We start from the raw sequence: 142,435 nt of genomic DNA on the forward strand, positions 1-142,435 counted from the left end.
ATACTAATGGAAATCACCTACACCTACATACAAGCATCATGGCGTATTCCCCCACACTCCAAATGAATGAAAATACACAACACTGTAATAACCCTCAATACCTTTATGGTCACCAACCAATCCTTCAACTCGTGGATACCATCTTCTCCATCAGTAACTCTCCAACACAAAACATACAGGGAATTCTCAGTGATAAAACACTGATGTGCAGCAGAGTATTCCTCCTACAGTATAAACAATAAGTGTCAACTATACAGTTAACTGTGTACCTTACCTTGCCAGCAAAATCCCAAGCAAAAAATGTGATACCATCTGAAAATCTCCTTTCATCATCCATGTTCTTACAGTAACACCACAGGTCTTGATCAATACCAATTGTTGACTGAACCTTATCTGAAAAATTAACGCAATATATAAAATGAGTTACTTGGCCAATTGTATTTACCAGTGTAATTATCACTGTTTAATCTCTCTCTGAATGTGAGGGCCTTGGATTTGCGATACTTAAGATGATGTAGAAGTGTAGTCTTTCCTCGACAACTCAGTCCAACAAACATTAGCTTCAGTGAAGCAGATTGTTGACTACTACATGTCAAATACACAAACACATGTAATACTTATCTAATATCCTGTACATTTACCACAAGGTAGATACCTAGCATAGGTAATGGAGCCAACAAATTTATACACATTAACAATTGATCATTGATTTTAACTCGGCCATGGATATTTTCTTTTAAATTTTTATTATGTTACTGGAAAGTTGATATGCCCAGGAAAAAAGTTACAATTCAATCACTACTCTTCCTTAGAAGAGATGATTAACAAACATATGGTATACCATAATAATATGAACTGTAACTACACAAAAAATTACTTTTCTTGCATTAGAAATATCTGCTTGTCCTGTACAGAATTGAAGTTGTCCAGGTCCATGGTTACTGGGTCTGGTAATCCATCATAAATAAATGTTGACAGTTCCTCCAACTTGTACACTTCACGTGGAACTTTCATCTCATTGTTGCTGATGTCAAGATGGTATATTTTACTCATCCTGCCCAAATGTTCAGGAGCTTGTTTTAGGCCACATTTTTTAAGCATAAGCTTTCTCAATTTTGGGAAGAAAAGACCAGCAGTTAGGCTAGTACTAGAAGACACATTCTCAAAGTGTAAAACAAGTTTCTCCAGGGAATTGTTATCGGACAAGTTTAATGTCTTTAGTTTCAAAAGTTGTTTATGACGCATGTGAGCACATCTCAAGGAACAATCAATATCAGTGTTGTGGTGGCAACGTAGACTATCCGTATCGTCAGACTGGGAAAAGATTGCACCAGTACCTGACTGTAACTCATTGTGGCTTAGATCAAGTTCTTCTAGTAAAGCCGGTAGTTCATTAATGCTACAACATGATGTGATTTTGTTCCTTGACATGTTTAGAAGTTGCAGGTTCGGAAATAAACAAGCCAGATATGTTGGAAAACTGTGCAACTTACAAGCACTGACATTTAGTTCTTTGAGTAAAGAACCTTCAACAGTTGGACTATTAACTCGCAGACCACGTAGACCACGTGGTAAATTGCCTGAGGACAGAAGTGAAGATGTAGATGTGCCAAATGAACAAACGCTCCTTATAAAAGTTGATGAAATGTTGAACTTCACCAAACTGTCTGACATCCACCATAGCTCTGGTAGACGTGTTAGTGGGTTGTGGGAGATATCAAAGCTACTCAAATTCGGCAGACCAAATACTTCAATTGGGAGATTCTGCAAAGAGTTATTTGACAAATTTAAGTCACTCAACATAGCAGGTCTCAATTGTGACGACAGCTCAGCAAATGGAAGGTTAATAATTAGGTTGTTGCTGGCATTTAAACTGTAAACAGAGCTTAAGTGAAACAGCTCCTTGGGAAGACAGTAAGTCAGTGTAAAGGAGAGATCAATATGCTTCACGAGATTGCTTGATGACTGCAAATTGGCTAAGATGTCCTTGATTATGCCATAATGTGAAGGCTGGGATAAAATCAAAGACAAAGGAGTTTTAGTATCTTGTGTGGTATTAGTAGCTGTCAAGTTATTTGTTCCAATGTCTATAGGTCGATTGATCATGGTCCATCTTCTGTTTACAACAGTGTTAAGTGAAAGTCCACTGAAGATTAAGAGTACTTTCAACAATTCTGGATTCCCCACATTAGCAGCAACATGGATGAGGGTTTCCACACCTAAACCTTTGGCGGTTCCCATCAAGAACTGCATGGCAATACGGTCTTGTGGAGACATCAAAATTGGATGCTTTATTATAACATTTTGGTCTTGGTCAGCTAAGGCAGTGATGTTCATCCTCAGGATACAACCAACTATATCTGTGTATTCCCTCTCTACTGCCCTATACAATGGTATACATGTATTTAGACAGACTACAGAAACACTCACTATATGTGACTGGGCCTGCGAAAATAGGTCATGTGGGCACATGATTTTTGCCTACTTTTACAAACTTCCATCACTCATACTTTTTAATACCATTGTGCTATTCCAATGCAATTTTAAGCACTTAGGAAGCATTTAACTGGGTTTATGATGGAAATTACAGAATGCAAATATTCTATTTCAGTACTGAGATATGGCCCATAGTGGAAAGGAGTGTAGTTTGTGCCCACATGCCCTATTTGCACAGGCCCGGTCACATATATCACTTACCACTTAAGTAGCTGTTTGTGGGAGACTATATGGTCATTACCACCAGCTTTTCCATAAACGTGACTCTTTGTCCATATGCACTCGAACACTTCTACAAAATATACACATCATAATTTAGGACCCAATCTGTTGCTATATTACCCAACAATGCTGCTCCTAGTTTGAAGCCATTTTTAGTAGCTATATCCCTCGGGGTTTTATTCTTGGACTTCACAGTGGGATCAGCTCCATTTTCAAATAAATATCCCATAATATCCAGTAATTTATTAGTTGTCTTGACTGGCTCCATATCCTTAAAATATAAACACAAATTTTTTGGGTACTATAAAATGTAGGCCTCAAAACTATTTGAAACTATTGTGATCACTTAAAGAACAGCAAAAGTAGAGAGGAGATAGCTAATTAAGTGAAAAAATGATGATAACAGATATCAATGCTGTAAAATTGGAGCCATGTTCAGAAATACATTATGAGTTTTTGTGAAATGCATTATTTCTTGCTCTGGCCACAAACACACACACACACACACACACACACACACACACACACACACACACGCAATTCGATAACATGTCATACATACCATTTGTTTACTTCCTTCAGCAGCATGATGAAGTGGAGTCTGTAAAGACAGATAATGTAGTATATGTATCTATATACTATCACTATTACCTTTCCATCAGGATCAGCATGATTGACAAGATCTACCAGTATATAAAAAATAGCACATAGCTCATAACCTCACATCCTCTACATACATTACTATGAATACTGAATAATCCCAACAATGTTTTGTCCAATACAATATTGTCACGACATACACTGTAAGCTGACATGGACTAGATCATGTTTCCAACAATGAAGTGATAAGTTGTTAGAATAGAGGCTTCTTTCATCCCTGAACTGGCTCACAACTAGGTGTTACAAAGACTGTAGCAGCTATTCAGCTGAGTGACTGTGATGTTTGCTTAGCCAGTCACTCGATACGTAGCTATTACCAGTTACTCTAGCATCTATGTATGCAAATTTTGTGATGATGATATTAGCTATGCTATATGTAATGATCGCTACATGTCACCAAACTAGTTTGCATGGCCATCTCTCAATCGGTAAGGGGAATCCCTCTTTGTACCAATGATAAGGGGAAGCAGTCTGAGCATGCAAGACTAGTTGTGCATGCACACAGCAAAGTGGCATATCGCCTGTACAAGTAAGACAACATTTACACATGGTAACTACCCACATATATATATATATACCAGTATCTAGTATTGACCTTGTGGGGGTGCCTGCAAACCGACCTTACCATCACGGGGCACAATACACTTCACCACATCAACGCTGTGACAATAGGACGCTCGCCTCAGCAGACTCCCACATCGTTTGTGATAAATCTCCTTGTCGTTTCCTTCCTCAGAGAAACGGTCCAACCATTCAGAAACAAACGTGTAGTTATTGTGAAATGTTGCTACTTCAAGATCTTCGTCCTTTATCGCACTATTCCCAGCATGACCGTTGGGAATTTTATCGCTACTCATATTTGTATTCCAGCACGACTACTTAGTATTACACTACAGTAGCATAGCGATCATGCTACTCACGTCATTCCGATACAAAGTATCCAGCACGTGATCATTTGTACGTGTGTGTGGGCGGAGAAGTGGTGGATTTTAAAAATATTTTAGGCCACTTCAACTAAATCTTATGTTTCTCGGGCGAAATTCAGCCAAATAAAGGTCGGTAGGTCGGTAAAATAAAAATAAAAAATAAAAATAGGCTATTTTGCCAGCTGAAGAGTGTAATTGTAATTGTAATTGTAATTGTAATATTTAAACAGGGATTCCACTCAGTGAAAAAACACTGATTTTCAGTGGAGCCCTGCGAAACAAGCATACATACATACATACACAAATACATATATACATACATACATACATACATACATACATAAACATACAACACAAAAGGGTATACAAAGAACAGTACACAAAACTACACAGATACAATCAACTAAATTTATCATGATATAACCGTACAAATTTAGATAAGTTGGTTGCTTCAGTAACAGTTGATGGTAAACTGTTCCATATCATAGCTCCCCTGTAATAAAAACTTCTTTTCCCATAATTGTTGTTTACTCTAGGAACAAAGAGTCTATTAATGTTTCGACCAATATGACCTGTGATATCTCTGGAATAGTGAAATATATTGTGGAGATACGAAGGTAGCTTCTGGTGAATAGATTTAAAGATCTGTATAGCTGTATGAAACTTACGACGTTCCACCAAAGTAAAGGAAAACTTGCTCTGGTACAATGCTGGCAATTTTTTCATAAACTTAGAGTGAGTTCTTTCAATCAGTGCAGTAAACTTAGCGGTGGTGGGGCACCACACAACATCACAGTAATCAAACAATGGTAGGACAAAAGCTGAATAAAGCAAACATAGCACTGCAGGTGTCAAAGTTCCATACCGAAAGATTGATGAGAGTCTTGATCTAGCTCTAGAGGCTATATTAGTGATATGTAAGGACCACGATAATGTGGGATCAATTATAACACCCAAATATCGAACAGAGTCAAACGGTGGCTAAGCTACGCTGTATTACCATAGTAAGGCTATAGTATCTATGGTATTACTTGTGAGTAGGCAGCTATGTTGAGATATTTAGTGTTACTTACTTTTTGAGAGCTTAAAGATAAATTTGCAACTCCTTCGTGGCGTTATCACTCTTTGCAAGGTGATCACGTGATTAACATAATTATTTTATGCTGAAAAATATAGGGTCGGTCGGGCCCGAGAAACAAAAGATTTAGTTGAAGTGGCCTTATGTGCGGCCCATAAACTTTTGGGAATCGTTGATTAGTGTTGAATAGAGTTAGGATGACTGGGTGGGCTCGACAAGCGTCCAAGGGAACGAGCTCAATGATGTTGAGATCTGTCATGCTACAACCGGTCCCCCCAAAAATCGGTCCCCCCGGACAGGATCAGGCCCTAGATATCACCCTTCTTTACAGTTAGAGTGATTAACATTGGAATTCTTTACCCCAACCAGTGATTGACTGCAACTCCCCTAATCAATTTTAAGAATCTGCTGGACAGACACCATGTACAGGGGAAGATCCAGGAGCTGGCAAGGAGAGGGGCACAAACAGGCTAAGTTGGTAGGTGATTGGGGAGAGCAGACTCTCTTGTTAGTTGCTGCATTTTTGAAGCAGCAAATAGTCACCTCTTAGCAGTATCACCGTTGATTTTTGCCATTTTGGCCTTTGCAGATGGTTGTGAAGTCTTAAAAGCTGTTTAAAGGCTCTGAATGTCTTAAACAACAGCAACATGATAATTATTTTAGAGGCGCTTAGTATATGCCTGAAGCTTAGGGTCAGTGCTGGTTAAAAATTTCACGACTAGTGGTTTGCTTTGGTTTCAGGTGAATTTGCTAGTAAAAATATGCATATTTTCATGAGTTTCATAAACTGATCTTGGCCTTAGTATTTACTAGAACTCTAGAAGTATGACTGGCTCCTCCACAAGGTCACAAAGGGGAGGGAATTTGCCCCAAATGCCCCATCCTGGATCCACCATTGATGTATGATTTTAATGGGTATAGCTACTTTTTTGTGTGTATGATTTAGATGTACAGGGTATGCCTCTATCCAAAATTTACAAGTACAATATTATATAGACTATATTATCTAATCCAAAACAGCCAAGCTGTAAAAAAAGTGTGCAGCCCTCAAAAAGGCTATGGTGAAAAAAGATGTGAAATCCAAGGTGGTGGCCAAGAAATGGCTGTGATGGTAGGTTAATGGTAAAAATTTTAATAACGACAATTCAGGTGAATTTTTGTGCCGCTTGGTCTTGGCACAAAATACACCTGAATTGTCATTATTAAATTTTTTACCATTAACCTACCATCACAGCCATTTCTTGGCCGCCACCTTGGATTTCACATCATAGCCTTTTTGAGGGCCGCACACTTTTTTTACAGCTTGGCTGTTTTAGATTAGATTTCATTTCTTTTTGTATTTGTATACCCCAAAGCTGGCCTATGGCCGGCTTTGGGACTTTTTAAACCTATCTTTTTTCTTTACCACATGAAGAAGAAAAGATGAAGTAGATGTACTTTAAATATTTTATCAGTAAATGTACAAATTAAATATATAATACATATATTTATTACAGAAATCTCCACGGTAGTTTCTTTTTAACTGAACACTCTACAAGGTGACTTCTTCTAGATGCTCTCTCTACAGGGTGAATTGTTTGTAGCTGAACGATCTACAAGGTAACTTCTTCTAGCTGATCTCTCTACAGGGTGATTTGTTTGTAGCTGAATTCTGTACAGGTGATTTGTTTGCAGCTGAGCTCTTTACAGAATGGTTTCTTTGTAGCTGAACTCTCTAAAAGGTAACTTCTTCTAACTGATCTTCTACAGGGCAATTTGTTTGTGGCTGAATTTTCTACAGGGTGATTTCTTTGCAGCTAAACTCTCTACATGGTTGTTTCTTTGTAGCTGAACTCTCTACAAGGTAATTTCTTCTAGCTGATCTCTCTAGAGGGAGATTTGTTTGTAGCTGAACTATCTACAAGGTAACTTCTTCTAGCTGATCTCTCTACAGGGTGATTTGTTTGTAGCTGAATTTTGTACAGGTGATTTGTTTGCAGCTGAGCTCTTTACAAAATGGTTTCTTTGTAGCTGAACTCTCTACAAGGTAACTTCTTCTAACTTATCTTTCTACAGGGTGATTTGTTTGTAGCTGAACTATCTACTAGGTAATTTCTTCTAGCTGATCTCTCTACAGGGTGCAGGGGCGGATCCAGGAAGGGGGAGGGGGGGCTTTGGAAGCTGAAGCCCCCCCCCCTTCATATTTAGGCTTTACCATGATCAATATGCTGAGTATTATAATGAAATTTTGTCTTAGCATAACTATATGATCACTAATAATACAAATACTCATAAAACCACATTATAAACATCTTTCCAAGGTATTATCAGTGGATGTATGCTAAAGTTTATGCAACAAGGACCTGGATCAGCATTGGAGGTGTACAAGATCGAGATACTCTAATAGAGCAGTCAGCTAACTACTCTAATAGAACATTCACTGGAAACATGTAGTTGGTTCTGTTATGGATTTTTTCCAAATCTGCCTGCACCTATACATACAATGAAGTGCATTGGTCTGTTTAAAGGGCTTCATTCATCTACTTGTGTAGTTAATATGTATGGCAATACTTAATTCAGGTACACAATTTCCATTGAAAATGCTCTCAAATTCAATCTTGTATTATTCAAATTTCAAAATTTTCCACTTTCAACACTATTATTCTAACATGCACCTATTCTTGGTTGTCTGTGCCTACCCAAATTTTTCCATTAGCAAAATGCTTCAGAGAGCCATACCTATAATCTAAAGGCAGTATATAAAATATCTACAGGCAGAAAATATTAGTGATTTTATGTGGAAATGTCTCCAAATTGCAGTATTTTTAGCATCAATTTTCCAAAATTTTCCTGGGGTGGCATGCCCCCAGACCCCCCTAGTTCCAGCATGCTTTTGCACACCTCTATCCAAGAGATTAGTACCTTAACTTAGCCCCCCCCCCCCCCCCTTTTATAAATCCTAGATCCGCCCCTGAACCGTCATTCACTGATGTTTTACTGAGAGTTTAAAACTTAGTAAAACAATTATTTTCCATATACTTAAAGTTACTGACATTTTACTATCAGTACAACTACAGTAAAGCAGCTTAACAAATTAGTAAACTAAGAACCTTCAAGCAGTGCGGCCAAGAAATGGCTGTGATGGTAGGTTAATGGTAAAAATTTTAATTCAGGTGAATTTTGTGCCAAGACCAAACGGCACCAAATTCACCTGAATTGTCGTTATTACAATTTTTACCATTAACCTACCATCACAGCCATTTCTTGACCGCCACCTTGGATTTCACATCTTTTTCACCATAGCCTTTTTGAGGGCCGCACTCTTTTTTTACAGTTTGCATGGCTGTTTTGGATTAGATATAATTACGCATACACTACTTACAAATTGTTCTCACATATAGCTACAGATGTTCCTGTTCAGTACTGATCTGTATACCTGTAATTAACTTGATTGTGCACAAAAATTGTTTTTGTTTGTTTGAAAAATTACTAAAGCATATTTCCTCATTAACTATGTGGCTTACTGCCTTTATAGCTAATACTGTACTAAAACACAATGAACATCACGAACATGGTTTCTGAATCCTTTTTACTGTTGTAGGTATACCACTGCTATCAATAGATTGAGATACTCTAATAGACTGAGCAGTCGTGTAAAACAATTTTTTTTCTAGTGTAAAACATACTTGGAAACTTCCTATGCTTTAGCTAGCTAGTTGTTTGGTTTAAGAGATTTTTTGTAGATATACAAAAAGTACTTTACAACAAATAAAGCAAATGACGGTATGGTATGTATATACAAGTGAATGATTATCTCAAATACTTAATGCTAGCTATCTGGCTATATATATTAATCCCTCAAGTATCATGTAGGGTTTTGTCATGAACCATGCATGATGTGTTATATTATTAGGTTTACTGTATGCATGCGCAGTTGTTATATATAGTACTGGCATTTGTGGTATAGGGACAGTTACATATAGCTTACCAATAATTATATTGTACTCATATAATTGTGACGTGTTTGGAAAACATTTTGAAGGCATGCACAATGATGATGATGAGTAACCAAGTAGCTACTTCTGTTTACTAGCAAGTGGCTTCACAATAAAGGAATTGTAGGATAGTACAAGATATGCAATACTGCTAGGTGTGTGCGTGTGTGTGTATGTTAGCAACTGTATATCTCCAACTGAACTGAACACTATGTGGTGAATATTTGGTTACTCCTATAATTCTGTAGAATGATGCAAGTGTTTTGATATAAATTATTAGCATACTTTGTATTAGTATAGTTGTTAGGTTTCACAGCTATTATGTGGTGTGTATACAGTACACGATAATCATAATAGATTATAATCATATTATTTCCTGACTAATTGCTTGATTGTCTACAGATCTATCTGTAGTAATAAGTAAATGCACATAGTTATATTGTTCCTAGATCCTAGTGACTAATACTGTCAGGATAACACATTCCACATTTTAGGGTAGATAAACTTATTGACAATCTAGAAGTAGAGATACAAGTGCATATAAATAAAATACTACAATTATATAAATGCTATGAAAGAAAACTAAAAACATTGCAATTTTATATATATCCTGTGCCTATGGTGTGCTTGTTATGCATGTGTCAGACCTAAAAAGACGTCCACGTAGTGAAGTACACTAGTGGGTTATCAGTTTGAACAGTATACCCACTGGCCAACAATACAACACAAGGGAGGCCACTTGGAGGTCTCATAGTAACATTAACATAACTACTATCTTCTTCAGTGACCACTTGATCATCAATATGTTCCTCAGGATAACCACCAACACTGGATACAAACCCCTTGGTGCTCATCTCCCCTTGTAAACCAAACAGGTTTACTATCATGCTTGACTGGTACGGGTTAGGAAGGAGCTTACAGGAAAAATCATTCTGTGTGATGGCATCATTCAAGTTTAGTTGATACACTTTTCCTGACTTGTCCACAATATTCAGTATCCCCCCAAGTGGGAGTATTGTGGTCACTATATAGTAAAATAAAATTACAGGCACATTTTATTAATGTGGTTCATTACCTGGTGAGGTAAGATGGGATGGTTTTATCACAATAGTCAGAGTTGGTGAATCACCAACACTCCAACAAGAAATAACACCTCCACTACCATGTAAGGCAAATACCAGGTTGGCTCCATTGTCAGAAAGGTAATGACATTTTAGTTTTGTAATGTTGGAATTAGGTGAGATATCAGTAGAATTTTCATATGTATTTATTTCTGATTTTAACGTTGCCTTTGTAACACCGTCAGGAGGGGTGCATATCTCAAGAACACCTCCATCACACCCACACCACACCTCTACTTGGTTACCATTCCTCTTCCTGCAAGCTTCAATGGTGCACAGTCTAAATGATGAAACTTCCAGAGATGAAACCTTTATCTGTTCCTGCTGGGTAGAGACTTCATCAAGAATATCACGACCAAAACTCTGTAACTCAGCATTCTCATCTAATGAGAAGGTTAAGCAGGATGTGACAAAGACTAACAAGCCACTTTGGTATGCTAGAGCAAACAGCCCAGCATGATCATGGACAGTAATCATTCTTGCCAGATCCCTCTCATCAAATTCTGGTTTAGTTATTTCATGTCCAATGATATATTTAGCACTATGAACTGCTGCTAGTGCGCCACTCTCCAGGAGCATCCAAACACAGTCCTTAACTTGACACATGGCCTGCACTGGTTTCTTCACAATGATATCCTTGACAGGCTAATGTATTAGATAATAAACACTTATACATGATTAATGCTGAGAATTAATATTAGAGTTAATTGTTACTCTTGATCATAACTATGTAGGTGATTCAACTATATGGATATAGATGTCTGTAAGAGATACTGTACAAAAATTAAAGTTGGTGAAACAGATTTTATTTTGACAATATAGCATGCTGTTATCAAGACTTCAATACAGATGCATAGTGTAAAACTTAACAATATAACAATAGCCAATTTGTCAAGTTAATTCTTTTACGGTATAACCTAACTGAGACAGAAACTTTGCCAAAGCCCCTATCTCCTAGCTCCAATAAATATAAAAGCTGGAAGAGCAGTCTACATACTAATCATACAAAAACTACCTGTAAAAGTAATCTGCAGAGAAACAGTTAAGCAGTGGGTGCAGCCTTCAAAAGCCTGGTTGAAAATGTGAAATCAAAGGTACGTGATGTCAGGTTGATTAGATTCTGTAAAGATTTTGATGCCATTGCATTTGTACATATGAGTGAGGTCACGTATTACAGTTATACTCATGTCACTTCTACATCACATGTAAATGATGCAATTACGTTAGTGAGACCATGTACACAAGTATATAGGCTCCTACATACAACTGTACATCAACAACTCTCGTCAACTGTAGATGACCCAATATCTACACATGATACATACCATACAAATATCAGTTGATTCCTCAGGGTCAGTAAACTCATATATGGTCACTTTGTATTTGTAGTCAGTAGTATGAGCCAACCATAGTGACTGTTGATCCTCAACAGTTACAACCAGAGCAGCAGATACTACACTGTATGGTAGTTCAGTGTTGTAAGTGTTTGTCAGTTTGAGACAATCTGGTGATTGGAGTATGGAAACTATTTCCTGAGCAGTTGGCCTGGCAGCATACTCTTGAGCCCAACAGTTCACCACTAGTTCTTTTAGGATGATCGGGTACTTGGGACCCTAATGGTATTAAACAGAACGTATCACTTCATATAATTTATAATCATGTACATACACAAACATTGTGCTGGAACCTCACTTATCCAAACGTCAATCTCTCAGTTGACTGAAATGATTTCTCTATTATGGTACCAGAATGCTAGATAGTCCCCAGGGATTCAGATAACTGAGGTTGCTGGCTTAATAATATACATGTATGTCTATTCTTAAAACTGTAATTTTAAGATTTCATATAACAGCTTGCCTTCCAATGTAGACCGACATAAAAGATGTGTTTATACAGCAGCAAATGATACTACCAAAATCTTCGGAAGTCAACTTTGCATGATACAAAAATGGACTGCAAACAAGGAGTATGGTATTTCATCAGAAGTTTCAACATGCATAACCACACATAAGCAAGAGCAGCATCTTTCTGAAAGCAATTATTATGAGTTCAAGCCTACTAAGGCCACTGCAACTTGATTTCCTGTTTCCTGTCCTGGCCAAACAAACTTTGCTATACGGGCAGGGGGCAATTCCATTATTCCATTATGCTAACTACTACACATGATCACAGCTACACATCTTTTGTACATGTCTATTGCACAGCTATACGTACAAGGTGGACAATCCATGTTAACTACTACTTCAGCTGTGCCTGCAGCATACATCTGATGAACTATGGCCATTCAGTTCAACACGAGAATCACTCAACACGGATGAGAAATAAATCCTTGACTGTATCCTCATCATTAACTTGTAATACAATCCAACCAAGAGTTCTATCTATTATGAACTCTTGATCCAACTAAGAACAGTTTTCCTGCAGCATTTATTATAAGTAGTCAGCACACTCACTTGCACCATGTGTTCCCTCATGTCTAATTAAGAATCAGGACTTAAACAATCATGTGATACTTAGAATACATCAGTTTACGGAATAATGGAATCTTCTGGCTTAGAAAAAAACCATGTGGGCGGTGGACAGGAAACAGAAAATCAAGCCCAACTACAGCAACAACCAGTATTGCTAATATTTATGTGGTCTTTATCCAGTTATGTACGTATGCATATAGCAATGACCGTAGCATTTTATGTGAGTAGTATTCATATTAACTTTATTGACTGTCAACAGTAACAGTACTTTAACACATAAGTATATAACATAACATTCTGTCCAATACATTTGTGTAACCATTCATTACCTCCTCTAAAAAGTCTGGCCGCATGCCATCCTTAATGTCTGAATCAAAATCATCAACTGTATTTTTAGGAGGGAGTGTTTGCAGAGTCATCAACTCATACATTGTTATCCCCAGTGAAAATATGTCCACCTACAAGAAAGTAGCGATAATAAGTAAAGGAATTTCACTACAATCATATGATGAAAGAATGGCATGAGCTGGGAGGCTAGTACAGCGGAAGGATGGTAGGAAATGCAGTATAAGGGTTGTCTTTGTGGTTGTGCGATAAGTGCTGTGTGTACATATCTTTTTGTACATAGCTTAATACTTCAAGTAAGAGTGGTAGTTTTATACCCACATTTTGCTATGCCTTCATTAGGCTTGAGTACGTTATACTTTTTAAATTACCTATTATTCTTTCTGGAAATTCTTTTTTTATTCACCTATTATTCCCAAAATTATTCCTAAACATTCCTGAAGTATGTCCCGGAATTGTAAAAGTCAAATGGATATTCTTCTGCAGCTGAAAATATAACCACTTGCAAGCATAAAAACTACATCCAAAGATCGAGATACTCTAATAGAGCAATCACAACTAAATTTGTCTGACTGTTCTATTAGGGTAAGTGACTGCTCTATTAGAGTATCTCAATCTTTTTGCCCGATTTTGTGCTAGCAATGATTGTGGATGTTCCCTCGTGAATTTTTCTGCGATACTACACAAAAATGTGTGAATTCTAATTAAGTATTCCAGAAGATCACCCTATTATTCCAGAATTATTCCTGATTCTTTTTACCACCGATTATTCTAAAAATTATTCTGGCATAATGTATGCATTCCTAGCTTCCAATCGGAAATTCTGAACTAGTGAGGTCAGAATTAACTAACGCTGTTTGAAGATGTGTATTGACTATAGAAAAAAGGCCAAAAAACACTTAAAATAAATGATGATAATATAAAAATTTTAACTTCTACATGTACAATTAGTTATGTACATACACAAGATAGATGACAGATAGTCAGAAAATATGTACATGAGTGTCAAATACTTACCTTTTCTCCAAGTGCTTCTTTTCCTGCACACCTCAGAGCTTCAGGAGCAGTATGTCCTTTAGTACCTGGTCTCCTACGGAAGCCTGCTGGACCAACAAACGCTGATACTCCAAGATCAGCCAACTTGACTGTAACTTTGCTATCTTCAGTTTGACAAGCTGAGCACACCATATTATTAGTGTCATCAAAACAATCATGACCAGCTTGTGGGAAACTAAACACCAGTATATTATCAGGTTTGATGTCATAGTGGACAATCATCTCCTTAGTGTGAAGGTAGTCCAGTGCTAGTGATACCTGTAGGAAAGAGCCATCATAAACATTGTTGTGTAATACTGTTAAGATCTACACAGTCTACAATATTTAAAAAAAATTGTGAAACCACTTCTTCAAGGAAAGTATTAGTTTTTCATGAAACTGGACCAGTTTGAAAATGGAATGCTGGCAAGATGCAAAGCTGTCCTTCTGGGAGACAGAATACTCCATGGCAGTGGAGGCAATACACAACTAGGTAACAGCAGATTGAAAATACTAAACCACCAACTGAGTAAGACAACTGCAGGCATTTCCACTAGCCATAAAGTACAAAGCTATCAAATGTCAATCTTGGTGTCTGAAGCATACTCTTACCAAAGAAAAGAGCTTTTCCACAATAAAATGTAAAATGAACAAAACTACAGTAATTACCGTAATTTTAGCATAATTTTTATTATAGATTGTGTGCCTAACTTTTTCATAACTTTTCACAAGCAACTTTAAAAATCAATGTAAGAATAATTATTACCTTGCAACATGCAATCTAGAGTCTCACACCATGAGCATCCTTATTTTGTCACACACACGCGCACACACACACACACACACACACACACACACACACACACACTCCTGTGTGAATGCAGAGATGCAAGCACACAACACACATACATAACACATACATGGCCCACACATGCACATTTATGCTAGACATTTACTATTCTACTATGACACAGTACAATTACACTAAGAGGCTACATCCCATTACCTGCTTGAATGTATCCACCACAGAACTAGGACACACATGATATCCACTGCTACTGTAGGTCTTCATGATACTCTTCAAACTACCAAGAGGAGCTAACTCCAACACAAACGATAGTGTAGTGACACAGAACCCAAAGCACTTCACAATGTTGGGATGGTCTACTGATTCAATCTTGTTAAATTCTAGGCGCACATCGGCATATTTTTGAGCAAGGTCTTGAGGTGACATGTCTTTTGGTGAGTCTACAAAACGCTTCACAGCCACTTCTTGTGGAGGAGTATCTTGTTGGGAAATGTTTAGTGTCGAAGTCTGTTACACGAGGACAAAGTTTATATATGTATCAAGACACGTGGTAGTACATGAGCTGTACATGTGTGACTAAGAAAGCTGATGTATTACACAAGTGTGGAATCAGGAGAAATAAAAGTTTTAATAAACCAGATGTATGCCCTGGGTGCACACTTGGTTTACTGACATTGTTTTTGTATATTTAACTGTACATGTGCAATCATCATTTTTCAATTGATAACTCTGTATGCATTATTGCAAAACAAAAAAACCTTATAGTAAAATATCAGCATAGTATGTAATATTTATACATCGTTCATTAATTCCAGTTATAATTAGCTACATGGCATCTGGTTTTTGAAATTAACACAACATCAATTTGTTTCTTGTATCATGCAGTATAGCAGTACTGTATAGGGATCATGAAAATTTTTGGGCTTTTCTGGCCAAAAGTACGTATCATTCTAAAACCAGCTTCACAATACCTTCATGACACCTTGGCAGTATTGATTAGGTCTAACCAAGCTTAAAATTGCCTTGAGTATATACAATCTAATCCAAAACAGCCAAGCTGTAAAAAAAGTGTACAGCCCTCAAAAAGGCTATGGTGAAAAAGATGTGAAATCCAAGGTGGCAACCAAGAAATGGCTGTGATGGTAGGTTAATGGTAAAAATTTTAATAACGACAATTCAGGTGAATTTTGTGCCAAGATGGCCGCACACTTTTTTTACAGCTTGGCTGTTTTGTATTAGATTTCACTTCTTTTTGTATTTGTATACCCCAAAACCGGCCTATGGCCGGCTTTGGGGCTTTTTTAATCTATCTTTTTTCTTTACCACAGGAAGAAGAAAAGATGAAGCAGATGTTAAATACTTTAAATATTTCTGAATTTATCAGTAAATGTACAAATTATATATATAATACATATATTTACAATGGCAAATCCAGGATGGGGCATTTGGGACAAATGCCCCCCCCTTCACCTTGTGCCCCGGGAAGAGCAGCCAGCCATACTTGTGATTAAAATACTAAACTATATGTCAGACCAAGATCAATTTAGCTATACAACTCATGAAAATAATTATGTACATTTTACTAGCACTTGTTACAATTTCATCTGAAACCGAAGCAAACCAATGTTAAACTAGCTGTTAAATTGTTACACAGCACCTTCGTGCGTACTAAGCACCTCTAAAATTAATTATCATGTTGCTGTTGTTTAAGACTTTTGGAGCCTTTTAACAGCTTTTAAGACTTCACAACCATGTTCAAAGGCCAAAATGGCAAAAATCATCAGTGAGACACTACTAATTTGTTGCTTCAAAAAATGTTGCAACTAGCAAGAGAATCTGGATCTCCCCAACCACCTACAACTTAGCCTATTTGTGCCCCTCCCCTTGCTGGCTCCTGGATCCACCCCTGATTTATTACAGAACTCTCTGCATAGTGGTTTCTTTGTAACTTAACACTCTACAAGGTGACTTCTTCTAGCTGATCTCTCTACAGGGTGAATTGTTTGCAGCAGAACTATCTACAAGGTAACTCTTCTTCTAGCTGATCTCTCAACAGAGTGATTTGTTTGTAGCTGAACTATCTACAAGGTAACTTCTTCTAGCTGATCTCACTACAGGGTGATTTGTTTGTAGCTGAATTCTGTACAGGTGATTTCTTTGTAGCTGAACTCTCTACAAGGTGACTTTATCTAGCTGATCTCTCTACAGGGTGAATTGTTTGCAGCAGAACTATCTACAAGGTAACTCTTCTTCTAGCTGATCTCTCAACAGGGTGATTTGTTTGTAGCTGAACTATCTACAAGGTAACTTCTTCTAGCTGATCTCTCTACAGGGTAATTTGTTTGTACGAAGCAGAATTCTTTACAAGTGATTTGTTTGCAGCTGAGCTCTTTACAGAATGATTTCTTTCTAGCTGAACTCTCTACAAGATAACTTCTTCTAGTATTTTCCACAGGGTGACTTGTTTGCAGCTGAACTCTCTACATGGTGGTTTCTTTGTAGCTGAAATCTCTACAAGGTGAATTCTTCTAGCTGATCTTTCTACAGGGTGATTTGTTTGTAGCTGATCTCTCTACAAGTTGATTTGTGTGTAGCTGATCTCTCTGCAAGTTGATGTGTTTGTAGCCGATCTCTCTACAGGGTAATCTGTTTGTAGCTGAACTTTCTGTAAGGTGATTTGTTTGTAGCTGATCTCTCTGCGGGTTGATTTGTTTTAGCTGAACTCTCTACAGGGTGATTTACTTGTACCTGAACTTAGGACTCCTTACATTGTGTCTAGTTTCTGGCTGATGTCTCTACAGGGTGATTTTTTTGTAGCTGAACTCTCTACAGGGTGATTTGTTTCTAGCTTATCTCTCTACAGGTTGATTTGTGTGTAACTGATCTCTCTACAAGCTGATTTGTTTGTAGCTGATCTCTTTGCAGGTTGATTTGTTTCTAGCTGATCTCTCTACAAGTTGATTTGTTTGTTGCTGATCGCTCTAAAGGTTGATTTGTTTGTAGCTGAACTCTCTGCAAAGTGTTTTGTTTGTAGCTGATCTCTCTACAGGGTAATTTGTTTGTAGCTGAACTCTCTCCACAGTGACTTGTGTGTAGCTGAATTCTCTAGAGAGTGACTTAATTGTAGGTGAACTCTCTACAGGGTGCATGACTTGTTTATAACTGAACTCTCTTCAGTGTGACTTGTAATGTTCTGAATCTCTACAGTGATATATTTGTAGCTTAACTCTCCACAGGGTGACTTGCTTCTTGCTGAACTGTCTATAAGATTGAATGTTTGCAGCTGAACTCCCTACAGAATAACTTGTAATGAATAGGATTCTATAATGGAGTAAATAAATTAGCTGAATGCTCTATTAGGGTGACTGTTCTATTAGAGTATCTCGATCTCGCATTTGCTACACGGAGTTGGCTTTCGAATGATAACTCAGTGGTTTGTAATCCAATTCTTCTATACTACTGCAAGGACTTTCTATGAAGATTATTCCAGCTATACACCGATTTTCAGCTCATTGCTCTAAGCGGTTTGCCTAGTAGACGTAAACACTTATACTTTTTTATTCCTAAAAATCGATCGTGTAATTGTGACACAGGTTGGGTTTTGTGTCATATCTCCATGGTCTTTATCTCGATTCCTTTCAAACCACCAAAAGGCACTCCTACGATGGTTACTCCATCTACATAGCAATTTTCAACTCATTCCAAGACGCGGTTTACCCTGTAGGCGTGACAACAAATCGATCTTGTTTTATGCGAATAATCAGTCATAACTCCTGAACCATTCATAGGATTTGCACCAATTTTGATGCTAGGATTCGCCTTTGGACTCCCTTTCTGTGTGCCAAATTTCAAGGCGATCGGAATACGTGTTTGCATTTTATAGCAATTTTTGCAAGTGTGCAAAAAGACGAAGAAGAAAAAAAAACAAAGAAAAAAAACGAAACTTTGGCCGCTTGTATCTCGGAAATGGCTTGAGTGATTTCCTTCAAAGTTGGAATGTAGACTTCCCTAGCTGGCAGGCAACTTTGCAGCAAATTTGGTTTCAATTGGATAAGGTATCACCGAGATACAAAAGTGTGAAAATGACGTTTTCTTTCTTCCTGTTAATATACTCACGATGTGGCGTGCCGGCTTCTTGGACCGCACGACACACTACCGTGTGTCTTGATCTGAAACACTTCCAAAAAGTTACTATGAAATTAAAAACATATATTTAGTGGAATTTTCTACTGTCAATGCCTTCAGATATGCATAACTTGATAATGGCTAAGGATAGAGACTTGGTTTTTTCACTGTTTGACATTGCTTCAGCCCAACTAGCCATGGTGCCTTTTGGCATACCACAGTATGTACAATGCATGCTTTATGGAGATACCTGTGTCCCCCATTGTGTCCCAATTATCTTTGCTGACAATGCAAGCTGTCAATTTACAATAGTGCCGCTTGATGGCTTCCCTACATTTGACAGGAATTATCCAAGTTTTCCATCGTGACTGGGGATCAGAAAGCTATCTCTTCATCACAATGTATATTTTTAGCATGCGATTGTCCTGAATACAACACTTCATTATAGTTTAGTTAATGTTTGTGTGTTATATGCTAGGTGTACCCATGCAAAATGCGACTGATACTGAGACAATCAAACAGTACGGTAGTACTATTTAAGTAGGGTTTGCATCAAAAGTGACGCGCGCTGCCAAAAATACCACCCTTAAAAACCAGCTTAGAAACTTCTTACGCAACAAAAATCACCTTTACGGAATAATTAATATTAGTCCATCTAACATCAAATGTAGTGTTAAAAACAAGAAAACACTTACTGGCGACCAGATATAGAATTTTAAAAAAAATCATCCAAACTTGAAATTTCGTCTCACTCACTCACTCACTGACTACAGTCGCAAGCCTAGAGCCCAAGCGAAGCAACGCACGGTCACCATTTTATGCCACAACAACAAACTCACCGGTGGGATGTGCCTTTTGGGGTTCCAACGAGTGTGCGCCCTGTGTGCCTTGTCTTTTCTTTTATCTTCAATCAGGCTGCTTGTCTTCTTCATCCAATGAAACCATACTGAGGCGTTAATTTTCCATATCAACACTTTCTTTAAGCAGCATAATAGACGCCACAAAATTATTTAAGGCGCTTAGACTACGCTACTGTACGGCCCCCAACTGTACGGAGGTACCAGTACTCCATGATAGATAACAAGGTCACGTCCATTCTTTATTCTACGTATTATCGATCTATCGATCGTGACCATGATCGATCTATTGATCGTGACCATGATCGATCTATCGATCGTGACCATGATGACCACGCCCCTTTTATGCTAGCTGTATTTGTGACCACACACCCTCAAATTGGCTGATCCAAGATACTCTAGTCTAATAATTGATCGAAACCACGATGACCACACCCCTTTTTGGGGCAAGCACATCTTCACAGGCTGACTAGAGATACTCTAATACAGCAGTCACCCTAATAAAACAGTCAATGTTTATAGCTAGCTGTATGCTTTAACAAAAAATCTAAACAAACTAGTATATTAAAACTTATAAATTTAAAAATGAAGTAGGGTTTGAAGCTATAAAAAGTAGTGAAACAAGAGATGAACAATGGTAGCTATTACAGCATAGCTCAGTGGGAAATCCCTACTTTGGCATTGAACACAAAATAATTGTTATATCATGCCAAAGTAGGGATTTAACACTGAGCTATGCTGTAATAGCTACCATTGTTCATCTCTTGTTTCACTACTTTTTATAGCTTCAAACCCTACTTCATTTTTAAATTTATAATTTTTAATATACTAGTTATTATGTGCTATTGTGTGAATACATTTAAATTTGAAGATTACTAATGATCAAGTAGTAATCACATCATTACATACCAACAAAGTCATGATTACGCATAGCTACTGATGTGCACGCATAATTTCTTCAATTGTGTGTGGCACTAACATCTAGCTATAATGTTGGTGGCTTCATGAACAAAAAGTGACTGATGTCATAGATAGGTTGGCCTTGTGCACTGGAATTTCTGCACATCTGTGCAGTACTCATGCAGGTCCCATTACAACCATGCACATACTTAAAAAATTAGTTTTGAGCGGCAGACAAATACCACAATTGGGATGTACTCTACTTCATTTGGATGATGTTGCATAAAGTGTCTGAGTGTGGTACGAGGATCAGTTTACCAATAGCTGGTGCATCACCACAATGAGCTATATCCTGTATTTGTCACATATAGTGGTAAATATTATTTAGATAGATTGTGTAGTCAATTTGAACACTGAATTGGAGTTCTGTTTCTACATCCTAGTCAGGGTGTTGTTTACTTATTGCATAACACAGTGTGTATGCAGTATTGAGTATGGGTATTTAAGTTAATTGGTTGTACTGAGCAGGAAGGTCAACACCAGCATGTGTACTTGGATAGAGAAGAGTTGCATTTCAGAATTAAGGTATTACCATATCCCAGGCGAATCCTTCATATGAAGAGTGGTTGCTCAAATAGAGGCCGTGTGTGTTCTATTAGGGTAGATATCGAGATGTGTATTCTATTAGGGTAGTTAAACGGATATAAAGTAATAGAGCTTCTGGGAGTTTCAGCTGTCCCTGTAGAGTTACCAAGGAGTGAAAATGTGTCTTGTGTCTCCCTACACATTGAAGACTGCAATAGCAACTAAATGATCTTGTCCCCACAATTCGTTGCCTGGTAAGGTAGATGTATGTTCTATTAGAGTAGTTGAACGTAATTTTCTGTTCTTCCTCACTCACAAAGGTGTCATCCTGCAGAGTGTGTCATTGTAGGCAGTCTGGTTGGAGTGATCATTGCACGTTAACTTGCCATACCCACTACGAAACTATTCATTGTTGACTGTTTCCTTCTCCCTTGCAGTGATGTTGCTAGTAATCCTCCGTTTTAGGTCTGTCTGTAGTTCCTGACCTGCTTGTCTTCTTGTCGCAGTAGCTATACTTCATCTGGCGCACAGCGGGATAGGCCTTAGGACGTCTATCCTTGTAGTGGACAGTGCAGCAGGGTGCAGAGTGTGTATTCCCGGTGAGTCTTCCTTGTGTAGTCTCTGTCAAGTAGCCTGATAGAAATAATTATCGCTCGTAGATTTGCCACACCCACTATGTTTCCTTCTCCCTTGCAGTGGTGTGCTGATAATCCTCCGTTTTAGGCATCCCTGACCTGCTTGTCTTTGTGTCGCAGTAGCTATACTTTGTCTAGCACACAGCAGTGTAGGCCTCAGGACGTCTATCCTTGTAATCAGTGCAGCAGGGTGCAGAGTGTGTATTCCTGGTGAGTCTTTCTTGTGTAGTCTCTGTGAAGTAGTCATAGACTGGCCACACCCACTACAAAACTATCCTTTTATACTGGTGCCAGATAGTGTACACACCAGATCACATGATTAAATTTGCTGATGTGATTGGTTAAATCATGAAAAAGTGATTGATCCTATTTCATTGTAAGCTTTTATACATCATGATGTCATCTTATTTCTATTGGCAACACATGTATACCGGAACGCCGTATACGCGTATCATAAACTTATAATGGCCATTGACAATGATAAGTATCTCACAATCAAGGTTAGCACGTAATGATATACACGAAAACCACCTTATGACACATTGATTTGGACAGGTAGTTGGTCTAACGAGTTTGAAGTTAATTGGGGGAAAAACCAGGGAGGAGTTTTTGCTTAAATTTTTATGGCCTCGATCTTCCATTTCTCGTTCTGTCGTCCACAGGGGGAGAGAAACATCTAGAGTAAGCTGGGATGGAGAAGGCTGGTAACACAATAAAAGTCTCCAGAAAGTTTTGGACAGATTTGTGTCTTCTTTGGGTAGCTACAGTGGATTAAAGGGTATTTCCCGTAGTTTAATGAATCGCCACCAATCCTGGATCAAAGGATTTGCATCAAATTTTAGATTTGAATGGTGCTAATCCGATTGGAATCCAACAAAGAATGAAGGTGCAGTGCCAAAACACAGTTAGAGAATTATTATCTAATCCAAAACAGCCAAGCTGTAAAAAAAGAGTGCGGCCCCCAAAAAGGCCAAGGTGAAAAAAGATGTGAAATCCAAGGTGGCGGTCAAGAAATGGCTGTGACGGTAGGTTAATGGCAAAAATTTTAATTACGACAATTCAGGTGAATATGGTGCCGGCAACACAAATTCACCTGAATTGTCTAATTAAAATTTTTGCCATTAACTTACCATCACAGCTATTTCTTGGCCGCCACCTTGGATTTCACATCTTTTCTCACCTTGGCCTTTTTGGGGGCCGCACTCTTTTTTTACAGCTTGGCTGTTTTGGATTAGATTTCACTTCTTTTTGTATTTGTATACCCCAAAGCCGGCCTATGGCTGGCTTTAGGGCTTCCTTCTAACTTGTTTTTTTTTTTCTGCAGGAATTGTGGAACAACGGAAGAAATGTTGTGTACAGTTTTTCGTCTGATTAAAAATATTTGTATATTTAACAATAAAAGATAATCATACTGTAGGTAATAAGGTGACTTCTTACACATAACTGAACTGTAGCTGAAACTCCCATTGTTTGTAGCTGAACTCTTTTCAGAGTGACTTTTTTCCAGCTGAACTCTCTACAATGGTGATTTGTTTCCAACACGTATCTCTACAGGGTGATTTGGTTGTAGCTGAATTTCTACAGGATAGTTTCTTTGTAGCTGAACTCTCTGCAAGGTAATTTCTTCTAGCTGATCTCTCTACAATGTAACTTCTTGTAGCTGATCTCTCTACTGGGTGACTTGTGTCTAGTTGTACACTCTACAAGATGATTTGTTTGTAGCTGAATACTCTACAGGGTGATTTTTTGTAGCCAAACTGTCTGCAGGATGATTTGTTTGTAGCTGATCTCTCTACAGGATGGTTTCTTTGTAGCTGATGTCGCTCTAGGTGACTTCTTTCTAGCTGATCTCTCTACACGATGGTTTCTTTGTAGCTGAACTCTCTACAGGGTGATTTTTCTAGCTGAACTCTTTCTAGGGTGATCACTTCACAGCTGAACCTTCTACATGGTGGCTTCTTCTATCTGATCTCTCTACAGTGTGATTTGTTTGTAGCTGAACTCTCTACAAGGTGACATTTGCTAGCTGAGCTCTCTCTTATTTCTAGCTGATCTCTCTACAGAGTAACTTGTTAGTCTAGCTGAAGTATTTACATGGTAGATTTTGGTTGTTAAACTCCCTGCATGAAGACTTGTTTGTAGCAGAACTTCTACAGAGTGAATTGTTTGTAGCTGAACTCTCTATAGCATGCATGACTTGTTTATAGTTGAACTCTCTTCAGTGTGACTTGTAATGTTCTGAATCACTACAACAATATATTTGTAGCTGAACTCTCTATAGGGTGACTTGCTTCTTGTTGAACTATCTATAAGATTAACTATTTGAAGCTGAACTCCCTACAGAATAACTTGTAATGTAATAGAATTCTATAATGGAGTAAATTAGCTGAATGCTCCATTAGGGTGACTGTTCTATTAGAGTATCTTGATCTCGCATTTGCTACACGGAGTTGGCTTTTGAATCATAACTCAGTGGTTTGTATTCTGATTCTTCTGTACTACTGCAAGGACTTTCTATGAAGATTATTCCAGCTATACACCGATTTTCAGCTCATTGCTCTAAGCAGTTTGCCTAGTACACGTAAAAACTAATACTTTTTTTATTCATAAAAGTCGATCACGTAATTGTGACACAGGTTGGGTTTTGTGTCATATCTCCATGGTCTTTATCTCGATTCTTTTCAAACCACCAAAAGGCACTCCTACGATGGTTACCCCATCTATAGTACGTTCGCATTGAGCTGAACCCTCAAAAACGATTAATAAATTACGATTGCTACATCGCATGGGGCTCCTGTATAGCTCGATACGTAGCGCTTCTCGATCCGCTAAAAATATATTAAAAGCGCTTCATTCGAATGTAAGACACTCCCGTTATGGCACTGTAAAGTTTCGCCATACATTTTCAATGGGGAAGCCTCTAAAGCGCGGCCCTTTGATGGTCATGTTGACACATGTTTGTGGCGAAGCCAGACGTCACATACCCGCCCTCAACACGCATGATTTCACCATCCCTTATGTAAGAGGCTGTAATACACTTTTACAAGAAAATAAAACAGATTTTGTGTGTAAAACAGAGTTGCATAAGTAGAAGAGCTGGGGCCACTGTTGCACTGTATTTAGAAGATAAGTGGCCTGCTTATATTCAGGTAAAAACTTCTTCAGCCTCAAAAGAGAAAAAAACCATATAACAGCTCAAAATCCGTTATGTAGCATTGGTGTTCCTGCAAGTGAGCCAAACAACATGTATTTTACTTCACATTCACCACAGCTGACTATCGTCTTCTGTTCCCATTTAGTCAATTTGTCATTTTAATACTTTTCTCATCACTTCGCCACACATGTACACAGTTTTTCCAGCCAGCATTTTGTTTTTGAAGTTACATTCCCAAAAAACTCTAAAAGTTTCAACAAATGAAATAATACTGTTTGTATGAATTTGGGCTGATAGTACCTGTAGTGACTTCCAAACACTCCTGCACTGATTTAATATACAAGGGATGGTATGTTCAACTTCGGATAGCACAATAAAGCAATGATATTTTTTATTAAAGTGCACACACTTACACGTACTTCATCTGTATTTTTATGTACTTCACAGAGTTTAATCCCAGCTACCTGATGACTCCTGGGGAACAAAATCAAGTTATAACACCAATGCTGCAAATATCAAACAATCTTACATCAGATGAAGTAAGCCCAGAAGAAGACTTGGACCCGCTGCTGCTGGTGGACAATTCATTAATACCACCATCACCATCTTCACTATGACTGCCGATTTGGATGAGGAATTGCTCTAGAAGTTCTTCATTACCCAAGTCTCATCCAAATACACAACTGGTCTTCCTTCAGTTCTGTTGCACCTCGTTCGTCTTTAATATTTATGATACTGATGGACTATGCAGGGCTGCTCATAGCATACCCTGCATATAAGTGTAGTGAAATTAAAGCACAAACAGTTTCAATGCTAACCTCTTGTCATTAATCGTCTTGTACTTAAATCCCATATCACTCAACACTCTTTAAAGCTATGTTCTACCCCCAGAGAAAACACCATCATTCTTAAGTTTGGCCTAAGACGGAGTAAGTGACAAAGTTCCAGGTTTCAAAATTTAACTTACCAAAATCTTTGAGAGCGATAGATTTCCTCCCTTCGGTACAATGAATGGATCTTGTCTGATAGTATCTGGGTTAAAACTGTCTTTATCAACAAGGACTCGTGAACATTTGTACCTGACGATTACAGAATTGAGCGGGCTTGTGCAAAGTGCATTTTGTACCTTTTTCATGGCGTAAATAAATCGCCTTTCTTGCGGTGCTCCATTCTAATGGATGTCCTTGAAATCCCTGCGTGGCGTAATGTATGCCAAAACCCAGCAAAGAAGGCATGATACAATACCGGTGGCCTTCGAGATTCTCTCCGTGATGTTGATAGAAATTTTACATTTCTTCGCTTCTTGCTTAAAGTACTCCCATAGTTTCATAAGTAGATACTTCGTTTGGCTGTTTAACGTCTTCCCAAAAGGGTTTCGCTCTGCATTCACTGACGGTGCACTGGACGCCATATTCTCAACAATTAAGTGCGCGCTCGTAACATGGGCTTACGAATAAATGCGTCATAAACATTATGTTTAAAGCCTTTGATCTTGTATGGCTTCTTAATCAACAACTCAGGATCCAGCTCAACGCGAACGTACTATACATAGTAATGTTCAACTCAATCCATGAAGCGGTTTACCCTGTAGGCGTGACAACAAATTGATCTTGTTTTACGCGAATAATCGGTCATAACTCCTGCACCATTCATCGGATTTGCAAAAAAATTTGATGCTAGGATTCGCCTTTGGTCTCCCTTTCTGTGTGCCATATTTCAAGGCGATCGGAGCATGCGTTCGCATTTTATAGCAATTTTTGCAAGTGTGCAAAAACACAAAGAAGAAAAAAAAACGAAGAAAAAAAATCGAAACTTTGGCAGCTCATATCTCGGAAATGGCTGGAGCGATTTCCTTCAAAGTTGGTATGTAGACTTCCCTGGCTGGCGGGCAACTCTGTAACAAATTTGGTTCCAATCGGATAAGGGATCACCGAGATGCAAAAGTGTGAAAATGACGTTTTTTTCTTCTTGTCAATATACCCATGGTGTGGCGTGCCGGCTTCTTGGGCTACACGACACACTATCGTGTGTCTTGATATAGATGTTTTGGTTTATTTTTGTACTCTTCCTTGCCATATTTGTACTGGGCATTTTGCATGTATAGTCACATGAGTCTGAGGTATTTATAATTGTATGTTTTGAACATCTTAATGATGGTATTATCTGTCTACTGCAACAAAATAAAGCTTTCTGAACTCCTCTTGAGTAGGCATATACGGTGATACCCAGCTTTTTGCTGTTAGCCCCTACAAGCAAAGCATTTAAAAGTTTAAGAATTTTATATGCAAGTACATGTATTTCACCCATTGCATTCAATGCTTTATACTGTAAATTTAGGCTTGCACAATTGTGTCGGGTTTTCACAGATCCAGTCACAGTTATATAGATATTAAGGCCAAAATTGATTGTGAGGATTCTTTAGTATGCACGACTTGGATTTAGCCATGAAAACCACTCAGATGGGCTATCCTATGACTCTACACAAAATAACCATTCTACAAGCAAGCTTACCCATCTAGACCTTTAGTAAACTCTGTAATTATGCCATAAACAATTCAATAAAACATTAAACTCATGTAACCGAAATTCTCTTGTGATATCTTTAGGATTTGTCTGTTCATCATAGCCAAACATAGCCAGAAAGTACCAACTACTGACCCATAATTAAATCTTTCAGGATGTATATCATATATATCCAGTGGTTGCACTCATATTTGCTTGGGTGATTAATCCCCTAGCGTGGGATGTCAGCCTGCTAAAGATTGGAAGTGTTACATATTAGCTGTAACATGGGGCATTCAGGCTTTTGCCTGATATGTATACCTTTAGCCCCCAGGCTGTCAGGCATACATATCAGACAAAGCCCTCATGCCCATGTAACAACTATTAGATGTGTGCTATGGTGATACACCTACCAACTATATATTACCGTGCGATATCTTGACTTGTACACAGCTCCAAATCCTCCTTCACCCAATGGTTGGCTATCCATATCTAACAGGCTTTCATCAATCTTTTTGAATTTCTTATCTTCAAACATCTGCAAAGATGTATGGAAGAATAGTCAAGGACTTTTCATACTCATCATTTACATGCACTTTTGGAAATCTAAGGTGCTTTGTATATCAGTTATCATACAGTATGGTAGTACTGTACAGTAAGGAGGTTTGCGTTTTACAGCCCACTCAAAAAACACCAAGGTAGAAGAGCTTGATCCATGTATACTGAGGGGTCCACAACAAGGGAAAAATTGCCTACAAGATTTACATTATTCGAAACTTCAGTCATGTCTATAAATAGTAGCAAATTAACCCCTACTTCAGTCACATCTATAAATAGCATTGACCAGCTGTATACATAGCTGCCAGTGTGGATGGCCCCCTTTGTTTCATTGCTTTTTATTTCTTTGATCCCAAGTTTAAAACTCCTCATACTTGTACTGTACTTGTACATGAGTAAAAATTCATCTATAGAATACCGTACAACAGGAAATGTTGATGAAAGAAAAATGTAACAAATTTGATGAATCAGTTACATTCATCAAATTTTATTCATCAAACGTCAATAAATACTTTAAAAGTCAGTCAGTGTGTTTAGATGCATAATTTCTTACTTTTCATCAAATTTGTTCAAAGTTGATTAATTGTGAATTTGTCAATTTTTTTTTCATCAGTATTTCCTGTTATATGGTAAGCTGTATACTAGCTGTTATGCAAATCTTACCAAGTCAGGAGTAAGGTACTTCAATGCTAGGTCTCCATGATGAGGGCATTTAATATAGATACACTTCCGGCCTTGGAACAAGCAGTGCTGGACAGAAAAGCCAACAGGATCCCCACCAGTCACCACATCAGGTTGCCGAGAAATGAAACTCTGAGTCATCAAACGTTCTTCATCCTTATCAACAGTTGGTGGCTTGGTATCTCCATAGCAATATGGGCAAGGGATAAAATGGCACAAATTGTCATCAGAGTATATTCCTTGTTCAAGCAGCCCTTCAAACCATTCCTTAAATACCTCGTCTATAGTCTCCAAAGCACGGGAAAGCATTTGTGCACCCATGAGGTTGGAGTGGTACACTTCCCCACCAGATGTAGTGCATGAAGTGACAACATAGTCAGGTACGCTAACTTCAAAACCATCACTAACATTGGCTTGTGCAAATCTGTCCACATCACAATATATCTGCATGTTTCGAACCTTATCAACGCTATTAGAGATTGCAGTCTTATTGCTAACATTTTTAAATAGTGCATTAACACACAAAACAAGATCATCTCCCAACATCAGTTCAATGCTGCTCTTACCATAATACCATGTGCACATTAGAGCACCGATGGTAGCACCTCCAACACCAACATAGGATTCAGGTTGGATTTCAGGACAACAATTATTGGCAATAGTTTTATAGAAACTTTCAGCGGATGCCAAGAACCTTGCTATCACTCTAGGCCAAAAGTTGGCAGGAACATGATGAGTAGTAAATATTCTTCTGAAACACATTCCAGTGGAGTGCAGTTCAACTTCTTTTTCAACACTGTGCTGAGTTACTACACTCAAAAAATATCCTGTGTTTGCACGTTGCTTACGTACAGGAGGAAGCTCCAAATTATTAGTAGCAGCCTTGTTCTCAGTTGGAGGCTGTACAGGTAAAGAAGGACATGATGTTTTCTTAAGAGGGGACTTTGGTTCAGTCATTCTACGAGGAAAGCAATGCATTCCACCTGAAAATTGTTGCTTTTGTTCTGTAAGAAGTGAAGGTATTAAAAAAGTGTTTCTGTCCAGTGGAATTGCCAGTTCAAATTTACTTAGTAAAGCTACAATTGGTTCCATGGCTTCTTCAGTTATTTTATAAGTCTCAGCAAGTGATTCTTCCAAACGTCTTCTTTCAGCTATTCCATTGTGAGCCAAATTATCTAATAAAAAGTATACAGTACAATGGTAGCATGCGCAGTAGTACATAGTAGGGATTAAAACATTAATAATTTTGTACTGTGGTTCTATGCTACTGTAATTCCAAAAATCAACAATTTTTGTACACTTTGTTTTATTCTACTTTTTGCACACTAACTCATTAATTATATCAATGCTATCTGTTCCAATTAGGCAATGGAGGGTTTATACACACACACACACACACACACACACACACACACACACACACACACACACACACACACACACACACACACACACACACACACACACACACACACACACACACACACACACACACACCCACACCCACGCATGCATGCATCAAGTCCTGTACAAGGTGCTTGCCTATAGAAATTTTCGTAACAAACAAACAAACAACTTATAGGAACATAGAATTGAAGAATAGCAAAAACTAATGAAGTCACCCCCTATGCATACATACATATAAAAAAGAATCCACAGGTCACCCATGGATATAAGTATCACACTTATTGGAAAGTTCACTTGGTCAGGTTTGAAATACACTTTATTATGTATGTGCACCTTCTACAAAAATCTCTAAATCGGGCATGGTGCTTCTGTAAGCTTAGGATGTAAAATAATTATATAGGGTTTCCATTGTTGCAGTGCTAACAACATAAACAGGAAGTTTTGGTAGGGTACAACTTCAATAAGGTGATGTTAGATAATTAATGTGACTTACTTGATCAGGTTTGAAAGATTTTAGAGGAGCAAGTTATATTGCCAAAAGTGTTCCCAGGCCGATCTACATATACACCATAATATGATAATCAGACTCATGGCAGTGAGTCACCCAGCCAAGAAAACTACAAAGCACACACCTCAATAATATAGAAACACTGGAATTCACAAAATAATTATAACTCCCAACTCTCCTTCCACAAAAGTGATAGCATAATATGATAAAGGAATTGTCCACTTGTTAACAATAATATATAAAAGAAAGGAAGGTGGACCATCAATCATGAAGTGAATAATTTTGAAGCATATGATGCTTTAACAAAAAAAACTTATGTAAATAAATAATTAGAAACTTACCATTACACTTTGGTGACACCACATGTGCAAACACATCACACAACCATTGTGAATCAATGAAGTAAAGATCCTTTAATGCGAATGAGTCAAAATGCATTAGAGTCCCTGAAAAATATAACCATCATCATTTGCAAAAAGAGCATCAACCAACCTTGTCCTTGGATATATTTAATGGCAACAATCAGTTCACTTTCTTCTTTAAATCCACACTGATTTCCAAGTCTAAAAATATCATAGTAATTTGCATTTCTACTGTATAACAGTAATGTATAATAGGGATCCCTGCAAAATGCTGCCCATAAAAACCATCATGGAAACATCTTACATAACAAAAAGCAGAAGAGTCTAGTGCTACTGATACCAGATATAGCATAAAACTATTAAAGAAGAATAAACATTGAATTTTTTAAAAATGTCCAAGCCCAACTGTTAGTCTGCCTACCTGACCACAGTTGAAAAGCCAGAGGCTAAACAACACATTGTATGACCACCATATTACACCACAATAACAAACTCACCAGTGGCATGTGCCTATTTAGAGGTTCTGATGAGTGTCTACTCTTCCTCAATCATGCTGGGTTTTATCTTCATGCAATGACATCATATTCAGGCACTAATTTTCCGTATCAACACTTTCGTATTTAGACACCACAATATTATTTAAAGCACTCGCACTGCTGTAAGAGACATCACTAACTAATTGACATTGTACTAGTAGCTGCATGATAGGATTGACCATGCCCTTTATGATCTAGCAATAATCAAGCATCATGATATGCCCTTTAATGGTCTAGCCAAAGTTATTTTGATTGATCACATCAACCGCACCTCTTACCAATAGCACAGTGAGGAAAGATCATGACCCTTGAAAATATTATCATATGGGCCGGTTGCCTGAAGCCCACTCAAGATACTCTAATAAAGTAATGTAGAAGCCATGTTTAATATGTGGCCTGCTGAGCAGAAACCCGAATTGTTGGCATAATTCTGTTTGAGATAAATTCCACTGAAATAAATAACACATGCCACAAAAAATTTATGAATGTTTTAATTACTTCAGTAAACAATGAAAGAAAACACGAGTCAAAAAACTAATACATCACTAGATTTGTCTTTTCATGGAAAGCAAGAATATCTTTGTTTCATCTCTGTATGACAAAGCGAACATGAGTTACATACGTTTATGTACATCATGGCAAAACTAAGTTTATCATCACTGTTTTAAGCTTGAACAGCCTTCTTGCTTAATGGTATTAGAACTCTATTATTTAGTTGTACAATTTCTTGTATTATGTAGGTGCGCGCGTAATTTTACTGATTAGTAGTCATTAATTCTAAATAACGCAACATCTGGTGCCCAATGTGTGGCTTCAAGCTAGCCGAAGTTTGGAAGACTACTCGCCAATTTGATGTCTCGATGAACTGCTGAACAGTTGGAGATCGCTCGACATTTGATTTTCTAACTGCCTTAGTTTCTCTATTTTTAACCCGACGACAAGAAGTTGTGGTACCGTGGCATTTAACGGTACCAGCTAAGGCAAGACATTCCTATTGTTGTAACTGTTGTGTGGTTGCTGTTTTTACGGTGAAACATGACAAGCGAGGATCCCGCCCGCCAGCTGGAACGCTCACGTGGGATAAGAGGTGGACATCATGGAGTTGTCACGAAGTTTGTACAAGAAGCTGAAACTGTTCTGGGTAATGAATCGCTCACATCTGAGCAACGTAGCCGGTTAAGGGTTATAAGACAACAACTCGATGGGAAGCTAAAAACACTCAAAGACTTAGACCAGAAGATACTGGATTTATGCGAACCTGATGTTATAGAGAATGAAGTGGAGGGATCAGAAGCAATCATTGCAAAGATACTTGACTGCAAGCTGAAAATCGAGGGGTTGTCTGTTGCTTCTCTGTTGGCTTCAGTTCCTTGAGCCCACCTGTAGCGATTCCACCAGTACCTCAAGCCAAGCTTCGACTTCCGAAGTTAACACTCTCAAAGTTCAAGGGTGACATAAAGAACTGGACTGCATTTTGGGATTCCTTCCAGTTGGCTGTACACAGTAATGATGTGATTCCAAAGGTTGACAAATTTAACTATTATTTAAATTCACTGCTGGAAGGCCCCACCTATAAGACAATACAAGGATTGTTCTTGACTGACGACTCTGCCGTTGCTCTACTGAAAGAATGCTTTGGCAACTCACCATTGATCATTAACTCTCATATGACAGCATTGATAAATGCTCCTAGTTGCTCCAGTGAGCACTCCAGTTTCCTTCGAGCTCTTTATGATAAAATTATGGTGCACCTCCAAGGTCTTGAAGCCCTACATGTTACCCCTGAACAGTATGGTGCCACACTTACCCCAGTTATCATGAACAAACTGCCAAGTGATCTCCAGTTGAGAATTGCAAGAGAAAGAGGCAGAGCAGTTTGGGGAATTGACCAAATACTCAAGGTGGTTAAGCTTGAGGTTGAAGCAAGGGAAGCCAGCAAAGGGGTTGCAGCAAGTATGACTAATGCGACACCACGACCAGTAAAAGGTTCAACCCCCTCTACTGCTAGTGCCTTGGTGGCTAGCAGTCGAAAAATTCAGTGCGTTTATTGTGAAGGGGACCATTTTTCTGCTTCATGTCAGAAGGTCACTGAGTCAAAAGATCGAAAGGATATCCTGTTGAAGGCAGGACGATGTTTTAATTGTTTAAAAATGTGCCATAGGTTCAAGGATTGTGACAGTCCAAAAAACTGTCGGCACTGCAACAGGCGCCATCACCAGTCCATCTGTGATCAGCGTTCAGTAACACAGAAGTCCTCTGAAGATACAGTGAAGCCAATTGAGCCAGCAAGTACCACTACCAGTGCAGCAAGCAAGCCTAGCAAGGGGAATAAGACAATTCTTCTACAGACAGTCCGAGCAGTAGCTGTGGGAAAAACTGGAAGGGTACCAATCAGAATCCTACTTGATAGCAGCGGTCAACTGTTGTACATCACTAAGACCTTGCAGGAACGATTGGGCATTAAGCCAATTCAGAGGGAGAAGTTACATGTAAACACTTTTGGAAATACCTCCTTTGACACACGGTCATGTGATGTAGTAAGACTACAAATTCAGCCGACAAATGGTGGTGAGACCATTGAATTAGTTGCATACTCTTCTCCAGTGATCTGCTCATCTCTTCCGACCCTGGTGAGTGCCCAGAACTATGAGCACCTGGAAGCCCTGGAGCTGGCCAATGGAGACTATCATGACTCCAAGTCAATAGATGTTCTAGTGGGCTCCGATTACTACTGGAGTATTGTAACTGGTGACACCCTCATAGGAGACTGTGGTCCTGTAGCCCTCAGTAGCAAGCTTGGATGGCTGCTCTCAGGCCCACTGAACAGTGGTGATAGTATCCCGTTTACACAAGCCCATTTGGATAATCCACCATCAAACAGTAGAGATGATGTCCTAGCTGCAGAACTATAGTGCTTTTGGGACACAGAGTCGATTGGTGTAATAGATGGCAACGACGACAAGTCAACACCCACTTTCCTGGAATGACTGAAACTTAAAGAAGACCGCACGAAGTGGGTCTTCCTTGGAAGGAAGGTCATGTTGAAGTCCCAAACCATTTTTCATTGTGTTTTAACCATCTTAGATACCTACAGCAACGTTTGCTCAAGTCACCCGATTTGTTGAAAGAGTATGACTCTACCATACGAGATGGGGATCATTGGACCGGTGGTTGACAATACAGTTAAGCTCGCTGCAGTGGGAACTAACTCTGGCAATTCAGTGCATTACCTTCCCCATCACTGTGTGATCAGACAAGATAAGCAAACGACAAGGCTCAGGGTTGTTTAAGACGGTTCTGCTAAGGCCAAGGGGGATGCTGTCTCTCTTAACGATTGCTTGAGGACGGGACCAAACCTAATTCCAAAGCTTTTTGACACACTTGTTCGTTTTCGCTGGCATTTAGTGGCATTGACAGTGGACATTGAAAAGGCCTTTCTCATGATAGAGATTGAGCCCAGTGACCGAGATATGTTACGTTTTTTGTGGATTGAGAATCCCCAGGACATCAGTAGTCCTGTGCTTCAGTTCCGATTTGCTCATCTTGTGTTTGGACTTCGACCATCACCAGCCATCTTGGGATCTGTAATCACTCATCATTTAGATAAATATCAGGGGAAGTATCCGAATGTGATCCAATCTATCAGAAATGCATTTTACGTTGATGACCTGATATCAGGGGGAGATACTGTGGAAGAGGCATACAAAATATTTGATGTAGCAAGACAAGTGATGGATGAAGCTGGTTTTAATTTGAGGAAGTGGAACTCAAACTGTGCAGAGCTACTGTCCAAGATGAGTTTGTCACCTGGCCAACCTGCGAGTGATCCAAATACACAGGAAGTACACAAGGAAGGGAAGGTACATTCGCAGTTCATTGTTAGGCATGATAGTAAAGACATAGAACAAACCAAACTGCTTGGAATTTTGTGGGAAAGTGATTCGGACAAGCTTACCTTTTGTTTTTCAGAACTAATTGCCCTTTTGAATAAGCTTCCAGCAACAAGAAGATCCCTGCTTAAGGTCACGGCTAGTATATTTGATCCGTTAGGAATTCTTAGTCCCTTTGTCATCAAATTAAAGGTATTGTTTCAGAGTATTTGTCGCAAGGAAGTGGCATGGGACAGGCCGCTTGAAGGAGAATTCCTGAAGCAGTGGAATGATTTTCAAGTGAGTTTAAGACCTTGAATGATGTTGAAATACCTCGTTACTATTTTGATGGTGAGGGAACTCCTGACATAGTTGAGCTGCATGGATTCAGTGATGCCTCACAGCAGGCATACACTGCTGTAGTGTACTTACGAATCGTGAGTAATGGGAAGGTGGTGACAAGACTCATTGCAGCCAAAACCAGAGTCGCTCCATTGAAGAGGCAGTCGATTCCTTGGTTGGAACTACTTAGTGCCTTGATATTAACCCGGCTTATTAATACTATTTTGAAGAATTGTCCACAGATATCAGTTATCACTTGTTGGATCGACTCTACAGCTGCCTTATTCTGGATCAAGAGTGATAAGCCATTAAAGCAGTACGTGTCACGTCGTGTGAAGGAGATTCAAGAATCTACTTGCAGGGGTCAGTGGAGACATTGTCCTGGAATTCTTGATCCAGCCGACTTACCTTCTCGTGGCTTAGATGCTCAGAAGCTGTCTACTTGCAGCATGTGGTGGGAAGGGCCTGCATTTTTGAGGTTAAGCAGTGAAGACTGGCCTAAGTAAATGGATCCTGAGCCTGATGACACAGTACTTGCTGAATTAGTGAAATCTCCTCGTCAACAATCCTATGTATTGGCCTCTGTCACTGGAAGTACACTGAACCTGGCTGAAGTTATTGACTGTGAGAAGTATAGCAGTCTCAACTGATTGCTGAGGGTAACTGCCAGGGTATTGCGCTTCGTAGAAGCAACCAAGGGGAGACGAATTAGTGTCTTGGAGGCATCCTACAATACTGTCGCATTGGAGGCAGTGGAATTGAACCAAGCAGAAGTGATTTGGATACGTTCCATTCAAACTAAGGCGTTCCAGACAGAGATTGCATATTTGACAGGGTCTCCCAGTGTGAGTAAGTCACCATGTATTGACCAATTTCACTTATTTTTAGATGACCACGATCCTCTGAGATGTAAGGGGAGGGTAACCAAGGCTAACCTGTCAGAATCTGAAAAAAATCCTATATTGCTACTATCAAAACATTGGTTTGTCCGATTGCTGATAATTGACATGCACTACAGAATTAAACATGGAGGCATCAATGACACTTTGGTGGCTCTCCGTGAACGTTACTGGATCCAACGAGGAAGACAAGCAATCAAGTCAAAAGTAAGGTCATGTGTTGTATGTAAGAAGCTGGAAGGGCCCCCATATTGTGCTCAGCCACCTCCTGACCTTCCAGCTTAATTGCAGGGTCTCAGACGATCCCCCTTTTTCTCATACAGGATTGGACTTTGCTGGCTCATTGTATGTAAATGAATCTAAGAAGAATAACAGCCTGAAGGTATATGTATGCCTTTTCACGTGTGCTTCAACACGTGCCATTCCTTTTTGAACTTACTCGAGGTATGAATGCTGACTCATTTCTATCGGCGTTCCGGAGATTCATTGGTTGGCATGGTTTACCTGCAACTCTGCTATCTGCCAATGCGAAGACCTTTAAATCATCCTCCAAGGAGATCAGATCTATTTGCCGCTTTCTAGAGGTGGTTCAGTGTCTCACGAATCAACGTATTAGCTGGAAGTTCATCATTCCCAGGGTACCTTGGTGGGGTGGTTTCTGGGAGCGTATGGTTCGCAGTGTGAAGCAATGTTTGAAGAAAGTTGTGGGTAGAAGTACCTTGAAGTTTGAAGAGCTTGCCACGTACCTTACTTATTGAAATTGAATCAGTCATTAACTGTCGTCCACTCACGTACGTGTATGACGACCAAGAAGGAGTAAGTTATGCTCTCACTCCCTCCCATCTCATTTACAGGCGTCGGCTTGCAGCCTCTCCAAGTGCCAGTCACCTTGAAGTAGTTAGTACCCAAAAGTCACTCACTAAAAGAGCCAAGAACCAGCGTCATCTTCTGACTCAACTCTTATTGTTGGTGCAAGGATTACCTCTTGAGTTTGCGAGAAAATAAGGTGGCACAGTTGAAGGGTCAACGACCAACTATAAGAGTGGGTGAGGTTGTGATCCTTATGGACGACAATGTCAAGAGGGTGTTTTGGGAGAGTGATTGAGCTGTTAACAAGCAGTGATGGATTAATGAGGGCAGCACTTGTCAATGTATCCAATGAGAATGGACCTCCCAAGGTTTTGAAATGCAGTATTGTGCATTTAGTTCCCATAGAAGTGGCTGACATTGAAGAACAGGCTGACACCATGGCAGACTCTCCCGAGTCACCGCATGATATGGAATCAGAAACTTTGTCTAGATCTGATGTTACCACTGGCACTACTACTGACCTTCATTCAAGTAGGCCACGACGACAGGCAGCAGTATTGGGCGAAGCCGTCAGGCGAACCTAGACTGGACATTTATTAGCTAATTGTAGTTTGTTCCCTTGTGACCAAACAGGGGGAGTGTATTAGAACTGTATTATTTAGTTGTACAATTTCTTGTATTATGTAGGCGCGCGTGTAATTTTACTGATTAGTAGTCATTAATTCTAAATAACGCAACAAATGGCATGGGTCTATATAGGCCAAAAATTATACCTTGATAAATGCCTCAGTTTATGATGAACAAAATGGCACAAATTCCAATCCTGCTGCTCTTGTGACTTATGATTAATTAAATGAGTGCCTGTAATTTATTTTCTAAATAGACACTGTACAAATTGATTGTTTTGCTCTTTTTGCTGTCTATCGCTATAATTTCAAAAGCACTTACCAGATAAGGCCGAAACATTAACAGCCCATTGTATTCTCCTGTCACATACACACAATTACGTAGCTATATAACAAAAACTAAACAAACTAGTAATATTTACAAATGAAGTAGGGATCTTACGTAGCTATAAAACTAGTGAAAGGAAAAGATTGAATGATGGTATTACAAGGTAGCCTTGTGGGAGAATCCCTACTTTGGCAAAAATAATTGTTATGACATTCCAAATGTAGGGATTTTCCCACAGGGCTATGTTGTAATACCATCATTCATACCTCTTGTTTCACTACTTTTGATCACATGAATCTCTACTTCACTTTTAATTAATAACTTTTAAATACGTGCACTAGTTTTTTATGTTACATACTTGCAAATTTCATCCCAGGACAAAATTGGCGGACGTTTTTGTCTGTGTCTTCTGTAGTAAGTAGCTTCGGCAATAATTCTGTCTTGTAACTCCCGATATTTAACTGGAATTCTAATGTTAATAACCTCTTGCTCAAAACGTTTGTTACCAGTCACTACAATCACCAGGAGACATAATCATTTCATCATCATATCCAATTTATATCTTACCTACAGACATCTTCATTGAGGATGCTATGTCATAGAGGGTATCTCGCAAGGGCTTGAGATATTTATTATATTTCTTGTATTTCACATCACATGAGACAAACTCAATTGCCTTTATGGTTGGGTACCAATACCTGCTACTATACAGCTCTTCAATTCTTTTGGTATATGGTATCCTCTTCTGTTTATTGAAGTGTCTGACTTTGTCAATGTGAGTTCCCACTATTACCACCATGGCTGACTTTGTTCTAGCCTAGAAGATAGATGCACAGAGTTATCATTGTACTAGAGTTCATAGCCTCATTGTTTAAAAAGACAAAGTGTAAGGAAATTTAGAAATTTTATATTTGGGTAGAGATCATAGAACAATGAAACAAGGGAGGTCGTCTAAACCTGTACAGTAGCTATACTAGTTGAAATTTACACTTCAGTCACATACAGCCTGTCAATAGTACACAGCTATGAGGGATGAAATGTCCACTAGCATAGCTGCAGGTGTATAGTGTTTTTTTTTCTATGATCCCTACTCCAATTTTTCCTTACAACTTGTTTGTTTACTATCTTTATAATATCATAGTTCATAATTGGTGAGCCACTGCATACTGACACTAGACACGTTAGAAAAATTGCATTAGAGACACTGAACACACACCCTGACTATCAATTACTGAAAATGCGAAATGACTGTTTCAGCCTGTTATACAAACAAAGAACATTATGACAAACACCTATACAATTAAATTAAAGCACTGAAATCATGACAGATTACACCTTAAGATGTAGAAATGGAGAAAGAAAAGGGACACAAAGGAGAAGGTAAGTCTATGATGAGTGCATTGTAGCTGCTGCAGTTGGTGAAAAAGCATATCTCAAGCTGAAGTGATGATGAACAGTGAAAAAATCAAGTGTGTAGCCTCATTTGTAGTTGAGTTGTGCTTGGCTGGAGGCATCAGTCAGTCAAGTGAGCAAGATTTAGCTGATCAAATAAAAAATTTCTAATTCCATAGAAACTTGTTTGAAGGGTTTGGGAAGACATTTATGAACTTAACTAACAAAACACAATGCAAATATTTTACTACCTTAATGGTCACCAACCAATCCTTCAACTCTTGGATACCATCTTCTCCATCAGTAACTCTCCAACACAAAACATACAGAGAATTCTCAGTGATAAAACATTGATGTGCAGCAGAGTATTCCTCCTGTAATAACAATGCACTTATGAGATAAACAATTATGTAATTTGTTTACATACTTCTCCTGCAAAATCCCAAGCAAAAAATGTGATTCCATCAGATGATGCTGCATCATTGTCCATCCCTTTAGAATAACACCACAAGTCTTGATCAATACCAATTGTTGACTGGATCTCATCTGTAAATGCATTACTTATCAAGTGATGTGCTATACCAGTTGTACTCACCAGTATGATTGCCACTGTTGTACTCACCAGTATGATTGCTACTGTTTAATCTTTCTCTGAACGTGATGGGCTTGGATTTTCGATATTTCAGATGATACAGAAGGGTAGTCTTTCCTCGACCACTCCGTCCAACAAACATCAACTTCAGTGATGCAGCAGGTTGACTACTACAGAACAAAATTGTGTGCAATTAAAATAATTCAAAACCATTACTATAAGCAATATTGATGCTTTCATTATATACAAATATACGTGCACACTATTCTAATACAGACACAGGTAAATTATTTTACTTTTCTTGCATAAGGAACATTTGCTGGTCTCTAATTGAAATGAAGTTGTCCAGATCAATGACAACCGAATCTTTTACTCCAGTGTAGTCAAATGTTGATAAACTTTCTAACTTGTACACTTCACGCGGTATACTCATCTCATTGTAGCTAATGTCAAGAAGGTGTATTCTACTCATCCGACCCAAATGCTCAGGGGCTTGCTTTAGGCCACAATTCCTTAGAATAAGTTTTCCTAACTTTGGAAAAAACACATCTGCAGTCTTGGCAGAGCTAGCAGTTAAATTATCGTGGTGAAGAAGAACGTTTTGTAAATCTGAATTATCAGACAAATTTAATGTTCGTAGTTTTGAAAGTTGTTTATGACTCATATGAGTGCACCTCATAGAACACTCAATGTCAGCGTCATAATAGCACCGAAAGTTTTTAAAATCATCATACACAGAAAAGATTGCAATGAATTCTGACTGTAGTTCATTGTGGCTAAGATCTAGTTCTTCTAATAAAGCAGGTAGCTCATTAATACTACAACATGATGTGATTTTGTTCCCAGACATGTTCAAATGTCGTAAATTGGGAAAGAAACAAGCCAGATACGTAGGAAAACTGTGCAAATTACAAGCACTGACGTTTAACTCCTGCAGAGGACATCCATTAACATTAGGACTGCTAGCACGTACACCACGTAATTGTCGAGATGAACTAGGCATTGACATCATCCTTGATATGTTAGCTTGCTCCACTCTCCCAAATGCACAAATGTTACTTATAGAAGTTGATGAAGCATTGAACTTCACCAAACTGTCTGACATCCACCAAAGCTCTGGTAGACATGTTAGTGGGTTGTGGGAGACATCAAAGTTATTCAAGTTAGGCAACCTAAACACCTCAATTGGCAGATTCTGCAAACTGTTTCGGGAGAGATTCAAGTCTTTCAGCATTCCAGGCCTCAACTGTGTTGAGAGCTCAGCAAATGGGAGGCTAGCTATCTGGTTATTGCTAACATTTAAACTGTAAACAGATTTCAAGTGAAACAGCTCCTTGGGTAAACGGTTAGTCATAGTACAGGAAAGGTCAACATGACTCACAAGATCGTTTTTTGACTGCTGCAACTTGACAAAGACATCTTTTATGATGTTGTAGTGTGAAGGGTGAGACAATACTAAGGAAAGAGGAGTCTGGCCAGGGATTTCATCTTCTTTCACAACCACTGTGTTTTCTTTAACTTCCATAGGTTGAAGAATTGTATTCCATCTTTTGTTTATTACAACATTGAGGGGAAGTCCACTAAATACAAGCAAAGTCTTTAGCAACTCAGGATTTCCTAGATTAGCAGCAACATGGATAAGGGTTTTCACACCTAATCCTTCAGCAGTTCCCATCAAGAACTGCATAACAGTGCAGTCTTTCAGGGATATCGGTACTGGGTGCTGCACCACTTGGGCATGCAGGCCTTGGTCATCTAAAGCAGTGATGTTCATCACCAGTACAGAGCGTGCTATATCCACATATTCTCTTTCAACCGCCCTAGACAAAACCTTGTAAAGTCAAACACATAAGATGTTTCTTCTCACCAAACAAGCAGCTGCTTGTGGAGACTTGGACTGCTGTGTGCAATATTTTTGTCATGGGTGTATGTCTTGTTCCAAATGCATTCCAATGTTTCTGCATAAATGTGTACATAAAGTATAAGTAAAATAATTATGATTTTAGTATTGTTACCTAGTAAAGCTGTTCCTAGTTTGAAGCCATGTTCAGTGGCTATATCCTTTGGAGTTTTATTCTTGTACTTCACTGTGGGATCAGCACCATTCTTGAATAAATATCCCATAATATTTAGCAAGTCATTTTCTGTCTTGACTGGATCCATATCCTAAAATATATGCAAACTCTATAGAAGTTGTCTATATGTAGAGTACCATCAGTCTCAAACTAAAACTGAGATGATTATACTAAATTTTCATTTTGTCTATATATTTGTTTACCCAAAAGCATTGTTTATAAAACATTATGTAGAGTACGTACTTGTTTCAGTACCATCACAATAATTTTAATAATGTTGTCACACTCAAGTATGGCCCTCAATTATCCAAACAATTGGTTATCTAAAACAGTAGAAGCGACTGCTCTATTAGAGTATTTTGCCAAAGATATAATTATGTTCTATTAGAATATTTGAACAGGGCTCTGTATATAAATGATTGGGCTTTGATTATCTGGACATATCTTGGGCCCAAGTGGGGTAGGACAATCAAGGGAGTACTGTATGGAGATATCAATTGAAGACTATGAATGCTACACACATTTCCATTATATAAATACCGTATCACAAGTACACACGTACTATTCGTTGACTGCCTTCAGCAGCTTGATGTAGAGGAGTCTGTACGAAGAAGAAAATACAATTTATAGCAACACTTTATTTGAACCAATCATTACTTACTTTTCCATCAGAATCAGCAAGATTAATGATATCTATTAATAAACATACAATACTTTACTAATCCATACAAATCTCAAACACACATGTAAGTAACATGAGCTTGGCACCGATACATGTTGGAACAATTAAGTATGGATACAACTGGATGTGTTAAATAGCAAAAAGGACACACTGTATCACTCATGAGCTTGTAGTTTACACACTTTTTTCAGTCTAAAGCTAAATGTATGGATAGTGTACTTTGTGTGGAAGGATCAACGTTCTGATGAGTATCATATTTTATATACAGTACCAACTATCCACATAACTGTACTGTATTGCTCACATAGTACAATTATGTAAATGAATGGGCAAAATACGGTTATGAAGAACAGTTATGTACAAAAACAACTCTACTCAAACAGCACACATGATCATGTGCATGACATTGTAAATTATCAAAGTAATCCTACCAGTTGGTTCTACAACCAGAATAAACACTTACTGATAGTCTGATCACCGAAGCTGTTTGGGCACTTGAGGTGAATGCTCCAATCAGGAAGTACAATATAACACTTATAGCACCGCCTATGCTTGTGTGTACAAAAAAATATCACTCAGGAGTGTCGAGAGGCAAATACAGCACTTGGCTTTCCCTCATGCTGTATTAGCTACCTGTATTTTTCATACACACGTGCGACGGTGCTTTAACTATAACCTATGTGCATATACATTGCACTCTAAGTACTATAGATTTTGAACAATTAAAGTTTATTCACATTACTCCAGGCAACATAAAAGGGATCTAGGAAAAGTATTTAGTGATGAAAACAAGGAGTGCCACAGTACACATGCCCCCCCCCCCCCCACACACACACACACACAAAGACACACTCTTATTGGTCAATACTTAAGATAGATATACTCCTCTATTTAGAGCAGTAAACTACTCTAACAGAACAATCTCTTGTAAGTTGCTACTTGCAACAACTCTATGAAGCCTTAAACACCATTCCATAGCTTCTAAATCTGAACATGGCATGCCCAGAATGGAATTTATCTTTCTTACCGAGTATTGTTTACTGTCAAAGTTGCCTGCCTTCTCACTCTGTAAGCACTGCTCCTACTATCCATATTTATAAGAGGGTTAGGTCCAGATTATAATTGGGTCCCCACCAGCATTGTAAGTGGGTCAGTACTGTTGACCCAGTTACCTACTGACCCAAATAGTAATCCGGATGGGACCCGGATCTGATCCACACGTGACCTGGTTTAATTAAAATAGAGGCATGCTTCAAGAGCTAGATTAAAAGTCCACAAGTCCCAAGCTCCATTAGTTAGCCCTGCATTTTTTACACTAGAAGGATTGTCTTCAAGAAACGAGTAACTACGTACGAGTCTATGTATTATCAAGTGGGTGTGGCTACACGTACGTCTACATGCAGCCACAGCAATCCAGAATAGTTACCTATATTTCAAGTAACAACACGGATCCCAAAAGTGCATGTAATGCCATGCATACCCATAGAGAACAGCTGATACGATTCTGATAAGTGGGCGTGGCTCTACATATCCTGCACAGACAGCAAAGCATATTCCTGAATGGTGGGTATGGCTCCACATAAGTTTCTTGAATATTTACAACTGCATTTATATCAATACAATCAAGCTTGTTAACTTATAGTCATCAGACCCAGATAATCAGTGAAGTGGATAAGACCCTCTTGACCCAGGAAAAATGTGACCCAAATGACCCAGATAATCCGGATGACCCGGTCCACTTACAACGCTGGCCCCCACTACCCATAACTCCCTTTACATTGTACTATTTCTGCTCCAGGTGTACGATTCATGGTAAATAAGTATCCTATGCATAGGTGTAAAATGCTCTGTTGGTTTAAGCTTTTTATTTTGGCTTAAAGCACTTGTCCAGGTTGAAAATGACATTTGTGTGTGCGTGTGTGTGTGTGTGCGTGTGTGTGTGTGTGTGTAATGCCTGCTTTAATGAGTTATTAACATGTGTGCCATTATACACTTGTCTGTGGGATGGTAACATGCCAATGGCGAGAGCACATTAATATCTACCACATACACCAGCATTAGTGATTGTGCATGCCATCAGACAACCACTACTCAAAGACGGAGTAGAGGTTGAGTGATCAAAGACTGAGCCATCAACCAGGATCTCCACTACCCTAGCACAATGCATACACCACTGTACTGCTGTTATGAGCACTATTTCTCCATAGCCACAGTAGATGAATACTCTTAATACCTAGTTGATGCAGTATTATGTTTTAGACATAAAGATTTGATTTACTCTCAACAATAGCTGACCAATAACTGCATTTAGATTACAACATGTAAACCTGTTTTTCTAAAATTAAGAGTTGTGTTTGTACACTGAGCTGCACAGTACAGCAGAATAGTGGTAGTAGTCACTCTACAGGGATTGTGTAGAGTACATGTGCATTTATACTGTTACTAGGTGCATGTGCCTATAATTTTTGGAAGAATCATTTTAAAATTTACCATAATATATATATATATCATGCTTGTTAAGTGTATGCACTTACAAGGAGCTTTTGCCAGGAGACTGCAGTGTCTCTACTTAGTACCTGAACAGTACATAGGTGATCTTGTGTTTCATCAGGTAGGCTGTACAGTATCAGCAGCTAAAGGCATTTGCTTTCCACCCAAAATTTGACAGTGCTGTTTCTATGGTGATGGGTTGAAACTAGTTTTGGTAGGCCTGCGCTAATAGCACAAACTCCAACAATTTTCAAATTCTTAAGCCCAGAAGTAAACTATTAGCTAGCCAATCAAAACATGTACACATGTACATACCATGTGAGCCGCATAATCGATGAAAAACCATTTGAAATTCCTAGTGAATTAAAAAGGGGAATATACTAGAGGCAATTCCATATAAGTAGAGGATAGTGTTTCATTTCTAGTGAAACATCAGGTCAAGATTCTTCAATGTTATAAGTTTGGATTAGAAAACAACTAACATCTTAGGGAAAACTTCCAATAAATTATCTGCTTTTTTTTGTTAGCTTCCAACGCATTTATGCGATTACATAACCCATCAATTCTCTCTCACTTCCAGGCTCAAGCAAGCATTGTCACCAGATGGTGTTTGTGTTATTAACACAAACACAGCTGGGTACAAGACTAGTAGTCACATTTAGTGAGGGTCAAATGTGTTTAACGAAGAGGTGTGGTCATAAAAATGTGCTGCATGTGCAAATTATTGTAGGGCTACGATGCCAACCTATCAAATAGACTATAAACATAATCAGTTTCAGACTCTAAAAAGTAAGCAATTTAAATTTCGCATCCGTAAACTACAAGGTTTCTATTTTGGGTGGTGATTAATTGATACAGAGCATGCAGAAATACTTCAAAAAATAATGTCTTTGAGCAGGCTGTAGGACGAGGTGTCCTACAGACCTTCAGCACTTGTGCTGTAAAGCTTTAATAAATAAAAAATGTTTGCCTCCATTGATTTTACCCATCTTTTTGCCCTGCATAAATGATTGTGTTATGTAATATAGTGCCACGCCTTCTCATCTATTATGTAGTGGGGTTGCAGGCTATTTCATTGAGTGGAATGATGTGATGCACCTTTGAACTATGAACCTGAACTTGTACCATTGAGGTATCCACCACATATATATATTAAAGCCACATAAACTTAATTATTAGTTCTCATCCCTACCCACATTGCCGTTTTTCTTACCTCTTCAAGGAGTTTTTGCACCACTGGTGGCTAAGGGAGACCAATTAGCACCTTTTGTAGTTGGTACCTTGCTAGAGCAGTCTAAGAAAATTGCATTTTTAGTCATTTTAGCTAGCTAATTCAGCTATCTAGTTAATAAAAATTGAATTTTAAAAATCTGCCCTCCCGCACTGCTATTTTGAGTACAGGAGGATGAGAAACTAATAATTAAGTTTATGTGGCCTAATGGCCATCACGTTTACAAATAGTGGTCATGCCCAGTACCACTGACCTCAGTGACCCAATGGAATTATAGGACGTTTATAAGAATAAGGAAAGAATACCAAAGAAATGATGGCTGAATTTGTAAATAAATAAACATAAAACGAAGCATATGAGTAGCTGGCCATCTAGATGATTTGCTGAAAATAGCCTGGAAAATAGTAGCAATGGCTGGCAAAAATGATGAGTGGATTTGGCAGTGTCAGAAGCAAACATGGGTAAATTTAAACTGGACTCATGCTAAGTCACATCAGTACACCAAAAAGGCACACAGCACATGACGCTACATACTCACCGTCACAGTGTCCAGGTTGGGCAATGCAGTTCACCACGTCAACGCTGTGATAATAGCATGCTCGACGTAGTACACTCCCTCGCCGTTTGGCATACACTTCTTTGTCAGTCTCTTCCTTAGTAAAACTCATCAACCAATCAGAAACAAATCCGAGATTGTTGTATAATGCGGCTGTCTCAAGAACCCCGTCCATAATGTCGTCACCATTCCCAGCCGCGATCCCATCTTGACTGTTAGGATCACTCATACTTGGAAACTGTTCACTACATCTGCTCGTGTTCACGCTTAGATGACGAGTAGGCGTGGTTATGAAATATGTACGTCAGAGCTACGCCTATCGCATCTTTTGTGCAATATATGCGCACGTTAAAAATATTTCTTTAAAAATGCTGTACGCGTACACGTTGTTGTTCATTGGCGCTGCTCTAATGGAGGTCATGGGTATGATTCCTCAAGAGATGAAGAGCGCCGGAATAACCATTGAGGCACTGTTCTCCAAATACTTTGGTGACGAGGTGAGTAAGGGCGCTTATTTATGTAGCCCATGTGCGTTAAAACAGGATATGCACTTCATCTATTATCACATAAGAAGAACAACATTAATCACCATACTACACTGCTGTATACCACTACTGTACTGTCTGGGACTAAACTGGGTTGAACCCGACCTTTCTGAAGTGAGTTATTGCACTGGTAATATCATCAAATGTATTATTACACCATATGGTTCCATTCAGTTTATTCCAGTTGAACTGGTGTGGTTGCTAGTTATAGTATCGGTGGTGATGGCTTTGATTGGATGTGCTCTTGGTTACTGGTGGCATCGTAACAAGTGGGCCAACCATCCTATCGCAGTCTCTCTAGCCTCTTACAATCAGTCATGGAGGTGAGGTGACTGGAAATAGGTGCTTTTAAGACGCAGACATCTTGTTGCTTCTTAGAGACGTAGCTGCTAACATTAACTTGGAATACAGGAGGATTGAAAAGTTTGTGAATAGTAAGTGCACAACTTGAGTATGCGTATCATATTGAAATTGATGTATAACGTAAACAACAACTGTAGACCAATTTTCTACATATAGTAACAATGGAAAAGACATTATTTTATATGTAAACAATAAATTGAAACTTGTTTGATTTAAGTGACATTTTCAGTGAATAGAACATTAACCTCTCTACTGAGATTAGTTTTGTCCATAACATAGTCCAAGAACTGTTATAATGAGTGTCTGCTATATAATACATATGACACACACTATGCTGTCACTGGTGTAATTGTGTATTTCAGATTTAGGCTGTAATACTGTGATAGTCACAGAATCATGGATCATCAAGACTGGAGTACATACTGTCAGTGTCGGTCATCAGAGGAGCTCTCACTTAGTGTATGTCAACAATTAAGGGAGACCTGTTCTATCACCAGCCACCTGTATAGAAAGGCCACCTCTCTTATCCTTCTAACTTTGTATATATTTATTAGTCTAATACAACCACTCTTCCTAGTTTGGCCTGTCATAATGTAATGTTTACAAACCATCTCCCACACTATTGGTGACCTACATCATGGTGGAGTTAGAAGCCATGTTTAGTCACTGTTAATGCTTAATGATCACTTTCCCAAATAATATTCCCTAAGGATTGAATACTTGTTTAGTTGAATGTGTCTCTAGTAAATACTTGTTTACATGTGGTTTAGTGTATCAAAGACTGAGGAACATCACTTGTCTATGGAGGGACCTACTACATCTCAATACCTCACTATTTTGGTGAACTGTGTTGACTCATCTTCATTCAGTTAGTGATTGTAGTGTATTTGGTGTATTTTGTGTACTACCATCATGTTGTTATTCTAGAAATGGTCCCTCTATATTTGACACATTACACATTCAAATACACACGTACACACAACACACAAATACCTATACTACTGCTAGTGCAATACACAACACTCAGTCCAAACATTTCCCAACACCACAGGTATACGTTTAAATGCTCTACAATACGGAGAATTGAAGGAGAAGTTACAAGCTCCTCTGAGGGAAGCACGAGGTGTCATCATTAGGCAGTCACTTGGGGACCAGTTTATTGTAGCATTTGAGAAACAAGTAGAGCAGAATGGGTACTACGACCTACCATCATCATCTCCTGTAAGTAGTCTGTTAGTAAAGGGAATGGAATTTTCCACTTTAGGAATTCCCTGGAAATATTCGATAAGTATGTGTGTCTGTTGACTAATAGGTGTGGAATTTTGTTAACCCCTCAATCAAGTGTTACCAAGGAAAGCTCTTTAAATATGTTTTTAGAGAAATGCCCTTGGTGGTATTCCATCCTTCAACATGTTTACAACATTTTACATGTCCTGACAACAGACTGTGAGACTATCTTTAGGGTGATGTTTATTGTCAATGTGTGTTCTGTCATCTTGTAGCAACCAGAGTCTTGTATCGGCTGTCTGCAGGTCATGTCTGATGTTAAGCTGTGCAAGATGTGTGCTGATGACACTGTGAGTTGATATGTGAGAAACAACAACCTGCTCTCTTGTGGGGACAATATTCAAGTGCTACATTAGGCAGGTCACTTTGTATACGTACTACACAACTGACACATTTGGGAGTTATCAAGTCTCAAGTTGGTTGGTTTAGACAGGTGACACAGCGGGCTGATTAGCATATATAGGTCTTGTTCTTTTTGTAGGGTTTCATGTAGTTATTTAGTTAGCCAGGTAAAGTATTTTCATCAGCCACTTCCAAAAATTTGATCTGGGGAGGTGATTGTTGTTAGATATTGAAGGAAGCCACCCAAAATCACAGAACAGACCTGTCACACTATACGAGGATTAAAGCTTATGCTTACAGCAGGGAGTTTCTCAGCTGAAAGTGATGGCCAATTTGTCTAAACATTGAGACAATAGCACATATGATCAATAGTAGTAATGAATTTAGAGGCGGCAGGGTACAAGGTGGTATGAGCGAGTGATGAGAAAATATAACACATTACTCAACTTTAATTTGTCTGGCCTAAAATTTGTAATCATCAAGTGGTAAGGCCATACCAAATTAATCATATGTTTCACGGATTGTTTTCCCTCCAGTAGTGACCCGGCAGGTCAAAATGTAAAATCATTTCAGCTGCAACTGACTGTTTTTTTAGAGTTTATATGGCTGCTCTATTAGAGTATCAATCTTGACAGGTACAAAAGTAAGTAAAGTCCTTCCATAATAAAGTGATGGAGCTCCATTTCCTTCCACTTTGCTACCTACACCTGTTACTGGTTGTGCAATATTAAAGAGTCTAAAGTCATATTAGAACTCTTTCTTTATTTTTGGGTTTGCCAAAACATTGACGTGCTGCATCTGTGAAAATGTAAGGTTAATTTGTCATGGCCTAAGTATCTCACAAGATACTGTATTACAGTAGCAAGTCATGGAAGACATATCTTATAGTCTTTGAGCAGGCTGTAGGACCAGGTGTCCTAAGACCTTCAGCACTTGTGCCGTAAAGCATTAATAAATATAAAATAAGCAGTACTTATGTATGCCAGCTAATATACAGCCCATAGGTGGTGTATTGTCACAAAATACTCTATTACAGCAGTCACCCATTTGCACAAGTATAACAATGTATTTTCTTGTTTTGTACTATAATTCTTATATACAGCTGTTTCCCTATTCAGGATGGTGAATGCAGGCAATGTTTCTGTCGTCCCATGTGGTGTCTCTCCTGTATGGCCAAGTGGTTTGCTAGCAGACAAGATCAGAGACGGCCGGAGGAGTGGCTGATGGGCGTGGCTCCCTGTCCCATGTGCAGATCGCAGTTTTGCGCATTGGATGTACTAAGAGTCAGAACTAGCAATAACGTACAAGCGTGACATTTTTACTTCAGGGCATTTTCGTATTTCTGTATTTGTAAATAGCTACAATATTTCAAATTATTTACATGAAAGTTGCAATCGGTGGTGCAATCGAGTTGGGTGTCACCTGGGCAAGTCATACACTGATAAATGAGGTGAGGGACCCATTCCTTGTGTTGTTAGGGAGTGTTTAATTTCATACGCTGTTGTATCGCCGTAGACATCTATCTGTTCGTTTTTATATGCTATAGTGCTGCCTACCCAGTATGCTTGTAGAAGTTCAATTGTCTGGTATAGGCCGAGCTAATGTCTAGTCTATCATCAGAGTACAAGGGGCATTGTTTTAAGCTGCGGTATTACACTGTGGCTTTTATTGGCATACACCAGACTACTTCTGTTAGCATATATGTTGCTGGTACTGCCACATGTCTTTGTTATGTACCTATAAAGATTCTATTTTTTTTGTAGAAGCCTGACCCTAAAGAACTAGTCCAGCTCTTATTGCTAGCTTTATAAACTGGTCTAGATCTATTGCCCCACTAATATAAGTCACCATGCCTGTCCTTAGTCTCGTGTAGACCAGACCAACTTTTTTGTAGGGACGGTAAAATCACTGTATTGTTGACTGATAGTTTACCGTGTAGTTTGTTTATGAAATGTTCTTGCTGGCATGAGTCGTGTCTATCCATATAGTCTCCATACACTTCAATTCTGTTTCTACCTCCACTTTTTTTCCCACACAAAAGGAAAAATTGTTGGTCGAGGCTAGCCTGTCTTTGTGCATGTGTTTGTGTTGTGTATGATTGGTGTGTGTTACTCTGTTTTCAGGGAACAGACTAGGGTTGTCTAACTGCAGCATTAATATTTTCCAGGTGTCATACATACATTACACTAAATATTAAAGGGTAATTACCAATCAATTACCAATCAACCAAATGAAATACTCTATTAGAACATTCACTTTGCCAAAGGTTTATGAGTGAAACAGCCCAGGTTGTACCATTAGTGAAACCTGTTTTATGTTATAACAGACCACCAATTTTAAAACATTTTGAATACGTAGATTTTTTTATAACATTGGTTATTTTTATAGCGGTGGTTATTTTCTAGTGTCATGGCCTGTCTTGTGTTAAAAAGGTAGTTTGACTGCAGTACAATGAATATCTATCCCATTTCATATATGTATGCTGCATGGGTGTACTAGTACATAAACAGTCACTGGTCCTTTCTATACAGAGAAATGGAGTTGGAAGACAGCACAGCTGGTCCCAAGATCCCACAGACTAGCTCATTCTTTTACTACAAGAATCTTGTAGCACTGGGGACAGCCATGCATTTGATATTCTCCTCCTTCTCGTCAATACAAAACCTTCAGACCAGCATCAGTGGTGAAAGAGTTGGGTTAATATCATTAACAGTTATATATGTCTTCTTTGTCATGTCGACCATTTCAGCTAACATGGTGGTGAAGGCTATAGGGACGAAGTATACTATAGTGATTGTGTTTATGTGTCATGCTGTGTATGTAGCGTGTAACTTCTACCCGAGCTATTTCACACTCATACCGGGATCGGCACTGCTGGGGTTAGTGTCAGGGCCTCTTTGGACCTCTGTCACTGTATATATTGCTGAACTGGCAACTGCTTATGCTCTTCATCGTAACATTCCTGTGTCCAATGTTGTGTCTTATTTTAATGGAATATTCTTTGTATTCTTTTTCGCATCGTTCATCACCGGAAATGTGATATCCTCAGTTGTCTATTTTGCATTCCAGACAGACAGAGATCTCGATTCCAATGTCACTGATGTTTGTATTGATAGTAACAGTGACTCAGTCCATAAACCACAAGTTGAGGAGTATATTATAATAGGAATATACCAATTACAAGATATAGTAGGAGTTTGTGTGGCAGTATTCTTGCTCAGTAAACTACCGGAGACTACAGCACTGGGTAACCTGTGTTCTAACAAAACTATTGCACTATTCAAAACATGTCTAAAACAATTTGGACGTCAATTTTTTAGTTTGAAGAGCTTTTTACCAGTTGGATTGGTATGTGCTAATGCAACAGACATGGGCTATCTCTATGGTACATTTACACTGGTAAGTGAGACACATTGAGATGAGATATTGTCATAACCTTGATATTACACAGGTATATATTACGGAGTGTGTAGGAGTGAAGTGGGTCGGGTTCTCCCTTATGACATATGGTGTTAGTAGTACCATTGGAAGTTATTCTACTGGTAAACTACTCAGCTATATTCCACGTTATGTTATCATAGTGTTGAACCTTCTGTTGATGTTGGGCTTGTTGGTATTCCTCTTGCTGTGGGACAGGGAGCCTAGCTATGTGGTCGTATTTCTTGTTCCAATCCTCTGGGGTATCTGTGATGCAGTGTGGAACACCACCACCACAAGTAAGTGTCCCAGTGTCAATTTATAACAGTAATATGCTTGCATAGTGGAAATTTTGAATTGTGTAGAAAGGTCACCTACTAGTGAGAATTTTATCCATAAGTTTGTGTTAATAGCACATGTGTTTTGTTACTGGTTGGTAAACCTGTGCAGAACTTGATACTGGCCTGGATGAAATAACCTGCTATAAACTAGGATAAAGAAAGGACTTGGAATTTTCACACTTACTTGACAACATACCAACTACGTGATTAAATGTTGCTTTATGCTGCTATATATACTTTAATCTATGCAGCAATTAACCAGTGGACATGTTTACTGAAGGAAAGACCTTGTAAGGGATTAAGTTCGACAAATTCCACTGTACGTGCAAGCAAGACGTCACAAGGGACAGCAGAGCCTGCTGTTGCCCCAACAATGTGTTCAACATACAATTACTCTAATAGAACAGCCACTTCATTGAACACAACATTAAGTGCCTTCAAATTTCTGTGACCTTCAAAAATTTGCTGGTCCTTTGCTATAGACTAGTGACTGTATAAATAATTTATCTAAATAGAGAAGCTTTCAAGACATAACAAAAACTCCATTGGAGTGTTTTCTTGTCCACTATATCAGACTGCTTCATGTATTTAATGTTAGCTACATCCACAATTTTGTAATAACGGTACATTAGGAGCTACTGACCACACACTGTGTTGACTTATTTTACAGGTTTCTTCGGTATTGTGTTTGAGTCAGACAGAGAGACTGGCTACAGCATTCAACGATTATGGCAAGCAATAGCCTTTTCTGTGTTATTTGTGTGTTCCCTATTCTTCAACACGTTGTGGTTACTGCTAGCAATCTTCATTGTTACCATGCCAATGTTTCTCATTGCTGAGTGGGAATATAGTGATGAAATGAAGAACAGTTTCTCAAAGTGTTCGCGGTACAATAAAAGTAGGTGTGTAGTTTTAATTTTTTTGAATGTTGCTGTGTGTAAATATATCAACAATACTTCTCTCTATTATACAGGTCAGACAAAATACTCACTGCTGACCAGTAACAATGAAGAGGTCCAAGATGAAGACCTCCAAGATGTGACTGCACTGTAATTTGTGATCACTTCTGTTTAACACATGAATGAAAATTTTACTATAAGGCATTGGGAGCATGTTACACGTGTAGTAACTACTAAGTAGAAACACAGCCCACAAGTAGAATTATTATCTATGTTGACATTAGCCCTCGCGAAGTATGCATCTCGTAAAAATAATAATGTGCACGTGACTAATGTGAGAGTGGTTAGCTGGGATTTCACCGGAGAACAGTACGCGCTCAAAGATTCATTAAAATAATAAAACCAGTGAATTTTATAATCGGTAGAAAGGTGAATTTAGTGTTGTAATGTGTGGTACGGTGGAAAGGGTGATATGTGCGAGTACACGTGTTTTCCCTGTCCGGTGGTTCTGAGTAGCCACTCCCTCGTGTTGTACTCAACAAGCGTGTAGTGAATTGTCAGCCCTGGTTGGAGAAACTAGGTAATGAGTGTCAGTTGATGAGGGATCAGTAATGAACAAAGGGTGGGTAACGTCACAGTCCATGGCGAGGTCCATGGTACATCTGATATCCACAGGTAAAATTACCAGAGGTTTTTTCAAGTATATAGCCACTTGTGTAACCCAGTGTGTTTGCTTAGGTGTCTTCTCATTGGGTGCGATCGCAAAAATCTACAGGGACAATCTACTTGTATTGTTTCACTTCTTAAGTTGTTGATGGATTTTACTGCATATCAGGTATGCTTAACCCTTCATCTTCTCAATCAACAAGTTGGCTGCTTACAGCATAATAGGACAGGTTGGGTGGTTTCATCTCTTTAAAAGATTTACTATGTATCTGTGTCATGCAGTGAACAGTTTGCGGAAATTAAGATCTGTAGCTTGGCAACACTTCACCATCGATCACTATCTAGTTGCTAGTGTCTGTAGCCGTAACCTCCAATATTGTTTGGCCACCCACACACTCATAACACTAAGTTTTGTTGTTTTCAGTGAATTTGTTATTATTATTTTTTGCGTGTTCTTCATTTTTGTTCTGCGCTTTTATGTACTCTGGCATGGAAAAGCTATGCTGAATGTTATGAATTTGAACAAAAATCAATCACTCAATCAATCAAAAAATTAATGGGTGACAAGAGTCAAGGATTTTTGTATAGCCTCATCTATTCCTTTCCCACCCGGTCACACACAAGAAAAAAAATCTGTGGTCTAGAGCTCAAAATAACAGCCTGTCACCCAACCCAAAAGCCACAATGGCTGACCAATGGTCTGGCATTATGACCTATCAACCTAATAAAGCAATATAAATGTAATACACACTATTTTGTCGGAGACATGTATAGTGCCTATAAAGGCACGTCGATGTAGTGCAAACCACCAACATCTTTAATAGTGATTTTTCGTCTGTCATTGTAAGTGTCGGCAAAAACCATTGATGGTATGTACACTATCAGCCTTACTACTTGTGCAAATCAAACACTCAAAATTATCACATATGTGAATAAAGATGCTTGTGTGGCTTCATACAACATCAAAAGGCACTTCGTGTTTTAGAGTGATGGTAGCAGGTATCTGTAGTATAACTCAAATCTCTATTAATTTTTATAACCTATAAGTTATCAGTGAAATAACTGTGAGTAGTGATATATGTGTATATAGAGCACATACCACATTTATACAATAACACAAACAGGTTCTCCACTTAGATGGAAGGATTTGGCAGTAGTGACATCACCACACCATTCAGTTATGGTTCTGTCAATGAAGCTACAACAGATAAGGACAAACTGGAGACTAAAGTAAAGAAAAAATTTTGGAAAACAAAACAGAAGATCGTGGAGAAGTTGGGTCGTGAACAAGACCACTTTGTGGTTCGGGGAGACTCTGAAATTGATGCTTATATTGAAGTGAGCATTTAACCATCAGGTCTTCATCTAGGAAGGTGGGAGTAAGTATAAGATTTTCTGGTGGCACAGGATCTCCCTTCCCCCTCCTCCCCAAGGAAAGTTTGAGATTGCTTCACATGAAACTCTGAGTGTACATATATTTATCATGCACCCAAGACTGTGGTAACACCTTTGCCACATATAAGAGCTATTACTCAAACTTGTGACTATACAGTGTAGAGATATATCCTTTACTCAAATGTTATACCCTAGTGACGGATCTAGGATAAGAGGGTTTCTGAAAATTGATAAAGCATTGCAAATATAGGCTAATAATAAGGAAATGACTTCTGAGATTTTAGATTGGATTTTTAGGCTACAATTAATTATGCTATGAAATAAACAGACTATAACTGCAGGGAAAATGTTGTAGCTTTGATATTTACTTGACTGTTCTATTAGAGTATCTTGATCATTTTTAATGCAGTGGGAGGTGAAAAAATAAAGTGTTGCTGAGGGTTTGTTAGTTTTATGCAATTTTGCATACATGATACTGAAATACAGTGCAATGCAGAATGGTACGTATATAGTAGCTAATTCTATTTGCTTCAATAAATCACCTATACAGCAATGATAAAGCTAGTTAGACTGCTACTGAGCTAAATTTTAAAGGAGGCTGAAACCACAGAATCCCACACCTGGATCTAGGCTGCCACTACGCCTAATAATGGTTGCTTTGTTATCAAGTTAGTCACAATGTGTTGTTCACCTGTAGAGTGCTAAGAGGCTACAGAAGTCATGTGAACAACTGATCAATATTCTACAGAAACACATCAGCTCACTACAAGGTCAGTAACTTGATGTGATGCCCCATCCATCATCTCCACCTATACCTCACTAGAGATATCACATGTTGAAGAACAGATGGGACATTTCCTACTAGCCAGTAGCAACACTGAATATACCAGTTCTTCTGGGGCCATGGAAAAGACTGGCAAGTTGATGTGTAGTATGTCTACTAAGAGGTTAGAAATATTGTACAAAAGTCATAAAACTTTTGATGTGTTTATTGTAGAATTCAGATAGTGCCAAGTCTTCATCAGTTACAACATGATCTCGGTGTATTCCTAGTTAGTGCTGTGAAGGATTTATCCAAGTCCATTGAACACCTAGAGAAGGCTCGATCAGAGTATCGGGCAGCCATGCTGTGGTTGAGGAATGCTTCCACCAAACTAGATGACCCAGATGCTTCTAAACAGCTGAATAAATTTCGAGAAGTAAGGATAGTGAAGCCTTGTGATATAGGAATTTTTTTTCGTGACAAAAAATGTCCTCAATCGATCAGTAATAATCATTATTAGCATAATCATGAAGTATAGCAATATTACGGTCATTATAACGAGGTGGTCTTATTAATGAGGTCATGAAGTACACCTTAGCTATGTTTGGGACCTACTTGACATGGTCACTATAATGAGGTGGTCTTATTAACGAGTAGGTCCCATACATAGCTAAGGTGTACTTCACAATCTCGTTAATATGACCACCTATTGTAGTGACCATGTCGAGTAGGTCTCAAACATAGCTAAGGTGTACTTCATAATCTCGTTATAATTATTAATGAAGTCATAAAGTACACCTTAGTTATGTTTGGGACCTACTTGACATGGTCACTATAATGAGGTGGTTGTACATTTCGGACCAATATAGAATTGGCTACTATAGTGAGTAGTCTTATTAACAAGGTATAGTACCATATGGAGGGATACTTTGGTACTGTTAAAATTTGGCGAATGGCCATGAATTAGCCAAATTTTCCCCATCCAAATATTTTGCTGGTGAAGAAAATAGCCAACCAAGCCTCAAACTAATCAATTTTCTACTTGACCAAGGGCTACTGGACCAGGCATTATGCTAGAGCCAAGCCTGCCTCGACTACCTCACTAGGTAGCTTAGCTACTGTACACGTGGTATCTTCAAACCTCACCTCGAAACGGGCATGACAAGTAGCGAGTCCTACCATATAAGGTACGATATTCACTATTCCAGAGGGTGTAGATCTACTGTCTATGTAGTATTACCTTTTAGCTGATAGCTGACTCCAGGCACCGAAGAGGCATCTCCCAGTTCCCACACACAGTGATTAATAATCTAATTAATTAAATAGGGTGTACACTTTGCTAATAATTTACTAAATTTTATTTCGCCAATAGTGATATTTTGCTTGATTCGCCAAATTTTTCCTCCAAAGCTTCCCTCCATATGGTATGTACGCGTTGAGCTGGATCCTCAAAAACATTTAACAACTCATGAATGCAATCACACACGATCTTGAAATTTGGCACATTTGTAGCACTGCTTGACCCGCTAGAACTATTTCAAAATATTTTCATTCAAATGTCTGACACTATATTTATGGTGAATCAAAATTTCCGCATACATTTCCTATGAGGAAGCCATAAAGTACATCAATTTCAAACCCCTTTTCAAACTTGTACTGGAGCCAAACCACACAAGTCGTCGTCATTGACACTTACTCTCACCACTAATCATCTATGAGAAACAATCCGCTTAACAGTTTTAGCAGGATCCAGCTCAACTTATACATACTATAGCTGCTACCATACAGAGAGAAGATTATAAATTCACCATCTATTTAAATTGATATCATTATTATTATGTTATTATGTGCTTTATGCAGTTGTGTACGTACCCTTCAAATTGAAGCTGGAAAAGAAATCAAATAAATACTTTTCTTTTCATAGGCTCAGACTCAAGTTAAACAAACCAAAGAACATTATGAAAAACTAAAAGATGATGTTACTGAGAAGATCAGCATGTTGAATGCTAGCAGGTGTTCCCTTTTATCAAGGTCACTCCCTCACTATCAAGAGGCCACACTAACGTTCTGGGAGAACACATCACAAGAACTACACACTGTCCTCGATGAGTTCTCATCAACCCATCTCCATCAGTACAGAATTAAATGCGATACAGATGAAGAGATTTCTGAAGAGACTAAGTCACCATCATCTGATAGTGACGATGATCCTGAGAACACTAGGCAACTCCTTCTTGATCTTGCATCAACGGAAGACATACAAATGTCATTGACTGATCAAGTACTAACAAAAGATTCTTCTGGTACACAGGACTCAACTGGTGACATTAACAGTTCTTATCAAAATGTTGACAGTTTTGATCAACTGAAGGAATTACTAAAGAAAGAATCTAGTAATACCCAAACAACACCTGAGGCTAGCTCAGTGGCCACCCTACAACCTGTATCATCCAGCAGTGACCAAGACTTGATGAAGTATTTAGTAACCACTTCAACTATGACAGTCCAGTCATCTACTGATACAATGTCAGTTAATTTGGCATCCCTCAAGGTTGACACTGCATCATTAACCAGTGTAGCAACTACTGTTGCTGCCACCCCAATTACTAGTCATTTGTCCCCAGTTACAAGCCACACATCCCCAGTTACTAGCCACCCATCTGGACGTGCTCCTGTTACAAGTCGCAAGAGCTTCACTACTGGCTCACATGATCATGGACTACACAAACATCAAGATAACTGGGATGACTTATTTGCTGAATTAGATCCTCTGTCTAATGAAAAAGTCTAATCTGTAATGTTCATTGTTTTAGTTAACACTCAAGTGTGAGTTTTGGTATAAAATAGACTGTATTCCACGCAAAAATATATATATAGGCACGGTCGAGAACACTCCGAGTGTTTTATTAGAGTAAATGCTCACGTGAGGACATTCAACCACCTGTCTTTTAGTGCGTCAATTAGAACACACGTGTAAGTGAAAGAGGAGCGAGGTGGTTAAAAAGGAGTTACTATGGGGTATACTACCGTGGAAGAAGGGGAACAAGCTCTGTTGTACAACAGCCAGGGACAAGGAACGTTAATTATTGGCCCGAGAAGGGTAAGATAAAGCATACAACTAGATGTAACGAACAAGTGTTTAGTACTTGAGCGCATCACAATAGCATGTTATGGCGTACATTATAACGTTCATATCTACTTCATCAACCCTGTGGTGTTTATCAATACAGCGTTTCACGGTTTGTATGCTCTCTGGAATGTTGTTAAATGGATGAGTGATGTTACTAATAGTGTAGTATGCCATGTTACTACTACGTCTTGTAGTTGTATGTGTGGGGCAGTGAACGATTGGAGGTGCTACGCCACTATACAGCCAATCAGAATCAGTACATGATTATTAAGGATCGTGAGGGACGCATTGATCATGTACCAGGGTAAGATTGCTTGTGATGGAGTGATCGATAATGTGTGATTACAATGACAAGTATGTGTCAGATCTATAATTGGAAAAGCCTACTGCTGATGCTAAAGATGTTATCCTCCATTGTATCATGACTTAGTATAACATGTACCATACTATAAACCAGTGGAGACATGTTACTTGACGTCCTTTTGTCACATGAACGAGTTTATAACGCAGTGTTTGTTTCTTAGGAAATGGCCTTTAAAAACTTTAATTTACTGATTTGTGCATTAGAGTACTTGTATCAATGCTGTGGTGTTGGGATTAAACTTTTCTTTGCGGTCAGTTTGTTGACATGAAACTAACCTCCTCTGACTACAAACAGTAGTAAGGTTTATACAATTATATTTCACTTTAGACTAAATTGTTTCATGATTGTGTGTGTGTTTTTTGGATAAATGTTTATTTTAATACTTGATGCACTGTAGGTGCACTTTAGAAACACTGAAGTATGTTTGACCTATGCCCTCAGACTTGGGTTTGGGGTGAAGTCCATTGGTACTTGTACTTATACTAAAATACTTTTTGTACAAATGTAATGTACTTGTACTTTATACTAAAGTCCTAAGCAATGTACTTAAGGTACTTGAAGTACTTATAAGTACTTTGAAGTACATGAAGTACACTTTCATATGTGCATAGAGCTGTATATACATGTGAAATGCAGAAGCTGACATTGGAATTAATGGTCAAAGTGCAATAAGGTCTGACCTTAGTTCCTCTACTTCTGAGACAAGTACACAAAAAAATTAGGAATTTTCAACTAATGTAGGGACCATAGCATATCAATAAAAAATAGCACAGTAGGAATAGGTTTTAATGTTGTGCACTACTCCAGCTTGTTTCAGTACTTTTTATTGATGTGCGATGGTCCCTACTCAAGGCAGAAGCAACGTCAACAGTGAAAAAATCCAGCCCGTAGCCTTAGAGTTATGTTTGTCGGAAGGCATCTGTCAGTCAGTTACTCAGTGAAAATTCTGTTTTATAATTAAAAATATATATATATATTTCCGTAGCAACTTGTTGAAAGCGTTTCGGGTCTATCTGAAGAACTGGTTTGGGCTTAGTTTTACCTAACCAATACTGCTTCATTGTCATTAGGGAAAAGTGAGGCTGGTTATGTTTTTTCATACATGTAGGCCACACCCACACCTTTGTGGTCATTGCCATACAGTACTATCATACTGTATGATTTCAGGTTGGTTGACCAAGAAAATCAAAATGTGTAAAAGCACTCCATAATTGAAAGTATAGCCAATAGCACAGCTAACTGTAGTCTGACAAGTTCATTTTCATAAATGTGACGATTTGTGTATTTGGATTTCATGGACAACCTTATTACGATACCAATTTTCACACCATGCACTGCATAGCAAAAGATTAATGGTGTTCACTCTTTGAATATGCCACTTGTCATGCATAGTTAATGTTTGTAGAAACTACATGTACAAACACTAAGTGATAAGAGTAGTTCAATTGTAATTTCTCTTTAAATGTGTACTTGTACTTAAATACTTTTCAATGTACTTCGCCCCATGATGCAGAGTACCAAGTCTAGAGGGCTGTCTGACTGTAAACCATCTGGTTGTATCATGTTCAACACATTGAATTTGTGTAATTGTTCTATGATAACTACAGTGGCACCTCTATATAATGGACACTTTGGGACCAGCTGATTCTGATGAAATTTTATTGCTATAAGGAGGTTGTCCTTTTCCAGAGGTCAAATTGTATTGGTAGAGGTCGATAGGGACCTCAAAAACTGTTCTTTATGAGGAGTGCAGTGTCCTTTACACGGAGGGTTCTTACATGAGATTCCACTGTTATATCAATTGAGCATGGTACATCTTGAAAGTGACATGCACACAGTTATACAACAGTAATAACTACAGTATATTTTTGTTAGTACTGTAATGGAAATGCTGCTGCTGTGATGGGGATATAACCTAATATTTTGTTACAGCCCTCACGAGGCATTTCTCAACCCTCTGGAGGTGGAGTCCATTTCAGTCCGGAATGCTATCAAGTTGGATGCTAATCACACATTGGTTGTGTACAAGCAGAACGAAGAACACATTGAGAGAAGGATTGTGTCTGGTCCAATAGTGTTTGTACCAGGGCCCCAGGAATGGTTAGTACTGTAGTGTATTGTAGTGACTGTTCTATTAGAGTATATTACTCTCAATATTTATTATTGGCTGAAATTATCTTTCTACGTAAGTGCTTTTTGGTATCGGAATTTAGCATAAATAAGTACTAGTTAGCTTAGAAATTCTAAACCAGTCCAATCATTGGTAGAGTACTAAATGGACACCATACTAGTAGGGACAATTATTTTTTATATATTCAACTCCTTGTAATTTGGATACCTTAAGGGATATAACCGCAAACTTCCCTCAAGCTGTTGTTTGTAATAGTCCCAGGCTAGTCTCTGTGGCCTGCAATGATAGTTGAGAAGGACAAGCAGTTTGTTACACGTCTGTGTTTTATTAACTTTAATGAACCCTGGAAGCTAACCTGACATAAAAGTACACCATCATTTGTTATACAATATGGCATATTACAGCTGTTTTAGTGACACAGAGCAAAGTGTGGTATACACATTGACATCATTCTTGGTATCTTCGTGTTGAACATTGCTGGCGTTTGCTTGCAGTGTTTGTTTCCAAAAGATTGAACCTCTCCCAACTCTTTTGGTAGCTCTGGCACAGTTGTTGTGATATCAGCGAGTTGTGTCTCTTTATTATTTTATATACCCCCACCAAGTAATGACAAGCAATGATATAGGTAGTTTGCAGCTATGTGGAAACCAGTACAACCTTAACTTAATGTATCAGTGTCTTTTTTGTCCTGTTGATGAGTCATTTAACTGGCGGCTTCATAGTATTTGACTCCTTGACATCATCCCCCTACGTTAAGTTTTACTGTTTTTGAATATCTTTGTGACCAGTATCAGTTAATGTTAGAAGCTTTGTTCACTTGTGGTCACAATGCTTAGTCCTCTAGTTTGTCCCATCTCAGCTCTTGCTGTTAACTGATGGGACATTCATAGTATGTAATTTAGTACATGATTTGAATGGTGGCTTGAATTAAGTGATTTTAATACTAGTACTAGTGAACAGGCAACTTACTCACCAAACTGTTAGTTGATGAAAATGCCACAATATAATTCCTGCCGATTAAACTACATAATATAGTGTGTTAGGGATGATGTGGGCTGTGTTCCATGTGTTATTCTATTGTTCCATTTTCTGACTAGCTATATACTTGTAGTGTTCCCCACATCAACTGCTACACTCTACACACGTGCTAGTGGTAGTCTACAAAAACAGTTTACCGTAGACCAAAAACACTTACAAATCCTACAAGCAGCCATACTAGAATCCCTTAATATGGGCATGTAACTCAATTGTAAGTATTAATGATTAGCTTTATACCAGGCTTGTTGTAATTACCCACCGAAAGTAATCAGTACAATTACAATTACTTTTTGAAGCCAATCTAATGATTACAATTACAATTACTTCAGTTTGTAAAATAATGATTAATAATTACAATTACTTTTCAATTACTACTGTACACCGGGGTACAACAATAACTTACAATTCTCCAGCATTACTCTTAAGGTATATTAACTGTCCAAACTTTTTTGGTATAGTAGTCTACATCTATTTGGTCTGAGAACATTGTCACTATGGCTGAATACATACTCAAATGGTACAAAATTAATGTTGCTGGAACTCCCAGCTATTCTTTGCTATTGTACGGTATTTATTTGCTTTTATCTTCCAAAATTTAAAGGGCTTTCATCCTTTGTAAACTTTGTGCCATCTAGATATGTTTAAATTCTTTCTTTGCTATTGAACATTATGTACTCCATGGGTATCCCATACTGTACATAAAATTTAAACTATGTAGTCAACAAATATATGCCTATAATTTCAATAATTTACTGCAGCTACATGGGCCACACATTATACACATGGGATTGTGTACATAGTCACTAGTCAAGTTATGGAATAGTACTTTTATATAGCATAACTTTAATTCCTCACATTTAATTACATAATCATTATTGACTGAACAGCTAATTACAATTACCATTACTTTTATGCTCAGTGAGCAATTACAATTACAATTACTTGATAATTGCTAATGAATTAATTACGATTACAATTACAACAAGCCTGCTTTATACCACACATGACTGCCTCAAGGTGTGTTGATTTGTGCTAACACAAAGTGGCTTTAGTACAACGAGAATTGTCTATAATTTCTGTAGTGAGTAGATTGATTGCAGAGGCACTTTTGTACTGTTCTTAGTTGTAATATTGTATAACGATATAGAATAGCTGTTTGCTTCCCAGTATTTGATAGTCAGGGTGCACATTTAATGGAAATTTCCATAGTGGCTAGAATGAGTACAGAGGTGCTTCTTGTAATGTATAACTGGTGGGAAAAGGCTGTAAACAAAGCAATTACAATGTCATTTTCCAGTAATTCATAGTTGCGGTGTGTGTTATGTCTGGATGGTGCCATTCTCAAAAGGCTGCAGCACATGTTGCTGTCAGACCTTCAGTGCTCATGGTCACTGTAATAACAATAACATTTATTATTTTTGATGTGGTATGCATTGATTCCCCAGTCATTGTTACCAAAAAAGTAAACATTCTAAATAAGAAATTTTATATTTGAGGTGTACTAGTGGACCTACTTCAGTCACAGTGATATCTCCTCTACTTCAGTCACAGTGATATCTCCTCTGTTTTCATCACTTCAGGGGGAAAATATTATTTGTATTTTGAAACAAACAATTTAAAAGTTAGCTGATTAAGATAGGTAACCTTATTACCCAGTGACCTTATTAAACAGGTGGTTACATTGGCAGGTCACTTTGTACACAAATGACAGATTTTAGTGGCCAGTGACCTTATCAAACAGGTTTTGTTGTATTAGGTATATAATAAAGTAAGGCTACTATAGTATCTTATAACCCGTTTGTCTTGTTAATCAGGTTACACCAGTTTGAGTGGCATGGCGCAGACAGGTCTGACCCAGGCCACTGGACTCCTAAAGGAAACCAGTTCACTGAGTTGTTACATGTTCCTAACCATTTTTATTATAATGTGAGTTGTTAAGTGTGTGTGTGTGTTGTATAGTGTGTGTTGTTATTAGGTAAGGGATGTGCGTACTAATGATGACACGATGATTACCGTCAAGTTGATGGTATTTTATGAACTGGCCGACATAGAGACCATGGTAATGTGTGTAGTGTGTGTGTGTGTAGTGGTATGTGTGTAGTGTGTGTACATTTGTACGTGTATGTACCATATTTATCATACAATTTATCCACAAGATATTACACCTTAAGCATGTCACACCTCTTTTGTCAAAATGTTGCCATGGTGACCACTTCTCACCTAAGGTGTTTATTATAGTGACAATATAACACAATTAATAGAGGATTATCAGGTGCTGATCTAGTTGTGTCCAGCATAACAATTTGAATTAAGCAATTTGCCATCTGTTAAATTTATAATTTTGTTGACTTTTAAAAACTGCCACATTGTTGACTTTTAAACTGGTTGCAGCCGTTTAAAAGTCAACAGATGCACATTAAAAATGGCTATAAATCTGCTTGTGTGTAGTGTGTGTTGACAGTGCTTGACTATGTATGTCTGAGTGGGCACAGAGCAGCAAGTGTTATTTCTATGTAAACTAAGTTCTTTCTCATTGTAGTTGAATTACACACATGATCCTATTGCTGACTTTCTCAAGTAAGTGAACATAGTGACTTATTTCCTCTTATCACACATTATCATTGTGTAGTGGTGCCACCTCTGATATGATATCTTTTGCATCTCAAATGAGTTACGAGGAGTTTCTCAACCAGTCACACCAGTTGAGCAAGATTGAGTCTTATTCACAGTTGACTACACGTGCTGAGAAGATTGGCTTTAGGATTACTAAAGTTGTGTACCGAGGATATCAGGCATCTAGTACACTGCAGGTGAGTGTAGCATGTGTTGAGTGTGTGTGTGTGCACGTACATACAGTAGTGTGTGTTATTACATTTTCCTCCCTCAGAACACACACGATGATGCCATCATGAAGCGGATGCAGTTAAAGTTATATGGTGAAACAGAAGAACAAGAACAAGTGTTAGCAGAGTTCAAACTGAAGAGAGAGATGCAGAGGACAAAACTTAGTAAGTCACCTTTACACCCCAACACAAACATCACCATATTAAACAGATCAAGAAGCTGAAAGAGCTATACAAGAATTCTCTCAAAAGACGGAGGCACTGAAACGTGAACATGAACTTGAAATGGAATCGCTAGTCCATGAGGCACAATTAAAGAAAGAAGATGTAGAGGTATGGTCGAGTTAAATATAAGCTGACCATATAACACTAACGTTAACATGTTCTTGTTTCAGACTCAAATACAACTGGATTCAGAGAGAGCTGATAATGAACACACATTAGATTACTACAAACAACTCAAACAATTAGGAGTTGACATGACTAAGTATCTTGTCCATCTTCAGCCGACATATAAACCTGAAAAAGAGATCTTTGTTGGGCCAGTGATGCACCACCAAGTCACCACCATATAATAATTTGCAACGACTAATTTTTACACTAACAATGTTGTGAACATTATTATTTACACAGCTGCGACAAGTGTTATGTTGCAGCTGGAACAAAATTTGTGGTTTGTTCAGTCAATTTTTTCAGCAGTTTTACACACGACCTTTGCTGACTTGAGCAAATTGCACTATAGAGCTAGACAAGTGGCGAAGGGAAGTATGGTGTGCCTTCATTCCACTCATATAAGAGGGTGCGCGCGCGATGGTTGATAGTCACGCGATTTGCCACGCCTCCGGGAGATCAGGCACGTGTAGGGTCTTTGCCCGCGTGTAAAAGAACGCGGGACATTTTATGGCGGGAGTAGATGTTTTAGCGCCTTTCTAGACGCAGTTTTGTGGTAAACAAGTTCTTTGATAAAGACTAAAAGTTGGTACCAAGTCACATTTGAGATTCTTAACTTCGCGTCTACCATGTTGTACTCGTTGCAACCTTTACGACAAGATTTTCAAAAGGACACCTTCGAGAGGCTACAAGAATGGCGAAGGAACATGAAATTCATCGACACGCTTATCTTTTGCCAATCTAAGACGATAGGAGCCCACCAAATCATCCTCGCCAGCGCCATACCCTACTTTGAGAAGTTACTATCTGATACTGAAACTCACTCGTGCCGTAACGTACACCTTGACCAGCTAGACCCGTCCAGCTTAATGGAGCTGATTGATTTCGTCTACACTGGCAACCTGGAAGTGACCGAGAAAAACATCGAGGCGACAATAAAGACTGCTGGCTTCTTGGAGATGCAGAACGTTAAGAACTCTTGCGTCCAGCTCGTTCTAGATTCTATCCTCAACGCCAATAACTGTATCGGCTGGAAGCGTCTTGCAGTGAACATGGACGATAAGTACTTTTCAGAAAGATGCGACCAGTTCATGAAGGCTAACATCACCTCGGTGATCCGCAGTCCACAGATAGCCGCTACGCCACAGGTAAACATCAATCTTCAAATGGATCTGGTACTCAGCGGAATGGAAGAGAACAATTTTGCGGTACAAAAGTTGATCCCCAGTATCATCCAGCTACTCAGAGAAGTGACGAACAATTCTGAACAGAATGTTGTAATGCTGACAGAGTCCAACCTCTACCTTCATTCCACTGATGGCATGTCTGTGGCTCTCTCAGAAGGCCATGACAGTGATGAGAACTCACCATGTAGTTCACCCAACAAGTTGAATAAGATGACACCAGCCAGGCACCTTGATATGGGTGAGGATACCAGCACTACTCACATATGGCAACGGATTGGAATGATTCAAACATCACCTACAACATTCACAGTTCTCACAAGCCTGTCCTCCATCATTGCAATACTCAACATAACTACAACATCAGCCGATTATCCAGTAAGTCCCACCACTGGTATTGCCAACAACATTGCAGCTAGTTCTTCGGAGTTCATTGCCTCCACCAATGAGTCACGCTGTAGTGGTGGTATTGTGAGTGATGGGGAGTACGTCTATGTGGTAGGTGGCTACAATCGCACCTCTTGCCTTGATACAGTTGAGATGTACAACAAGGCAGAAAATCGATGGCAATATGTCAGTAAGCTGACTACCAAACGGAGCAGATGTGCTGCTGTGTCTCTGAATGGCTCATTGTATGCTTTAGGTGGAAGTGATGGCCACAGAGACCTTGACTCCATGGAGGTGTACATGCCAGAGACTGACCAATGGAAGATGGTGAAGGCTATGATGACTGAAGGAAAGAGCTCTTTTGGTGCTGTAACACTGAACGGCAACATCTACGTCATAGGAGGGGCACAAATGTCTTACATACTGCCCTCCATGGAATGCTACAACCCAGCCAAACAACAATGGACATCTCTACCTGACATGAACACCTCTCGTAATGACCTGGCTGTAGCAGTTCTTGGAGACAAAATCTATGCAATTGGTGGAGAACAGAGTACAAGTGGCTGTACTAGCTCAGTGGAATGCTACAACACAAAAACATCAACTTGGGAATTTGTTGCTCCACTGAAGACTCCAAGAAGAGGAGCTTATGCTGTAACTTATGATGGAAAGATCTACGTCTTTGGAGGATGTGCAAGTGCCAAAGTCCTGGACTCTGTAGAGGTCTATGACCCAACAGAAGATGCTTGGACCCAAGGTGCCCCAATGACTTTACCACGTTGTAGCCTCATTGCTAGCGTACTGAACAAACAGATAATGATTACTGGTGGGTTCACAGGTACCACTTTTCTGAACACTGCAGAGTTCTATAGTCCTGAGAAAGATCAGTGGACTTCTTTTGTTTAAACTAAACACTATCTGTATATTATGCTGCTTCAGTCATTGCCACTGATGCTTTTAACATTGTAAATATCTTGTATGTTTTCATGTAAAAGTGTTAGCTAGTTACCAACTAGCCTTTGTACTCCTGTGTGTGCTGTGTACATATTCTGTGTTAAATGATATGCCACCCCTTTATGAAATATTTTACTATGGAAAGTCACTTAATATGTGGGGGAGGGGAATTTTATTTTTTTACTGAATTATAGAACAGCTGTATGTGTACATGTTGTGCACAACCTATAGGTAAATTCATGACTTGTACAATTCAATATCACCAAGAAATTGCAGAACAGGACTCTTCATAGTGTACAGGAATTCTGGTGCACACACACACATATACATATATATGTCAGTGTTAAAAAGGGAAACTTCCAGTTATATGGCTTGGTGATAAAGAATGCAATACCACGACAAATTCAAGGTAAGATCCTTGTCACCAAACAGCCATATAGTCTAGCTAATGAAACTAAACAATAAAGTGCTGATTAATGAGAGTGGAGGTTAGTCGAAGTAAAAAATGTCAAGTGTGTGGTGCTGATGTAAGGACAACAAACCAGTCAGTGGTTGCAAGTACAGTATTTTACTTGTAACATCAGCACTTTTTGGTTCAGCTACAAGGTTGTGTGGGACTTAATTTAATTAATGTTTGCACCTGAGTATGTATATATATAGTACCCACACACTTCCATATTTGGATATTTTAACATGTTGACATGATTTCAGCACTACAAAATTCAAACACCACCAGCTGCAATAGTACAGTTGATAGTGGTGTTGTCATGACAACTGTGTTGTGTGCTGTCAACAAGTTATTCATCATAATAATCACTGAGTTTCTCTCTGAGAAATTCTTCAATAGTGTCAGCATTCCACGTGGCAATCCTACAACAAACAACATATAATATCCTATGACATCTAGGGATCAATAAACAAATAACTAACAAAGTAGGAAATATGAAATTTAAGTCATTACATTTTCCTTTACACAGTCAACATATGGAAAGGAAAAAGACGCTGGCACAAACTTCACAAAAGTGACCACCAAGGTTTGTTTGATGGGAACTCTTGTCAGTAAGCACAGAAGCTCTACACTACAAAGTAGGTCAATTTAACAGCATATACACTTACTGTACAACATACAAGCACTGACAAAAGGGACAAAGGACAAGCCATACTCTAGCATCTCTGCCAGCTGACTGACAAGCCATACTCTAGCATCTCTGCCAGCTGACTCCTGGGGATAGCAGAAGGAGCGGCGTACATTCCAATGGGTTTGTATTTGTTTATACTAATATTGGCAACAGGTCTACAACAACGACCACAAACATTCACCCACAAAAACACAGTGAACCTGCCCAAACCAGTTACCCGAGCCCACCCAAGTTTCCATCCTATTGAACCAAATATTACTCAAGTATCAGCATCACACATGGTACAAAGATCACCAGTTGAAGATAACACCAGATTTGGTCTCCCTGACTATGGGTCACCTCTTTCCACTAATAATAATATGCCTTCTAACATGTAATATAATTATCCCCCAGCCTATAAGCTATTCAGTGGTCCAGACATAGAGACTTGTTGGAACAGCTGTAAGACACGTGCTAGAACCACAACATCTTGCAAAAAGCCAAATATTTTGTTTACATCAACAAAACATCATCACTCTGGTTCATAATCAGCTGCAAATGGTTATTAACAGATGTTAATGCTATTAGCTGGAAGTGTAAACAAATTTGTAACACTTCCACTTGTCTTCTGATAGGTTTCAAGTGATAATGACAGTGCTTGGCAAAGCCTTGAATTATTACTATTTAAAAGGTGTGCTAATTTCTTAATTAATAAACTATAAACATTCAAACAAGGTTGCTAAGTTTCACTCCATGAAGGTGCTGAAATGTCACTAACACGTCCACAATGGTACAGTATATTTCACACACTGTTAACTCACGATAATGTGTTGACAATTTCCTCGTCCTCATTCATCAACTTTAGTATGGGATGGGCACCCTTGACATACTGCAAAGTAATATTCGTAAAAATAAACAAGAAAAATTTTAAATGTTTCAAACATTGACACAGAGAATAATGCTCTTTTGTTTTCATCTAAAGGATTGATACAAAGGGAGCAATCCTATTAGATGTGACAATAAGAAGCTTTTGTGAAATTCCATAGAAGCCATGCCAGTGTGCTCATAGTGGGCATTAGTATGGCATCTTGTACAATTGTGGATAATGATTGACCTCAGTTAAAGACATTCACAACTTGTGGCAGGTAGAACCCCTAACCCAACCAGCCATGAATTACACTGGGAAGCTCTAGTAGTGTATTGTATTCTGCAATGAATGGAATCGTGAACAATTGGCAATAAGTTCTCCAGCTAAACATGTCTGTCTTTAAGTGTCCTTTACATATTCTACATACATGTACAATGGCCATGGACAAGTGTCCTGATCATCAAGGTGTCCACATTTCAAGAGTTATTCTTTTGAGAATGGATTGATCACACACACACAACACAGAATAAAGTACCAGGTGGAATTATTGTACAACGGGACACAGTAACTATCCTTTGTAGTGTCCCTTCATCAAAAGGCATTAACAGACGTTCTAGAATAAGAAATTGTTATCATAACAAGATATGATAGGTCACTTTCAATAAACATTATCACAATTCCTGGTAGCATAATTATTTGTGGTGTGTGGTTAACAACGTGATCATCATGTGTGGAGGTCTCATGGTAATCAGAATGGATTTCACAAATCAGAGTTTACAGTGCTTTGTAAGAGAAATTTGTTATTAGTAACACCTGGTCACCACATGAATACTTCTGCTTAGAGTTAGGAGAAGAAACCAGCTCCATCCTACCCAGCTGTTTAATAGGGAACAACTGAAAAATGACAGCCTATAGATAATGGTGCCCTTCCATAATATACAGAAACACCCACAGGCAAACCCTTATTTAGCTAGGTCAGAGGCTCACAGAGACAAAAGTGTTTTACTGATGAAGGTGGGAAACACGGTGTCTCCTTATACAGAAAACATGGAACTTAAAGATCTTGCTTGGAAGACTTGGTTCGTTGACCTTCACGAAGAGTAAAACTTTATGCTGTACTTGCAAAATAAACACAATTGAAAATTTTGTGTGGGTACACATGATAGTACATTTCACAACAATTTGAGGAGGTACATTTTGTTGGGTCTATACACATAACACAATCATACTGTACTATGATGGGAAGCACCAAATATGGTCCCCACCTGACAACTGAGATGACCCACACACTAATTGGGCTGTTCTACACTTCAATGGAGTAGACCACATTAAGCTTCACAATCTCACCTGCATCACTACTTTTCTTACTGCATCAAAGATTCCATACACATGGGTGACTGAATGCAGCCATTAAGTAATGCTGTAAGTACGTAACTAGCCATAGCAGATTAAGATGTTGCATTGTGAGTCATGTGAGCCGGAAGGAGGTCGTGTTTAAATTCACACCACTGTAAAGCACAAACACATTAGAATTGTTGTACCTTGTCAGAATTTCTTCAAAATTTTGTACGGTAAACATTGGTTAAGCATTACTCGAGTGCATTGCATAACTTATAACAGTTCACGCCCACCCGTATGTGAGCTGTCTACATAATTCAGTAATCTAGAAACCAATAATGAAACTGAATTGTTTTAGTGCATAATCACGATTACCTCTATAACAACAAGTTCCATTTCTTGTGAACTCATAAAATTACTTGTGAACAAATTATCAATAAGTCGATCACTATCATTCAGTATTGTTAACATGGTGGCTATTGCAGGAACATAGAATTTTCTTTGTAGGTGATTAATGGCATCCACACTGGACAATAGTGATCAGGAAACGACAACTGTTATTTCTGGAAAATTGGTAAGGCTTTGCAAAGACTGGTATTTACAGAGACAGTCACTTATTACCAGTATTGATGGACTAATAAACTACACAGTGTTGTGTATAAAGACTGTATGTGTGATAGTTGTTATTGGAGGATAATGGGACATTTTTCTCTGCATAAATCTTACACAAACAGAGCACAAATCATGGTAGTAACACGATGCTCACCTTGATCTGGAGGTTAGGAAATTGCTTGGGACGTTCACCCTTGACAAAATCTACAAACAAAACACAATAGCTCATCACTCAGGCCTTGTAACACCAATACTACATGATATCCCATAGTTTTCTTGGTAATGTGATTTTGTATACCACAACACCATAACTTCAGGATGATTAAATTAAAGCATCTTAACTACATCATGTGTATGAAAATGACAAACTTATCTTATGCTATTGCAAGAAGCTGGTAGGCACGTGATTGAATGCTACAATGCTACGGTTACTTCAAGCATGTGATTTTAACAAACAGAAATGTCTATGGCTAACCACTGTACTATCCCACATACAATAAAATTGCTCCAATAGCAGGAAAACGATGTTTTTTTTGTGTGTGCACAGATGCCAATAAGAGAATATGTTAAGTATGATAGTTCAGAAAACTGGACCAAAACTGCGTGCCTTAAACAAAGCGCTGTAACTCTTGAAGCATACTTACTATGGCTACGCAATTTATGTCATTCTATTTTTGATGTAATGTGGATTAAAATGATACCTAGGGTTTTAGGTTTACCCTACAACACTAAACTCTGGGCCAAAACTTGCTGTGTAAACAACCGTTTCGCAAAGAAACACACCCTCTTTACACACATTTTATAAAAATGATCCATTAATTCAATGGTATTATAAACTTGAAACAAATGCTGTTCACTTCACCATTAAATTTTCCATCAGGCCATATTTGACTAACATGGTCCACAATAGAAATTAAACACGTGGCCAGAATATTGAATCACAGAAACACGACTTGCTGCTCTAAATGCTTCATAACAAGTAAGCCACTGTAGTTGCAGTGTTCCATTAACCTTCTCCAAGTAGCCCAGTGAACAGACTTTCATGTAGTTTTAGGCTTACCCACCTAATGTCGCCGTTTGACATTTATGCCTGTATTATATAAACATGCATTCCTGTGTGGGTTTAAAGATTAAATGTACAACTGTAGGACCCATAATTTTTTGGGTGATTTTTGCTGTAATAAAGAGATTGTCCTCTTTCAGAGGTATGAACCAGACCTGTTGGGACTAAAATCTTTGTCCTTATTACGGATCACTTGTATTACATCTTAAGCTAATCTAAAATGGCATTTCAAGAGGATAAACCTCACAATGCACCAGACTGACACACTTTACATGTAATGCCATAATGATGTCATAATAATGCCATAATATTGTTGTACAATAGTACAGTACGTACACAACCTAAACTAGTTTAACTTTCAATTTCCTTAATCAGTTCCTTATCAAGAATACAAGGTGGTAGATGTCATAGTAAACATCACCACCTAACATGGAGGTTCTATAGAGCAAATGTGTTACAACAAATTAGGGATAAATGATAATGTAATTTCTTATAATCATCACAACTCAATAAAAGCCATTTCATTTGTATCAGAAGAGGTTGGACATGCTTTTTAAGTGCTGCCAAAACATATTATACAAAAGTCTGATTTTATGGAGTGAAGAAATGTACAGTAGTCTTGATAAAAAACATTGAGACATTGTTTATGAATACATACACGATCAGTGTGATGAAGTTTTACGCGCTAAACAATGGTTTGGTATTTTCTCCCAAAACCCTAAGCGCTTTTGCAAAACAAAAGTATACCTCCTTAAAGCTTACGTGAAGAGTAATCTGAATATCGAGTCTACCCCAGTCTACCCCACCGTTTCCTTTTGTATTGTAACTATTGAGGGTCACAAAAAACCTATGCAATTAAAGGCAATAATTTTAAAGCATGTCCAACCTCCCTTGAATTTGTGTATATAAATTAGCTATAAGTAATATCAGTTGTAATGGGAACAATCATACACTTCAAAAGCTAATGCCAAGCATTTGAAATTTTCTTTTACAACTTGTACCTTTCAATTATAAAGATAGTTGGAAAAATTGATAAACTGTGATTTTAAATGATGAAAATGAATCATTGTTAGTGTTAACCTCTTACGAAGGTAAGGTTTCTAACATTGATTGTGGGTGACATAGCCGAACATTGTAGTGATGTTTCCTCTACAGTACCGCAGCAACCTGAGATATTGCATTTGACCAAGGTTAGTATGCTACGGGCTATAGCACTAACCTGCATTTGCTGTTTGGCTCTCGATCATCGTGTAGTACTGTACTCAGCCAGAGGAGGGTGGAAGCGGTTTAAGCGCCGTTAAAATGAATTATGCAAAATGCTTGTTGTCTGCGAATAACTAAATCGTGTAAATGGTCCAATGAAGTGTGGCATCATTGTCTTGTTGAAGAGTGTACATACCAAGTATACTACACGTGAAAGTGTTTCATTAGTTTTGCCCTGAACACTAAGTGATTTCACAAAACAAAGTACATTATTGTAATGCTTGCACAAAGTACAATCTAAATATCTAATGATCCCCAATTATCCCCACTGTTCGCTAGTTTTGTATTGCAACTATTGAGGCTCACGTGAAATTCTAAACAGAGGTATGCAATTAACGTAATACTTTCGAGCAGCGCTTCCACCCTCCTCTGGTACTCAGCATATGTGATCAACTCAATCGCCTATGATTGTTCTCAAAGAAAAGCAGCTAAAAAACGGTCCAAGTAAACAAATGAACCACTAATTCTTACTATCTACACTGGCTAAACTTGAATCTAGTGGCAAGACAAAAATTGGCTGCCACGATCGAATGGTGAGGATTATTTACAGTATAATAGTTTTACTGACTCATTGTCGTAGATGGACTACAGTTTAATCTAGGCTTGGATGGTAACAGACTAGTAAGGTTGTAAGTACGTTTATACACATGTATACTAGAAGTGTGGCTACCGTGTTGGATTGTTCAATTGCCATCGGCTGCTTAGTTGACCTTTGATCCAGTGATGTTATATTGACTTACATGTTAGGCTAAAAAGAATTCGAGTGAATTTAGAGGCATCTTTCCACCAACGTATTTGGTGAGGTGTTGTAGTGGTCTCAGCTGCCGGCACTTGTGTAATGCTGTACAGAATCACAGCCAGTGCAATATCTGTATATTGCACTGTGGTCAGTGTATTATAACTTATAATGCACTCATTGCAGTCTGCAAAATTACAACCAGTGCATTACAAATGTACTCGCTGCTGTCTGCAGCAGTTCTGTATAAAAATTATTCCACTGGCAGTGCCTTTGAATTGCCCACTCAGAGTTTAGTTTCAAATTCAAAATATTTACTTTTTAGCAATAGTAAGCAATATTTATTTACCCTTGGTTTAGTTACATAGTACTTCAGTACAGAAAATGAATTTTAGTTATAATTTTGATTAGTTTCTTAAATTTATTTTTAGCTAAATTAGTTTTAAAATGGTAAACTAAAAGTATTTTACTTTGAGTTTTAGTTACACTAAAACAACACTAATGGTTGTAGATTGAGTTAACTATCAATTTGTAACTACCAAAAAAAATCTTCAAAGACATCATCACCTAATTGTAAACTCACCACAGTAAATTTTAACTAGTGTATTTATATTAAATTTTGAAGAATACTACTCCTGAACACTAATAGAACTGTACCTTTGATGTCAGGGTAATGGGGCAATTTTCATCCACACACCTCCAAGACTGCAGAATGAAATTTCTGAAAAGAAAATAATACAATTAATACTCATGGTGTGTATTGTAACAGTGAAATGACTAAAGTGTGTTATGATCTGGTTATGGGCCAACTTACAATACATTACCTCCATGGGATTAATAAACTTTTTTGTAGAGTGTATTGCTGTTTCCACACAAAATTTATCAGTGTAGTGCCCAGACAATTCAGTAGTACTGTATAGTAGGGATCATGCAGATTTTGGTTCTCTAGCTGAAAATATCACCCAAAAACCAGCTTCACAATACCATCCTGGCACATTCACAGTATTGGTCAAGCCCAAAAGTGCCTTCAGTACGACTCTAAAGGTTTCCAATAGATTGCTACAAAATTCAAAAAAAAAAATTATTCAATGGAATTTCTATTGACTAACCAACTGCCTGCCTGATGCCTTCAGACAAGTGTAACTTAATAATGGCTAAGGCAATGGGTTGGATTTTTTCACTGTTTAATGTCACTTCAAGGCATACTGCAGTACATACAATGTACGCATCATGGACTTGCTTTTGTCCTACAAATATCAATTACAAACTCGAAAGTAAAGTGGCCATTATATTTCGCTTTCAGCTATCCATTCACAGCATTACAAACAAAGAACACTAGGAGAAGCACCTCTGCCATTAATCCAGTCACCACAAAAAATATGGACAATTCCCATTTACAAACGTAGAGAAGCCATTGAGCTATCGTGAATCGACACCTTGGGCTGTCAGCAAAAGAAATGGGACACAAAGGCACATGTTCAGTCAAAAACTACCACTGGCACCACCTTTCTTTTGATGCGGTACGTATGCACAGGTTCACCAGTCATAATGTTACAAAAAAGTACCGTATAGTAAAAAAGTTTGGCGAAAACCCACTATTGCAAACTGACAAACAAACTTTGGCGAATGGGACTTACCAGAATTTTTTTAGCTACCACATACTGTACTACCACTCGAATATATACAACATCACTATGCGTGAGAGATTACACAACTCACTAATTACGGAGTGTGGCAGTCGTTTCGATCACAAGCCTTTATCCTTCGCATTGAGGGATTATGACTCACGATGGAAATGGCTGCCACACTCCTTACTTAGCAATCACTTGCACTTGCGCGTAGCAATGTTGCATTCGAGTGGTAGCTACCCGAGTGTAGCTACTGTACAAGTGTAGCTACTGTACAAGTGTAGCTACTGTACAAGTGTAGCTACTGTACAAGTGTAGCTACTGTACAAGTGTAGCTACTGTACAAGTGTAGCTACTGTACAAGTGTAGCTACTGTACAAGTGTAGCTACTGTACAAGTGTAGCTACTGTACAAGTGTAAGCATCGTTTGCTGGTTCTCACAATGTCAAGAGCAATGTTAGGATTTTCGTGAACTCTTTTTAATTTTTTAACAGTTCCACAGCAGTTCATCCTGTGGGACAATGAACCTCGCAACAATCAAAAGGAATGAAATGCCCACAATACTCTAATACCCATCCTTTCAACATGGCTAATCCACTCATGTGATAGCTAAAAATAATTGGCGAATAAAACTTTGGCGACTGTAATGCTATTCGCCAAATTCGCCAAAGCTTTTTACCGTCAAATTTTTTACTATACGGTAAACAAACAAATAAGAATTTTACATTCGATTAGGGATCATAGAAATAAAATGTAGGAAAACAAAGGAGGTCGCCTACACCTGCAGATATTGTATACTAGTGGACCTAATCCAGTCGTTCTACTGAAGCAGCAACTAGAGTATGCGTTCGCATCAATTCTTCATTGACTGATAACAAGTCGGCATATCTGGCAAAAATTCGGGCGGTTTTCTAAGGAATTCAGGACCCTTCCACCACATTTCACTATTTATCAATTCATGACCCACACACGATCGTGAAGGTATGTCAAGGGATTAAATGTGACCCAGTCTGGGAAAACCAGGCTTATCGCCTATTTAAAAGTATTGAGAAACGCCGGTTTTAAGTATTTAGTGTGTTGTAGCTCGCCAATGGTTGAAGCTACAGTATGTGTACCAAATTTTCACACGTTTTACACCAATTCCTTACCTTCCAGAGCATCCACTGTGCAAGTAGCCGACAACTAAGTTTCCCGCCATTTTAGATAGTTTTTAAACCGAGGTTGACTGTATTAGGCGAGCTGCAAATTGGGTGGGAGGTGGGGGTCCTGGAAGGCAGGCAAGATGGTGTTCAAAAATTGAACAGGAAGGCCAAGGGATGAATTAGGCCAAGTTTTGGGCCATTGGGGTCTCAAAACTGGCTAAAATGAAAGGAAATTCACAGCAGAGGTACTTATTCAACACCACAGAGCTGTACAGCCACATACAGTCATCCCCAGGTTGACCAGAGTTCCATTAAGGCCCCACACCACATGTACGGATCGCTACTGGGCTTGGGAAAAGTAGCCAGCAAAACCAGACCACTCAAGTTTAACTGATTTTGATTGAGGAATTAGATAGTTTATTCATGTAGCTTTGTGTCCTGGGTGAAAAATCGAATCTGCTGACATGGACGATAAGACCGGTTTTCTCAGACTGGGTCACAAATGTCCACTAGTGTATCTGTATGCACAGGTGAACTCTCAAATTCTCTTATACTTGTAATCCAAGACTCAAGTGTAGATTTAATTCTTAAAAAAAACAACAACAACAACAACTAACAAACAAATTAGTTACTGATTGGAACAATTTGCCTAATTGTACCATAAACGCCAATACTTACTAAAATAACAGCAGTGTAAATAGTTGTAAAAAACAACAACAAAAAAACATACTTGTGTTGTTCCCATAGTAACCAGGATACTAGCAGTGGTTGCACATTTACTGACCATCTCACATAAATGACAATCTGTTTATCTATCAAATAGGTCGAGAATGGCGAACCACCTAATAGAGCAAATACTCCCAATCTACTATATTCTCTTTCATTCTCTAAAGAAATAATCACTTTTAACTGTACTAAGGCCACGTAGTTGTTTGGTGGTGATTACGTAAGAAGCTCCATACAACACTGAAACTGGTGATTGAACACCCAAATCAACAGATGATTACTGCATTGCTCAATAATGATAACCTGTAACTTCACAGTATGCAATTTCTAAACTTTCCCGAGTACACATCACTTGCAATTTTTGACCATGACCTAAAAGATTACTGCCAAGAATTCAAGTAGGATCATAGAAGTATAAAGTAATGAAACAAAGGAGCTTGCCTACACCTGCAACTACTCTCTATTAAACATTTACTTCCTAGTATAACTGTAGGTATAGACAACCTCTCTTGATTCATTACTATTTATTTCTATGATTCCTACTTGTATTAAAATTCCTAATTTTCCTTGTTCTGTATAACAGGAATTTGATGAAAGAAAATGTTGATGAATCATCGTCAATCATTTCTTGTCAGATGTGCCATTCCTTGAATGACATCACAAGGATGGCACATCTAACAACTACACAAAGTATCGAAATGGGTTAACAAATAGCTGTTAACACAGTCAAAGATACTTTCTATACTGAATAGGCACCATCACGAGCACATCAATTTCGACTACCTGTACAAGGCCCTGTAATACCTCCATCTTCTGTTGTTCTTGCAAAGAACACCCCATTGTCTAAAAGCAGCCTCATTCATATCATAACTTTGCTTTACAAATTACATAACTAATTAACAAATTACACAACTACATAACTTTAATAATTTATATATTATTTTTGTGATGTTTTTTTTGTATGATAACTCCAAAACAAACATCACAAAAATTTAGTGATTACCAACAACGCTATTTGATTGGTGTTACCTGTTTTCTGTAACACGGTACAAATCTTGAAGACCCTTCCTCCTCTTGTGAAGGGGTGGGCGCCACCAGACTACATATGATGCCATCGTGAATTTGTATTACTTCTGATATGTTACCTGAACTCATTGACAGTTGAACTGCATTACACTGGTCACTTCATATACTAGTATACTTTTCCAAAAAATGAAGTAGGGATAGCGATACCAGGGCCTGAAATTATGTTTTGGAAATGATCTGACAAATCCTGCTATTTGGTCAGACATACTCAATTGTACTGTACAAAAAAATTCTGAAAGTGTTCAGACATTAGCCAAAAATGGTCGGAAAATGGCAGATGTCCAACCATAATTTCAGGCTCTGCGATACTAAGACAATATATGAATGATGGCATTACAGCATAACTTTGTAAGAAAATTCCTAGTGACATGTTATCATCATTCTTGTCACTACTTTTTATTGCTATCCCTAATTCATTTAATATACTAGTTTGTTGTTGGCTACAGCATACAGCTATACACGTGTGAATGTTCTATTAGGGTGACTGCTGTATTAGAGTCAGGATTAGAGTATCTCAAATCAGCCTCTATTATAAATACAGCTAGACCAATAATAACGGGGCGTGGTCATTGTGTTTGAGTAAATAGATTGTTAAGAGGTGTGATCTTCATACTCGATTGTTTAATTAACGAAGATTGTTAATGCAAGGCGTAGCCTCCAACCTATCGTGAAGTTACAGGCACCTACTGGGTGTCCAGTGTTGCAGTTATAAATAATTTTGTGGTATCTAAATATGCTGCTCAAGGAAAGCATTAATATGGAAAATTAAAAACATCTCAATATGGCTTCGTTGCATAAAAAAGATTACAGAAAGACAGGATGCAGAAGGCATGGACTCGTTGGAACCCCTAAAGGCACATCCCACTGGTGACTTTGTTATGATGGCACAAAATGGTGGCTGTATGCTGATTCATTTAGCCTCTGGTAGGCAAGCTGTCAGACGAAAATTCAAGTTTGGGCATTTTTTTTTACAATTCTATCTGCATTTTCTTGTTAATGCTGTATTTGATGTTAGATGAACATATTACATTCTGCAATGGTGATTTTTGAAGATGTTTACAAGTGGAATTTTAGGCGACGCATATCATCTACCATACTGTATACATATACTGTGTTGTTTGAGACAAGCAGTCAAGACACCCAGTAACACAAAAGATTATTCAGCCCTACATTTTAATAGCTTCGAAGCCATAAAGACCCTAGTGACTCTAATATTTTCATACAACACCATAATATCGAGCAGGTTCACATACACACGACATGACTCACTTCTTCTTCACTGGTCTCGTCAGCTTGGCAACACTCCTTGCATTCTTTTTCTATTTTCTGCAAATTGAAGGCAGACAGCTCGTCACACGAGCTACAAAGCAGTGTGGCGGAGGAGAAGCCTAATTCAAAACAGGTTTCTACATCAAATGTTGACACATCTGGTACAGCGAAAGATAATGCGACCAGCAGAAACGACAACAATGGCGACCGAGCCATTGCTGTCGGGATTTTCAAATTATCGGAACGAAAGTTTTTCCCTCCTCATTGACGCGTGGTCGACGTGATGGTAGGTAGAATCGTAATCCATCTAGTGTTCTGTCTGTAGTGATTTGTTTAGATCGTAGGCTGTTGCAGTAAGTTGAGTATGATTTTCTTGTATTAAAGGTGAAGATAAAGGCTCACGAGCTTCGAGGGAAGAGCAGGGATGATTTGTTAAAACAATTAGACGAGTTGAAGACAGAACTGTCACAGCTCAGGGTACACAAAGTCACTGGAGGGACAGCGTCTAAACTAGCTAAAATGTGAGTGCTTTGCATATGCGTCTGCTTTCATGGGTGTATTCTATTATTTTTGATCACCTACCAAAATCATTACACACTGCATGCGTTGTTGGTGGCTGCCTTTTACTGTTAAACTGTTGCTCTAGTTGCTTTTTTACCTTAGTTGCTTAGCTGTAAAGCCTTTGTACTCAGCTATGGTGTAGCCTCGGGTTTTAAATCTGTCCTGTGTGTGTGTGTGTGTGTGTGTGTTGTTAATGTGCGTGTGTGTGTTGTTAATGTGCGTGTGTGTGTTGTTAATGTGCGTGTGTGTGTTGTTAATGTGCGTGTGTGTGTTGTTAATGTGCGTGTGTGTGTTGTTAATGTGCGTGTGTGTGTTGTTAATGTGCGTGTGTGTGTTGTTAATGTGCGTGTGTGTGTTGTTAATGTGCGTGTGTGTGTGTGTGTTGTTAATGTGCGTGTGTGTGTGTGTGTTGTTAATGTGCGTGTGTATGTTGTTAATGTGTATTTATGCCTTGCCATGAACCTGGGCCCTTGTTATTTTAACTTGGTACCCCTAAGTCTGGGCCCCCATTTTCTCTTGTATGTTGTCATACTTTCATGATGTTATCATCATTAATACACAAAGTTTAATGGCTGTTGTGTTTTGTTTACAGTAAAGTGGTACGCAAGTCAATAGCCCGAGTCCTGACAGTGATTAGCCAGACCCAAAGGGACAACTTGAGAAAGTTTTACCAGAAGAAGAAATACAAGCCTCTTGACCTGAGACCAAAGAAAACTAGAGCTAAGAGAAGGGAGCTCACGAAATTTGAGAGGTCAAGAAAGACGATGAGACAAAAGAAGAAGGAAACTCACTTCCCACAGCGTGTCTATGCTGTGAAACAATGAGACACTAAATTTTTTTTTGTTGTATAAAATTTTCACAATGGACAAGTAGAGAAATGGGTGGGTCATTCTCTCTGTTCTCCGATCGTGAGTGGCTACTGTAGCTAGGGGAAACTGTAGACTTGTGTTGGGCCACTTTTCTTTTGTCATTAGGTTGGGAAGGAAGGCTTACAAGAGTCACAGTGAGATTTTTTAATTGTGGTAGTGGGCGAAACTAGTCGATTGGCGCAGGGCCTTAATTGATCGTTGAAACTTGATCTGAGATGTTATTGATAAGCACCCATCCCATAAAGAGCGATGAAAGGCGAGCTAGCTAGAGTGCATGACAGGAGGTGTGTGTAACGGAAGACATGGCTGCTGAGAGCTGTTTAGCAATAGGGCTGATATCTGGCACAAGTGCGGATGGTATTGATGCGTGTATTGTTAAGATAGCATGCAAGGATGATGGCACATTCGAGTGAGTTTGAATGATAGCTTTTGCGTTTACTTTTACTGTTTTCTGCAGATTAGAAGTTGTAGGCTTCGACACGTACGCATATCCTGAAGGACTTAAACAGAAAATCTTTGACATTTCCGAGAGAGGCAGTGTGCAGGAGATATGCCTGTACAACGTTCTGTTGGGGAAACTGTTTGCTGAAGCAGCTAAACGAGTATGTGTAGAGTGTGGAGTAGCGTTAGAGTCTGTGCTAGTGATAGGATCACACGGGTATGTGTTGCTGTGCGTTATATTAGAGAGTTTTGTTGCTTTGCATTTAATATGGAAGATGTTTTTGTGCAACTAGTTTTCTATCAGTACTGTTAATTTACACAAGGGGGCATTACTCCCATAACTACAATCTACAACCATGCATGGTCAAGCTGCTCCCCCAGTACAGTCAATGTTGCTTGAGTAAGTAGTACTGGATGAAAAATGTCCAATAATAAATGAATCAGGTCAATGATGGAGACAAATTTTTCAACAAAATTCAACAGTCAAAATCAAAAATATATTTTTGACTGGCTTTGACCACTGTCGCAGATGGTAGCAGAGGCTTTTTTTTTTTGAATGACACCCCCTTGTATACATATCTACATAGTTGCTAGGTGAAGAGTGTAGTAGATGTGTCAGTCATATCTCTAAATACAGAATTTTTGCAGTAAATATTTTTCACGGATTTTGTGGTTAGTAAAGCTACGGGGAAATCACATGAAAATTTATGTGTGCTGACACGTGTACCAACTCACCTTACTGATAAAGTAGCCTGGCTACTGGCATATGTGAACTCCAAATATGCACAAACAGTATCACACATTACCGGTATTAAAGTGGGTGTGGCTCACGAAAGAAGCTGGCGTACTGCAAGATTAGACTATGCCTTGCACAAGGATTGCTGTTACTTGGTTCAAACACACTTTAGCAATTGGTATGATGCTTAAAGTAAAAATAAATCCAAACCCTTCATAGCCATGTGGTCGAGACTGAAAGTCTTTGAAATCTAGCCATGATTTTTACAAGAAATTTAAAGCGCCGAAGTCCTGACAAAGTACATAACCGTGAAATATACATACCGCGAAAATTTCTAGGTATACGGTAATGATATTAGAATGCCTACTTTATGTGCAGTAGAGCAAGCATTAGATGCACTCATAAAATCTGCAAACCTCTAGTCCTCTACTGTGAAGAAGTGACTCTTTAATATACCCACAGGCAAACTATTCATCATATTCCTGGTCTCCAGTCCTTATTCGGGCATCAAGTGGCAGCCACTCTTCAAATTGGTGATCCATCTGTGATAGCCAATGAGTGTGGAGTGACCAGCGTGGGGGACTTCAGAGTAGCTGACATGTCCGTGGGCGGTCAAGGAGCACCGCTTGTTCCTTATTTGGACAAGATCTTATTAAAGAAGTTTCATCAAGATACAGGGAGACATGGAGCCTTACTAAACATCGGAGGAATCAGTAACATCTCCATCTATATGCCAAATGGTTAGTGGTAAAGTGTTAAATATTGCTTGTATGTTGTTTGGTAACAATAGAGGACAAAATGATAGGATTTGACTGTGGGCCAGGTGAGTGTCTATATGTGTAAAACTTGACAAACAGCATATAGCAGAGTTTGTCCATACATTAAAATTAGATACACCATTCAACAACATTACTTCAATTCTTTCTTTGTCAAGGCAACAGATTTTATAAAAGTCTTGGCAACTTTGAAACATCCTATGGAACTTTTGGAATGTTTTGTACACTTAGTAGTCAGGGATGTACCCTGGGGGTTTCCAGGGTTTTCAGGAAGCCACTTTTGTTTTTATGGTTTACTTGAAAAAAAGAAATTGGGTTTACAAAGTCATGGATCCATCATGGATTAGGACACATTGTGAACCTTTGTTTTAGTAAAGCAATGGTCCTTGCATGATGGCAGTAGTTTATTCTGAACCATACGTAATTTCAATGAAAAAATTGAGATACTCTAATAAAGCAGTCAAGAAATATGAATTATTCAAGGTTTAATACTGTAGAACAGGCACTAGGAACCCCATTAAAATGTATTCCCTTTGTTTAGTGTGCTATCTACCACCACTGCTACTATAACTTCAATACAATGGGACCTCCATTATTCAATTGCTTGCGCACCAGTTTAATTACAAGCAAGTTAAGATAAGTGAACATTGATCCGACATCTCTTAAACCACTCCAATAGAACATACACTACTCAATAGTTAACAAAATATTTTTATATAGAACAGTCACATATCATTTCAATAATCAAGGTCTCACTGTATCAATATTTACCCAGTCAAGAAGTCAAGAATTTCATTCTCTGCACATATCCAGGTAACATGGTGGTAGATGGGCTGATGGAGGAGTTGTTTGGTCAACCTTATGATGATGGTGGAGAGCATGTGAGTATGTTGTGGGCAGTAGAGGTGCAGTATGATATGGTGTATTAATAGATGTATGGTGTGTTAACCACTGTTAAGGGATGCACTAGATTTTAATAACTGACTTAGTTAAGAGGCAGTGTGGCTGGTATGCATCTTTTACTGTATGTGGACAACCTAGTGTTTGTAACAGAAAAGGTGATGCTCATGCGTAGTGGCTATTCATCTGGTTCCGGATGGTGACATATACAGGCTATTCATCCATCACAACCGTAACTCAAGTATGATGATAAGTTTTTGGTGAGTTTGAGGTGAGCTAGGGTTGGAGTGAATCCCAGAAAAGCCAGGCCAACCCTAGCTTACTTCAACCTCACCAAAAACTTACCTTCATACAGACAGTGAAGGACATCATTATGCTTAACAGGCAAACTTAAGGTTAGTGTTAGGGTTGGGTTAAGCTTTGGTTTCTTCTTCACCCAGTATTCTTACTATATACAGACTACTTATTGAATCACATTTATAAGCTAGAAAAGTAAGAAAGCTGGTTAGCTAGCAGAGTTGATACCACACTGGCCATTCCTATGTTGAAGCCCCGGGAGTTCGTTTTGCCAACCTTTTTTGTCTGAAATTTTTTTATTACATACAGAACCAGACCATATATACTTATGTCATATTCTCCACATGGAATCAATGCATCTACACAATGCATCATTGCAGCTATAATTGTTGGTAGTTGTAATTGTTGGTGTGTTACACCCGTAGGCTAAACGAGGGAAAGTGTGTCAAGATCTGTTGCAACAGTTTTTAAAAGATGATTATTATTCCAAACCACCACCAAAATCAACTGGAAGAGAAGTGTGTACAGTATAATATATGTAGTGTATTGTGTATAGTTCGTGTGTTGTGTGTGCGTTGTGTGTGTGTGTAGTGCGTGTGTGTGTGTAGTGTGTGTGTGTGTGTGTGTGTGTGTGTGTGTAGTGTAGTGTGTGCGTAGTGCACGTGTGTGTGTGTGTGTGTGTGTGGTGTGTGTGTGTGTGTGTGTGGTGTGTGTAGATGGTGTTCGATTCTACTGTAATGATGTGAATTATGCTGCATACATATTAGCAGAAAGTTCATGTATTCCTCACAATTGAAATCTTCCCATAGTACACTGTACATCTATAAATGTAGTATCCTCAAAAATAGTCCATTTCCACACAAGCTAAAGTATTCATGGTACAACTACTAATTAATTGTGAGTTCATTGGGTTGCACAACATCCGGTGCCTTTTGGGAGGCCTTAAAATAAATTGAAGCATACAGGACTAAGATCTTTGCACTTCCCGGGAGCCTGAACCACATTGTTTATAAGAACATAGTTTTATAGCAACCACTTTACTGCAATTTTGACATGAAATATTGGAAAGTTATGCTGTGTTGTGATCGAGAAATTGGCAATCTGCTGTCAAATAGTAGTGATATCTTGAGTTTTAAAGCTTGTATCTTTCCTGAAGTGAGGTAATTTTACTGTTATATATATATATATATAGAGTCGTTAGGCAACATAATATGGCCTGCTATAACTGGTGAAATACATAATTGCCTGATATATTGATAGAATCACAGTGATGAAAAATCGCCTATGTCCGTAGTGAAATATTGCATAACATTGTTCCCAGCCTTGTAGAAACATAGTAACAACATTTTTCTCACTAGGTAGACTCTCTGCATGAAAGTAACTTCCATGGTAAAGTCACTTCTTTTTGCTATAAACTATATACGTACCATCGTGATGCTAGCAACCTGAAGATTACAATTTCGTTTTCATAATAAGAATAAATGTTACAATTTAGACTCCTGTGAAGGTTTCTTGCCTCACTCTGATAGGCTTCGATGCATTTTAAAGGACACCGAATGTTGCATAATCGCAATTATTAACCACTGCATTCCTTAGCCCTTATGTGAAAATGGACTGTTGTACACAATATTACTCAGTTTACAAGGAAAATTGTGATGCAATCTCACACGTGAGCAACTGTAACATATGACTTCTGTTCATCTCTTGTTTCCTGTCATCAGGTTTATGGTAAAGTGTTTATCAAGTTATTCTTGGAGGCAGGGACAAAATACAACCTATCAGCTGATGACTTTGTAGCCACTGCTACTGAACTCACAGCAGAAACAGTACGTGTGAATTACTATCTTCACGTCCGACCACTACTATTGAGGGAACAGGACACCATTAGAGCAGTCTTGTTTGTCAGTGGAGGAGGGGTACACAATGATCACTTGATGAGGTAATATGATGTAAGGTAATTACATTGTGATTGCCTAATATGGTTACACTACGGTGGATTTTCTGTCATCCAAACCGAAAGCCAACAGTGACTGCTCAATTAGAGTATTTCATTGTAGGTATATGTTCTGTTGGAGCTCTCGGCTTCATTTATCCAAGTAAAATTCACTTATTTGACCACCTTTTGTCAAATAACTAAGGATCTGCTGTATTGTACTTTATTGGTGACTGCTGGACTGAAACTGTTTCATGTTAGCTTTCTTCTTGTGTGGATGTTCGTTATAGTTTTATGGTTAGATTTGTAGTACCATGAAACTGGTCTATTCCAGTTGTATTTGGGCCGAAATTTGTTGGCCTTGTTAAGCAGATTGCTACTCACTTTGTGCGTAAATGACACTTTTGGGGATTTCAATTTTGGCTGGTTTAAACAGGTGGTCGTATTGCACAATAAGCAGATTGCTACACTACGCAAGTCACTTTGTAAAATAACATGTTTACAACAACTAATTAAAACAGGAAAGTAGTAATATACCACCCACTTTTGTTAGTCATTTCTTGCAACTAAAGATAAAATACTCTAATAGAACAGTCACATATGTCAGTAATTTATCTGTAATAACAAAAGTGGAGATAGAATTTGTGTGTGGGGTGGGTGAGGAGGGAGGGGGCACACTGTACCTCCAGACCCCTAGAATGTCATCCATGTTTGTTGTGTGCTTCAAACTCCACTGTGTATTGTCCATTGTCAAAGTAGCCTCTCTTCCTTCTCTTTGGTCTGCTCCACTGTCCCTGATGTTAAAGATTCTGAAGGAGCTCATGATCCTGTGGTCAATGTGAAACTGATCTCTGTGTGTTGTTGTTGTAGGAGGTTGAAGGAGTTACTTGTTGACTGTGATATTGAATCATCAATGAACTTTAACATTGATCCTAATGCCAAGGAGGTTAGTATATATGTACAGTACATTCATGCATCCCTTAAAACTTTTCAAGTGAATACAATCATCAATTTTTTTTTGTCACATTAATGAAATTTCTGGTAATTCAGTGAATTTCTCGTAATTCAGTGCACATCAACAAAGTCAGGCAGTGCATTTGTATTGTATGTAAACTGTTATTTATATTGTAGGCTGTATGTTTTGCACTTTTGGCATACCAAACTCTTAAAGGAGTTGCCACTAATATTCCAGGTAACTCGTTGTATGTTGTTCGTAATCCATCTGATCATTGTGTAGATGTTACTGGTGCCTCCAGGCCAGTTGTACTAGGGAAGATATGTCCTGTGGTCACATGATTATGGTTTGGTACATACAGCATATGTCTTGAAGAACGAAACTTTCAAGAACATATGCGTAACTTATAATAGTGATTTTGTGATTTCAGTACAAAATGCACTGACTCTTCAGTTTTAGATGGAATGTGTAAGAACTTAACACTGTGAAGTTTTCCACTTTAAACTTACCACTTCCATGTATATGGTACTACACTACACTACACTACACTACACTACACTACACTACACTACACTACACTACACTACACTACACTACACTACACTACACTACACTACACTACACTACACTACACTACACTACATGTTGGCATATACAATGCTGCAATATACATAAACATGTGCAGCTAAATTTAGTACCCAGTGATATGCTGATCATAACTAATAGTGTCCTAAGCTATTCTAAAAATATGCAAGTTTAAAACTGGGTAACTAGTTCACTGGTTAGTCTCAGGTGTCAGTCTCGAGTTACTCTCATCTTGCCACATATCCTGAGGCATTGGCTGCATTCCCTCCACATCTGTCAGTCCTGCTTCATCCATTATTTCCACTTGAATTGTGTTAGCAATGACAATGCAATCCTCGATATTCTCATCATTAGCTTTGTCACGTGGTGGAGGCACTCCAGTAAATGTAACCCTCTGACGGCATCTATTCTCTTGGCATTGACTACGTTGGCTTCCTCGATGACTTCCATTTAGTTGACTATCTTGGGAATCAGGAGAACTTGGTGATAGCCTTGAGCCATTATCTGTTGGTACAGTTGTATACTGAAGGCCAGCAGTGTCCAGTGGCTCCACAATCACTCTCTTACCCAGCATAGAAGGTTTCGACCGGTTGCTTATCATGGAAAACCTCCTCAGTGATGATAATGGTCCACGGTACACTCTGTACACCTTCAGCAGGGTAAGATTCGTGACTACTACAGTTTGTGTATTTATTGTATTCACATTGTGAGACTTGCATGAGTACATTAAAGTGTACATGAATAACTACATAATAATATTATTATAGAGTTTATTTACGTATATGAGTAGAACAGAGAAGGTAGGTATGATTTAGTGAGCAGTATCCAGAAAGCTAGCCACCTAGTTACCGTGATTTCTACAAGTACAAGGAAGGAGTGTTAAGTTTGAATAGGAGTTTGGTCACCTACAACTGTAGATTTGCTAGTAGACATTAATTTTAATCCCTAATTCAGTCTATACCATGACTGAAGTTGGGACTACATGTGTGCAAGTGTTGACGACTTCCCTTGTTTCACTACCATTTATTCTTGTACTTGTTTGTTAACTTCTTTTGTAACATAGTGGGTAAGTAGAATTCTAGGAAAATGGGAATGGGAACAACCAATGGAAAATGTGTGATAAAGATCATCATGTGGATATACAGGTTAGATTTTACTTACAGCACAATACTTCATTGTAGCATTGTTGGATCCTTCCACTAAAACGATGTAAACACTCTAATAGAGCAGTCACCTGCACTAAAATACTCTAATAGAGCAGTCAGGAATATTATCCCACTATGCAGCTAGGGACCTACAATAAAAGTCTGGTAATTACATAGCTGTCATACATTAGGTATACAGACTAGCTAAGTCATCAACATTGAAAGTTAGCTACTCCCTTGAAACCATAAAACTTAAACCATTATAGCATAAACAGGTTTACAAAGGATCTGACAGTGCCTACATATAGACACGGGAAGTTGTACCTGCAACCTCAGGAAAAGTCACATGATGGGTATGTGGTAGCTGCAGTATGTGTAGGTGCATGGCTCAAATGAGGAGACTAAGGACTATATGAATAACCATGGGGATTCCTCTTGGAGCCACTTCAGGTTGACAAGCATACTAGTGCTGTATGCGTACTCCCATCATATGTCTTCTTATCTGGATGCAGTGTTTGAAGCCTATAATAAACACTGTCAGGTAACTAGAATACTTAGTGAATCTTAATTTTCGTCATTTTAAGGTTTAAGGTTTTTTTGTTTATTTAAGAATGAAAGAACTGGCTGAATATTTAAAAATGTTTATGGTTTCAAAGGAGCAGCTAACTTTCAATATTGATGTATTAGCTAGTCTACATACCACATCTGTGACAGCTATAGCCTATCAATTCACAGATCATCAATGTGGGTCCCTGGTGGGATACTTAACAAAACATTCTTGACTGCTCTATTAATGCAGGTGATTGCTCTATTAGAGTGTTTCACGAAAAGATCTAACAGTGCTGCAAAGAAACATTGTGCTGTTAAATCCAACCTGTATATTATTGTATGATGACCTTTATCGTGAGTCATTCCCACTTTCTGTTCTCGCTTTCCTAGAATTCTACTTACCCTAACATAGTGGTGAACCCACGCATACTGCATCAAAAATAAAATAAAATGATGGGCCAGAAATTTTGCATCTGATTGTGTACCCCAACTAGAAAGTGAAGTGGCCATTATAGTTTGTTTTCAGTCATGTTTAGCTACATTGCAAATGAAGAACACTACAAGAAGCACCTCTACGATCAATCCAGACAGACAAATTTCATTAATCCTTCACCTGCATTGTTATTTCTCACCACCTAACTTGGTCATTATTTCATCATCTCAATGTTTAATGATTGTATAAAAGTTCTAAACAAATTTGCTTACACTGCTAGGCACAGATAAAGGAAGGCTAGATGGACTGAAGACCAACCCCGTTGTCAGGAGAAGGGACCTTAACCCTTTCACTTCTCAAAGTTATTAATAAAAGATTGAGATACTCTAATAGAGCATTCAGTTAACTCTAATAAAACAGTCAGATACATGTAAGACTGTACTGAATAATAAATAATGAGCCACCTGCCCTCATTGGTTTAGACTAATTTTCTGCTGAAACATAAAATTGACAATAAGTGGTCTTACTAAGCATGATGGTTAGCACAGAAAAGCCATATCACAAACTTATATATTGTGATGTGTCAGCAAAAAGAAATGGAATACGAAGGTAAGTCCACGATGCATGCATTGTATGTACTGCGGTATGCCAAATGGCACAAGCAATATCTAGCAAACAACTGACCTTTGGAATAAACAGCAGGTATGACAATGCATACATCCAAAGGCATTCACGAAGTGCAATAACCAGCAGCAGGCCAGTCTGTATGTTGCTTAGCTGGAAGACAAGCACTACGACTTCACAGATAGACGATGGTATAATGGCGACAATGGTGGAAAGGTTGATGACAGCTGACTCATAATATTTCCTGTACTTCTCTTCAGTTGGTAGATGCTTCTTTGTCTCATATGCTATTTTTAAACTAAATATTCCCAGAACAGCACGGATGAGAATCAACACAGTGTCGAATACTAAGTAGTGTTTTCCTTGACACATAAAAGTGATCTCCTCTTCCGCCAAGTTATCCTGTGTAAGATGTATATAAGTTACTGTAGTCTAATACCTTACTGTACTCTGATACCTCATTGATTTTAGCATGTGAGTGAAGGGTGATGGGATCGATGGATGCTTGAATAATCAACACCACAAGAGCTGGTGTGGTTATAACTCCAACGGCTAGCAATAAATACTGATCTTCCAGGTACTTCTGCATGTTTAAGTACAGATGGCAAGCATGACCAACATTTAACAGAAAACATCAACAAGTAGACTAGGTGGTTGTGTTTACACAGGTTCTTACCCGCTCTGACAAGTTTTCATTAAAGAATAATTTGTAAAGCCGCCATATCTTCATAAAGAATGTAGCAAAAGATATTACAAAGGCCAACTCTGTCATCCAGTGTCTCAACTGTTGAATAAACATACAATAACATAAGAAAATTATGTTTTCTTACATTGCACACCAATGTTGCTGCAACACAGTTAGTGTCATTGTCTGGTTCAAATGTATAAAATGCTGTTCCAATGAACCCCATCAATATTGCTGATAGAATGACACAGTTTAGACAATAGCTGCTTCGTTTGACCACCCTACATAGAACATCAGTGATTAGTACATGATAATATGTATACATACTGTTTTCACAAATGATACACTGCAATGACACACTCTGTACTGCTGCTGCATTGTAGGCAAGAGCACAAAGACTGAATGATTAACTTACAAGTTTTCTCGGTAGTATATGTTGAATAGCAGGAAAAATGTAGTGGATAGGACTCCGATGGCTGTAGTAGATGCCACTATGGCAGTCTCAGCTTGACTGCGATGTTGGATTACGGGACTTGGTGCATCTTTAGGGATGTATCCACCTGAAAGGGATACAGCACAATAAATAGAAGCAAAAAGTGATATGTAACAGTGTTTTCACTGTGTTTCATCAATGTAATTGCATAAGTGATTAAATAATTGAATGATAAAGCAGCATTGTTAACATGCACGTACAGTAGTACATTAATGCTGGCTTCAGCATTTTGTTGCTTGTTTATATATGTGACCAGATTTTACAAAACCATTCCAAATCGCACATCAGGCAAAAATCAAATAAACACCACCAGTGGATAACTACACTATCGTACTACTAATTTTGACCCTCACTACTACTCAAACTATTTTTAACATATGTATTTTCTGGGTGGTGTGGAGAGCTCGAATGGCAGTTTCAGGCCTTGTGATTGCGAATCAGTGGTTTACTGGTGGATGACCTGATAATGTTGGCCAAATGATTTTTCTGTTCATTTTGCTGCATATCAGCCACTAAGAAGCCAGCACAGTCCTGTAATCTCATGTTTGGACTCCAATCGTAGTCTACCTCCATTTGGAAGTATGTCTTTTAACCACCCTCTGCCCCTTTGTGAGCATTCTTGATACTACTTCGCTCGTCTAACTGCTCAGATTTTTACGGAAAACTCTACAAACAGCTACAAGTACTGGAAGAGGTCTGAAAGGTAATAGATTGATACATATCTTGTGTTAAGTTTCATTTGTGCGCTTGCTATCCTTGGCAAGTTATGCTGACTTTAATTCTTTAAAACCGTTTATCTCGAACTTCTAATATGTGATTTGGAATGTTTTTCCAACATTCAGTCACATAATACATTTTGTGTGATTAAAATTCAGTACCTTGCCACATTAAACTCTGCCCTGGCAGCTCAATAAGACTGTTGGTTTGTTGTGATGGGACATGTATTAATATTGGAACAGCAACACCATCTGTGGTTAGACACCATGAGATCACATGGTTTATAGTGTAATATCTTTACCTCTGTATTGAAGAATACGAACTGAAGGGTCTTTTCTGTTCCCTGACTCCACATGGAATGACACCTTCCCCTGTACCACAAAGCAGTAATGTATGTGTGACACTTTACACAACATGTAGAGCTAACTGTTCAATATATAGGACAGAGTAGACATTAAAGTGCATACCGATATTCCTTCAAATGACACATTTGCAACTGATGCTGTGAGCACATCTGACATTTCAGTCCATTCATAATGATACTCTTCCAGTCTTCCTAGACCCTTTTCTTCCAGCATTGATATGGATGCATTCAAGGCAAGAGCTATGGTCCATGCTGTGTCATACACATATCCGATGTTGAGAAATATGTCTGTCTTCACTGGTCCTAGAAGTTTATTCTTCATATCAAGGTCTTCTTTAAATTGTGCTACAGTCTATAAGAGCATGTAGCATTGTGGTTACAACAGTGTTTTCTCTTGGTACCTTTTTAGACACTAACACTCTATCTGGATCATAGTCAAGTAAACTGTTTCCAAGACCTCCCAAAGTGTGCTCCAAAGATGTCTTCATTTCTTCAGCGCTACAGTCATTCCCATCCACTGCAGTCCACCAGTTAGCTCTGAACCAACCAGGAATGAACCAAACGAAGTCAGGACCAGCCAACTTGCTTCTTACCACCTGTGTGAAGTGAAGACAACTATAGTGACTCCTTCTATAAATGAAGTGCTTCACAACATTAACAATAAACTTTACGTACCTTACACCAGAATTTTACAGCCATACTAGGGTGCATCCAAGTAATAATAATCCTTGCTCTTAACTCCTGCCACAGGTAGTAAAGTTATTGTCAACAGTTACCACAACGTGGAGCATGTGTACCTTAATAATGCTGATGACTTCTCTTGGATCATCAGTGAATGTCAAACGTGTCAATACTCGTTTTTTGGTCAGTCTCCCTTCAGTGTGTATCCCAGCCTGTGGGATGATGGTGTTACACAGTATAAGTTATTGCCAGAATAACTGTTCAGTATAGTCTTAGTTTTTATTTGATAAGAAGTGTTAATTTTGACTTGTTAAAACTTGTAATTTTGTCCATACCCTTACACTAACAAGACTATACTGTGAATTTACATGTTAATAAAACACATGTGATGTGACCTACATTGAGATTGAGCTCATCCTCATCAGTTATTATGGTAACCCTCTTCCAGTTCAGTTCCTCTATCAATGCCACATAGCCATCAGCGATTTGCTCTGTTATCAGTACAAGCCGGTAAAATCTTGGAAATCGTACTTTGTCTTTCCCAAACAGTGAAGAGGAAGCAGTGTAAGCTACCTAGTGTGGAAATATTGAATGTTATCAATAGTTAGTGGCTTCAGTGTATTTATTGTTACTGAATGATTTGAGAATGGTATTACAGGGTCCGTACCTGAGTTAGGTTCATATATCTCTGAGCAACTTCTCCCATTAGTTCACTGGCTATAGAGCAAGCTGGTCCTAAGATCATTAGTTTAGTTGGCACTTCTGGGTCAGTTTGTTGGATGAGGTGGTATGTTGCTGGAATTGATGCACACTACAACAGAATCACCGAGTTGAACTATACGTCCACTTTCGCATTATACATTCACACAACCTTTGCCAGGCTACACATCACTTACCCCAGAGTTAGCATAATCCACAACCAGTCGATATCCAGGTAGTAGGTCACATCTCTCATTGATCTCCTCTAGAGCTAACTTCATAATGGGTATTCTGTCTATCCCATCACAATTATCCACTGGGTATTCCCTTTTGTCTGCTGGGTCAGTACAAGGGAAAAAACCAAGGACATGAAGATCAATTAGATCACCACCAGAGCCAGAGATGTCTGTATTACAACCACCACTGTCACCAACCACAAGTAGAACACTTGTTTGAAGAAACAACAAAATAGACTTCATTTCACTGATACACCCATACTAGATGTTTTAGCTGTTACTTCTACAACTACAGTAGTAAACTGTGTGTTGTGTACTTGTGTCACAATTCAAAAGGTGACACATTGTGGTATGACTTTGTATACAGCACATAGTGTTGTATCACACATGGTGTTGTATCACACATAGTGTTGTATCACACATAGTGTTGTATCACACATGGTGTTGTATCACACATAGTGTACTTGAAAATCTGATAACATCACCTGTCAATTCATCAATGAGTTATTGCTGTGTCAACTGAATTATAATACTTTGCAGTATTCTTTATTTGTAACATTACAATCACATGGTACTAAACGTAATGGAACTGTGACTAAAGTATGCATGATCTCTCTGAGAGAAGTTGGTATGTGGCATGTATATATCAAAGATCTCTAGCAGCAGCAAATAGATTTGAATTTGATTCTTACACAGTGTATAATATGGTGAAGGGTAGTCTGTTCAGCTAAATATTATAGTTCTGTTGAGAATGTTTAAAACAGGCACTTCTTTCACTGCACGATGTAACGTGTTTACTTATATATTTTGCAATTGGCCGAGATTTAAATTTGCATATGAGCAAGTTTTTGGGCATTTGTTCAACGGCAAAAATGCCAGCTGACAGATATATATGTCCACATTTCTTTAAAAATGAAAATGATTATTGTGTACCACCTATACACCTCATGTCCGTTTAGCAGCGATATAATAATATACTGTAAAGCAACTTGCTGTGATCACAATGATGCTAGAGAAGAAGCCCAATTTATGGAAAATTCAGCACATTATGATAGCCTAAACCAATGCGGTGAAGCAGATTCCCCATACATGATAAATACCCAAAATTCCTGACTAGATTTGGAAAGAGTAGTGAATGGGTTATAGCAGAGGAAATTGGAGAAAATTTAAGTGCTCCATTTTGAGGTTGAAAATCACTTTCTTGTTTTATGGTGAATTCAATGGTGGATATTTGGAAGGAAATGCTCTATTGGCATTCCAACCTCTTAACACCATTAACCCTAACTACATTAGTGTTACACTGAAACAAAAGCATTGTGAAATAGATCTGCAGGTTAGTTTGTGAAATTTTCAGTGTTTCCGTGATTAAGGCTGCGATGATTCCATTGTTATTTTCAGCCCTTCATGCCAGCAAACTTTCCCCTAAAAAACAGTACTCAATTGAGTGTCCTTCAGTAGATTAGTATATGTCTAGGGCAGTGTCCTTTTATATGAACAGATGCAAACAGGAAGAATGGACTGTTCTATTAGTGACAGTTGTCAAGCATCAATGTTATATTGTCAACTATAACAATGTGAATTGACTAGGTTAGGCAGTAGGGTAGGGTTTGCTCTGTAAAGGCCTAAGATACATGTAGGAATTACCACCACTACCGGTACCCATGCAATATTATTGTTTCTTACCTGAACTTCTACACAGTTATGCTATGTTTAGTGAATATTGCATGTACATAATATATCATTATTTTCAACATACAGTGGAACCTTGAGTATCCAGACTAATTGGGGGGAAGGATGTTCATATAATTGAATAGTACGTAAAATCAAACATCCATGCATTTATATACAGAGCTTTGTTCAACTAATCTAATAAAGCATACACTTATAGACAGAATACCCTAATTGAGCAGTCAATTTGGTGTTTGGATAATCAAGGTTCCACTGTAGTTCAACAAGTACATGAAAATATGTGCTGTATATATATAGCAGATATGTAGATAACTTTATATCCAGTGATAAAGTTGTGGTCTTAATTGTGAATATGAAGTATTTTGTGTCACCCTATATAATCCTCTCACACATACATATCAGATGGACTCATTGCTCTCAGAGTCTTTCTGTGTCTCATTCACTTTTGTCGGTTCTGTTTCATTTACTATTTCTACTTGAATCGTGTTAGTTATGACAATACAACTGTTAATGTCCGAGTCATTTTCAGTTTGTTCAGGTACTCCAATGAATGTTATCCGTCTGCGATACTTACGAACCTGGTTCTCTGTGTATTGGCTTCCTTGATGATCTCCATTATTTTGATTATCTTGGCATTGCTGTGGATGGTCAGGTGAGTTTGGTACTGAAATAAAGACATCATCATTTTCAGTTTTTGTTCTAGGCTGAAATTGATCATCATCATCATCATCGGGTAAATCAATACTTGTTATCCTACTCAGTATCGATGATCTTGAAGTTGACACTGATGATCTTGGAGTTGGAATACTTAACATTGATGATCTTGGAGTTGGAATACTTAATGTTGAAGATTTTGAACTCATCATTGAAAGCCTTGACCGATTGCTTATCATGGAAAATTTTCTTAATGATTGTATGCTTTGTGGGTCTACTATTCCACGATATACTCTGTAAACCTACAGCAGTATTAGAATTGTATACAATATATTCTGAGTATTATTATTGTATTACTGACCTTTGGTACAAACAACAGGTAAGACATTGGGTACATCCAAAGACATTCACGAAGGGTGATTATCAGTAGTAGGCCAGTCTGTATGTTATTTAACTGGAAGAGAAAGACTATCAGTTCACAGATGGACAGTGGTATGATCACCATGATGGTAGAAAGGTTTATCACAGCAGACTCGTGGTATTTTCTGTATCTTCTTTCAGTTGGTAAATATTTCTTTATCTGAAATGTTATTGTTAAGCTGAATATTCCCAGCACAGTGCGGATCACAATTAGTACAAGGTCAAATATCAAATGGTGTTTTGCTTTGCAAATATAAGTGATCTCTTCTTGAGCTAAATTATCCTGTACATACATATGTGCAAGATGTATATGAGCTATTGCATTCTGCTTTGACTAACAATACCTTATTGATTTTAGTTCGTGAGTGAAGAGTGATAGGGTAAATAGACGCTTGAACAATCAACACTACAAGAGCTGGTGTGGTAATAACTCCAACTCCCAATAATAAATATTGATCATCCAGGTATTTCTGCATGTTAGAAAAAATATGGCAAGCCTGACAGACTTAAAATTAAGCAACACTCAACATTTTACCAAATATATTTTATATACTTACCCGCTGTGACAAGTTTTCATTAAAAAATAATTTGTAAAGTCGCCAGATCTTCATAAAGAAAGTAGCAAAAGATATCACAAAGGCTAACTCTGTCATCCAATATCTCAGCTATTGAAGATACACCTGATATTACAAAACATAAAATGTATACTTCCTTACATTACACACTAATGCTGATGCAACTTCACTAGTGTCATTGTCAAGTTCAATTGTATATAACGCTGTACCAATGAACCCCATCAATATTGCTGATATAATAACACAATTCAGGCAATAACTGCTTCGTTTGACCACCCTAAATAAAACACGAATGCAGCATAAATACATTGTGCATTGCATGTGTTACATGTGTGTCCATATATTGCAATATCAAGCAACAAAACCTAATGTGTATTATTTTAAATTATTTATCTGGTATTAGTGATAGACATTGATGTATAAGTATTCTCTAATGCCACTAAGTACTTAGTGTCTCCCATACTTAATATCATAAAATTTCTTCTGGAATACTTCTAAGAATGTTACATTGCAAAACCAAAAGCTTCCTTCTAAAAGTTATTAATTAACACGTTAGATAATGAGGCTGTGTATGGCCTTCAGGAATCAAAGATCACTGTGTCTTATGTAGCATTATACCATAATAACCTTTCTGTAAAAGTATTCTATATATGCTGTGCTAGTCTTATAACACCATGAAGAGAACCCTGAACATGTAGTTTCAGCAAGGAATATTTGTGACTGCATGATTTACTCCACCAACAATACTGATATATCAAACTGAATCCTAAACATTTTTAGGTGCTCCAATCTGAAACTTTGATACTTTGATATGTACTGAAGAACAGTGCAGCTATCAAGAGAATTATGCGTACTATATACTTACAAGTTTTTGCGATAGTATACATTGAAGGATAAGAAAAATGCAGTGGACAATATTCCAATGGCTGTGATAACTGCTGCAATGATGATCTCTACTTTGAAGTGATGTTGGGTTACAGGATTTGGAGCATCTCTAGGTACAAATCCACCTACAGACAGTATAGCACAGCTGACAAATATTGAGCTGTAATTGCTGAGGATACACTTCACTATGACACAAAATTAACAGTGTAGCAAGTTTAGTTGGCCTGCATGTTATTGTCAGCAGAAATAATGCCCAGTTGTGTAAAATAGTTATTATTTATGTTTTGCATGTCCAGTAAGTTTAGGTAAGCATCTTTGTTGTCTGGACATGTGAAATGTTGGTACTAACTGTTTAGAACTAATTTATGTGTATTCCATTACCTTGCCACACTAAACTTTGTCCTGGTAGTTCAATAAGACTGTCATTTTGTTGTGATGGGACATATACTATAATTGGTACAGCAACACCATCTGTGGTAGAAGTTCATAACAGTGCTTGTCGGACAGTGCAAATGCTTACCTCTGTACTGGACAATACGGACTGATGGGTCTATTCTGTTCCCAGACTGTTTAAAGAATGACACCTTCCCCTGTGTTGCAGAGGAGTATCATGTACATTTTGTTATTACATTACACAGTACATGGATATTTATGGTTAGTGATTATGGCAAAGTGGATATCGTGTACATCCAGCACTTACCGATATTCCTTCAAATGAAACATTGGCAACTGATTGTGTTAACACATCTGACATTTCAGTCCATTCAGTTTGATACTCTTCCAGTCTTCCTATACCCTTCTCTTCCAGTACTGATATCGATGCATTTAAGGCAAGAGCAATGGTCCATGCAGCATCATACACATATCCAATGTTTAAGAATATGTCTGTATTCACTGGTCCTAGCATTTCATTCTTTTTGTCAAGATCTTGTTTAAACTGTGCTACAGTCTACAGGAGAATCACATGACAATAATTGCAGGTTTAGTAATGTTTTATCTTCGTACCTTTTCTGATGCTAGTACTCTATCTGGATCATAGTCAAGTATGCTATTTCCAAGACCTCCCAAGGTGTGCTCCAGAGATCGCTCCATTTCTTCAGCAGAGCAGTCAGTCCCATCCACAGCAGCCCACCAGTTAGCTCTGAACCAGCCAGGAATGAACCAGACAAAATCTGGACCTGCTAATTTCCTTCTTACAACCTGTGCAGTATATATTATTATAATACATGTATAGTTCATCAAAATTAGCAGTGTTTACCTTACACCAGAATTGCACAGCTACACTGGGATGTATCCAGGTGATAAAGATCCTTGCTCTCAGATCCTGCAGTAGAATTGTCACCATAACATAACCTGAAGCATGTGTACCTCAATAATTTCAACAACTTCTCTTGGATCATCAGTGAATGTCAAACGTGTCAATATTCGTTTTTCAGTCAACATTTCTTCTGTATGTATTCCGGCCTATGGCAAAATTTGTATTTTATTAATGTAGTGGCCTTTTATGCATAGTTGTGTTTAATGTGAGCTTGTATGTGCAGTGTTTAAAATGTGGCATGCTACAGTGCCTCTCATTTCTTTACACAAAAATTGTTGTAGTGAATTTGCATGATCACACGATGAACTTAACTTATAACTACCAAGGTAACATACATTTAGGTTAAGCTCATCTTCATCAGTTATTACAGTAACTCTCTTCCAGTTGAGTTTCTCTACCAATGCTACATATCCATCAGTTATTTGCTCTGTTATCGGTACCAGTCGATAAAATCTTGGAAACCGTACCTTGTCCTTCCCAAACAGTGAAGAAGAGGCAGTATAAGCAACCTGTGACAACATGTGTACATAATGAGGAATAAAATGTGTTACGATTATCAGTTGATGGTGCTACACAACTTATTAATTGTGTTGATGATAAAGTTATTTATAATATCACTGTTACTAAATAGATATTGCTATACCTGAGTTAGATTTATGAATTTCTGAGCAACTTCTCCCATTAGTTCACTGGCTATAGAGCAAGCTGGTCCTAGGATCATTAATTTAGTTGGCACTCCTGGGTCAGTTTGTTGGATGAGGTGGTATGTTGCTGGAATTGATGCACACTACAACAGAATCACCGAGTTGAATTATACATTCACATAACCTTTGCCAGGCTGCGCATCACTTACCCCAGAGTTAGCATAATCCACAACCAGTCGATATCCTGGTAGTAGGTCACATCTCTCATTGATCTCCTCTAGAGCTAACTTCATAATGGGTATTCTGTCTATCCCATCACAATTATCCACTGGGTATTCCCTCTGATCCTCAAGATGAGTACAAGGGAAAAAGCCAATAATGTGAAGATCAATTAGATCACCACCAGAGCCAGAGGTGTCTGTGTCACAACCATCACTGTCACCAACCACAAGTAGAACACTTGTTTGAAGAAACAGTAAAAGAAACAACTTCATTCCATAAAGTTACACAATGATTTCAGTGCTTAGAATGAATAGTAAGAGTACTTGGTAAAATTCCTCATCAAAATTTACAATCTTGTTAGCAACATATGCTACTATATACCAGACACTATCTCCAAGGAACTAGAAACTATTGGTAACATCATCTATAAGTAAGTTTCACTACCAATAGATGAAATCTCCCTGTGTCATCCATCTATACTGTAAAGATCCCCATTATGGCTACAGTAGTTTGAGTTGTTGACACACAAAGTTGATGATCTGTGTCAATAGATTCAAATATTGTGCTAATTATGACTAACCATAATAGGCTTTGTTTACTGAGTTTGCTGTATGTAGCTACATATTGTCACTTTTCATTTATCATTGCTAGCACTTTTGAATAGTGGTGCAAGTATTTACAGGCAAGACGACTGTACATTATGTTTTATAGACAAATATTGTAAACAATATTAAAGTGCTTATAGATGTACAAGTCAGTGGCGGATCCAAGGTATGTGCCCCCCTTCCCCACTCCCTCATCCAAAAAACAACATAAAAGATCAAAGAGCCTGCAGTCAAATACTCTAATAGAACAGTAACCACACATAACACTACTGAAAATCCTTCGTATATAATTTATAGTTGCTGAGTATGAAAAACTAGCATTTCCAGCACATGGGATGGACACACTTAGCCTGCTAAGAATGTTATACAATTGAAATACACATGGTCTGTGTATACCATATAGGCTCATAGCTAGCTACTCATGACTGTCACTTGTCTCTATAATGAAACTCTTGTCCACTTAGAAAACAGTATGACGTGCCAAAATTTTCAGTCCCAAAACCAGAGTTGGGGGTAACTATTTACTTTTGTAACTAAGTTACGTAACTGATTACTTTTAAAGTAACTAGTAATATAACAAGTTACTTGCTTTGTAACTAGTAACTTGTATCTGGGAGTAATTGTCTGAAAAGTAACTAAGTTACAATAGTAACTAATTACAATAGTTACATTGTAACTACAACTAATTATGCTTTAAAAGCAAGAGCACTTCAATTTTTGTGCCATATATGCTACAGCCACATTAGGTAGACAGATTCTGTGTACTGTTCTCTATGATTCAGCTTGAGTAACAGACATAGCAATAATTATAACTGACCTGAAATAGCCACAGAATTGTTATTTTAAGTGCACATATGTATTGCATCCCTTCATGATGTATATCTGAGCAAAATTCATGTTACAAAAGCTAAAAACAAGTCATAATGTATGCTACGAAAGTAACTAGTACCTAGAGTACTTAATTACCTTTTTTGAAAAGTAAGTGTAACTAAGTTACATGGGATAAAAGTAACGAGTAACTAGTTACTTTTCTGAAGTAACTACCCCAACTCTGCCCAAAACATGCAATAGCTTTAGCTTAAGGGAGGCTGTGCCCCCAGACCCCATGTTCCATATACCTACTACCTTGGCGTACCCTCCTTCCCAAACCCTGAATCTGCCCCTGCAAGTAGTACGAATTTTAAGGCGAAAGGAAAAAGTAATTAAGGAATAGCTAGCTAAAAGTAGTGAAACAAGGGAGACTGTCTATACCTGTAGATGTACTAGTAGACAAATATAGACTGAAGAGTAGGATCCACTATATAGTACAATATATCTGCAGGTATAGGCAGCCTCCCTTGTTTCACCACTTTTTAGCTATAGCTATTAACTTGTTTTTCTTTGATTCATAATCTTCCAAATTTTCCTTCTACTTGTATATAATGTAATTGTTCAAGGTCACAGAATCATGATAGTATTAGAAGAATGTATATACTCTTTGATTGTTTATATGGAGTGAGAACTTGTGAATTTGAAGCTGTAGCCTGTAACTTGCTAATTTTGGAAATGTGTGCTCATGAAGCCAGGATGGAAACATAGTGGGCCAGTAAAGAACATCAATTCTATGGCTCAGTGTATCATACACTATATTTTTCCTGTGAACTGAGCTATGTACAAAAGTAGTGCATATATTTACCATCAGAATATTTTTACATTCTTGGTACTGGTATCTCGATATCCTTCCCTGCACCAGTGTAGACGTTCCTCTACTGACCAAATATATTGGAGACATTATATCCAGTATATTAAGTGATTGTATACATGGCTAAACTGCAAGTTGAGCTAAGAAATAGTATCCAATAAATACAGTCTAAAATAACAATCTAAATAAATTCTTTTTCAAATGTTTCTCTTAAGGTCATTAATTTGTTGGTTTGGAATCATCTATCATTTCCACTTCTATTGTGTTAATTATGACAACACTATCCTTTGTGTCCTCATCTTCAGTTTGTTCAGGTATTGGAGGCACTTCAGTTACCCTGCGACGGAAACTACAATGTTGGCTCCATCTGTGTTTGCCTCCTCTGCGGTGGTACCTTTGACGCTGACTTCTTCGATGACTTCCATAACATTGACTACGTTGATGCTGTTGTGAAGAGCTAGACGAGTTTGGTTCTGAAACAGAGATGTCATCATTGGCTTCAGGCATTACTTCAGTAGCTTCTAAGTCAGTTGTTCTTGATTCAGTTTTCTTGCTGGACTGAGGTATATCAACAGTAGCAGCATGAGCATCAGACATGTCACTGTTTGTTCTCCTGCTCAATATTGAAAACTTTGGCATACTCCATGTTGAAGGTATAGATGTCAGAATTGAAGGTTTTGGACAATGATTGTGGCTTATGGATACTTTTTTTAATGACACACTTTGTGGATCCAGCATTCCATGCATTCCATGATACACTCTGTAAACCTGCAGTGTATATATATATAATATGATAGTTATACCACAGCTACAAAGGATTTGCTGATATCGTACACTACGATAGTAGTGTATAGTAGGGAACACAAAGGAGTAGGCATGGCCCACGAAATAACATCATAATATATATACACTCAAAGCCCAAGGACCACAGGCCTGAGGGCTAAGGTATACATATCAATAAATCCCGAGTAGTCGTGATATATGTGATATACACCACTTAGGGGGTGCTCACCTAATAGGTGAAAGAACTCATTCCGTACACTAATATCTAATGATCGATCATGGTTTTTAAAAGAGTAGGCCAATAGCCCTTAGAATATTATTCATTAAATTCCCAGTAGTATATCTGCAGGTCTAGGCTGCCTCCCTAGTTTCACAACTTTTTATTCATTAAAATTCCTCATAGTTTAACACAACCAACTAGTCATAATTTTGTGGCTAGCTTACACTCAGCTTTACTAAAACTCTAATACCAAATCACAATGTAAAGCTGCATACTGTATCTTTTTCGTCAGCACAGTAGCATTTTTATTAACAAAAGATGGGTATTTACATGTTTGCAGTAATAAAATTATGTATGGAAATGCTCATAATGTATCATGCTTTGTGAATCTCTACTAAATGTTGGTATGATATCAATTACATGGTAGGCTAAAATCATCCTGTTAAATGATTTACTACATTGTAATAGTTATCTTACACTGACCTTTGGTACAAACAATAGGAAAGACATTGGGTACATCCAAAGGCATTCACGAAGAGTAATTATCAGCAACAGGCCAGTCTGTATGTTGTTCAGTTGGAAGAGAAGGACAATGATTTCACAGATGGATGATGGTATAATGGCCACAATGGTAGAGAGATTGATGACAGCTGACTCATGATAATTCCTGTACTTCTCCTCAGTTGGTAGATGTTTCTTTGTCTCAAATGCTACTTTTAAACTAAATATTACTAGAATCGTACGGATGATAATCAACATTGTATCAAACACCAGGTGGTATCTTCCTTGGCACATAAATGTAATCTCTTCTTGAGCTAAATTATCCTGTATAATATTTATTTATATATCATTGCGAGCTGTGTACTGTATTTGTCAATACCTTATTGATTTTAGCATGTGAGTGAAGGGTAACAGGATAGGTGGATGCTTGAATAATCAACACCAAAAGAGCTGGTGCCATTATACATCCAACTGCCAATAGCAAATAATGATCTTTTAGGTACTTCTGAGTATGGAACATGAGAGGATTTGCTTATCAGTGACAATTATGTAGGGTAGATGTATACATAAATTTCCATGAACTCAAGAGGTGCTTACCCGTTCTTTTAAGTGCTTATTGAAGAATAGTTTGTAAAGCCACCAGATCTTTGTAAAGAATGCAGCAAAAGATATTACAAAGGCCAATTCTGTCATCCAGTACCGCAGCTATTAACAATTGATAACACAAAACATTTAATTGACCTTTCTTACATTACACAGTAATGCTGCTGCAACACGACCAGTGTGATCATCTGGTTCGATTGTGTATAATGCTGTTCCAATAAACCCCATTAATATTGCTGATATAATAACACAGTTAAGGCAATAACTGCTTCGTTTGACCACCCTATAAAATGATGCATACTTAATAGTTATACCATGGCCACGAGGGATTTGCCTGATATATATATGCCCGAGGGCGCGGGCATATATATCAAGCAAATCCCGAGTGGCCATGGTCTAAGTAATATATGCCACTCTGGTATGCTCACCTAATAGGTGAAGGAAGACAGACCTAAATTCACCACATTACTTTTATACAGAGGTTTGCAAACATCAATTGTGGGTTTAAATTGTGGGCACAAAAAAGAATGATTGTGGGTTTCACTGGTTGTAGTGATACCATTTTAAACTAAATAACCACTTTGTGGATGAATAAAGTAACCTAAGGTGCTAAAATGAACACTTAGACATATATAGGTTGGGAATGTTTGAGGTATCTTTTCATGCAGTTGAAATTTACTCTGTAGAAAAACAATCCCCACATTGCAAAAATGATTATTTGTAACTGAACTATGCAAGCTGACTCACTCAATTCTTTTTACTTCACAACAATGCCCATAACTAAACCAACATGTTTAGCTCAAACCCACAGTGCAAAACTTTAAGCAGCTCTAATTCAAACCCACAATGCAAAACTTTAAGCAGCTCTATATAAATAATCAAAAGGCTGATACTTTGTAACTGCCTCAGCATCAAAGGCAGTTGTGGTCAGGGATATATTATGATATCTCCCTAACACAGGGCGATATCTAGATATCGCCCTGTGGTCAGGGCAATATGTGATATATAACCCTGTGGTTTCCTTTGATCTGAGGTGTCAAAGTGGTATATATACAACTTATATGTGTGTATGCTGTTGCAGGTGTAACTGGACATCACATGTTAAAGCTATGTATAATGAATGCAATAATCCAACAAAAAGACATACGGATGTTTGCGGCAATAAATATTGAACAATAGAAAAATTGTGGTAGAGTGGATTCCAACGGCTGCAGTAAATGTTGCAATGGTTGTCTCAGCTGGTTTGTAATGTTGTATTACAGGACTTGGGGCATCTTTAGGGATGTATCCACCTGCAGCGAATAACACATTAATGTCAATCACATGATCCATTGTTTGAGTTTGTGTAGCAATATACCTTCCCATTCTAAACTTTGCCCTGGCAGATCAATGAAATTGTCAGTGTGTTTTGATGGGAGATATAGTTTTATTGGCCCAGCAACACCATCTATAGCAACAGCCAACAATACATTATGCCTTTAGCAAGAGTTCATGAACTCTTGCCTTTAGTGTAGCATATATTTACCTCTGTACTGCAAAATATTCATCGAAGGGGTTTTTCTATTCCCAGACTTTTTATGAAATGACACCTTTCCCTGTGCACACAACAGTGTATTAAATGCATTTGACAAGTGCATCTATTTAGTTGCAAGTAATAAATTGTGTAATAAATCTGCAAGAAAGAGAATGCATACCGATATTCCTTCAAATGACACATTTGCAACTGCTGCAGTAAGCACATCTGACATTTCAGTCCTTTCTGAATGATACTCTTCCAGTCTTCCTAAACCATTTTCTTCCAGTGCTGATATCGATGCATTTAAAGCAAGAGCTATGGTCCATACAGCATCATACACATATCCAATGTTTAAGAATATGTCTGTCTTGACTGGCTCTAGCTGTTCAGTCTTTTTATCAAGGTCGTGTTTAAACCTTGCTACAGTCTAAAGGACAATATCAGCTGTACAAATGATTGGTTTGTGTTTTGGTACCTTTTTAGACACTAGAACTCTTTGTGGATCATAGTCAAGTACACTATTTCCTATGCCAGCCAAAGTGTGCTCAAGAGATTTCTTCATTTCTTCAGCAGTACAGTCAGTCCCATCCACGGCAGCCCACCAGTTTGCTCTGAACCAACCAGGAATGAACCAAACGAAGTCTGGTCCAGCTAATTTCCTCCTTACAACCTGTGCAGTACATTATAAAAAGCTTTACATGAGTAAAACATAGTGCCATTTATCCAATTACAGATCTAGTCAAAGAATGGCATGGAAGGTAACCTAGTGGTCAACAAGCTGAAGGTGTTCTTGACTGGCACAATGATGAGTCTTTTTTAGATGATGGGTTTCAGGACTATAATAGTTTCATTACTGTTTCATACACATATCAGTAGTTTCTTCCTAGTTTCATGCATGCTGATCATGTGAACTAGAAGATCAAAGCTCTCTATAGTGACTAGCCCTGTTTCTTTGTGTAAAGGATCTGTAAACTACATACTTTTCTATGCATACACTTTTCTCTTATTTTTCCAAAGGAACTTGGTGGATAACTTACACATTAGGATGTATATGCTCTATTGTAAGAAAAATATTTAAATATTTTCATACCTTACACCAGAATTGTACAGCTACACTGGGATGTATCCATATGATGATGATCCTTGCTCTCAGCTCCTGTAGTAGAACTGTCATCATTAGTTACCATAACTTGGAATATTTGTACCTCAATAACATCAATGATTTCTCTTGGATCATCAGAAAATTGTACATGTGTTAGTAATCGTTTTCTAGTCAACATTTCCTCAGTGATTAATCCAGCCTGGGAAGATGTTTAAAATTTTGCAGTACTATTTATCATTATTAATGTGGTCTACTTACCTTAAGGTTAAGCTCATATTCATCAGTTATTATAGTAACTCTTTTCCAGTTCAGTTTCTCTATCAATGCCGCATATCCATCAGCTACTTGCTGCACTGTTATTGGTACAAGCCGGTAAAATCTTGGAAACCGTACCTTGTCCTTCCCAAACAGTGGAGAGGTTACAGTATAAGCAATCTATAAAAAATATAATTAGAATAATAAGTATATATTATTAACGGTTAATAGTGTTGTATAACCTACCATTGGTGCTGATGAGGAAGCATGCAGTTGTGTTACAATTGTTTACAACAATATACCTGAGTCAAGTTCATATATCTCTGAGCAACTTCTCCCATTAGTTTACTGGCTATGGAGCAAGCTGGTCCTAGGATCATTATTTTAGTTGGCACTTCTGGGTCAGTTTGTTGGATGAGGTGGTATGTTGCTGGAATTGATGCACACTGCAACAGAATCACCGAGTTGAGCTATACATCCACTTTCGCATTATACATTCACACAACCTTTGCCAGGCTGCACATCACTTACCCCAGAGTTAGCATAATCCACAACCAGTCGATATCCTGGTAGTAGGTCACATCTCTCATTGATCTCCTCTAGAGCTAACTTCATAATGGGTATTCTGTCTATCCCATCACAATTATCCACTGGGTATTCCCTCTGATCCTCTGGATGAGTACAAGGGAAAAAGCCAATAATATGAAGATCAATTAGATTATCATCAGAACCAGAGGTGTCTGTATCACAACCATCACTGTCACCAACCACAAGTAGAACACTTGTTTGAAGAAACAGTAAAGCTAACAAGATCATTTCACTGATATAGAAGCTAGCTGTCTAACTGAGCTACTACTAAAGTGACACTTCAGAATGTGATACTTATCAGTATATGACACATGCAATGCAACCCACATATTTACCACACCTCTTCAATGATCATGAATCACTGCATCAACCCTATATAGCTACATATATAGATCTTGCATGGAGAATATACCTCATTGATTGGTGGCTGGCAAACAATGCAAAATCTAACTACTACTACTACTAGCTTCTTTCCTAGTGTGTGTGAGTCAAAATACTATCTAGTCAAACTCCAGTAGTGGTAATCAGTTCTATCTGCCTACAAAGCTGTATTAAAGAGTACCTGGAGGTATGTATAGAACTAGCTAGGAAAGTAGTGATTACCCAGATATATATATATAATACAGGTTTCGGTTTCTGATTCCCTGCTTCACAGGCTTACTGTTAGCCTCCTTGCAGTTCCCTAGAGGGATAGTTGTCTATTGACCCTTAATGAAATAATGAGAAGTCAAGATGTTTAAGTACTGGATGAATGCAAAGGGAATCCTGGATCCCAGGTTGTGTGGCTCCTCAGAAACTTGCCTAGGCTGTAAGCTGTCTGTGGATCAAGTCACCACCTGGCCTGGGATTTTTTCTGCATTCAGCATAGTTTTCAGTTACAGGTTTCTGACTCCCTGTTTCATAGGCTTACTGTTAGCTTCCTTGCAGGTCTCTAGAGGGATAGTTGTCTAATAAATAAACATGTATACTTAACTTGTTGCAAGTGTATACGTTTAGACCAGTGTATACTGTAGGAAACATGTATATTATTGCTTGATATAAATAATAGTGTTGATAACATACACATGTTTATATCCCAGTAAAACCATACTTCACTGTAACTGTATGATATAGTTGTTGCCTGGTCAATAACTAAATCATATACAGTTCCAGTAAGGTGTTTAACTTTTTGCATTTGTTGCAAACAGCAAAATAATAAAAACAATACACAACTAGCAGGTTATGTTCCTGAACTGCTGCTGATAGTATTTGTGCTATTATTTTCCAAAAGTGTATGGACTCGGTAATAGTTCATATATCATATACTGATAGGAAATGTGCTAATGTCACGTCAATCTTTAAGAGAGAAATGATCCAGACAACTATCAATCGGTTACTTAATTGTCTCTAACACTTTTGAATCACTAATAATATGATTATAACTTATTCAGTAGTGAACAATATGGCTTGCAAGCCAACAAGATCATATACCACACAGTTTCAGTTATTTACTGTGGCATCCAATTCAGTGCTCTACATTAGGAGCATTTGGTATTTCATGAAAAATGTAAAGTTGGATCCAGCAATAGTATGGCTTCTGATTTATCATATAGGCATGCACACTTGTGCAGCTATGTGATCACAGTCAAGTACACAGTGGCACACAACAACATTGTTACTCTGATATGAACTTAATATACTGTGGTTAAATATAGATAATGATATAAGGTTTCCAAATGAATGTGTTAACATGAATATATTGGATATTATAAACACAAACGTGTTGTTTACCCTTGCAGAGACTAAGTCAGAAGATCAACGGCAAAGTGAACCTACGAGAAGCAAATTTGCTTGAGAATGGTGTAATATGCATTTAAAATGGATGTGAAGAAGGACACAGGAAGGAAAGTTATGTAGGTTTTATCCCCAAGAAGTACTCACGTTTTGCTCTAGCCCTGTGGAAAAAAAATAATAATAATAAGATGAATAAAATGACATATTTCAGTTATTTTAAAAAGTGCTTTTATTGGTGTTTAGGTGTGTGTTCTATTAGGATTTTGGCAAAAACATAGGCGATTTCTATTATGAACCACTACCGTGGTTCATTATAACTACAGGTATTGTAGTATTCTTGCATCTCAGATCTCAGGTGCAAAAGTAATATTGTGGACATACAATTGTGCACTATATTAGTGTAGTGTGTAGGTGTTACTGGACTCATACTAGTTATTGTGTGTGGAAGAGTTATGTTCAGTGGTGACAAGCAGCTGTCATTTATTGTACAATAAATTGTCTTGTAACAGTGGTAACATTTAGCTAATTAAAACTACAGTACCCAGTTATATAATATAATGTCTGTACAATTCTACTTGGGTAAATAAAGTCTTTTTAAACATGTATATTTGTGTTAGGGGTTTCCCTCATCTACATTTGTTAGTTCGGTATCATCTATTATTTCCACTTCAATGGTGTTAGTTATGACAACACAATTCTTAACATCTTTTTCATCTTCAGTTTGTTCAGGTATTGGGGGCACTCCAGTAAAGGTCACTCTGCGACGAAAATTACGACACTGGCTTCCTTTGCGTTGACTTCCCCTTTGTTGACTCCCTTGCCGTTGGCTTCTTCGATGACTTCCATGACGTTCAGGTGAGTTTGGCTGTGAAATGAAGACATCATCATCAGGCATTACTTCAACAGGTTCCAAATCAATTGTACTTGATCCAGTTTTATTTCTGGAGTTATGTCTATCAGCAACCACACCATCATCATTAGAAGTGTCACTGTTTGTTCTCCTACTCAATATTGATAACCTTGGAATACTCCATATTGAAGGTCTTGAGCTCAAAACTGAAGACCTTGAACTTATAATTGAAGGCCGTGAACGATTGCTTATTATGGAAAATTTTCTGAATGATACACTTTGTGGGTTTAGCATTCCACGATACACTCTGTAAACCTGCATAAATACAAGAAGTCTACATATACAGTTTTTATATTGCTTGTTTGTGAACTATTTTGTGTCAGCTCATGTTCACCTGGGCCCTGCAAAAACCATTAACATCAAAGAGGTGAACATGTGTTCTCTCTCAACTGTCTTGTACCAGAACAAGTATGTTTCCAAGAGTATCAGAGTAGGTGCGACCAGTGAGGCCAGAGCCTCACCACTTTTTGGCTGAAACAAAAGAACTTTCAAACTTATTGAAGCTAAAACTAAAAGTAGTGAACATGCAATACTTAATTGGCATTTATTTAATGGCAACAGTTAACAGAAACAACACTTATTCTATCTTTGAATAACTCAGAATAGCTTCATGTCAACTTCAACCGTTTTAAGCACTTCTAAAATAATTATCATTATATAGCTAGCTAATAGTAGCATCTTCCACATATCACTACAGCCCAAAATAGCCTCCAAATAGCATCTCAAAATTTTTTTCCTGGGGGCATACCCTCAGACACTAGTCTTACCACTTTTACTTAATTAACCCTGACACCCCTGTATGCTTCCATGTTAATAATACGTTTGCATGCCTGAATTTTTTAATGTGTAGGATAATTTAAGCCTGATCAACATTCACAAAATGTTTTTGGCAGCTGGCTCATATAATAAGAGTTATTAAGGAAAACAAGGGCTTGAACCAACTTTGTAATCTTCAAAAAGACTGGTTGAGAACTTTTGTACAATATAGTGGCATGATGATAAAATTGTGTATGAATAGTGTAGTATTGTATGAATAAACAAAGTTGTTGTACTTAGTGAATACTTGCAACCAGCAGGTGTCCAATATCAATATTACATGTTAACAATGAACAAGCTCTATACAGAGAACATGCTGTCAAACCTCCTTAGCTCAACATTCCTTTTCACAGATTACATGCTATAGTCTGCATAGTTCTTAACACTGCTAACAGTTATTGGTCAGTTAATGCATCTAATCCAGCAAAAGATGAACACTCAACATTTTTGCAGTAATGTAATATGCATGAGAAACAGTGTAATTTCTCTACTGTTATAAGTTTGATTACATGGTGGTAAGCTATAGCCTCATCCTACTGAGTGCTATAATTGACTAACTATTCAACATTCAGTGTAATAATAATCTTATTACTGAGCTGACCTTTGGTACAAACAACAGGTAAGACATTGGATACATCCAAACACATTCACGAAGAGTAATTATCAGTAGCAGGCCAGTCTGTATGTTATTTAACTCAAAGACGAGGACTATGATTTCACAGATGGATGATGGTACAATAGCCACAATAGTTGAAAGATTAATGACAGCTGACTCATGATATTTCCTGTACTTCTTTTCAGTCGGCAAATGTTTCTTTGTCTCAAAAGCTACTTTTAAACTAAATATTCCTAGAATCATACGGATAATAATCAACACTGTATCAAATGCCAGGTGGTATCTTCCTTGACACATAAACGTAATCTCCTCTTGAGCTAAATTATCCTGTGATTGTATATACCATGTTACTGTGTTTTAATCATATCAATACCTTATTGATTTTAGCATGTGAATGAAGAGTAACAGGATAAGTGGATGCTTGAATAATCAACACTGCAAGAGCTGGTGCCACTATTCCACCAACTGCCAATAGCAAATAGTGATCTTTTAGTCGCTTCTAAAAAGAATAAACCAAAGTTGTTTATTACCAATATTATTATTGCACACAATGCTCTTTGACTATGTATGTTTCTATGGACTCAAGAGATTCTCACCCGCTCTGCTAAGTGCTTATTAAAGAATACTTTATAGAGCCGCCATATCTTTGTAAAGAATGTAGCGAAACATATTACAAAGGCCATTTCTGTCATCCAGTATCGCAGCTATTGAAGATATTTCAGATAACACAAAATTATTATAACGAATTAAAATTTCTTACATTACACAACAATGCTGCTGGAACATGACCAGTGCCATCATCGGGTTCAATTGTGTATAGTGCTGTTCCAATGTATCCCATCAAAATTCCTGATAGTATTACACAGTTTAGACGATAGCTGCTTCGTTTGACCACCCTACATGAAATATTGCTAAACTGCATGTTTCCTTATACACATTTGCAGTGTATATGTGTTTGTGTAAGTGCGTCATTATTTTTAACTATACACATCACATGGTGGAAGCTATAGTGAATACATGTATTCCAATGCAGCTAAAAGGCATACAAGTGTTTGCGGTTATACACGTTGAATAATAAGAAAAACGTAGTAGAGAGGATTCCAACAGCTGCAGTAACTGCTACAATGGCTGTCTCAGCTTTACTGCGATGTTGTATTACAGGGCTTGGTGCATCTTTAGGTATATATCCACCTGCAACAAAAGTACAGTGTCACAGCCCATCAATATAGCCCTACTTGCAGTCAATATACACAGAATTAGTCGTTAAACACATACACATTTACATAGGATGCTTTCATATACTTAAGGATTAATTTGTTATATACCTTGCCACACTAAACTCTGTCCTGGCAGTTCAATGAAATTATTGTCCTGTTGTGATGGGACGTATATTTGTATTGGAACAGCAACACCATCTGCAGTATATAGAAAGGCCATGACACTGCATACTTTACAGTGTATTGTGTTCACCTCTGTACTGGATAATACGTGTTGATGGGTTTCTTCTGTTTCCTGATGTATTATGAAATGACACTTTCCCCTATGCAACAAAGAAGTGTGGCATGCTATATTTTTATGCAGCTATATATTAGCTAGCTACAGTTGTGCATAGTATAACTACTGTATGTATGTATACAATGGGAGGAAATTAACTACATACTGATATTCCTTCAAATGAAACACTTGCAACTGATGCAGTGAGCACATCTGACATTTCAGTCCATTCAGAATGATACTCTTCCAGTCTTCCAAGACCCTTCTCTTCAAGCATTGATGTGGATGCATTCAAGGCAAGAGCTATAGTCCATGCTGTGTCATACACGTATCCAATGTTGAGAAATATGTCTGTCTTCACTGGTCCTAGTAGTTCATTCTTTTTGTTAAGATCTTGCTTGAACTGTGCTACAGTCTACAGAAGGATATGGTGGCAGGAAAACTTATGATTATAGTTGTGTCTTGTCCTGTACCTTTTTGGAAACTAGCACTCTATCTGGATCATAGTCCAGTATACCATTTCCAAGACCTCCCAAAGTGTGCTCAAGAGATTTCTTCATTTCTTCAGCAGTACAATCAGTCCCATCCACAGCAGCCCACCAGTTAGCTCTGAACCAGCCAGGAATGAACCAGACAAAATCTGGTCCTGCTAGGTTTCTTTTCACTACCTAGTGAAATACCTTTTATAATGATGATCCTGTAAGTTCAACATTATTACTGATGGCTCAATAATTATTTAAAGGAGTATTGTAAAAATGCTAATGGTAAAGGCGGTATAAAATTTTCTCTATTGCACCATGGACCTCTGCCTTGTTGACTTTAGAGACGTTACTCTGGTTACCGGTTGAATGATTATTTTGTGGGCAATGTGAGGACTTCAGGAAGAAACCGTTCTGCTGTTCTGCATTGCTCTTGTGCTGCCTGTCGGAATGTTACATGCACCATAAGATAGTTACTATTTATAGAAACAACATGCATATGACTTCTCACAGTCAAAAGAGTATTAGGAATTGTGTTTACCTACCTTACACCAGAATTGTACAGCCATTCTGGGATGTATCCAGGCAACTATGATCCTTGCTCTTAATTCCTGCATCACATTTTATCAGCAGTTATCATAACTTGCAGCATATGTACCTCAATACTTTTAATGACTTCACTTGGATCATCAATGAATGTCATGCGTGTCAGTACTCGTTGACTAGTCAATTTTTCTTCAGTATGTATCCCAGCCTGTGGGAGGATGTCATACATGGTTTATAGTGCTGCTTGCTACTTGCGTAGGATAAGTTAAACTCCACTATTAGTAAGATACTGTTATCAACCTGAGCAGGCTGAGACGAAGTCCAAGGATAAGGTGTTGATAACAGATACCCTACAAGTGCAAGTGTGGTCTAACGAGCTTCTATACTACCCTTAGAAACACTTGACTTGCTTTCTGTCTGTGCTTTAAAGTGTTTGACTTTATAAACAATGTGACAATGAGGCTAGGCATATTTTTGCTGTATTTGTAGTTTTTAGGATATAACTTCGTGTTGCTTTTGATCCTACTAAATGTATAAGTTATCTTTCATATTTAGGATTTTCCACCTACTAGGGTTTAATTTCCATTTCCAAAGTTTATCTACCATATACTCCTAGTTTTTAGTTTGATGTAGGTCTTTAATGGGCTATATAGGATTACCAATAAACTATACCCATTCATCTCCATAATTAATTATGTAATTTGGCATTTAATTATGTTGAGTGTCTCATAGGCTGTGCGCATACATTAAATGTCTTTATTGATAACCCATGCATGTAACTCTATGGTGAAGCCACACTTTTTGCTATAACACAAGGATCTCACTTGTAATGCTAAGGTGACCTACATTGATATTGAGCTCATCCTCATCAGTTATTACAGTAACTCTCTTCCAGTTCAGTTTCTCAATCAATGCCACATAGCCATCAGCTACTTGCTCTGTTATTGTTACCAGTCGATAAAATCTTGGAAACCGTACTTTATCCTTCCCAAACAGTGAAGAAGAGACAGTATAAGCAACCTACATGTGCACAGAAATGTAACGTAATTCCTAGCAAAAGATACTGTTTTACAGAAGCAATAGTTAATTGGTGTTGTATTGAGCAAATCTGGTTGTATTACAATTATTTGTGTCACATCCAGTTTTACACTTCAATCATTGGATAAGAGACAAATATTGGTCTTACCTGGGTTATGTTCATATATCTCTGAGCAACTTCTCCCATTAGTTCACTGGCTATAGAGCAAGCTGGTCCTAGGATCATTAATTTAGTTGGCACTTCCGGGTCAGTTTGTTGGATGAGGTGGTATGTTGCTGGAATTGATGCACACTGCAACAGAACATTTACAATTAAGAGCAATGAGTAATAACTTCACTACAGGCATACACAGACTATATGTCTGCATAGCTTGTATCACTTACCCCAGAGTTAGCATAGTCAATGACCAGTCGATATCCTGATAGTAGGTCACATCTCTCATTGATTTCCTCAAGAGCTAACTTCATAATGGGTATTCTGTCTATTCCATCACAATTATCCACTGGGTATTCCCTCTTGTCTGCTGGATGAGTACAGGGGAAGAAGCCAATAATATGAAGATCAATTAGATCACCACCAGAGCCAGAGGTATCTCTGTCACAACCATCACCGTCACCAACCACAAGTAGAACACTTATTTGAAGAAACAGTAAACCTAACAGGACCATTTCACTGATATAAGCTGGCTGTTATTCTTATCTGTTACTGCTATGAATGACACTTCAGAAGATACTACTTGACAGTATGAGACGTGTGCAATACATTTATGATAGCATTTGCTACACCTTAGCAATGAATCACAGCTTGCATCAACCATATACTATAACCATAACACATAGCTTTTATACAGTATCTTTGTAATTCATGACTGTAACTACTATTGTACAATAATGTAGCTAGCTTCTTTCCTATGGCATGGGAAAATCAATGATAAATCAAAGAATCAATTCAGAAAACCTGTGACAAACATCACTGGAGTCTATGAAAAGCACTTTCATGTCTTAGTATTTTTACCATTAGTATAAAATTTTACAGGTGTGTAACATTGCCAGACTGCTATATAATTGTGGCTAGCTATGTGGATAAAATTTGTAAAGTCAAGTACTTCGATCAAAAGTGAAACTTCTCTTTCCTGGTGTCTCAAATCATCTAATATGTCCTTATAAGGTATCATATTTTCAAGGTGTAAACATACACAAATGACACTATGAGCATGTCTTGAGTGTTGACTATGAAAGTGCCTACACTTTAGTGTGTCTTTATTGAGGCTGAGTTATGCAATTTATCCAAACCTGCAGCTAGCTATTAATACTGTGATTACTGTGTGTAAACTCTTATAAGTCTACAAACACAGAGATAAATATCAGATTTTATTAATTATAATAATGTAAATGGAAATAAGCGACTAATAATTCTGATAACTGATTCTATGAATAGATATTGTACCTTTAGTTTGGTCAATGTTTACCCATTTCTTGACCAATTACTGCTTCATGTGCAATTTTAACAACAAATTATGCACCCTTCAAATTTGCCATGTATGCATGTATTCATGTAATAATCTTTGATCCTTTCTACCTTGCCTGTAGCTACATATGTTATACAATTGATATAGTACGTAGTATATATGTAGGATGAGCAAAGTACATCACAACTCTTGTATGTGTGATACATTGTCTTCAACATGATGATGATAATGTCATAATTGGACAATTACATGTGCAATGTAAGTACAAGGGGTTACAAAAACAGTATTAATAACTGGAGCCCTGGCAAGACAAAAAAAACTGAGTTGTAGTTACTAAACCCTAACAATCATCTCAACAGTTCAACAGATCCCATGATGCCAAAGCCTATGCATTAAATATCCTGTACGAACAGGAGATGGCAATACGAGCTGCCTTTTGAAGTATGCAATGTATTGTGCTCTTCAGTAGATGGCACACATTGCTAGGCTTTGTAACAGTCACTGGCATGAAATGGCCTAGACAGCTAACTACAACTGTCACAAGATCAACCAAAAATCCAGCATGTTGAGGTCTGGCAGTAATGAACCATAGCAATCTTATGGTTCCTTGCAGCCAAATGGCGATGTTGGGTATTTAGTGACCACAGAGAGTTCTGATAGCACGATGGAATCTGTGCGGGCCTGTAAGCTTAGCCAGGAAGAATAATAATGTGATCAGTAATTATGTGACCTGCTATTTTATCCCTTCTCTAACTTGTTAATGTTTGTATGAGAAGCATCTCTGCAATCAATCCAGTTACTATCAGTACAGACGATAGCCATGATAGACAGTGAAGACACAGGGAAGTCATAATTAGTCTAAACAATCTTGTTTCATTAATGAATGGGTGAATTTGTTAAGTGCATGAGAATTGTTGCATGTAACACTGGTACAACAAAATTAATTAAAATAACTGGTTCCATTCCTGTAACACATGCACTCTGAACCTCAAAGGTACTAAAGGAATATAATGTCATACAATTTATGCTCACCACATCCAAAATACTCAACCACATGCAATGTGGACACTTATAGTTATAAAATTATACCTACAGTTGATATTTAACAATGATTCCCTCCCATGGCTAGTGAAAGTGATTCCCTCCTAATGACATTGTTGAGTCAGAAGCTACTCCTGTTGATGGCAATGGTGGAGGCTATTACAGTCAGAAGTTCAAACAGAAAACTGCTGGTTTTCAACTGTTTCAAGAATGTCAATGTGGAGGGTGCATGATGTTGTGAGAACACGTAGCTATACAATTTCCTATCTAATAACAATTTCATATCGAATAACAATTTCCAGGACTCAGAGAAGGATGGCAGAATTGTACGAAAAAGTGCAACTCAAGTCTGGAAGTGTAGCTATAAAATGACATTCATAAAAGGCTGCCAAAACAGCAACTGAATATTTTATAGTACATACTTCATGATGGTAACATCAGTGCAGTAGAATACTGACTATTACCATAATATCTGGGTAAAGACTGCTACTTGACCAGCTTCTAAAAATGTCTCTAACTACTGTACAGAATTCCCTGAAAACTATATCCCTTGATAATAACTTCAGTGGCTGAAGAGGAGGAGATTATTATGAGTGGTATCCAGTTGAACTGAACATATATGGCAGTTAAGCTAGGAAACTAACTGCACAAGTTCAAAATGGATTACTATCACAATGGTACCAATATAGAGTAAAGGATACCGCACATAATGCCATGCCTCCCCATGAGGCAACTATATACTAAGTTGAATATACTGTATCTAGTCAGAGGAAACATGCACCCAGTATAGCTATAGTTACAGAAAATATGGACTCAGGTATGATGACAGAATACACATAAAGGATGCTGGTTGATGTTTTTAGACTGTAAACTAAACAGGTTAAAATAATTACTATAGTAGTGAATAAGAAATTATCCCTAGCATGGCAAGGTTGCCTTAATAAATTTGTAGTGATAAATCTAAAGTGTGCAGTGATAAATATGAATTTGTGTAGTGTTAATCATAGGGCAATTTCCCATAATAAGAAGATATAACATGACTACATATTATCACCAAGTGTGTTTTGGACTCTTTGCATATTAAGGTATGTCTGTATAGCTAGTACAATGTAGTTAAGCCCAGACATTGAAAAAAGATTTGAATGCGCGCCTCCCCAGAAAGGTGCTTCCTTTGCTTCTGATACATACTGTAGGAGTCTAGTGTGTAGTGTAAAATGAAGTTATTTTAGGCACTGTAGCATGGACAGTGCATGACATGATGGACACTGACTATGCCATACCAGAATATTGGTCACAGCTGTCACACATTGTTGTGTGTAATAAACCTATCTCTTTGCAGTTTACTTTACAATTCCCTTATAGGTAATAAATCTTAAATCTTCACAGTAGTTTTAAACTTTCAGTATCAGTTTCCATTTTTCTGTTTCAATTTCCACTTATGGTAGCTATATACAGAACTTGGACTATACTGCAAGTGTTGTGAGACCGAAATACTATGCAAACTAGTATTATACCACATGAGGCATGTAATAAATTACCTCACCTATATGCCAAGCAGACATCACAGTCTAAAACAGGCTGTTGATTTTCCCAGCTTCAAGGATGACAGTCTGCAACTAGCTATTAACCAGCTTGTCTGCTATATCAATAGTTTAGGCAATTAAAGTGCTGATATATTATAATACTATTCTAATGAAATGATATTATAGATATCTATTTGTATAGCTCTGCAACATTAATGGACAGCAACAATAGCTATATATTTAGCCATGCAGAGGGAACTTCTGTCACAAAATACAGTAGTGTAAGCATGTATATTACAAGATTGGTTATATAGTTGCGAGCTCAGTCAGCCTTGTCTGCATGCTTGCTATATAATCCATGCATAGCTATATGTGCAACTATGTAGTTATCTATATGACAAGTATATAGTTATATAATGTGCACGTGCTTGCATATCGCATTGGTCCAATTATACATGCACGCCTGCACTACATTTATTCACCTCCTACATAGCTATACTATCAGGTACATAAAGCCAGCATTATATCTCCTTGCTTTATATAGTATAGTCAATATAGCATATAGTTGTGTGGAGTGACCTATACATTAAACCTAATGGCACCGTGGCTCAAAGTGTTCCTTTTAATTTCTGAATTGTCTCTTGCATTATCCAGTGTTGTGGTAAGTGGAGATGAAGAGGAAACTATTGCTTCACTCATTAAAGCTAAACTGGGCAAACAAGAAGAACTTCTGAAACAGCTAAAGCAGGTCACAAAGGCTCAAAATAGTTCAATTAACTTGCTAAATGTCACATTTGAAGATACACGAGATCTTCAACAAGAACAAATAAATTTCTTACTGAAAAAAACGAAAAGCTAAAATCTGAGATAAAGCAAGCATCTATTGAACCATAGACTGAGGCAACTGAAACAATTTGTAATAGCTCAGAATGATAAAATCAAATCCACTTTCCAGGTTAGATCTACATATGAAAATCAACAAAGCCAGATCAGTGAACTGAAAGAAGATGTCAAAGAGATTCTCAGTTCTACAACAGGTAGCTATAGCACAGTAGTAGCCTTGATAGCTATAAGATAAATTATTCATCCCCGCCTGCAAGCATGCATGGACACTTTATTTATTTAGATTTTTTTTTGCTTTGTATAGACTATTATTTTAATCTGCATGCCGGCTTTAGCTAACTATAAGTGGCTACGCGTTACCGTGTAGCGGTACCGTTCATGATCAACTGATAGCTAGCTAGTTATAATTTAGCTAAATACTGCACTGTAAAGTTTGTTATAGCCAACACTTTGCTGGAGTGTGCTGTGCATGGCAATGGCATTCCACCCAAGTGTCACTGAGTTATTTCCGCTACCCGTACTATTCCTCTTTGTGTAGTAGCATAGGATTATAGTCTTTTGTACGTAGCTATTTATTAAATTATTTCCCCTATAGTCTGAGTAAATAGCGGAAATAATTGACACTTGGGTGTGGAATGCCAGTATAATGTCTACTGCACACTCACTTATCACGGTGTAAACATGCATAGTGTCCCCCATTGTGTTAACAAACCCAAAGTTAGTGTTACTATACTGTATGATTTTCTGCAGGTCCTCCTCAATGGTTTTATCAAACTCAACTGTGCTACAAATGGAGGCCTGATGATAGTGGTGTTGGTCAGTGTGGAGCTGGTGAACCACAGGAGCTGTGTGCTAATGTTGGGTCACACACTCAATACTACAGAGATGACACAGACAGACGAGCTGGTGGTTGCAGGATGCAATCGGGGCCATTATTGCCCCTCATGCTGAGTCATGGTTTCAGAGTGTCCAGATATATGTTACCATTGGTATGCAGATGGAGATGGAGGTCAGTATGGGGGAGGAGCTCCAACGTTGATTTGTGCTTCTGTTGGAAGTTTCACTCGGGAGTACAGGGATGATACAGACAATAGAAGAGGAGGATGCGGAATGTCCTGGAAACTCTCGATCCTAGGACATCACCTCAGTGGCTGAAGACTGTGAGGCTGTGCTATGGGTGGTATCCAGATGGTGATAGTGGACAGTGTGGTGGAGGAGCTGCTAGAAAATTATGTGCAAATGCAAACACCTGGACAGCATACTATCGCAATGACACTGATAATCGTGGTGGAGGGTGCCGAATGTCCTGGGGTCTATACTTGCCCTAAAGTGACTACAGTATATTGCAAATATGTTACCTGTGCTAGTGATATTGCAGGTTTGGTTATTTACTGCATCAAGTCATTACATATAGTACAGAAAGCTAACACACAATATACGTACAGCTATAGGTACTATACAAGTGCTAGTGTGATTTAGGGTGACAGAATTCACTTCATAATAGATTGTCTGTTGGTGATTAACAACAGATACTTTCCTAATTTCCAGACTGTAAGTTAAACAGAGTAACACAACAGCCAACAACTGGGTTAGCTCCAATTACCAAGCCCACTCAGTGACTGGTAATGTTCTCTTCTTGAATAAAAAAGTGAGGTCTAGCTGATTCTGTAGAATTATGTGAAAAGAGTAATCCTACATGTAAAATGGTCCATGCATAGCTACGTACATCAACTGTGTTGTCACTAAGAGACCCGAAAATTTATTACAATCTTGTACAGCGTAGCTAGCTACTTTATAATCTAACCTTCCAAATGTAAAATTACATGTAACAGAGTAGAATCTCCTAGAACTTCTGACCATCACATAAACTAATTATGGTAATCAAGAGATTGCACACAGTTGATTTTGTAATGATTGCTGTGGCTGATAAATAAATCAAATGTACTGTAGCCATCATTGGAGTAGGTATACACAGCCACAATGCTGAGTACGTACGTATATAATCACTATAATGTCCTGGCAAATAGTACCTTGCATTAGAAAGATTGCTCTATAGTATGTGTTGAACGTTCTGCATATATATATATATATATATATTGATCTCTTTAACAGCAATATAGCGGCTCAACTACTTCTATAATTTAATAGAAAATTAATGACTTTAACTGTGCAGGCCACTGTACAGATATGTCCCTTAATTCCACCATTTATTCCCATGGGGTGGTCAATTATATGCCTTTGAGCATCCTATATTGTGGAATTATTCTCAAAAAATTGGTAACCTATATAACTTTCAAAATTATGTTGGCATGATGGGCATAAGTTTCTCTAAAGGTCCAGCAGACTATTCTGAGTTACCATGATCACTACAGAAATTATGGACAATAGCCACAAGAAGCTTTGATGCGCTGATGCACTACCCACAAACACAAATCAACACCTATAATGCAGTTGTGCAAAAAGAAATGGGACACAAAGGAAGACCATGATGCATGCAATGTAGCTGTTTTAATTAGCTAAAAGACACCTAAGTGATATCAAACAACAAAGAAATTAAGCTTGTTGCATTTATGTGTACAGTACCATAGCTGAGTTATGCTTGGCTGAAGGCATCAGTTAGTTAGTTAGATACAAAGAAAATTTTGTAGTAATTTGTTTGGAGTTGCTTTGAAGGGTTTGATTATGCCGCCAAGCTGTTGTGAAGGAAATAATGAGGTGGGTTTTTGGGTGCTACTATTGGACATACACCTCCATAGTCTCAATATACAGTACTGCCTTACTGTATCCTAACAGCCTATAAAGATAGTTTGGCTACACACAAATTGCCATGATTTGGCATTGTAATTTCAGTTGCATTTGAGAATTTTATTTGATCAGCAAATCTAGAACCCATCTATGACAAGAAGCTACACTTCATGATCACTACCAGGAGTGCAGTTGCTTCCATGTGTACGTACCCCTTTGGATCGATTTGGTGTCTGGTATATGAGTGGCTAAAAATGTAACCATCTTTACAAAGAGCGCAATATAGAGCTGGAGTAAAAGGGTGCAGGTTCTTGGTGTGACCAGAAAGTCTTTTATATTAAGACTGATATGCTTATCTTTTTTATAATTAAAAGTTTAAGAGACAGATTTACTACTCATTATATGTAAAGAAAAGTTTACACAACATGTCATCATTACAGTACAAAGTACTGTATACATCCTACAAGCTGGCATTTGTTCATTATACGTACGTACAGTTCAATCATCAAACACTGTTTTTAGCAACTATGTACTAATGTGATAAATAAACTGGACACAGGGAAGAGAGGTGGCCAATAATGAAAGTGTCCCAAGTGATGAAGTAGTAAAACGTCTTCAGTGGTATTCCTCTAGTTATCCTATTAACACACAGCACTGAAAAACACGAGGATACAGTATGTGTAGCTAATTACCAAAGAGCTATCACAAACACATAAATGATTTTTTCTTGTGCCATACATTCTCAGGAGTTTCTGGGGAGCAGTAATTATAATTATAGTGTGTATATATGTTTGTTGTTGTTTGTGTGAGTGTATGTGGCATATAGGTAAAGCATGATCAAGCCAAAAGGTATAAACCTTAAAAATTACCTACAGCATAATGTATGTGCATGTGGAACCCCCAATTTAGTCACAAATGCACATGCATAAACACGCACAAAAGCACGCACACACACAAATATAAAACGCACGCTTGCACACTCATTTTAAAAGTTGGACATTTTAGAGTGTTTATACCTAATTAAAGGGGGTTTCCTAAACCGTTTAGAATCTCCCTCCCTATATACCATAGATACTATAGTATCTATGTTACCATAGAGACTATAGTATCTATGTTACCATAGATACTATAGTATCTATGTTAAAAGTATTTTGTTTCTACTACCATAGATGATGAAAGTTTTTGGTGGAATGTAAACCATCAATTCACCAAGTTTACGATAATTCCTCAAGATAAAAAGGACACGGAATTCTCTCACTACTGTACCTGGTAATTTACATCAAGTTTGGTGTTTCCACTAGAGAAAATTTGACATACTATTAAAACAGTATTAACCTAGATGTATGCATATTAAACAAAGATTAGTATGTGTAGTCTGAAAAAGTTCAATGTGTAATTCAACTACATCGCCATAGCAATAAGATGATCAACACAAACTGGACACAGGAAGTAGAGACGGGTGATAATAAAAGCATCCCAAGTGATGTAGTGGTAGACCCTCTTCAGTGGTATTCCTCTAGTTATCCTATCTGCACAGTCCTAAAAAGTAAAATACAATACTGGTATAGCTACTGTATGTACTAAATGAAGACATCATTAATGTATACAAGAGAACAACACCGCAGTATTGACATCTATTATATATGTAGTTATTTGCTTGTTTAATGCATATAGAACTAAGACACTCTTTCCCATATATCATAGATCATCTTGGAACAATTGAGCTTTCATCTCTCACCTACTGGCTGCATATTTTGCTCACATGAGCACAGACAGACAAACACACGTATGTACATATACACACTATCTTTCAGATTTTGTTATTAGAGAATATTTTTCTGGAGGCAATTGTTTTATAAAAGGTTTGACCTCTCCATAAAACATTCTATAATGACACATGCAATGAAAGAAATTTTATTATGCAGTTAAATGTCAATAAGTTTGACACAAAATCAAAGAAGGTGATAGTGATACAACAGACAATAGTGCACATGAAATATAGAAGAACTGTTAAGTTATTCTTATTGAACAGAAGATGAGGTTCAACAGTATATTTTACCACTGCACTAGTTGCAACCAGGAGGAACCCATGGTCATTTCTGTAATATGCATGTTGTGGCCACAGGATATAGTAATTGGTAATTGTTGGTTATGGCCAAACTAGCAGAAGGAATATGTTTACAGTACTATTTGTCTGCTGGCTAACCACAAAGCAATGCTCTGCTCTATTGGCTGTGTAGTGTGATTGTGTTTTCAAGTACATGCATTTAGTATTATTTGCTTAAGTACATGCAAAGTGACTTACAACAGGTGTTATTCCGGGTTCAAAAAACCCGCCAGGTTTCAAATCTCTAGACTGTTTCAATAAATTCTCTGTGTACACTATACTTAACGGCATTATAGTGACAGAAATGTTTTCATTTCTCTTCTCAAACTCCAGACTGAGACTGCCAAAATGACCTATTAAAAGAACAGCACAAAAATTGCAAACTATTGTACTTGTATGTTATGGACGTTGTAAAGCATGTTTGCTGGCAACATATGCAGCCATTGAAGGAGCATTCATTATACCTGTTAGAAAACAATCACAAAATTATACAAGTTATGATTGCAGTAGTAGAAATGTTTATTTGCATCTTAAGACATTGATTCTGTTTTGCATATCTAGACACATGGTAGTGTGTCGTGCGGCCCAAGAAGCCAGCGTGCCACACCGTGAGTATATTGATAGGAAGAAGGAAAACATGATTTTCACACATTTGTAGCTCCGTGATCCCATATCCAATTGAAAACCAAATTTGTTACATAAGTGCCCGCCAGGTAGGGGAGTCTTACATACCAAATTTGAAGAAAATCTCCCCAGCCATTTACGAGATATGAGCGGCCAAAGTTTCATTTTAATTTCTTAGTTTTTTTCTTCATTTCACACACTTTGCAAAATCTGCCATAAAACACAAACTTAATGTGTACTCCAATCAGGCTGAAATTTGGCACCCTTAAAGGGCTCATTAAAGTGAATCTCAGTACCACATTTGGTGGAAATCCAATGAACATTCATGGAGTTATGACTGATTATTTGCATACAATAAGATCGAACTGCTGTCATGCCCAACAGGGTAAACCCATTGAAAGAATGAGTTGAAATTGCTATGTAGATGGAGTAACCATTGTAAGAGTGCTTTTTTGTGGTTTGAAAGGAATCGAGATAAAGACCATGGAGATACGTATGACACAAAACCCAACCTGTGTCACAATTATGCAATCGAAATTCGTGAATAAACAAAAAACTATCAGTTTTCACACCTATCAGGCAAACCGCTTAGAAGAGTGAACTGAAAACCAGTATGTAGATGGAATAATCATCATAGAAGGTCCATAGAAGAATCGGAGTAAAAACCACTGAGTTATAATTTCTTTTCTTTCTTCCTTTTAATATTATTTTTTAAGGGAAAAATTTTTCTTCAGAGAAATGGAAAATTCTTTTCTTAAAAGGTTACAAACACAAACATACACAATTACATTGAAAACTGAGTCTCTGCTTGGATCCGGTCAACTGGAGCACACTTTATGTAGAGGCCTTGTGAAGACTGGGCTCCTCTGACACATTGTATGGCTGACAATTGTTGAATATTATACAAAGCCACAGCTCTGTTAAGGGAATTGAAAGCATTAGTAGTATCGATTAGTAACATACTCTCAGTGTCCTCATCACAAAAAGCTTCTCTCAGTACATGGACAGCAGCCTCCCCTCCCCTCTCCAGCACATAGCTGCACAGAGCCAGCTGCAAACTGAATACCTTCACCGATCACACGCAAGACAGTTTTAGCTATAATACGTCGAACTGTTCACCAACACCAATAGGTTAGACGCCTGGTTTCTTGTCCAAAGCTATAAGCCGGTAAGTCATCAGAGGGGAAGAATCATACAATCAACAAAAGTAGTACACATATGATGAGCCAATAAGGCTATGACAGAACATAGTTTATCGAAGTGAAATGAAAGGAGGAGCACAGTCTTCTTCAACCATGAGCATCAATGCCAGATGGTCCAGCAGCACCCGAAGTTCATAGTGCAGCAGCTCTCATGACTGGACCATCAAAAATGAGTGAGTGTACTGTAGTTGTAGGAGCAGTATCAGGTAATAAACAGCAGAATGTAAAGGAGCAGCAGGTGGATGCTTTGATTTAAGGATGCCATATACTTTACCCGATCTAGGTACAGTGTCATCCAAACAAAGAATGCCTCCTTTCCCTAGTGCAGAGGACAAAAGCTGGAGAGCAGTGGCGGCGGCGGCGGCGGCAGCAGCAGCAGCAGCAGCTGTCTTACCAGAAAACATTAATTTGGCAAAAGATTGTACCAAACTGTCATTATTAGAGGCATGACCATTGGATCGAAGATGACACTGAATAGTTCTGCCTTCCAATAACAACTCATTCAAATTGCCACTATTCCATATCAGCAGTCTTTGCTCAAGACAAGATATGTAATCTTTTGATTTTGATGTGTGGGTTGGTTTCTGAGTAACAAAGGTGCAATAGGTAAAGGAAGATTTCAAAGCAATTGACTCCAGACTACAACCCTCCCCTGCTGAACAAAAGAGCTGGGCCAGCTCTAACACAAATTTCTTGCCAAAATTTCCAGATGGTATTTTAAAATTGAATTATAAATTATAATACAAAATCCAACTACGTGTAACAAGTGTGCGATCAAGATACTCTAATAGTATAGTCACCCTATTAGAGCATTCAGTTTGTATGCAGTTCAAATTACTTACATAAATAGTTAGTTCATTGTATTTTATTTTCAATAATGATGGTTTTTATTCATTTGATGCTGTTTCTGTTGTTGAAAAAAAAAGCACAGGAAAAGAAGTGATATCCATAGCTACCAGCAAAATACACTGCAGATAAACTGCATGGATGCTGCCTGCATGGAGAGTTCAGCTATAAACAAATTACACCATCAGGAGTTTAACTACATATAAGTAACTTAGTAGAGAATTCAGCTATAAACAAGTTATCTGGTGAGACAAACAAGTCACTCGGTATAGAGTTGATCCTGAGCTACAAACAAATCACCTTGTGGAGAGTTCAGCTACAAACAAGTCATCCAGTAGGGAGTCCAGGTACAAAAAGGCACACTGTAGAGAGTTCAGCTACACACAAACCTCCCTCTAGAGAGTTCAGCTACAAACAAGTTACCTGTAGAGAGTTAAGCAACAAACAAGAGAACTCAGCTACAAAAATTAATCTGTAGAGTTCAGCTACAAACAGGTTACCCTGTAGAGATTTCAGCTACAAATATCTCACTTGAGTTCAGCTACAAACACATTACACAGTAGATAGTTCAACTATGAACACGTCAGCCAGTAGAATTTAGCTACAAGCAAATCACTCTGTAAAGAGTTCAGCTACAAACAAATCACTGAGTAGAGAGTTCAGCTACAAGCAAGCCATCCAAAAGATGTCACCTGTGGAGTTCAGGTCACCACAGAGTTTAGCTACAAAAAAAATCATACTCTAGAGAGTCATCTACTAACAAGTCACACAGTAAAGAGTTCAGCTACAAACAAGCCACCCCGTAGAGATTTCAGCTACAAATTTAAACCAATCACCCTGTGGATAGTTTAGCCACAAATAAATTGCCAAGTAGAAAGTTCAGCTATAAATAAGCTATATAGTCACCGGTAGAGAACTCAGCTTCAAACAACTTACCTAGTAGAACGTTCAGTTACAAACAAATCACCTGTAGAGAGTTCAGCTACTTTTGTAACTAAGTTACATAGTAGATTACAGTAACTATAGTAATATAACTAGTTACATAGTAATTTCTTACAAGGATTAATGGTCCATAAAATAGTAACAAGTTGGATAGTTACATATACGTACTGTTAGCCTGTTGAGAAAAGTTCATATACATAAAAGTTTGTGTACAATTATAAAAAAATGTATGTTTATATCCTCAACTGCTTTACTTTACATTTCTCTTTCCTGTAGTAAAGAAAAAAGACGTCAAAGATTCATTCAAAGGGCACCAAATGAAAGTGGGAGTCCTATTTATAGCTTTAAAGTGCTGTCACTAGAGAATTAGAGGGCAATACCACTAGTTTAGCACTGTACCTTGTATCCACCACTTCTTCTTATATTTTTAAATCACAATATACACAAAGGAAGTGTCTTTTCAGCTGTATGTATTATGGTTTCTTTGTCATGTTTTGTTATGTGAATTCATTAAGTAGAACACCTACCCACATTTAGTTCATGAGCTGACACTATAAGGCCCACTGTTGATTGATGTTTCTGTTCACGTAACAGACTATTGATATGTATTAAACTTCTACACAACATAGATTCCCTGCACGTAGGGACAACGAAAACACCTACAATCACCTTTGAGTAGATTTACGTACATATAATTACAAAGAAGGTATGCATTTGCCATGCTCTATATACCTTTAAAACTTTCTGAAAACAGTCAGCAAACTAGGTGTATAACCTAGAAGCTAGCTACAGGAGCACACCTGATTCATAATCCTATACACTTTGGTGCTAACTATATAGCTACCTAGACTTCTTACATATTACTGATTATCATGTATACATGTTACTAAGCATCATACAATATCTTAAAAGTGGCATACCTACTATTGAAGAAATAGCTACAATGGTACCATGACTTTTCCTCAAGTAAGGCAGAGAATATTGAGTAAGGTAGACTCCTTGTAGTGTGTTGATTCTGAATGTCAAGTATTAGTTAAATTGTACTCATGAAAGTGTGACACACCTGAACGTATCCTCATACAACTTTCCCTATGAGTAAAATTAAGGATAGATATAACTAACAAGTATTAATAATTTTAAGTTGATTAGGGGCCATAGAAATAAAGAGTAGTGAAACAAGCCTACACCTGAAGATATACTAGTGGACATTAAATCCCTAATTCAATCTATACCCATGACTAAATTAGGGATTAAATCTCCACTAGTATATCTTCAGATGTAGGCGACCTCCTTTGTTTTATTTCTATGATCCCTAATCCAACTTATAATGCTTAATTATTTTTCTTTCTACTTGTTTGTTTACATTTTGTAACATCATTATGACTGGTGAACTCATGCATATTGTATTAGAATAGAAAGACTGGTGCCGGGCTTTTTGTGTTCATCTGAACGTGCGCCCCAACTATACTGAAATAGCAAAGTGGCCACTACACTTCGTTTTCAGCTATGTTCAGCCTGTTACAAATGAAGAACACAAGAAGAAGGACTTCTGCAATCAATCCAGTCACAACCGAAAACTCGAACGATTCCCGTCAAATGTAGGGAAGCCAGCATGAGGTGCTATGGTGAATCGACATTTTGCGCTGTCAACAAAGATGAATGGGACACAAAGGAGGACAGAGGCAAGTCCATGATGCATGCATTGTACATACTGCGTTATGCCAAAAGGTGTGTGTCAAGCTGAAGTGATGTCGAACAGTGAAAAAATCGAGCACACAATCTTAACCGTTATTGAGTTACACTTGGCTGAAGGCATCAGTCAATCAGGCAGTAGAAAATTCCACTAAAAAAAATTTTTAATAAAAATTTTTGTAGCAACTTTTTGGAAGTGTTTCAGGGCATTTTTGGGCTTGGTTATACCTAACCAATACTGCTAAGGCACCATGAAGGCTGGTTTTAGTGTGATATTTTTGGCCAGAAAAGCCCAAACTTTTGTGATCCCTATTATTGTACTGTCTGACAAACAACAAGACTTAATGGTAGCGAGTACAGTGGCCAAGAAAGTAAATGGTACATCGAGTATAAAGATACTTTTTAAATATAAGTGGCTATATATACATTCAAGAGACTGTCATTTCTACAGTCAATTTAACTGTTTTGTTTTGATGATGAACACCAAAATGATCTCCTTAAAGATGAGTGTCAAATGACATGTCTAAAATTCAAAACATTCGTACCCTGGTTTATTTTCTTTTAAAACACTTGCATGGGAGAAGATCAAATGAATAAAAGTGCTATCATTTCCATACAGCACTGCGTACAGAAAAATACAGTACTGTAGATCATGTGCATAACGTTAAATCACCAAAAGTAGCCAAAACGATGCTATCTGTTTGTTTTATGACCATATAGAAGCTTAACAATTGTCTGATGGCTGAAAACCAACATGGTTCAAGTCTACAAAATGAACGCTCCAAACAAAGACAAACAGAAAGCAGTTTAAACCAGTTAAAGCACTGCCACACTTGTGCAATATGAACAAAATAGCACTTTGGTGTGGTCTCGAGCTGAAAACAGCACTCGGCTTTGCCTTGTGCTGTATTAGTCTCTCGCCCATGTCCTTGTGCTATTTTTTTCCATATTGTACTCGTGGCGGTGTTTTAACTAGTACAGAAAGTATTTACATTACATCTAGCATTGTAGTGTTTTGAAAGGTTAGGGAAAGACATTGGAGAGATAAGCCAGAAAATACATCTTATTGAAGTGGCAAAGTAATGATGAACTGTTCAGTATTGACAAGGAAAATAATAACACAAACAGGGAGCCAACTGTAGCAGCTAACATCAAGCTTAACCTTTTTATCCTACCATCACTGTTAATCTTACAGCCAGGAATCAATCCAGCAATAAGGCTTTTTTACTACTGCTGCTGCCTTGATCATTTTCTTCTGGCCTAGTATATACAAATCTAAGCACCACAGCACGACAACTTGACATACTGATTCTCAGTATCTTGTTGGTCTTCTGTTGGAGCTTGCAAACTCAATCACAGTCTTCCTGGAGGTAGGAAGCACAGCACCCAATCCTACGTCAGATGTATTGGTGGTGAGTATGAAATGGTCTTGTCTCTTGGGGTAATCCAAGATAGGTGGCAACAAGAGAGACTGGGGAGAGTGTCAAATGCAGATTGGTAAACGGATGTCCCTAGTGAGGTCATTGAGTGGGGGAAGCTATGCTGGGACAAAGTTTCTGTAGAAGTTGACAAGGCCCAGAAAAGACCGAAGCTCGCTTTGGAGGTCTTGGGTGTTGGCCATTCAGCTACAGCTTTGTTTTTGTCTGCAGATGGTGTCACTCCTTTTGCAAAGTAGTGAAAGCCCAGGTGCATAATAGAACTCTTCCCCAGGAGACACTCAAAATTTTCACTAAGACAGTTGCTCACGGGCTGTCAAATGATCCTCCTCTGTGTCTGGGCTCAAGCGTTTAAGAAGTGCAGCTTTCAGATGCTTGCACAAGTCTGTTTTTACTTCTCCCATGGACTCAAATATCGCCCAGCACGTCCCTTAAGAAAGATAGAGAGGAGTAACAACATCTTCACTACATCCTAGCCCCGCATACTTTAAATCTCTTGAACCAGGACCACAAGTCTTTGGGGTTCAGGTATAACGCTAGTCCTCCACCAGTTGCCATAGCTACTTTCTCCTGGGTTTCAGTACTATTGTGAAAAGATCAATACCACTGATTGATAGCACGAGGCAATAATTCTTAATCATGTGACTCAACAATGTGCAGCAATAGGAATAATGATACATTATTACATTTGGATGGGTGATAAGTACTTAAATGAAATAAACTCCCGAGGCCACAATTCAGGCACGTATACAAAACCATGGGCTAAGTAGCATGACAGTGTATTTCTATTCTAGATAGTAATGACATCAAGCTGCAGACATCAAAGGAAATTGTTCTATGGTGTATCTAGATGTGTAAAGACTTGCCGGATTCTCAGTATCTACAAACCAACTTATATTACAAATTGCAGCATTGAGTATCAAGATGTCAATCCCTCCCAAATGTTTAACAGCTTCACTAACTAGTAACCTACAAATATCACACTAGACACACAAATCACTACTACATGATTATCTTCACTTGTTGTCCTCCTCTTTCCCAACATCTGCTCTCACCACAAACACATCTTGTGAATATTTCTGACATAATTTTTGAGTATCCTTCAACTTGCTCTCAGTACGAGCAGCTATCACCAGTCTACAAACAGTGACATCAACTTCACATTACTGGACAATCACTAACCATACCTAGCTCCTAATTGAGATAGTCTAATAGCAAGATCCTTCCCAATACCTTCTGATGCTCCAGTAATTATAATCCTCTTGTCCTTGTAGTAATCTATGAGTGACATTTATATTTTATAAAAATTTAATTCCTAAAATATAACAGTAGAGGATGAAAAAAACAAAAAAACGGGCCTCTCATTTGATTAATATTCTGCTTATACTTTGCCCCCTAAATACCAGACAACTGTGTCATCCATTAACACTGAACTGTTGATAGCTACTGCACGTCTAGAAGAAAGATAGCAATTTCTGTGCTAGCTCTTATAAAGCCACTCAGCTAGGTTGGATACAATGTCAGATGACAAACACCCTAAAAACATTCAAGTTAAACTGTGTGGATATAGTGTATTCAAGGAATCTAGTACTACCATCTGGGCAAGAATAAGAGGTTAGTAAACTAATGTGCTTATATGGAGTGCCTCATGGATCTGTTTAGGGGCCCTTGCTTTTTGGCACTTAATTATGTGAATAACACTTGATGCTGGATAGTGTAGGTTGCCAATTATTGACATATGAGTTATCAATCATCATAATATTATTCAGCTTTTAAGAGCATTTAAAAAGTTACCATGTACATGGTGTCCATTTAAATTACTCTGCTTTATAACATTAAGGTTTATATTGTAAGTTTATAATGCTAATTGTGTATTATAAAGATTTAAGTGTGTTTTTGTGGAGTCATGCCACACGGAATGTCAAAGGAATATAGCAGTTGAAGGAAGCGCAGTTCTTCAGTGGCCAATTATCAATTGGGTTTGGTCCTTCACATCACTACTTTTTGTTGGTATGTAACTTCCAGCTAGTTATCACAATTACAATGAGAAGTGGATTTGGTAAAAACAGTGGACCCGGGGATCTAACTTTTTGTGGTATTTATGTAATTTACAGCAGTATTGACCTGGTTTCAATGTTGTCCCTCAGTATTCTCCCCAGTGGATAGGGATGGGATTATAGCCAGTTGTTGGCAAGCATGCATACACATCTTTCATAATTAGTGACACAAATTTTCTAAAATCAACCCAAACTTTGAAATATGATGCACTCTTTGAAATTTAAAACCCTTCAAATTTCAGATTATGCCCTGCCTAGAAAACAACCCACTATCGTATTTTTATATTTATAAACTGTTAAAAACATTTCGTCAAAGCTAGCATCCGACGAAAATTAATTATGCAAAAAAAATTTACCAACGTAATATTCAAGAAGTTGAATGAATTCGGTTAACTGCTTTCTGGCCACCTGGATCGAAGCTTGGCCATTGGCGTGTCATTTGCTGCAGTCTTTTAAAAACAAAGGCCTCCCTCATTCTAGGAGAGAGGGGAGCTGTCTTCGTCTATTATTGGTAGCTAATGAAGCCATTCCCTGACAGACAGCTACTACAGGACACATTAAATGAAGTATATATGTACAAATATGCAAGTTGCATGGAATGAGCCTCTAGCTACAGAAATTTCACTCGAGTCCATTGCTTGATTGCGAGTTGATTTGTGATGGACAACTTCTGAATCTGGAGTGCAGCCTCCATGGAATGTAGACGCCACACTTCAGTTTCGCTGCTTGTCATTCTCCTTCTCCTATATACAAAAAAGGCTGTATAGAATTAATTAAGTTACGTAATTCATTGATAAAATTTTTTTGTAGCTTGAAGACACAGGTGAAAATATTTTAACTCGAAAATTTAACTCGTGAAAATTTCTTGCAGCTTATATTTATAGAAATACGGTATATGATATAAACAACTCTCTAAACATGTTTTTTCATGTTCCGATATAGTGGTTTATTTTCAAAGCTGAAAATTTGAAGATGAGGTAAATATGAATTTCGTATGTTTTAATTATGAAGAGCGCATATTTCGAGGCACACATATTTCGAAGTCTGGGTGGATTTCAAATAAATGGAAATCCATGTCACAAATTATTAAGGTATGTGCATGCTTGCCAAAACCTATGGGGTGCCGTTTGTACCAAAATTGTACAAAAATGCCTTATTTATAAACTATAACCGTACTTTATAAATCAATGCACTACTTTATAAATCATGAACATATTCTTTATAAATCATATGCATGATTTATAAACCATATACCTGATTTATAAACCATATACCTGATTTATAAATCATTGACATACTTTATAAACTATAACATTGATTTATATAAATTATACATGTGATTTGTAAACTATAACACTTATTTGTAAAATATAAACACTGATTTATAAATTATAATATTAATTTATATATCAATATACTACTTTATAAATCATGTGTATAGTTTATAAATCATACACATGATTTATAAATCAATAACATACTTTATGAACCATACATGCATAATTTATAAATCATCATTATGATTTATAAATTGTACATGTCAGATTAATAAATCATAAGTATATTTTACAAACCATCATCACGAGTGACTTAGTTTGGTTATTGTTGTATTTATAAATCATTGTCGTGCTTTATAAATTTAACACATACTTTACAAATCACATGTACAATTTACTTTTGTAAACTAATACTATGATATATAAATCAATAGTGTAATTTAGTAGCCATATGTTGTTGTTTAGTATCGATAGTTAGAATTCATATCAATATTGCTTAGATGTGCATCAAATGGAAAGCATTTGTGGCATGTGATCCAGCACAGGATTCAGCAAACTTAGTACAAGTTTTGGCAGCTGTTGTGAACACTTGCACTAATGAGAGCAACCCAGCAAAGTGGAGTATCACCATTACCAATGCCCCTGTCATCGTCATGGGTAACTCCCCTGCCAGTAATTCCACTAATTATGCCACTCTTGCTGGCTACTCTTACACGGTGTAGGATTTGGGCTCAAGCCAGTCAGTGACAACAGTGGCATAATTGGTGACAACAGTGGCATAATTGGTGACAACAGTGGCATAATTGGTGACAACAGTGGCATAGTTGGTGGGACCACTGGCAGGGGCATTGGTAATGGTGATATACTCCACTTTGGCCAGGTTGCTCTCATTAGTGCAAGTGCTCACAACAGCTGCTAAAGCTTGTACTAAGTGTGCTGAATCCTGTGCTGGATCACATGCCACAAATGCTTTCCATTTGATGCACATCTAAGCAATATTGATATGAATTCTAACTAACAACAACATATGGCTACTAAATTAGACTATTGATTTATATATCATAGTATTAGTTTACAAAAGTAAATTGTACATGTGATTTGTAAAGTATGTGTTAAATTTATAAAGCACGACAATGATTTATAAAATACAACAATAACCAAACTAAGTCACTCGTGATGATGGTTTGTAAAATATACTTATGATTTATTAATCTGACATGTACAATTTATAAATCATAATGATGATTTATAAATTATGCATGTATGGTTCATAAAGTATGTTATTGATTTATAAATCATGTGTATGATTTATAAACTATACACATGATTTATAAAGTAGTATATTGATATATAAATTAATATTATAATTTATAAATCAGTGTTTATACTTTACAAATAAGTGTTATAGTTTACAAATCACATGTATAATTTATATAAATCAATGTTATAGTTTATAAAGTATGTCAATGATTTATAAATCAGGTATATGGTTTATAAATCAGGTATATGGTTTATAAATCATGCATATGATTTATAAAGTATATGTTCATGATTTATAAAGTAGTGCATTGATTTATAAAGTACGGTTATAGTTTATAAATAAGGCATTTTTGTACAATTTTGGTACAAACGGCACCCCATAAAAACCGACTTACTGATGGAACTATTCCCTGTGTGCACAGAGAGAAGATTATGGAGTCTCAAGTGGAGCAAATTTTAGTCTGACACCTGCTCGATCATACCTATGTTAGAATAGCAGCAGATTCCATTAATCCTCAACAAATTCTGTATCTGGCTATTGACACAGTAATGATACTGTTTAACCACTACCATCACTAATACTGAGCTAAAACTTGAAGAATGCATGAGCAAATATATATCCATGCCAAAATACTGGATCATAAAAAGGATAGTTTTACTGTGAATATTTATTTTCAAAGAACAAGACTTGGAAATTTATGCTCAAGAGAAGAGTAGGGACGAGTCTATTTTGTTGTTTTTTTTATTTCCAGAAATTGTTATTTTCACCCATATTTTGCTCAAGAATTATATAATTTGTTCAGCATTAATCTTTGTTAATTGACCATTTCTTAGTGCAAGGTTACAATTTCATCTCAAAGTGACTGTTCTATTAGAGTATCTCAATCTGCACTTGCTCTTACGATTAATTCTAATTATAGCAAGAAGCCAGCTAATATTGCTTAACATATGTGACTGTTTTATTAGAGTATCTTGATTGCCACTCGCTCTTCCCGTAACAATTGACTATGTATATATTGTTGTGTGTGATTGTTCTATTAGAGTATCTCAATCTTTTGTGCATTTTTTTTGTCCATTTCACAAAAATTGTATCTATTTTTGCTCATTGCTTTTACCCACCCATTATGCCAAAATTATTGCCAGTGAAATCGACGCGTCCTTAGAGAAGCTCTGAAAATCCCTTCAGAAATTACCAGTTATACGGTATGTGACATTTTCCACCCTGAAGTGGTTACAGTGCTAATAGAGGTACTGACTAGCAATAACTTCGTGGGTGTCAAGTGGGTTCATAGCTTTGTGGACTGATTGCAGCAATAATAAACGTACAGAGAAACAGTAATACAGTTTCAATTGGTGGCAAATTATTTTGTTAACTGACAGGTCTGATTGAGTAGTCTAGGGTGGCATACAGAACAGCAAGCATTTCTTGCCTAGATGGTAACTAGGATCAAGTCACCACCTGGACTTAAACTTCTGCAATTAATAACTTTGTTGTATCCAAGTTTCAGATGAGTTTAAAATTTTATGTCCAACAGTGGGACACTACTCATGCAGCACTTCCTCAAGGGGGTAACGACACACAGACACTCACTGCAGGCAGATCTGCGACCTTGGTCATAGTCCAAGTCAAACG

The 142,435-nt window shown here is 37.8% G+C and overlaps 15 protein-coding genes and 2 long non-coding RNA genes across 29 annotated transcripts in view; 9 read left to right on the plus strand and 8 right to left on the minus strand.

Annotated features, from left to right (window-relative positions):
* Nucleotides 1-9,596: 9,596 nt before the first annotated feature.
* LOC136265799 (leucine-rich repeat serine/threonine-protein kinase 1-like) lies at nt 9,597-48,132 on the minus strand. The gene is made up of 21 exons (XM_066060712.1): nt 47,821-48,132; nt 43,541-43,572; nt 43,442-43,480; nt 42,820-42,970; nt 42,672-42,762; nt 41,101-42,624; nt 40,808-40,974; nt 40,640-40,758; nt 40,464-40,586; nt 39,388-39,637; nt 39,179-39,332; nt 31,541-31,611; nt 31,390-31,494; nt 29,116-30,308; nt 28,322-28,432; nt 15,335-15,643; nt 14,311-14,607; nt 13,278-13,406; nt 11,803-12,090; nt 10,432-11,122; nt 9,597-10,380 (listed from the first exon to the last, which is right to left on the minus strand). The coding sequence occupies exons 1-21, from the start codon at nt 48,065-48,067 to the stop codon at nt 10,004-10,006; spliced, it is 6,468 nt and encodes a 2,155-aa protein (XP_065916784.1). The 5' UTR covers nt 48,068-48,132; the 3' UTR covers nt 9,597-10,003.
* On the minus strand, nt 25,454-27,172 carry LOC136265839 (uncharacterized). 3 transcript variants are annotated; one of them, XR_010705752.1, is made up of 6 exons: nt 26,519-27,172; nt 26,360-26,471; nt 26,211-26,311; nt 25,922-26,161; nt 25,693-25,866; nt 25,454-25,636 (listed from the first exon to the last, which is right to left on the minus strand). It is a non-coding gene; the product is annotated as an uncharacterized lncRNA (long non-coding RNA). The 3 variants fall into 3 exon arrangements; XR_010705754.1 differs by having other exon boundaries at nt 26,360-26,424; nt 26,519-27,170; XR_010705753.1 differs by having other exon boundaries at nt 26,360-26,439; nt 26,519-27,170.
* Nucleotides 48,133-48,160: 28 nt separating the features above from the next.
* On the plus strand, nt 48,161-51,769 carry LOC136265826 (E3 ubiquitin-protein ligase TM129-like). 2 transcript variants are annotated; one of them, XM_066060760.1, is made up of 9 exons: nt 48,168-48,335; nt 48,381-48,497; nt 48,558-48,706; nt 48,762-48,817; nt 49,109-49,205; nt 49,517-49,614; nt 49,798-49,967; nt 50,249-50,323; nt 51,494-51,769. In XM_066060760.1, the coding sequence occupies exons 1-9, from the start codon at nt 48,207-48,209 to the stop codon at nt 51,686-51,688; spliced, it is 1,086 nt and encodes a 361-aa protein (XP_065916832.1). In that variant the 5' UTR covers nt 48,168-48,206; the 3' UTR covers nt 51,689-51,769. The 2 variants fall into 2 exon arrangements, with proteins under 2 accessions (XP_065916833.1, XP_065916832.1); XM_066060761.1 differs by lacking the exons at nt 50,249-50,323; nt 51,494-51,769 and adding an exon at nt 50,059-50,229 and having other exon boundaries at nt 48,161-48,335.
* Nucleotides 51,690-55,226, plus strand: LOC136265821 (protein unc-93 homolog A-like). Of its 2 annotated transcripts, none has more exons than XM_066060753.1 (5): nt 51,690-51,825; nt 52,907-53,774; nt 53,827-54,091; nt 54,804-55,035; nt 55,107-55,226. In XM_066060753.1, the coding sequence occupies exons 1-5, from the start codon at nt 51,821-51,823 to the stop codon at nt 55,135-55,137; spliced, it is 1,401 nt and encodes a 466-aa protein (XP_065916825.1). In that variant the 5' UTR covers nt 51,690-51,820; the 3' UTR covers nt 55,138-55,226. The 2 variants fall into 2 exon arrangements, with proteins under 2 accessions (XP_065916825.1, XP_065916824.1); XM_066060752.1 differs by having other exon boundaries at nt 54,804-55,031.
* A 105-nt stretch (nt 55,227-55,331) lies between these two features.
* Nucleotides 55,332-60,709, plus strand: LOC136265820 (islet cell autoantigen 1-like protein). 4 transcript variants are annotated; one of them, XM_066060748.1, is made up of 7 exons: nt 55,468-55,707; nt 55,758-55,867; nt 56,836-57,036; nt 57,791-57,863; nt 57,917-58,040; nt 58,091-58,292; nt 59,781-60,709. In XM_066060748.1, exons 1-7 carry the CDS (start codon nt 55,644-55,646, stop codon nt 60,645-60,647), a joined length of 1,641 nt encoding a protein of 546 aa, XP_065916820.1. In that variant the 5' UTR covers nt 55,468-55,643; the 3' UTR covers nt 60,648-60,709. The 4 variants fall into 4 exon arrangements, with proteins under 4 accessions (XP_065916822.1, XP_065916823.1, XP_065916820.1 ...); XM_066060749.1 differs by having other exon boundaries at nt 55,771-55,867; XM_066060750.1 differs by lacking the exons at nt 55,468-55,707; nt 55,758-55,867 and adding an exon at nt 55,332-55,461.
* A 77-nt stretch (nt 60,710-60,786) lies between these two features.
* LOC136265822 (STE20-like serine/threonine-protein kinase) lies at nt 60,787-68,073 on the plus strand. 2 transcript variants are annotated; one of them, XM_066060754.1, is made up of 10 exons: nt 60,787-60,956; nt 61,181-61,290; nt 63,283-63,450; nt 66,334-66,445; nt 66,495-66,578; nt 67,059-67,096; nt 67,149-67,329; nt 67,407-67,527; nt 67,574-67,695; nt 67,758-68,073. In XM_066060754.1, exons 1-10 carry the CDS (start codon nt 60,870-60,872, stop codon nt 67,935-67,937), a joined length of 1,203 nt encoding a protein of 400 aa, XP_065916826.1. In that variant the 5' UTR covers nt 60,787-60,869; the 3' UTR covers nt 67,938-68,073. The 2 variants fall into 2 exon arrangements, with proteins under 2 accessions (XP_065916826.1, XP_065916827.1); XM_066060755.1 differs by having other exon boundaries at nt 60,814-60,956; nt 61,087-61,290.
* Nucleotides 68,074-68,224: 151 nt separating this feature from the next.
* On the plus strand, nt 68,225-70,425 carry LOC136265819 (influenza virus NS1A-binding protein homolog A-like). The gene has a single exon (XM_066060747.1). It carries the CDS (start codon nt 68,382-68,384, stop codon nt 70,227-70,229), a length of 1,848 nt encoding a protein of 615 aa, XP_065916819.1. The 5' UTR covers nt 68,225-68,381; the 3' UTR covers nt 70,230-70,425.
* A 530-nt stretch (nt 70,426-70,955) lies between these two features.
* LOC136265835 (selenoprotein F-like) lies at nt 70,956-83,382 on the minus strand. The gene is made up of 5 exons (XM_066060774.1): nt 83,127-83,382; nt 77,933-77,996; nt 74,368-74,417; nt 72,217-72,284; nt 70,956-71,147 (listed from the first exon to the last, which is right to left on the minus strand). Exons 1-5 carry the CDS (start codon nt 83,340-83,342, stop codon nt 71,075-71,077), a joined length of 471 nt encoding a protein of 156 aa, XP_065916846.1. The 5' UTR covers nt 83,343-83,382; the 3' UTR covers nt 70,956-71,074.
* LOC136265836 (large ribosomal subunit protein uL29-like) lies at nt 83,266-84,556 on the plus strand. Its single transcript, XM_066060775.1, has 3 exons — nt 83,266-83,412; nt 83,511-83,647; nt 84,280-84,556. The coding sequence occupies exons 1-3, from the start codon at nt 83,410-83,412 to the stop codon at nt 84,509-84,511; spliced, it is 372 nt and encodes a 123-aa protein (XP_065916847.1). The 5' UTR covers nt 83,266-83,409; the 3' UTR covers nt 84,512-84,556.
* Nucleotides 84,557-84,698: 142 nt separating this feature from the next.
* On the plus strand, nt 84,699-91,102 carry LOC136265824 (anhydro-N-acetylmuramic acid kinase-like). The gene is made up of 10 exons (XM_066060757.1): nt 84,699-84,965; nt 85,014-85,214; nt 86,196-86,473; nt 86,524-86,556; nt 87,323-87,390; nt 88,132-88,224; nt 89,428-89,645; nt 90,510-90,585; nt 90,771-90,831; nt 90,877-91,102. The coding sequence occupies exons 1-10, from the start codon at nt 84,859-84,861 to the stop codon at nt 90,933-90,935; spliced, it is 1,194 nt and encodes a 397-aa protein (XP_065916829.1). The 5' UTR covers nt 84,699-84,858; the 3' UTR covers nt 90,936-91,102.
* Nucleotides 91,103-91,369: 267 nt separating this feature from the next.
* On the minus strand, nt 91,370-97,286 carry LOC136266533 (gamma-aminobutyric acid type B receptor subunit 2-like). The gene is made up of 14 exons (XM_066061541.1): nt 97,270-97,286; nt 97,206-97,221; nt 96,987-97,082; nt 96,865-96,930; nt 96,591-96,785; nt 96,293-96,541; nt 96,127-96,196; nt 95,987-96,076; nt 95,031-95,175; nt 94,761-94,896; nt 94,607-94,714; nt 94,388-94,513; nt 93,991-94,332; nt 91,370-91,828 (listed from the first exon to the last, which is right to left on the minus strand). Exons 1-14 carry the CDS (start codon nt 97,284-97,286, stop codon nt 91,370-91,372), a joined length of 2,115 nt encoding a protein of 704 aa, XP_065917613.1.
* A 201-nt stretch (nt 97,287-97,487) lies between these two features.
* On the plus strand, nt 97,488-100,524 carry LOC136265843 (uncharacterized). Its single transcript, XR_010705759.1, has 2 exons — nt 97,488-100,146; nt 100,198-100,524. It is a non-coding gene; the product is annotated as an uncharacterized lncRNA (long non-coding RNA).
* Nucleotides 100,525-100,598: 74 nt separating this feature from the next.
* Nucleotides 100,599-104,484, minus strand: LOC136266534 (gamma-aminobutyric acid type B receptor subunit 1-like). Its single transcript, XM_066061542.1, has 15 exons — nt 104,200-104,484; nt 103,990-104,133; nt 103,682-103,855; nt 103,397-103,492; nt 103,287-103,352; nt 103,034-103,228; nt 102,729-102,977; nt 102,549-102,618; nt 102,410-102,499; nt 102,009-102,153; nt 101,285-101,420; nt 101,126-101,233; nt 100,913-101,038; nt 100,682-100,851; nt 100,599-100,602 (listed from the first exon to the last, which is right to left on the minus strand). Exons 1-15 carry the CDS (start codon nt 104,482-104,484, stop codon nt 100,599-100,601), a joined length of 2,058 nt encoding a protein of 685 aa, XP_065917614.1.
* Nucleotides 104,485-106,717: 2,233 nt separating this feature from the next.
* Nucleotides 106,718-112,294, minus strand: LOC136266535 (gamma-aminobutyric acid type B receptor subunit 1-like). The gene is made up of 15 exons (XM_066061543.1): nt 112,010-112,294; nt 111,781-111,948; nt 111,482-111,658; nt 111,327-111,422; nt 111,212-111,277; nt 110,597-110,791; nt 110,300-110,548; nt 110,131-110,200; nt 109,963-110,052; nt 109,753-109,897; nt 108,753-108,888; nt 108,600-108,707; nt 108,382-108,507; nt 107,985-108,326; nt 106,718-107,266 (listed from the first exon to the last, which is right to left on the minus strand). The coding sequence occupies exons 1-15, from the start codon at nt 112,292-112,294 to the stop codon at nt 106,718-106,720; spliced, it is 2,802 nt and encodes a 933-aa protein (XP_065917615.1).
* Nucleotides 112,295-115,841: 3,547 nt separating this feature from the next.
* Nucleotides 115,842-120,407, minus strand: LOC136266536 (gamma-aminobutyric acid type B receptor subunit 1-like). The gene is made up of 15 exons (XM_066061544.1): nt 120,123-120,407; nt 119,887-120,030; nt 119,547-119,720; nt 118,813-118,908; nt 118,700-118,765; nt 118,149-118,343; nt 117,842-118,090; nt 117,652-117,721; nt 117,507-117,596; nt 117,228-117,372; nt 116,942-117,077; nt 116,778-116,885; nt 116,555-116,680; nt 116,167-116,508; nt 115,842-115,865 (listed from the first exon to the last, which is right to left on the minus strand). The coding sequence occupies exons 1-15, from the start codon at nt 120,405-120,407 to the stop codon at nt 115,842-115,844; spliced, it is 2,250 nt and encodes a 749-aa protein (XP_065917616.1).
* A 2,648-nt stretch (nt 120,408-123,055) lies between these two features.
* LOC136266537 (perivitellin-2 67 kDa subunit-like) lies at nt 123,056-125,942 on the plus strand. Its single transcript, XM_066061545.1, is given in 5 exon segments — nt 123,056-123,065; nt 125,365-125,543; nt 125,546-125,587; nt 125,590-125,740; nt 125,743-125,942. Coding segments are annotated over 5 exon segments (582 nt in total).
* A 1,806-nt stretch (nt 125,943-127,748) lies between these two features.
* The window catches only part of LOC136265831 (11-beta-hydroxysteroid dehydrogenase 1-like), a 15,562-nt gene continuing 875 nt past the window's right edge, over nt 127,749-142,435 (minus strand). The window contains exons 2-10 of one of the 5 annotated variants that reach the window (XR_010705750.1): nt 137,396-137,486; nt 137,229-137,345; nt 137,075-137,177; nt 134,144-134,169; nt 134,001-134,095; nt 129,874-129,930; nt 129,665-129,819; nt 128,626-128,898; nt 127,749-128,111 (exon numbers count right to left, since the gene is read on the minus strand). Coding sequence is in view for 3 of the 5 variants with exons in the window: in XM_066060769.1 (XP_065916841.1) it covers nt 128,761-128,898; nt 129,665-129,819; nt 129,874-129,930; nt 134,001-134,095; nt 134,144-134,169; nt 137,075-137,177; nt 137,229-137,345; nt 137,396-137,486 (782 nt within the window). In the remaining 2 variants the exon portion in view is untranslated. Of the gene's footprint in view, nt 128,899-129,664; nt 129,820-129,873; nt 129,931-134,000; nt 134,096-134,143; nt 134,170-137,074; nt 137,178-137,228; nt 137,346-137,395; nt 137,487-142,435 lie in introns of all 5 variants that reach the window. The other 4 variants (XR_010705749.1, XM_066060769.1, XM_066060771.1 and 1 more) reach the window with 4 other exon arrangements.

The sequence above is a fragment of the Dysidea avara genome, chromosome 9 (assembly GCF_963678975.1).
Source record: "Dysidea avara chromosome 9, odDysAvar1.4, whole genome shotgun sequence".
NCBI classification, from domain to species: domain Eukaryota; kingdom Metazoa; phylum Porifera; class Demospongiae; order Dictyoceratida; family Dysideidae; genus Dysidea; species Dysidea avara.

Excerpts from the sequence above, each read along its gene's own strand:
- LOC136266534 (XM_066061542.1), bottom strand. The coding sequence starts at position 104,484 with ATGAAGTTGTTTCTTTTACTGTTTCTTCAAACAAGTGTTCTACTTGTG. Across the intron at positions 103,353-103,396 it reads AAGTTGTTGAAATTATTGAG|GATCTGAGAGCAAGGATCTT; the intron begins GTACACATGCTT and ends ATTCTACTGCAG. Across the intron at positions 102,500-102,548 it reads CCGTATTGTCCAGTACAGAG|ATGGTGTTGCTGTACCAATT; the intron begins GTAAGCATTTGC and ends CTTCTACCACAG.
- LOC136265820 (XM_066060748.1), top strand. The coding sequence starts at position 55,644 with ATGAACAAAGGGTGGGTAACGTCACAGTCCATGGCGAGGTCCATGGTA. Across the intron at positions 57,864-57,916 it reads ACACATCAGCTCACTACAAG|AGATATCACATGTTGAAGAA; the intron begins GTCAGTAACTTG and ends ATACCTCACTAG. Across the intron at positions 58,041-58,090 it reads TGTAGTATGTCTACTAAGAG|AATTCAGATAGTGCCAAGTC; the intron begins GTTAGAAATATT and ends TGTTTATTGTAG.
- LOC136266536 (XM_066061544.1), bottom strand. The coding sequence starts at position 120,407 with ATGGTCCTGTTAGGTTTACTGTTTCTTCAAATAAGTGTTCTACTTGTG. Across the intron at positions 117,078-117,227 it reads GTGTATAACCGCAAACACTT|GGTGGTCAAACGAAGCAGCT; the intron begins GTATGCCTTTTA and ends TATTTCATGTAG. Across the intron at positions 116,681-116,777 it reads ATAAGCACTTAGCAGAGCGG|AAGCGACTAAAAGATCACTA; the intron begins GTGAGAATCTCT and ends TATTCTTTTTAG.
- LOC136265826 (XM_066060760.1), top strand. The coding sequence starts at position 48,207 with ATGCTGTACGCGTACACGTTGTTGTTCATTGGCGCTGCTCTAATGGAG. Across the intron at positions 48,707-48,761 it reads TCTTACAATCAGTCATGGAG|AGACGTAGCTGCTAACATTA; the intron begins GTGAGGTGACTG and ends GTTGCTTCTTAG. Across the intron at positions 49,206-49,516 it reads CAGAGGAGCTCTCACTTAGT|TGTATCAAAGACTGAGGAAC; the intron begins GTATGTCAACAA and ends CATGTGGTTTAG.
- LOC136265836 (XM_066060775.1), top strand. Across the intron at positions 83,648-84,279 it reads GCGTCTAAACTAGCTAAAAT|TAAAGTGGTACGCAAGTCAA; the intron begins GTGAGTGCTTTG and ends TTTTGTTTACAG.
- LOC136265822 (XM_066060754.1), top strand. The coding sequence starts at position 60,870 with ATGGGGTATACTACCGTGGAAGAAGGGGAACAAGCTCTGTTGTACAAC. Across the intron at positions 60,957-61,180 it reads TAATTATTGGCCCGAGAAGG|TTGTATGTGTGGGGCAGTGA; the intron begins GTAAGATAAAGC and ends TACGTCTTGTAG. Across the intron at positions 63,451-66,333 it reads GTACCAGGGCCCCAGGAATG|GTTACACCAGTTTGAGTGGC; the intron begins GTTAGTACTGTA and ends CTTGTTAATCAG.
- LOC136265821 (XM_066060752.1), top strand. Across the intron at positions 53,775-53,826 it reads TCTATGGTACATTTACACTG|GTATATATTACGGAGTGTGT; the intron begins GTAAGTGAGACA and ends GATATTACACAG. Across the intron at positions 54,092-54,803 it reads GTGGAACACCACCACCACAA|GTTTCTTCGGTATTGTGTTT; the intron begins GTAAGTGTCCCA and ends CTTATTTTACAG.
- LOC136266535 (XM_066061543.1), bottom strand. The coding sequence starts at position 112,294 with ATGATCTTGTTAGCTTTACTGTTTCTTCAAACAAGTGTTCTACTTGTG. Across the intron at positions 111,659-111,780 it reads GATATATGAACTTGACTCAG|ATTGCTTATACTGTAACCTC; the intron begins GTATATTGTTGT and ends TATTTTTTATAG. Across the intron at positions 110,053-110,130 it reads GAATATTTTGCAGTACAGAG|ATGGTGTTGCTGGGCCAATA; the intron begins GTAAATATATGC and ends CTGTTGCTATAG.
- LOC136265824 (XM_066060757.1), top strand. The coding sequence starts at position 84,859 with ATGGCTGCTGAGAGCTGTTTAGCAATAGGGCTGATATCTGGCACAAGT. Across the intron at positions 88,225-89,427 it reads CAAAATCAACTGGAAGAGAA|GTTTATGGTAAAGTGTTTAT; the intron begins GTGTGTACAGTA and ends TCCTGTCATCAG. Across the intron at positions 90,832-90,876 it reads AGTTGCCACTAATATTCCAG|ATGTTACTGGTGCCTCCAGG; the intron begins GTAACTCGTTGT and ends ATCATTGTGTAG.
- LOC136265799 (XM_066060712.1), bottom strand. The coding sequence starts at position 48,067 with ATGAGTGATCCTAACAGTCAAGATGGGATCGCGGCTGGGAATGGTGAC. Across the intron at positions 28,433-29,115 it reads AGTACCTTACTCCTGACTTG|ATGTTTGAAGATAAGAAATT; the intron begins GTAAGATTTGCA and ends ACATCTTTGCAG. Across the intron at positions 12,091-13,277 it reads GGCCAGACTTTTTAGAGGAG|GGTCCCAAGTACCCGATCAT; the intron begins GTAATGAATGGT and ends TAATACCATTAG.
- LOC136266533 (XM_066061541.1), bottom strand. Across the intron at positions 96,542-96,590 it reads GAGTGTTAGTGTCTAAAAAG|ACTGTAGCACAATTTAAAGA; the intron begins GTACCAAGAGAA and ends ATGCTCTTATAG. Across the intron at positions 91,829-93,990 it reads ACCTGCTGTTTATTCCAAAG|GTGTACAGAGTGTACCGTGG; the intron begins GTCAGTTGTTTG and ends ACCCTGCTGAAG.
- LOC136265819 (XM_066060747.1), top strand. The coding sequence starts at position 68,382 with ATGTTGTACTCGTTGCAACCTTTACGACAAGATTTTCAAAAGGACACC.